This window comes from Osmia bicornis, chromosome 10 (assembly GCF_907164935.1).
Source record: "Osmia bicornis bicornis chromosome 10, iOsmBic2.1, whole genome shotgun sequence".
NCBI classification, from domain to species: domain Eukaryota; kingdom Metazoa; phylum Arthropoda; class Insecta; order Hymenoptera; family Megachilidae; genus Osmia; species Osmia bicornis.
In genome coordinates, this window is record NC_060225.1 from 3,345,675 (window position 1) to 3,489,853 (window position 144,179).

Consider the following 144,179-nt stretch of genomic DNA (forward strand, 5'->3'; position numbering starts at 1 on the left):
GACACATGCCTGTGAATTTTTGTTGTATTATTTAATGAAATTTTGATATTGCCAATCAATAATTAATTACCATATGGTTCTCACGTTGATCTTGGCGGAGATATTTCAGACAATACTACTTCTTTCAAAGAATTTGATTTCACTGAAAAGTGGTATCAATGACTTATATTGTACTTAAGATGTTAAAAACCACACGAACGATCTTTTTGAACATAAAAAAGAAGAAGTAAAAATCCCTTGGAAAAATATCGAAATTCTGTTTAACGAACGAGTACCAAGGGTCTCTGTAAAGAGTCCTCGAGGCCTCGACGTGTACGCTTCGCTGGGGCAGGCGAGGGTTCTTCCTAGAAAAGTAGAAAGGAAACCCGGGTGCGGCGAGCGTCCCCCTTGGCCCGTCGGGCCATCCCAAACTGTCAGACGGACGGGTCGCTGCCGGGGGCGGAGCCCGTCTTGCTGCCGTCGACACCAGCACCGCCACCGTCGCCGTCGGCGCCTGCACCCTCTCCGCCCCTGTACGGCGAGCCGCCGGCCCCACGCGCCGACAGACCTCGGAAATCCAGGTTGTACTGAAAAATAGACCCAAAAAGTTAGATTATTAATAGCACTTATTGATACCTCTTCGATTTTTCCTAAGGAAGAAGGTTCAGGGTGGTTTCCTTCCTACGTCGAACGAAAAATATCTTGAAAGTTTTGATAATAATATTAAAGATTTATCGTTTTTCTTTTTATGGAAGTCTGGACAATTTTTGAAGTGTTTGAAATTAAGAGAAATCGATGACTATTGGTCAAGGGTAAATTTTGTGTATTAATTATTAATGGATATTAATAGTAATAAACTTATAAAACATATATAAGGATATTAATCTAAAGTTAAATGTAAAGTTGTGTAAAATGTAGAAAATGAAAATAATATGAGACAGAAGGTTAAATTACAATTGGGACTCTCTCTATGGTCCTCCTCCGAAATACCAGATTAAAAAATTGTTTTCAACTACGTTTAATTGCTAAATGCGATTATTATGCATTAATATTAGTTACTTCATAATTACGTTTCACTTGTATCAGTAATTATCAACTGTGAATAATGCGCTTACAAGCACATAATCAAAATCTAATTACCCTTATCTCCGTTGAATCCCAAAACATTTTCGCTCGACGTATCGATTTTCTAGTTAACATTGCAAATGAGTTCCTTTGATAGCACCCTGACTGTTAATGATGCTCTCACCATAGTAATAGACAAACATTATTATAATTATTTTGTTACAAGCAGAATAATCTTATGAAAAATCCAAAAATGAGAGGTTGTTATTTTAAAGATTGCCATTCATGAAAATCACATGTAAAATTGTTATTCTGAATAGATATAAAAATAAGCATTATTTCATGGTAATCAGAATTTCTGACAATAATTGAACAATAAAAATTTCTTTTATAAAACGTTACATTGCCCCAGTTCCTGCAAAAGATTGCTGAAAACAGTAAACTAGAGTGATTAGCAGTTGATTAATGCTATTACATATGTAATTTGTTAATCGAAGCAAAGCTTTTGATAATTAAAAATATTGATAATATTACAGTAAGAAAAACATTCAAGCAACTTACCATGAGAATAGAAAGAAGCCTACGCGTAAAATGTGCGATGAAAAATAAAGCGTTAAGATGAAAAACATTTTTATGAAACGCGAATGATTGCAGACGATCGATCACCATTTGCAAAAAATACATAAAACAAAGTACTGCTCCATTATCTATTTAAGTTTAAATTTTTTCAAACAAATTTGATGCTCCAACAAAATAATGGTCCCAGAAAAACCATTTATCCCCCGTTGGAATTTTATCCTCTCAACTTCGGAAGCTAAATAATTCACTTTTTCATCAACGCAAGTGCAGCAGCAGTTTCCATATACCGAGGTTCACCCTTAAACCCCTAAATTCCGGAAAAATTACGTTGCTTTCAATTTTACCGTGACCAGTGAACTCGATTAACCCAATTCACCAGAAGAAGTTTCGCCTCGGTCGATCGATCGTAAACGGAATCGTTCGCGCGAGTTCGCGTGCAGGAAGCTACGTGAATGCGGCGATAAAGAAAAATGAAGGAAATAAAAAAAACCAAAGTCGAACCTGTGCAACGTAAAGAACAACGCTTCGTCGCGAATACGCGCGAGCATCGCCGTGCGACGAAGATCTGTCTGTGTTATCTCGGCAGAGTGGCGTGCCTTAAGTGCTGCAGCTGTGCGTGGTGCAGCTGCAGCTGCAGCATCTGTAGATTCTGCAGACAATTGGGTGCCTGCGGTCCGCAACTGGACGTTGCGGTCGTCGAAGAGTAGGGTAGGACCGAGGGGTGAACGAAGGACGCGGAATTACGTGGACCGGTGTTCGACGTGGGAGTTGGCACGATGGACGGACCGAAGGATGGAAAATTTAAACCTGGCGCTCTTAAGATACCGTGTAATTGGGCTGAGGTTAAAGGATGAGGATGTACGTAGGGACTCGTTGAGGGTAACAACTGCGGGCTAACCGGATACAAGCAATCCTCTTCGCCCAGGCCGGGCACTGTTGTCGGACTGAGCTCCACGTACTGCGGCATCGTGATATTGTGCTATTCGATGAATACATGGAAGGACATGTACACACTTTAGGCGTGATACGATACACGTGACGACCTGTACGATCACCTGTGCGAATATTTGTGTTTTAGTATAATTCAATTCTAATTTGGGCCTAACGACTGTTTTTTCATTCTGTCTGTTTGAAATTTTTAGTTTAATATTTTGTGGATGGATCTCTTGTGGAAACTCTTTTTTTTTACCACTAAATATTACTTACACAGTATTAATATTATTCAAGGTTTGCATTTATGTTTCATTTTTAATTCTTGATGGTGTTAAATTTATGGTGTTGGTTCCTGATGATCAGCATGGCTTCCAACACGTTAATATTCTTGACAATCCATATTATCGTGTGCCATATCATGCATGGTTATAATAACTATGATAATGAATGCATTAAATGAGAGGAAATTATGTAAATTTTCAAACATTTAACATTGAATCTGTTTTATGTAATTATGTCTGCCAACCCAAGGCTTCTGTTCCACTTGTCTGACCACATATGCTGTTATACTACTGTATACTACTATTTGTCTAATTAGTTTGCTAATGAAATTCCCTTGTTGAAATACATATTTTGGATGCTAATTAACTTGAAAGATATGAAATAAATAATTTATGTTAATATATAACATTATTAGAGCAACAAATATTCGCACAGAACTAATTGTTTAGGATTTCAAAGTATTACGCACAGCTATACGTTTGCATGAAAATTTGAACGTATCTGCTGCTAACGCAAAGCTAGCTATGATAAAAAAATAAAGTTCAGTCTTTCCTTGTTTAAACAATAAAAATGATCATATAATTACAACAACATGAGACACATAATAATAAATCAACGATAAGAATTGATATATGTATATTGTAAAAAGAAAGACTAAACAATTTTTCTCGACGCATAGCACAAAAATCAAAGTTAAAAATTACTGAACAAAAGACAAAACTGTAACCTGAATAAAAACAGTAGTTGATCCTTGATTCTTTGAACGAAGAAAACAAGTTATGCAGATATCTTACCTTTGTGGCGCAGACGAAACATGTGGTGACCACTTTCGAAATCACGTTCATTAAATTCTTAGTCTCTTGTATCACGTTATCGACTTTCGTAAATGTGGCGGATTTCCCGACTGTGGGATTCTTCACGGTGAATTGAAGTTGTTGAACGTATGTCGGCACACGGTCGAGATTTTCCAGAAGTTCTTTCTTGTGCGGGCCCCCTGGTACCTGTGCCCATGCAACATCGTATACAAACTTACATTTTCATTCGTATCGCCAGGCAAACCTGCTTGCACAATGTTTACAAAGATTTCTATTAATTAAAGTTCAAAATACAACGATAATTAATAATATAACAATAATCATCAAAAATGGTCTAACAGATGATTTTAGGCTTTTTCGTTTGATTTTATATTTCAGAAATTGAACGCTAAAATTTACAATATGACACATTTTCTCAAGAAGATAAATAATTATTTTTATTTATAGGTAAATTATAATTATTTTTTTATTAAAATTGCACGAGTGAAAATTGATTGTGTTTTATTTCTCTTAAAAATGTTTCAAATGTATAAAATTGAATAATTAAATAATTAATATTGATAAAGAAAATATTTTATGATATTATAATCATTGTAAACTATCAATCATATTTGCCCAGCGAAATAATTTATATACATATGTAGCGTTTCTCAATGACTCTTCAAAGCAATGCCTGAATTCTATTTTTCATTGATTGTCTAGTAATAAATACTTTCAAATACGTATATATATATATTATATATATCTTGGATATTTATAAAATTGTATCTAGTATAATTAGTTAACAAAAAAAAGATTTCTATTCATCCTAATAGAAACACAATGCAAAAGTTTGAAACGGAAAGTGTAAATTGTTTGAGAAGAATATTAGAGAGTGATTGTGTGAATGACAGTGAAATAGTACAGACCTTGTTGTTTTTGCTAGCTTCTCTGACATTCATTAATTAACTCTTTATTAAGAACAATTAACACATTATAAAAACCATCACAGCTAAGATAAATTTTACAAGTAATGTATTAATTAAAAGAGCTGACTATTTTAAATTATTCCCAGTATTAAATCTTTCATTAGAATCAATTTGTCACTCGTAATTTTCTAATTACTCCAATATTTAATTACTTCAAATCTGATGCATAATATTAGAATTTTAATACTGAAGACATCTATAGGGTATAAAATGAAATATGTTACGAGAAGATTTTCAGAAAATATTTCAAATTAAATATTGTTAAAAAAGCAAATGGTATTTTGAAAAATTTTCATAAGCACATCATTGTTATTTAAAATTTTTAGCAGAAAACATTATCAGAAATACTAATATGATAAAATTTCATCTTAGCTGCTTGTTAATAAAAATAATTCATGAAAATCAGAAATTAGAAGCTGGCAAAAACTGAGACATAATAGTCATGCCCCAGATAGTGGAAGGAGGGGGACCACAATGCACATAGACGTCGTCCACAGACGGAAGCATTCCCGTAGCATCTAAAACACACCTTACTAATCGTACACAAAAAAGTCGTAAATGTACGTACACAAAATAGATTTACCAACAAAATAATGATTATAGTTAATCTGACAGTATGAAACGTGAGATTCCAATAGTGATAGCTCGTCTAATTTTTAAAACGAGAATCACGTTCCTCTAAAATCAATTATCCAAAAGTCTCAACAAATTTCTCAGCTACACTTCAACAAAATAAACAATAATTATTCTCATTACACATAAAAATTTAATAAAGGGTAATCCTTGTCATTTCAAATTTCCATTACACAAAATCTTGACCCATGAATATTTCAGACCATTATAAACTTTTCTTTTCCAATACGTTAATTTTTTCTTAATCGATCAAATTACCTAATAAGAATGATCTTACTCTGGTACAAATTACTCTAAACAAAAAATGAATGAAACGTTCTTTGCAAACGTGCTTTTCCTCTCTGGTAAGTACAAAATTAACAGAATGATGTAATTACACACTACATTGTTAAAAAAAGAAACGATTGTTAGGATGATTCATACCAGGTGTCACGGATCTTGCATAGCATTACTGTGTATAATAAATATGTATAACAGTAAAGAAACAAGTGTAGTGATGTGAGAATAGAAACGACAACATTTAAACACAGCAACTGGAACAATGAATTCGTCAAAAAAGAAAATGAAAACACGAGCGGTATATGTATTTATATATAATGCACTGCAATGAGAACGATCTGTACAAGGCGAACGTGATCTCTATGAGCCCAACAAGGGTCTAAAGTAAAGAGAGAAAGAGTTTACCTGGATGGAGGCATTCAAAGAGCGAGGGTCAAAAAAGGGTTTCATAATACAAGAATATATTACAAGGTTAGCGTTTCTGTTGATTTCTTTTAAAGAAGAGTATAGAGAGATCAAAAAATGGTTTCAGGTAACTATATATATATTCGGCCTAGCTAGGAGGGTCGAAAGGGCAGCAAACGTGTTAATTCGAACATGTCTAATGCTAATAGCTCACGCTCGAGTTACTTCCAATCCACTTTTAACATTGTTCCAACCAATAACTTCCAGATTCTTTCATTTATTGATTGAGAGACTAAATTTTTCATTAACGCATCGATGGTTGCATATTTCATAGAATAAATTCTCCTCGTGTCATAAATGAAATTTTTTGTACGACAGGATTTTCTAAGTAAACTAACAGGAAATAATGAATAAATTTCCTTATATATAAAAATATTAAAAATTTTTTAAATTCTCAAAGTCCTAATTTTGAAAGCCCAATTTTGAAATCATTCATTTATCCAAGTGGTCAAAGTATTAAACGCTTCATGAATTACATGTTGTTATGTTATAAAAAAAATATTTTTAATTTTACCGAATGATACTGGGATTCGAAGTAACCCTAGCGCGGCGATTACGTAAAAATGAAACTGAAACAGCGAAATTCAAGTAAAAATATCTCCAATATAGCAAGGATCAAAAAATTCGGAATCAAGTCCAGTATAGAATCCGTATAATAAAAAACAATGGGTAAAAAGAGTATGATCGTAAGAAAATAAGAAGGGGGGATGTACGTGTATACGTGTACGTATATAGGCGATCCCTGTACATGTACACGTATATACATAGCATCTCAACATCAGTCCAATTAAAAAATGTGTATCACTTTGCTTTTAATCTACGCTGACCATGACAACTGCTACATACCTGATAGCTGAATTGTCTCACAACTTTGTACAATCTGTTCGCTTCCTCAGCGAAATACTCAGCTTGGGTGAACAGATCTTGGGTTGTTTTCAATGCACCCTCGCCTCTCGTGAACTGATACATAGAGAACGCCATGGACGACATGTTTTTCGCGCGTTTCACGATGTCGTTGTTCTCCTCCAGGGCGCTTCCGCTTTCCTGCCACTTCTCCGTTTCCGCGTCCATCTCGGATGTGATCAGCTTCATCTCCAGACCGGCTTTTGCGATCTTGGCCTGTTCCTCGCTGTCCAGTCGCACGGGCTTTAGGGGTTTGCTGGTGGTGCCGTGTTTCTGAAATTAAAAAGAAAGAAATAATCCTATTAGAAAAAAAAAATACTTGATATTAAAATTAGGCTGTTAAAATTATTAAAAATTTCAGGAGGAATACTGGTAAGCTACTACAGTCATTATTCTAATCAAATTGTTAAATTATTATTTTATATAGGTGGCATTAGAAAATAATTTGACAATGTATACAGAATTGCTAGATCACTGAGTGTGGACGTAGCTCATGAAGGACACAAAATTATTCAAACGCAAGGCTTATTCCACTATCAGCTCGTATTAATATTTAGTTGGACCTTCATATTAATTATGCATCCTTGCTGGTGTCGAGTAAGCTACCCTAGAGAATACTGTGCATTATTGGATCGAGTCTATCATCCATTCTGCTAATTACTAAATGGACCACCTCGCTTTGAATATTAGTCATGAATAAATCAGATATAATGTATGGTAATTCTTGAATGTTGAAACGGACGATGTACCGACGACACGAAAGTGGAAATTCACTTACTCCTGGCCGCGGCAGAGACATGTAAACTTGTTTCTCCGGTCGATTTTGGTTCAACTCGAGCACATCTTTCGCTACTGTGGTCACATCGGTCATGAGCCATTGCCACATGTCGGTGAACACTGTAATATAAAAAATAAACAAATTATGTGAGATTTATTCTATTGGTTTCTATTGTGTTTTAGGTGTGTATGATTTACCTTCTAGGTTTTCCTTAGCGATTTTACTGGTGGGATGTCTGGCCAACGTGTGAGCGGCTGTTACCACTTGGGGACCGTATATTCTCAAGTTGATTTCCGTGAACTTTGCTGAAACTTGCAGTGATTCCGAGAGTGCAACGTGTCTCAGCATTTTGCAAACCTGTCGATTCAAACATTAAGAGAAGATTTAAATATTTAGTCATTTCAGAATCAATCTGAAGTAGGGGTGAGCCTTTTCTTAACCCTCGGAACGGCGGATCATTCACATTATTTTCATTTTCTGTTCTTTTCAAATTATTCTTCCAATATATGAAACACTTTTATTTAAAAATTATAAATTTAATTCTAAGCTAATACCATTTGGGTCACGATCGACCCAGGCTCCGTTGTTCAAGGGTTAACACATAATGGTTTCAATTTTTAAAAAACAAGTAGCATTTATAAATATTATTTTTCTTTTCTCTGAAAGACATTGTTTGTTTGGTACTTGTGCTTTATGTGAGTAAAGAAAGAAGGGATGTTTATGATAGGAAACACTCACTTCAAGAATATGATCGATGTACTCGTGAAATCTATCGCTGCCCTCTTGAAGACGATTTATGTCATTAGCCAGAGCGAGATTCCTGATGGTTGACACAAGTTCTTGTCCAGCTTTGGTTACCTGTCCAAGGTCACCAGCTTGTTCCATCGTCGTGGTGCATAGCTGCTGACGAAGATCCCTGGTGGTTCGTAACACACCCAGCACAGCTTGTTCCATCTCAGAGCTTGGGGATCCACCTCCACCTTCGTAATTCTAATATAAGAAATAACAAAATCTTTCGTATTGTTATGAAAATCATATGAATCGAAATTGTGAAAAAGTCTCTACGTTAGAAAAATTCGAATACAATTGGCTTCGATCATGACTTACTATCTTTTATAAAATCAGAATCAGAAAATGGTCAATCCAGTGGTTAATGGAAAGATGAATTAATTGATACGTACTTTAAAAGTGAAAACAAAAAAGATTTTTTTTCTAGTTGGACATTGTATACTATGATATTCACAATGGTTTTTACCATGAAATGTGCTCCAAGGATTTTCACAAAGGGCCACACATTCTATATCGTTTTCAAAGGGACAACTGACCAACTGCTATCCCTATTCACTGGCATTAGTCTCTCATAACTGATTCGGTTTAGCACGGTCATTCATTCGGATCTATGACTCTTTCAAACGAGGATCAAGCAATCTGGGATTACTCTTTCAAGAGAGAACATTTAATCCGGTATTATATGAATCTTTTTATTTCATGCGTTAAATCCTTCCATTCGGACAAATTCTTCTATATAGAAGTAGATTTTATCTGCTCTATGATTTTTAGTTCTACAGAAACTTTTGGCATTTATTCAATTACCATAAAACATGTAAAGTTATTATAAAATAATTTTGTTTCTTTCAAATTCGTTTGTTATTTAAATATCGAAGGATTTTCAGCAAAATATTTATCTTACCATGCTGTTACCGATCCGCAATAAGGTATTGAGCTCGAGTTTCGCACGATCGCAGAGCAAAAGGATGTTCTCTCGGTGCTCGTGGCTCGTGTAAGCGCTATCAGTGAAGTCCTGGGTCCTTTCGACGACAGTATTCAGCGCGGATGTGAGAGTTTCCCGGCAACCTGGTCCTAGGAGAGTCATTCTCGTAGTTTCCACGAGTCTCTCGAAATGTTTCAGAGCTGAGAAAGCAGTGCTGCTGTCCCAGTCCTCCTGCTGTGGGCTCTGAAATTAATGACCGAATCAGCGAAACTTCTCTTCCGAAGAGACCAAGATACCATCTGCTTCGAAATTTACATAATTCTCTCCTTTCCATACTGCACAAAGACGTATGATTGAAATTTTAATTAAAAATAACTATAGCACGTTTCGTGACTCGCTGTGGTAGCTTGTTTATTTTTTTCCTTTTTTTTTTTTTCAATTTATCAGAAGATACGCTTTAAAATTTAATTACGCGTGTTATAAACAGCGACTATGTTTACATGGGAATATGACCCAGTACCAAGACACCGTGTAAAACCTTAATGGCGCGTCGCATCTAAATATATATCCTGTCCTAAGGTCAGCATACATAGTCGTAGTTCAACTGATCACAGTCAACCGAGGATGGAGTGCATTCGACTATGAAGTATTCGAGCCGCATCGTGTGCAACTATATATTTTTCTAGAGCAATTACTCGCACGAGATCCTTGAACGTGACCGAGCACCTCGAAAACAGTATTTCCCTTTAAAGATCCGCGATTATCGGTCAATCTGCACGTAATAAATTTTTCATTTAGTGCTCTACAGAGGTTCTCGTATATCGAGCTCGAATATTTTAGCTCTGTTCAATAACACGATGCATTTTCTTGAGGAAATAAAAAATAGCTGCATGAATTTTCAATTTATAGATCTGCAATTGTCCAAAAATTAGCTCAATAGCCGCAAAATATGAAATTTAAATAAAGTAAAATTGTAATTAGTGCTTGAAGTATATGAAGATAAAATGAAAAATAGCTAAATGCAATATTAGTCCTCGAAGTATTGAAAAATAACCCACGCACGGCGGACCATGGAGAGAGCCCAAATTTTTACATTTAACTTTAGTTAAATATCTTTGTATGGATATACTTTATAAGTTTAGGTCTCGATTGACCCAGACTCGGCTGTGTTTAAGGGTTAAAATCTATATTACTCATTCCATTGTGATTGCTCTAAAAAAAAAAACAAAAAAAAAAACAACAGGCTCATGAAAGTGTTCGCGATATTCTGGACGGCATTTAAACCAAATAAATTCCTCTTTGCCCGGTTCATTGTTCTTGCTCGGGAAGATTTGGCCGTTGGCAAGAAATTTAAACGATGCCGATGCATTAATGCACCGGCTGCAATTTGGCACGTGCCGAAGAATGGGCCGCAACGTTTATGACATCCATTTCGGCATCGTTCGCTATGCGACGCCCTTTATCCGCGGTACGATATCAATTCGCATTGCTGTCAATTCACCGAGTCCATTCCATGCTTCTTACATTTCGAAAATGCCCCTGTTTGAAGACGAACGATACCGTTAGAGCACGTTGAAACTTTACTATGAAACATGGAACACCTTTCAAACGACCGTTCTCAACTTTCTAATGCTTCCTATTGTTACACGTATCGAGAATGAAATTTTCGGTAAAGGATCTCGACAAGTGTCAAACAAGAGAAAACCTATCGACGATCCTTCGAACGTCATACGATCCATCTCGACGTTACGCTTTCATTCTGAATGAATACATAGAAATTTTATCTTCTACAACGGTTTGTATCTTTTATTTTTTAGTCTTCTTTTTATCTCGACGTTGAATGAACGCGCGGTGCTTCGTAACTTTACGTATTATAACTTTTTCGAGTAGTTATACTCTGCTGCGTCTGACTATGTACTGAGCTCTTCTACTCATTTCAACCGCAAGCGCTCACAGACACACTGTACAACATATTATATTTACAAAGTTTAATTAAATTTCAATTTTTATGTTTAATTAACACTTTGATAGCTTTACATTTTGTAGAATTTGTTTTTCCGATTTTAGAATTATTTTCTGTGACAGAAGAGAATTTCATTTATCTGTAACGTTAGTAATTTTCGAAGGATAATTAGTAGCGTTCTAATTAAAATTCTGCCCCGTCGAAGGATATTCTTTCACAGCAGTCCGCAATTTTGGCAACGATCATACGGCGAAATGATTGTTTATGGTGGCACGTTAGAAAACTTGGCCAATGTTAGCCAAGGTCAGAAAAATCTTATTTCACGGGCGATGCAGGTTAATCGTGATTCAGAATTTGGCGAACGAAAGCTCCTTGGAAAGATTCCAGGTTTTCGAATGTATTTCATTGTTAATGTTTCTCGCCGCGTCGTCGCGCGTTATTTTACGAGCGTACCATCCTAGATTTGTGGCCAATATGCGATAACATTGGTCGCTTCACGGCGCCGAAATTCTATGAATGCATGATGCCATTGCAAGAAATTTGGATTTGCATAAACACGCATTGAGAATGAGGAATACTTCGGAGTTTCGTCGTATTTCGAGGCCACGAAAACATTTGCAATTTCCATTGATAAAGAGATATATAAAATGTACTGTGAATGTATATTGCAAAATAATACGAACAATTTGTTATTGCAGATTTATATAAAATAATTTCAAAATCCCTGTTTTATTTTAATCCCCTGTCAAAAGATAACACAGTGAAATTCGAAAATTAAGCTCACGATTGATCGCAGCACGATTCAGTTTTAGATTTAAATCTCACTGACACCGGAAGCTATTTTATTTTCATCTTTATTCATAGCGAAGGATACGGTATATGCAAGGATTAAAATGATATTCATTTCACAGTCAAATATCGGGTTTTGCACGATTCCTGTATTTATTTCACTGCGATGTATCATATTCCTTGACAAATTAACTGTCGTCAATAGACAGTAAAGAAAACGAAAAATTGCTGAAAATTTTCAGTAGCATCGATAGTATATCAATAATTTGGGGCGATAAATTTAAAAGGCGAAAGACTAGAGCTTGACCATTTCTACTGTAAAGGTCCTTCTGTTAAGAATTAAGAATCCACTTTGCATATTTTTAAATAAATTCTACAAATATTTTAAACATCTTTCTATTATCATTCCTTGTTCGAAAAATATCCTTAATTAGTGCTATTATAATATGTCTGACTATATACGATTATTTTCACTGTCCAAGTGAGTATATTTCGAAATCTACCTTACACCTTTTTTAATAAATCCTATAGATATTTTATACTCTTTTCTTTGTTTAAAAATATTAAATACTAATTGAAAGAATGATATAAATTCTCTAACCTGCGAATTGGAATAGGATTGTGACTCGCTGCAGTCCAGCACCCCATCTTTAACCACGTAGTGTATCAAATCCATGGCTCTTCTCATCTGGCAGAAAACGGTGTCTCTGTTCTCCCTGGCAGATGGACATTCCGGATGCCTCAAGCAGGTTTTGCTGGACGTGAGCAGCATCATAGTGCTTCTCTCTAAAACTTGGCGAGCTGCGGCCATCTGTGCCCTCCGTCTCTCGTCTTTCAAGTCATTCTAAAATTTCGAAACGTTCCATTCATTCGTTCCTGCACGTTTCACGTGTTGCTGGTTACTATTTGTAAACACTCTCTTCTTCGCAATTAATACGTTCACTGCCAAATTACTGTTTACCACGAGATTAAAATATTAGCTACCGAGCACGCGATATCGTGTTATCGGACATTTGATGTTAATCAAAATGGCTATAAGAAATTTATAAACGACGATGTTTGATAAAAGCATCCAAGTATAATTACCTGTCGATCACCAGTCAAATGAGCCAGTTCCACCATCTCAGCCCCGAACTGACTGAATGCCTTCACGAATTCGGTGAAATTCGAAACGCTCTCGAGGCGACCCAGGCTACGAGCCACTTTGTCTTTCGCGAGAAGAAGCTGTTTGACCACGGCGATGTCAGCCAGAAGGAGGACTCTCGTCACAGACCCAAGAAGACATCTCGCAGCCCTGACGACAGAGCCACGATCGGCCAAACTGTCCTCCATCGCGCACTCGCATAATTTCTCGATTGCTGAACCTGAAACGGAATAATTTCTCCATTAGTAACGTCACTCTAATTGCTTCTATTTCGATGGAGATTCATATTCATTAATCTTATGAACGATTACAGAGCAATCAATAAATTCCTGGCGTTACGAGGATTCTTCTTTAACGAGAATTTTATTCGCACGACAAGACATATACTTCGATGGAGTTAATATATATATACATATATCTTTCATCGTTGAAGATTAATTTGAGGGTTTTTTTTTAAATAGGAGAGGAATTAAATGTAGAATTTATTAGAGCTTGAGTTTAACACTATTTATAAGATCATGTAAGGGTTTTAGAAAAAATTAGGAAACATTAGAAATTGTTTATCTCGAATTCCTTTCTTATTTGACATCCTCTTTGTAAGACTGCAAGAAAAAATTTTTGTTTATATATAATACAATGGTATTATTAATGACACTTGGTAATCGGATTGTACACCTGCATATCCTTGGTATTAAATGCAGAATACGCTTTATGCAAATCAATCTCTCGCACACGCACACACGGTTTCCATCCTTTGGCTGTCATCGTTCTGAAACCCGCCTCCAATATCATTCTGCGCGACAATCGAATTTCCTTTCATCCCACGCAATGAATATTTATCATCTTATGAAACGCGACGAACGTGCGATGAAGAATATCAATTGCATTCGATTTTCTCATCCTTTTCGCGCGACAGCCAACGCCTTGTTAAAGGAAAAATTTATTTTAGTTCTTAATACCGTCGGTGTCATTATTATCGTCAAATTCATAACTGTATTGTAAAATGATAGAACAGTTTCAGGATGTTAAAGAAATTTTTGTACAAAACACATAAGTGTATTTCTTATTTATGTCTTTAAAATTAATGAACTTATGGTAAATTTTATTTAATTGACCCTAACTCATATGTATAGTAAAAAACATGTATCACTGAGAATCTAAAAAATCTATAAAAATTAAAATTAATTTCAAATTTTTTAATTATGTACGAAATTTTGCAATCAATAAAAATATTTTAGTAAAGATATTTAATTTTGTAATGTTTAATAATATCTTTTTCAAAACTGATACATATGACATTGAAGTGCTTTTATCATGAAACAGTATGATTATTAAATTCTCATTAATGTCAATTTTCTCTGACACATGAGATGTAATTTTATTAATCATTAACAAAATCTAGATATTTCAATATAATACATTAAACGAAATTAATATATAACCGGAAACTTCGATGTCAAAGTTAATTTGATACTTCGCAAAATTAATTCTGACGTTCCTTGAGTATGGTACATTTAATTAAATACTGAAGCCAATAATTAATACACTTTCTGTTACAATGGAAATGATCATTGTTTAAATTATTCTTTGATTCATTTTTCAATTTAAATTTCCAATTACTACTTTGCATGATTTTAATTTTCCTACATTTTTTTTAATTACTCGATTACATTTCAACCAATTTTAATACTATAATAATTAAATATTTCATCTAAATGTTATATGAGGCAAAATTTTCGTTGAATACCTCAGGCGAATATCTGATGACACGTCATATTATGTTTGAACCCTGTGTCATAGAAAGCAATTTAACACCCATGTTTTGGCATTCCATAATATATAGAGAATATCTAAAGTGGAAACAGGTGTTTCACCATAGCGGTGCATCGACTTTGCCTCCATAAACTGTTCCCAGTTGATTATAGTTTACTATAATGTCTCCTGTTGTTTCTCTATCAATTTCTCTCGTAAACAGTTTCTCGATCGCAATTGCTTCCAAGAAAACTTCCCTCTTCTTCAATTACGGTAATTACCTTCGTGTTGGTCCCGATCTCTGCGTCAATTTTATCCATCGACATATTTCACATTGGTACAAAGTTAATTTCTGATCTGATGGAAAACCGATGCTCAAAGCTCGTCATAGGTGATCATCAATTGTTTTACCTTTTCCTATATAATAGTGTTCTAAACTAAAAATTAGAATTTAAAACAATAGTAGAAAATTTACAAAATGGGAATGAGAATAATCTACGATTAAATTTAATAAATGGCTCCTATTTTCATAACATAAGTAAACACATGTATCTTTAATCTAAATGCAATTTCTTCTACATCAATTTGTCTTAATAAAAACCACGCTGTTTTAGTTACCACGAATTAGAAATGTATTCAGGTTCGTTACACGTATGGGCAACTTTAGCGATAAATAAAGTTTAAAGTTACAACCAGGTGACACGAGAACGCCATAAATCGTTTGATTCTGATCTCTGGTATAACCCCAATTCATGCAGACCACGAATCCTCAGATCCACTTTATAACTTTTCTTTCTTTTTTTATCTCCAAACACTCGTATTCCTCGTACGTGAATCTCTCTTACGTTTCACACGTTTCCCATTTCCTCGGCCGATATATCTCACACCTTTAATCAAATTTACACGACAAAGTTCATCCACTGGAATTCAATTTAATTCACGAAATTTGTTTTATGGAAATTTCTCTTCAGCCCGATAATTCTTGAAATATTTCTGCAATAATTCATTTCGAAGTACCTGAACGTTCTTCGAAACTTTATAATTGTATTCCCGAATAATTTTCCTCCATTTACGTATCGATGTTTTCCATCTGTTAGAAGAATCTCTGCTTGTTATAAAGTTTCTCCGGGTCGTTTAAGTTGAAAAACTTCATACGTTCGTAAATTTTCACGCCTAGCCAATGTCCGAGGATAAAGTTCAAAGACGTTCTGCTTCCGTCGAGGAGAACCGGAACCCTTTCACGACACACCAACCTTTTATGGCGCGTAAAATTTCTAATAGAATTTACTCAGCACTGGGGCGTAACGTTATATTTTATTCTTTTAAGGTCAACGCCCCCTCAATCTTGTATCTTATAAGCTGACTTACATTTTTGTTACCTCTGTTTCCCTTTTTGCATTATCATTATTATAAAGAGTTATAAATATTTCTTTTACAATTTGATAACAATTTTTGTTAAATAAACGATACGATTCATCTACGATCTACAGGATTACAATTAATCACGCGGAAGGTTGTTTAACAAAATTTTATCCTTTTTGTATTTGATCATTGAAGCGAACATTACTGATAAGAAGCAAACGAGGTAGAAGGACGAGATAAGCTGCTAAAAACCTTTGAGAAAGCATTCTTATTCTATTAAAATATCTCCTTATATCCTTGGACAGTGGGAGCTGGGTCAATTATTACCCAGTCCTCTGAAAATTCTTTCATACAAAAGACCTTCATATATGAAATAATATAAAACTAATTAAAAATAATTAAAAATTAAATTTAACCTTTTACCAATTGAAAATTACTAATTTCATTATAAAAAATTTTCTAAATATCAAATAGTAATATTTGAATGTCATTTTCTTTTTTCATAAAACTTACAGAATGTATTATTAACAATTTTTATTTTATTTATTGAAATATTTTGTATAACTGTTCCCTTTAAAACTAATACAACATACCTATAGTAATTTTCCCTAAAATTTGAACAAGTGAAAAATGTTATCAATAAAAACGAAAGAATTTTACATTTTCATATTGTATACACTGTTACATTTCATCGTTATTCATACTTCTGAGTATTCATACATCAAAACTCAACACGAAACTCACTGTATGAGAATGAAATAGGTATTTCAAAAGGTTCGTTGGTTCTGAAACGCACCTTTCTACCGAACAATTTTACAACCTTTTGCTCTGATAGTAACCAGTAAGGGAAGAGTTAGCGTAACGTAATCAGTTCAGCTGCCTTGATAGCGAAACCTTACGATGCTTTATGCAGATTGAGTATCAAGTACGCCATGCAATCCCCCTTGACCCAATTTAACAATCAGAGAAGTGCATTGCATCGTCCCGATTCGGTATTTACTATATGATTTTTACTGTCACGGATAAACGCATTACTCTCAATGTCAAATAAAATGTTTCTATTTCTAATACGACCTACAAGATCTGATTCCAGTTAATCATTGGATTTCTCTGATACATAGTAATAAGTTTATTTATAATTTAAATAGATTTGGAAATTATGGAAGAATATAATATTGCAGTTGCATTCATAAGTGCAATATTTTAAAATAATAAATGACACTGAACGCTTTCAAATTTATATATATATATATATATTAATTTCACAAGATAGCAAATGGAAAATTAAAATTATCCTAAGTAGTATTAATATAATATATTAATTTCATAAGGTGTCAAATAGAACGTTTAAATTACTGAGGAAAATTGCAATTATAATATGACGTATTTATGATCATTTGCAGTGTAACATTTATCGTGTCAAAGATTATGCCAAATCAGGTCCGTTAAAGTCATGAAAGGATCGATATATAGAATGGGTCCGAATGGATCCAGAATCCCCAGTGTCGGGGTTGATATCCGGTAGTAAACGCTCAATCACGTTTCATTACAGCTATAAAATTTTACTGCATCTTGGAAATATATTCTAAATAAATCGTCGTTATGGCAGTATCGTATAGACGGCGAAATTGGATCATACTCTAGTTTCTCATGTAAATTCGGCTGGACTGGATTACAGATATCGTACCACCACAATATAGGTGCACTGCGTATAACCCAGTTCACCGATTGGTAGTTTGCAATCGATTGATCCTTTGTTGTGACAATGGACATAGATAAATCAAGCAAAATGGATCATTTGATCTATAGAAGTCTATTGCTGTTTATTTGGTACACGTGTGAATTTAAAATTAACTATTTGAATAACAGATAAATATCTGTAAAAGTGTATTACATATTTTAATAAATAATTTTATTAATTACCGTGAGGACTTCCTGATTCTCCTTCCCCGGACACCCATCCTTCCCTTTCGACGATAACGAGGAGAATCTCTTTTATAATATTAATATTGTCAAAATTAGAATTTTCAAAATCGCTTTTCCTATATCGCCATTTTCCCTTGGGAAGTCTACTTTGCTCGATACTGTACATATTTTTTGAAATCATTCAATAACGAAACTCGAGTGTATTGAGACAAGTTTTTTTATTTCAAATTCAGCTGTTAAACGTACTGGAAAAGCCTGTCGATTTTCTCCCCAGACACTCAGTGCACATTCGATTCGTTTCGTATGCAAGATGAATCCTCAGGAAGTTGAATCATTTAATATCTGTACCACGCGTCTGCCATCGGTTCGATTGACAGTGCATTTCATGTAGCTAACACGTGAAGCACGTTCCCAAAGGATTAATCAGAAAGCCGGAAGGTACGTTAGCGTATTTCAATCGATCGGGAATGTCGATATGACTCGGGCCAGATATATTCCTGGTGCATTCAATAGATCTGCGGTTGAATGAACCGATATGTCCGAGATAAGCCTGAAAAGTTCATCTTTTTCCTTTCTATTTTACACTGTGACGCAAAATAATTCGCGTAGCTGGAAATTTTGGCAATAATTCTTGGCGCGAATGAAACCATTCGAGATAATATGATTTATTCCACGACTATAATTACACCGTCGAAGGGTGAAATTTATGGACGTTACCGAGTTTCAACTACTTTTTGCAAACGTTATCTAGTGGCTGAAAACTTCTCATCCGACCGTTCCAATAAATTCGCACAATCGACGATAGAACGTCCTAAAGTAATTTCTTTCACTGATATTAAAATGACCATTAAATAAAACTGTAGTCAAAACGGAAATAAAATTGTTTCAATTTTCAAATCCAAATAACAAAGAACGAGAAAATATTCAAAATAAAGGTAAAATGCTTTTCGAATATTTTCCAAGTATCAAAGTTTAAAAAAGAGTAAAAAAAAAGGATCTACCAAATATATCCTGGTTCTTCGTTCAAAAATGCTCGAGGGTTAATAAATGTTTTGCACGTTGACTTGACCCGATCTTAAAAGGTAGTCGGGATAAAAATAGCAAAGTGGCGTCTATCGTAAGGGTACACAGACTCTGGAAGAAGTTACCGTTCGCTGTTGATCGATGCAGTTATTAGTGGACGACGACAGAGTAGCTGTTTTCTTCGAACAGAGGGAAAAGCAAAATTGGAACTTCCAAATACGTGCCACGTTTATCGACCATTTTCGATTCCCTCTAACGATCGTTATTTCCCGATATAGAGCCGATATCTGTGTTCATTTTTCAGTGGATCGTTGATTCGATAAAAATACTTTCCACCTTTGACTCTCGAAATTAAAATCCCTCAAAATTTTCCCCACCATTATACTTATTTAAAAATAAAAATTTCTAAATATTATTCGCAGGAGTTTCTAATTTTATTAAAAATTTGGAACGAGAAAAATATTTCTATTATTCAGAAATAAATTTCCACAGAGATCTTGATTTATTATATGATTTTCCTTGTAACAATATGTTCGAATTGAAGCACCAATTCAGGAGGCAACAAAGGGCCATAGAAATCAAAACTTTCAGCGTTCAATCTCGAAGGAAGACGTTAAAAGCAATTCACGGAGGAATAGGTAGCCAAAGGCGATCACCAGACTCCTTTGTTTCAGTAGGAAGGGCAAGAATGGATTATAAGATAGCTTTATTCGGAAACTTATGCACGACGCTGCTCCCAACGATATATCGTTTGGCATTCCGCCACTTTCTCAAACCGTGTTGCTTGCCCCTGCCTTTCTATTTCTCTCGATCGTCTTTGTCCGCAAAGTACTCCAAGTTCCCGAAACATTTGAAATTGTAGTGTTCTATGGCAAAAATTGCAAACGGAAGTTGAACTGTCTTAACGTTTCTATAAGCAGAGGGCACAGAGACGTTGTAATCCAATTTTAAACGACTTAAAATAAGATATCTGAATATTAACACGTACTAAAAAAAGTAATTTAATTCGTTAAATATGTAGGAGTCTGAATAATTATTGAGTTATACTACTTCCACAGTTATATATGCACTTATGGCTGACTTGTACCACTGAACTAGGTTGCCTCTGAAAGTTAAACAGTCTGACATAATTTCATGACATAAAAGTACTGCAAAACAGCATGTATGGCACATCAACTTAAAGCTTGAAGCTTCAAGAAGATGGGTGGCTAAAGGTTTCATCAATACTCTTAATACAAAATGGCTGGCAGCTAATTATAGTAAACAATGTTCGATTTAGACATAAGAGAAATCTGATACGTTTTTATGACAGAAAAGTAGCTCAAAATAACAAGTGTAATACATCAATTTAAAGCTTAAAGTTTAATAAAAATTACCATATAAAGCTTTCGTCAACATCCTTAATATTGAATAAGAATTGTACGTTCGTTAGTGGACAGTACTAAAATGTAAACATTTGATGAATCAAACATTTTGCATTAACAATATCAATAAACCATTTACGTAGTTATTTTTATTATTTCTTAAGCTTTAAATTGATATGGTATAAGTACTGTTTTGTAGTACTTTTATGTAATAAAATTATAAGAAGGTTCATTTGACTACACGTCCCTTTTGTGGAAATTCATATCCAAATTGAAAGTCCTCGTGGTTAGTGTACACTGTCGTATCAAAAGTAATATCGCACCTTTAACTTCTCTACAGACACGTTCATTCATTCGCGACAAGACAGAAAAGAGAAGCCATAGGGAAGTCGGTATTTCTTCACGGGGGGTCCAGGTTGTTTAATCTTCTCGTCTTGGTTCTGTCGTCTTCAAACTTTCCGCCTTTGTCGTTTTTACTCCCTCTGCGCTCCTCGCCACTCCCTTTGACTCTTCGCCTTTCCCCTCTTAACTATCATCGTCTGCCTCTCGACTTTTGACCTCGTACTACATTTTCTCGTGTTGCCCGTTTCCTGATAATATCTGCTCACTGTCCCCTGTCACGTTTGAACTTTACACCGAGACCAATGCAATCAACGATTAATGGCGCAAGGAGTAACGTCGATGTAATCTCTCTTCTTTAAAGCTTACAAAAGGATCGAATATTTCATTTAACTTTCATGGAAGATCTTTCTTCTTGGAATTGTAGTAAGATTATATATTTTTGAAATAAGTACGTCAAATTTGGATAAGCAGATTTTTACAAAATTTAATTATGCAAAATTGTCATATTGTAGCTTTTGAAAATTCTTGATGAAAAGTTCAAATTTTAGAAATAACATTCAAGCCATTTAATTTTCAATTATAATAATATATCTCTACTTGCATAAAATATTCCTATTATTGTATTTATCATTTTAAAAATCTCAATTTTATTTCATTTTGTCGCCGGAAATAGAATCACAGAATATTCAGTTACTTCCATATAAAACTTATTCCACGAGGTCATCGGTGATGTAGCTCGTAAATACACTTTTGTGTTGGTGCATAGAAGATGGTTAGCGTGGCCAGTAAAATTTATCGCGGCTTTTCTAATCTGTATATCGTAAATTACCGTCCACCGCGAACGCAATCATTCTTGTGGACGAGATCGTTGCAATTTCCGGTGGAATCGCGTCCAGATTCGCCTGTACTCGCATTAGACTCCCAATTAGCAATTAATAGTGACCTAATTGCCATTGCTGGCTTTATTAAATGCATGCACTTCAATCGATTGACCCGATCAACACTTTCCAACACTTCAATTCGATGATACACGTTTTCGAATTAAACCTCAGTCTCTGACATCTTTATGGTCTGGTCTTTTTCCAAAATTCGATCTGTTTGGTTAGCTGGGAGTTTTTCTGGGAGGATTTATTACTTGGAGAAGTAACGTTGTTGCTTCTTTATTGATGATCCTTTGATTCTTTTTACATTTTTATTTCCGCATGCAAGTTAATTTTCTATTTAAGAACCTCAAATGATTTTAAAATTTAAATGAAATTAGAAATAAAGAAAATTAGAATTAGAATTAGAATTAGAATTAGAAATGGAAATTAGAAATTACAAACCAAAAAAGAAATTAGAAATTAGAATTTCAAACAATTTAAAAATAGACAGTAAGTTCCAAGTTAGTTATTTTAAGCCGACAATAAATAAGAAAATGGTTAAGGCAGGTTTTTCTTCACATTCACAAATTCTAATTCAAATAAATAAAGTACTGGAACAGTCTACATTTTCTTGTTATTTTGTACAACATATTCCGGCTTGTTCGGAGCCATTATTTTACCAGGAACTTGAGATAGCTCGAAGAGAGACGGATTAACCGAAAAAGAAACACTTTTGAACACTGGTTGTTTTCCAACGAGACGAAAACGTCACCCGAAGCTCCGCGCTCAAGACGGCGAAAAATCTTTCAAGGACCAAAGAATGTGGGTCAACGCATACCCTGTTTTCACATTCGTGCTATTTTTTGGCAATCCTGGCGCCACGATCATGCGAAAACACGATTTCCGATTTTGAAATTTATTTCAAAATTATCTGCATCGAATGTCAAACGCAGTCATCCAAAATATTGGAAACGAATTACTCCGGTTTTGAAAACTTTTGCCAAACTGCCGGATAGATAAGTTCCAAAGTGCTTTTACCAAGAATTTCTCCGTATTGAACATACGCTTTTTTTTCACGATTCTCATATTCTTATCGACACTTTTCGCGAACTTACATACAAGAGTTTGCATTTACATCCTCTCAACAACGATGTTCAGAGAGCTTTTAGCCGCAGGCATTTCTTCCTACGTTCCTATGATATGTTTTATATTCGAGAGCGATCTACCTGAATCGCAAAATCGTAAAAACGACACAACTATGGTTGCGCGAAGAAAATGCAAATGCAAAGAAAAAATTATATAAATATTTTTTATCTATTTACTAGTATTAAGCCTTTTATTAAAAAAGAAATTGTCACAGTGGACGATTAGTGGATTGCAATTAATTTTTTATTTTTTATTACCAACAATTAATAAATTTCTAGTCTAATCTTTTTGTATATTATAATTAATAAAATGCTTAAATGAATTTCATAAATTCATAGAGCAGAGATCGACTGAAATATATCAATTTTACAAGCTACTAATTGAGCTGCCTCTAAATCGTTTGAATAAATTCATTCGCATGAAAGTTTTAACGATCATAAATATATAGGAATTACTAACGCAATAATTTAACGATGTTACTAAATACTATTCACAAAGTTTTAATAGGTTGGAACATATTAATGGATATGATATGTGAATACTTGTTTGCGGTTTCCGCTCAAATATCTGCATCGTATAAATTGGACAAATATCGTAAGGTCGTTTGGTATCCTTTGATTTTAATTATCCTGCGGTTTCGTTGTTTCTCGTTTGCGTTAATCGACTTGGCAAATTGGACGATTTCCATTTCAATAAAAGCTACATTTATTTTGTAAATTGATATCAATTCCTCTCATTTAAAATAAAATGGACTGTTAATTTTACAACTTCATAAATCTACTATGAAATAGTATACATTTAAAAAATTTATTTTAACAAAAATGAAATTATATTTTGGTAATATCTAAACTACACTTTCGATTATTTATAGAATATTAGATAATGTAATTAGGGACAAATTAGGCCTTATATAAATAAAAAAATTCTATTTATAATAATAATAATAATAATAATAATTCAAATTGTGATTTTTTTTAATGTGCTTTAAAACAAATACAAATCAAGCTCTCTCATATAATCTTTAGTAATATTATTTTATAAAGAAAAGAATAGTCCATGATTGAATTTGAATACTGGAAGGTGTTAATAAAAATTTCTTGATTAGATAATTACCGATACTAAAAGTCCTAGCTATCAAGAGAGCAAAATATGGCGAAGTCAAACTATAGTTAAACTTGTTCGAAGTACAATGACTACATCTCTCTCTTACCATCAATGCTAGCATGAATGGCTGCTGAGAGATACCCTTTCAGCTTTTAGAAGCGACAACTCGTGACAAACGTCTTTATATCTTCGAGCGGCTTTAGAATCTTCGCGACGGCCTTTTAGAGACACCCTACCCTGCCTAACAAGTTTTCGCGATGAATCCTGAACGGTTCACTTTCAAACGCACAATTATAAACATATTCCACAGGGATCATTTTCTTTCACAATTTCTTGATTTCCAGACTAATATTTTCTTCCATGGAAGGATCAAGATAACAGCTTACTAGGGACAAGTTAGTGTCAAAAGCTTCTACAATTTTGATTTTATGCTCTTTGGAAAATTAATTTGTTGCCTTAACAAAAGATTACAAGTTTTCATTAGCAAAGAGAAAAGGAAGATTGAATGACAACGAAAGATTGATGGTTTGAAGAGGAATGCTTAAGTGAAGATGATTTATAAGGGTTGGATTCTACTCACCAGCAACCCTTGCCTCTTTACACGCCTCGTACATGTCCTGCTTAATTTCCGGATTGTCATCTGCAATTGTTTCGCCAACAGTGACGAATCTTTCGACCGCCAGGTTCACTGCTTGCCCGACTCTGGCGACCGCACGGAGACTTCTGTCCGAACATAGCGGACGTTCCCTGTGCGACACTAACGTCGAGATCTGAAACATAAACAAAAACAGATTACAGAATTGTTTGGACGCGTAAATTCCTCAAGAAAATAGGTATGTTTGTATAGAGACCCCGGTAACTGATTGGCAGTTTTTTATTTTTTCATGCAGAATCACCTTTTTTATGATTGTAATTAATTATGAGACAACCAATATAAAATCTACTTTTTGCAGCAAGCCACAGATTTATTATTTAAAAAAAACATCTGAAGAAAAATTTTTAAAGGAACAGAAGAAGAAGTTGATAATAATTAACTGTTCACAATTGGCAATACCCCTTCTCAATTACAGAGTGGAAGAAACAAAACATATTTCTACCCTAATTGGCGAACTACCAATCCCGGAGCAACATCAATTCTAAAATAATTGCATACAAAACAAGGCAAAGCGCTCGGCACAGAGAGGGTAGAGCTCATTATTAACCGAGCTCAAGTCAGTTCTAATTAACGTTGCATTTCGTGGTGCGTTACCATGAAAAACAAGCGTGCCTGATACGCGTGAAGCCTTCCATCGTATGTAATGGAAAGCAGCCATGCTCGAATTGTTTTGTCTGCTGTCTAACGACCAGACAGCGAACTCCCCCTTTCTCGTAAACGAAGAACGGGTATTCAAGAAAGCTGCGCCAGAGTAACCCCGTTAGCTTGGCCTGTAGCTCGAGGGTTCACCCAGGTCGCGCCTATCCTATGCACCTCATTTTCAACACAATTAGACAATGCATTTAGCCGTCACTCGTTTTTTTAACGAGTTGATTGCCGTGGGGCCCGTTGCTACGAATATCATTTCGAATAATTAGAAAAATAAGAGAAAAATATCGTAGATTCCACTGACATTACACTGATCGTTAGAATTTTCGAGGGAAAGTGATAAATTAAGAAATTAATGTTTTATGATTTGGATAGAACACAAATTACTGTACGGTAAAGAGCCGTCGACGCGGCGATTTTAATTTTAAATAATTACGAAATGAAGAGAATGAAAAAATACTGCGAGCATCACTGAAATTACACTGGTAATTTCAAATTTCAAGTGGAATTAATAAATGAAATGAAAAAATTAATGCTTCATGTTTCAACGAGAATACAAGAGAAGAGTCCTTTATGCATGAATTTATTTCTGGATAATTAAGAAATCAAGAGAGAAAAATATTCCATCAGCGAAGTAATATACTACAAAATAAATTAACATTATTATTATCTCATTAAGATTAAAATTTTTGCATTATTTTTATTGATAAGGAATGTCGGTTTATTCGCTGTCTATGATTGGAGCTTACAATTTACCCAGTAAAATTTATTTAACACACAGTATCATTATTTCCACTACGATAGTCAACGTGTTAAACGATTCCACCTTCCATCGTACAAAAGCAAGGATAAGAACAGGGTTAAGGCGTTCGCAGCTTTGAACAACAAAGAAGAAGAAAGTCCTGAAGAAACTCGCACAAAGAAGGATGAAAAATAGGCCAGAGGCAGCGATCGCAAATAAAAGGATAACAGGCAAATGCAGGGATAAAATAGCGATAAAAAAAAGGGAAAGAAAACGAACGATTCAGGCAAAGACCGTGTCATTTGTAAACGGGGTGAAGGGAAGAGTTGGCAGCGACGGAAGAAACGGAAGAGAAATTGACAGGGAGAAAGGCGGGGAGAGGGTTGGAAATATCGAGAAAGGGACGGATCCGAAGGTATTGTTTCGCGAAGTGAATGCGTACAATCGAATGAACACACACACACATATACACGCGTTCATAGAAACGTTGATGCACCATTACACAAGCGATCTTTACACCTACATACGGTTCACTTGTTCATGGGTCTACGGTGCCACCCATTGTCAAATGTCGCTTGTCGAGGCAAATGCAACGATGTTACACAGTTCTATGTATAGAATGTAAGCCATAGAGTAAATCAATGTTTTTTTAAATATTGATTTGTACGGACTGATACCATCTGTACATGTCTATTTATGAAAAGAAGAAATGGTACGCTGCATCAGCCATTTTGTATTACGAATATTCATGAAATGTTTGTACAGTCAGTTTCTTGGAATCTTAAGCTTTAAATCGATATATCATATGTGCCATTCTGACATACTTTTATGTCATGAAATTCTGTTAGTAAGTAGTAAGCAGTTTAAGTAGTACGAGAACATAATTAGTCAGACATATAGAAAAATAAACTCTAACACGATTTCATGACGCAAAAGATTAATTCAAGTGCACTTATGATACATCAATTTAAAGCTTAAATATTGCTGAAAATGGCCACGTAATTGTTTTATTAATATTCTCAACACAAATTGATTGGTTACCAATTAAAGCAAACAATGATCGATTTGAAAACATCAGAAGTTTGATACAATTCGATGTCATAACAAATGTACTATAAAATAACATATTTTATATAAATTTCAAGCTTGAAATTTACTGAAAAAGACTACAATAAATGCTCAATTAAAATGTGATTGTACAAATGTATTTAAATTGATTTAATAAAACTTCTTGTTTCTTAAAATGAAAATTAAATGATTCGTTTCACTATGACTTTTATCCTTTACATGTTTCTGTACGTATGGTTGTGTGCAATGTGGCCAATGCATTTTTCGCTTCACCCCGAGAAGGACTTATTCCATCTCATTCGTCGAGCACGTAGAAAATTTTAATATCACCGCGGGAGAAAAAAAATGAGAGACTGCCCAAACAATGACAAGCAAGAATTCTACAGGGGTGAGGGAAGCTTTTTCGTTTATTTTCGGCGTAAACCACCCTCCAGGACAGATGTTTCCCCGCGATTGCTGCACGAGAACACCACCAGGATATTTGCACGATGAATTTTGAATGCTGTTTATCTCTATCGTCGCCTCTCCTCGCACGATTCATGCTGCTCTGATGGAATCACAAGGATGCGTTTCGGTGAAACGTTTTCCCAAGGAAGTTCTAAAGGACTCGTTAACAATCATGGTGTTGATGCTCGAGGGAAATTGTTCGTGAAAAGGAGAATTCGATCGAACTATTTTGCATTCACCCAAGAAACAGAGAATTCTTGTTTCTCTTTCGAACAAAGAAGATTGGTTTAAAGTGAAATTTCAAGTGTACTGGTGGAATTGTATAATTTTTGCTGATTTGAATTGCAAAGTGCTGACTCTGACAGTACCAAGATTTTTTCTTTACTTAAATTACCAGGGGAGGAATATTTTATTGTGACTTTATATTTTAAATAATGGGAGGAGGTGGTGTAAATTTATTATTTATAAATTTTGAAAGTTAGAAATTTTTAAGTATTATTTTAGTGGAAATTCTCGAGACAGTAGTATGGTGAGAATTAAGCATCCCCTTTGGTAATACGAGATTTAATCAATTTTTGGACTAAAATAAGGATAAAATGAAATTTTTAATTTTTCCCTTGTAATAAAGATTATTATCTATAAAATATTGTATTTCAAGCTCGATGAGTATATTTAAATTTATATAGAGTACATAATGAGTGATATTGGATACTATAAAATGAAATAAAAAGTATACGGTAAAATCACCAACAATTTAATATCAATCTCTATCATTTTAATATCTGAACGGTTAAACTGATACAAATTCAACACAGAAATATTGTGGAATTTAATTTGTCAAATTTCTATATGAGCGGATATTGGAAAATATTTTCGATAAATTTCTGTTAGAGGAATATCGCGCCACGAATAAGTTTCAATCTTTCATGCCTTCTGACACCATGATGAAAACTTTGCACCATAACTCCCGTGTTCTTGGTAAGGTGCTCATAAATTCATTAGTTCAATATAAGGAGGCCACACATCATGCGAGGGTATACAGAACAAATTCCTTGAATAAGTTCATCGTTCTTGCGGGTGGAAAGTTATTATAGGACAGTGGGTTACAAACCACGTGTGGTTCGTTTAGTTGGCGACAAATTTCCTACGGTTGTCAAGAAATTAATTCTAAACGATTAATCCTTGAACAGCGCGGGGTATGGGTCGATCGAGACCTAAATTTGTAAAAAATATACAAGGATATTAACCTAAAGTTAAATGTATAATTTTTAAACAAAAGAGTTTCGTTTAAATAAAAAATAAAAAATAAATGAATATTGTGTATTTTACTTCAACAAATATTAGAAGATTTTAAATAAATAATGGAAGGTGAAATCTTAAGAAATATTCATTGCTATTCGCAAAAGATTACCAAACATGACATCACAAAATATTCCACGCGAACAATTTACATAATTAAATATTAAATTTTCATTTCGAACCTTCTTAATCCAAACGGTGCACGAGGGTTAATTCTCTCCCCAATTCGTCTCTGTATGTTTTGCAGTATAAACTGTCTCGACACGCGAAACCGTAAAATTATCACGGTACATTTATCAGGAACTATGCTGATGCCATTAATAACCAGTTCGCTGTATTAATCCGAATTTAAGCCGAACAACAGGGGTAACATCCCAGCGGTGGTCGAAATTAGAGGCGAACACTCGAAAAAGCAGAAATTATGCGAAGCGTGACATCAAGTTGAGCTTTAATCACCTCTCCTCAGGTTCGCTTCTCTATCTAACGAGGCAAGTTCACGAATTAACCAAGGTTTCTCAGGATCCTGGGAATTCCTTTTACGAATAGATCTCTAGTACCCTTCTGTGCCAATTAATTTTCCTCCTCACTTTTTTTTCGGCCTCCGACACACGTTATTCTCGCGCCCTACTCATGAATTTTCGCCTTTCTACTTAACAATTCTACATTTTTTCCCTCTCTCTTTGTTTTTTTTTTTTTTTTAAGAAACCTCAGCTGCCTGTAATACGGTGCAATTAGCAAACGCGTTAATTAATACGTGCAGCGTGCAGCGCAGACGTTTATGCAAATCCAGTAATTTTGCATAATAAGCGATAAACGTGGCACGATAACAGATAATTAGTGTTGGTGCCAACGGTGATTTAATTTATAAGCATGAACTGAAGAAGCTTGAAGAACTTTTGGTAAGTTTTGACTGGGTCGGAAGTGACCCTATGACTTTCAAAATTTCAATGTTACAAAATTGTAAATTATAATTCTTTTGATGAAGCATTCTTCGCTTTCAAGAAAAATATTAAAATTTAATTCTTGTGCTAGAAAATTGTCAATATTTGTAATTAACACCTGGTCTCCAATGGTTCATCAGTATACAAATTTTGAAAGAAAAATTTTAAGTGATAAATAAATTGGCAAGGATTATCGAGTAATTAATTAGGTGTACATTACTGGCAAAATTCAAGACAGAATTTGTTCATTTATTCTGTCTTTATTGGTCAATCGATTGCAGATACTTATCGTGCAATTAATGGTATGATGGCAAGGAAATTTGCAAGCAAAATAAATGGTGGTGTGATTAACGAGAGGAGTTGCAAGAAGACGAGGAGGAAACGAAAGTTAAAACTCTACCACCTGCAGCGTTTGTGTGAAACCGCTTCAATTTATCGTGGAAGGACAGAGCTTGTCGTGACGGTTAGTTGAAAAAGGTCGTGAATATTCAATTCGGTGTTAATTAGAGGCGTAGGGACCTCTCAAAGCAAGATGTCGTATGCATGTAAACAATCCCGATGTCCATTAAACTTTTAAATATATTTCCTTCCCCATAAACGAAATGCTGAATTTTCAAAAGTAGCGTAAAATTTATAATAAAATGCAAAATTGATGTCAAACATTATTTTCTCACTTTTCTACTTTCTATGATAAATAATTAAAATTTTCAAGATTTTGCATTCCAATTAAAACATAAATAATCTGCTATGATATTTCATATTTTCATTAAAAATTTAGCATTATTTTCATTAAAATTCCAGATTGGTTAATAAAAGAAAAAGGATTTAAGAACTTTCACAGCACTTCAATTAAAAATTTAGGATACTCGTTTGAAATTCTCTTTTTATTTTGTTATCAAATTTTTTGCGAAGAAACAAAATGACCAGATACGAAGTTAATTATGGAACAGTGGCCTCTTAAATCGAATGATTGACTATCGGCGTGTACACGATCTACCCTTCGTCATTTCCTCTTGATTTTTACCCCGTAGCCTCTTCTCTTCTACTTCGACGTATCATGCGATTACTAGCTACGTCGCAGGGGACGTACCCCTGGCTCTTTACCCTTATAAAAGATGCATGAGCTGTGCTTTTACACCGTTCATCCTATCCGTCACAGAGCTTCCCCGTTTCGCCGTTTCATCCTCACCGACTGTCCACCTATTCCTACTGCATACTTTCACGATCTTCTTCTTTTGTTGCTCGGGCATTATTTATCCACCGGTAGCTGTGCCTCTTCGCAAAATAATGAGACACGAACGAGGGGCTTATTAAGACTTGTACATGTCAGTATATTTCTCCTTCTTGAGAGGCAAAGCTGCTTTCAAGAGAATTTTTATTATAATGAAGATACTCTTGAAGCTAGTTATCTCATTACTTTATCAAGCAACGTGATTCAGACTTACGACACGTACGCTTTAAGTAGAATTAGGTAGTAATCTTGTACCGTAAAAATGATATTTAAAGAAATATGAAATTTTTAATTTGGAAAATGAACATGAAAAAGGGGTCTAAAATTAAATTTTAATTGCGGTTATCTCAGTGAACCCCTATCTAAAGAATAATTTATTAACGTTTTTGATTATTACTACCTTTGCTACCTGCAATTTTGGCGTCTTTGAATAAAATATATATATTTCTTCAATAAAGTTCATCAGTGCCGAAGGGTGTAATCGTTAAGCAGAAGGCTTCGTATCTTCTAGTAATTTTCCATTCAAAACTTCAAAGACTTATGCTTGCTTTCTATCTCCGTTGAAGAAGTTCGTCAACTTTCTACCTTGCTTGAAATCACAAATACTTTGGACATTTTACGACGGATAGAAACAGTAAAAATGAACAACGTAATAGTAGCCCAGTTTCAGTTGAAAAAGAACTCGAAGAAGACAAAGTAACAATGCTTTTTTTCTCCGTGTAATCCTAATCATAGAAACGTTTAACCCAATTCCGCGAGTCTGCGAAAATTGTGGAAACGAAATTACAATTGCATTTACAGAAACGTAATTAAGATTTAAATAAGCAATTTAAAATATAATTACTTCTGTTTTATTTAGATGCTCTTGTCTCAAATTGAAGGAAGAAACGAGAAAAAGATTTTCCACATTTTCATAATCAGTGAATATACATTTCGACCCAGTTCCATCAGATAGGAAATTAGACTCAAGTGGTGGGATAAAAAAAAAATCTAATTAAGTGGATTAGAAAAAATCTCAGGCGGAAAACGCCCGTCCTTAATAGCGATGAAACATATTTTCCACAAATTGTAGACGATCACACTATTAATGAGAAGGATTTTATCCGAGGGGCTTTCTCCATGGTCCGCCGTCCGTGGGATAATATTAATAATACTGTGTATACTGCCCTAGAGGAGATATTATTACAGTAATAATAAATTTTCTAAATGAAGGAATTTTTATAAATAATTAACGTCCCAATTAGGAATTCATGACTTAACTACCAATCAATATCAATAAACCACCAGGTCACCCAAAATTCCTTAGGAATCTTGGCGATCTGTTGGTGTTGAACCATGGCAAACGTTCGCGCAATCTAAATGGTATCGAAATTGTCTGGAAGGAGAGAAGGAAAACGAGCAAAAGCTGATTTGATCCAATTTCCTTGCCATCGAGAAAATAAACCGAATCGTGACGGGACACCCTGTGCAATCCGTTAAATTGCTTGAATAGGAACACGTGTTCAGTCGGTTTCATTCGGATAAACGTTGGATTGGACAAGAATTAGCCGGGACACGTCGTTGCATGTATGCCTTCATTGCCATGAAACGAAAGTTAGGGAACCGATAGAAATGAATTAGCCAGGTAATTTGCTCCTCCCGTGTTCGGAACCTCGATGTCTATCTCGGTCATGTCACTTGTTCGGAAAACCGCGTCGTCGTTCGAGTGAGCATACGAAACCGAGAAACAAAAGGAGCAGATGACAAACTTTGGTCCACTTCTATGTAACTAGTCTACGAACTAACTACTCTATCGTCAAGTTGAGTTTCCAAAAAGATGAACATCGAATGAGAGGTATCTTTTCCTCTATATCTCCTTCGATGTCATTTGAAAAGTATCAGAGTTGAAGTATTAGAAGTATTGGTAACAATGTATTTAGTATTTCTGAGAATGTGCATAATAAGGTTGATGACTTCTAATTAAGATTTCATAAATAACAAATAAATAAAAATATAATGCAATAGAGTAAAATTTACTGAAATGTATTCTAACTCTCCATAGTACATTGAAAGAACGATAATTAAGTGCAAAGTATGTATAATTAATTCTATTTACCTCATCAATGCAACAGTGAAAAACAATTAGCCCTGCGAAAAAGCTGTTAAAAAAAATTCATAAAAAGAGGGTTAATCTCAACCTTTCTTCTTTAAAAAAATTACATAATGTAATAAAATCAGAGTCACGCTTACCACTTCAATCAATTAATATAATCACGTTTAATTCGTTCTCGAGATAATACCCTCTGAAATTCAGGGAAACAAGATTAGCATTTAATTAAAATCCTCTTTAAACTCTAGCCGTCCTTATTCCGCGTGCAGTGTTTCATCAATATTCTAACCAAGGGAAAACTACCCTGTCACTAGGATGACGATTTTGCATCATGCTCCGATTCACGATACTGCTATGTAAACAAAGATACATCGTGCAGGGTTAACGTAATCCGTTTATCCATGATTGGATTCCAAGTGATTCCGTAGATATGCCATGGAAGACGGTTCGTCGCCACTATAATGACCTGTACTGACTGGCAATCGATGCCACACCGACGATTCGATGAAATCGTACTCACTTTCGCGATATGATCATTAACGCGTTCGATGCCGAGCACGCGATATCGCGGAATAAATATAGTAATAAACAGAATAGATAATTCGGTCGTTTTGCTTTCTTTTCTTATTATTTACCTTATTTTTATTTGCTTTATGAAGTGTTAACTAAAAATTGAAAAATTAGTAATTTTACAGTACAGATTATAAAACCTCTCAAATATTATTTAATTCGTCATTTTTGTTAGGTATGAAAGGGAATTTAAAATTGCAAGAGCCAGAAATTTAACAAAATATTTTATAGAATTCATGGATCTTATAATTTTATATTTTTCACTAATTAGTTTTTCAATATAACTTTCTACAGTGATTATTTTATAATCTAAAATAATTGAATACCCATGTGAATGAACAGCTAATTACTAATATACTGCGGCTAATCAACGTGTTAATATTCTGGCAATTTATCGACCCATCATTAAATACATTTTCTCTTCTACTCTTTATAATTAAAACAATGAATCCACAAAAATTGCTAATTACATTAGAGTATTTTTGGGAAATATTGATCTTTTTAATATACGGTGAATGAGAATGTGTAATTAGAAACTGTTCTAATGAACCCTTTGCAGTTTGAAGGATTATGCTTTAGGATTAATCAATCGTTCACGAACTCGAATTTCCAATGAAATAATTTTCACGCTAAAGACGTAATTCTTATATAACCATTTATTTCAGAGCCAGTGATTATGAAACGTTCAATGCTGGAGGAAATTTCATGGCTTGTTAATTAATTAACTGTTATCGATGGGATAATGAACAACTGACGATATTGTGTAATAAGGAACCAATCATTAGCAAAGTGTTTAAGCATACAACAAAGATTTTAATTAATTCTTCGCTTTCTCAGAAACTATAATAAATAGTAAATCAAAATATTCAAATAACAGTAAATTAAGGATAATTAAATTTATAATTTTTTAACTGATATATTGTGAAGTTGAAATATTGTATATTGAAATTTATGTGAAGTACTGCAAGCAATGTTTACCGACAAACATAAAACACGCGTAGATCGTTGGAAAAAGATTGTGTTAACAAGAGTATTAACCAATCTCGCGTGATTTCCAGTTATAAACTGTCGTGAAAGACTCGTTTCATTTTACTACTACACACTGCTATGCGTTCATATTCAATTCTTCAAAACATTATAACAAAAACTGTCTTTCATGCCAAAATTTCTAAGCAGGTAAAAGCAACATATTTCTATTACTATTCACAATTCTAAATATTGCCTTTGCTTTATTACTATGTAAAAATAATTCTGAATGAATGAGATTTTAATAAGAAATTATCATTTCACAAGATTTTTTAATCAGCGAGTGAAGCTTCAATTTCCAGTTTCACCATACTCGAGGAATTTTAATTATCCCCTTACGTGAATTCCACTTTAAAAGAAAAATTCGAAGAAAGTATAAAAATCTGAAGAGGCACTTTAATATGAATAATAATTTTTTAGCTTGAAATTACAGGAAGATGGTTACAGATATGACGATTACTCTGACAAAATATGTTTTTTTTCCTTGCAAAATTTTCATTTGGATTCAAAAATACAATTTATGTATTCAACCCCTATGAAAAGGTTTCTATAATGCTACTGCAGACCTTCGTGACACGAAGTGATAACCATGAAAAGAGATACGAAATCGAACGGCAAAACTTAAGCCTCGATGATACCTTCCGATATCACATTTTTCTTCTTCAATATCTGAAGAAACTAATAAGCAGGATTTAATGGAGGATTCCGGCGCGAAATTCACCTCATCTGAGAAGACTTTGCTACACGGGTGGCCTCTTCTTTAGGAGAAAAGACACAGAATGGCGGAGAAAGGGCGGTTTCCTCCGTTGGGAATTCACCCTAAAAATGAGAGGATTCGAGGGGTTGAACCGAGAGGGTGGTCGTCGAATCTATGGCCTCGAGACGATTCTCCAAGTAACGTTTAATCAAATCCTCACTACTACAGATGATACGTTCTTTGATGCTACTAGTTATTGTGAGAAAGATTGAAAGAAATAATTCACACGAATTTCTGACGACAGTTTCTCAGATTTCAAGTCTTCATTAATCCTCGAACGAGGATTCGTAGAGACAGTGATAATTTACATTTTCTAAATTTCACTAATTGCTTTAAATATTACTTTATGAATGTATGAACATTTTTATTTGAAAATTTGAATATTTAGTTTTGGTATCTTATATTTTATTCGAGGGTTAATCCAAAGACAAAATGCTGATAATGAAAATTAGAAATATTGAGTCAAATAAAAGGTGACAGCTTATTTAATAAATAAATAATTATAAACATCGGTTTTTTTTAATTAAAAAATCAGATGTTTATTACGATCACGTTGAACTCAAAAATAAAATGCGATGGTTCGAGCAGATAGTATTAAAATAACTTTGTTTTTCTACTAGAGGTATTCGTTTTTTTCAATAATAAAAAGAGTTCATTTATTCGCGGTTCAATAGCAATTTCGATAACCGGTCAGTGAATCTTGAGAGAGAAATATGTAGATCAATTTGGAACTATTATTTCGTGAAAATTTAGCAAAATTCAAATGCAAATTTTGAATATTATATTAATAGAAACATAGTGGTAAATTTAAGATGAGAATATTCATTTTTCAACACGAAAGAAAAATATTTGAGAAAGCTTGATGCAATGTTAAGACAGAAAAAGATTAACCAAGTAAGGAAATATTATTTCCTCTCTTGACATTCAATTTTGACAGGTATCAGTGGGAAACGAGCAAGGGGGGTTGTAGCAATTCGTTTTAAAGCGAGAATTTCTCGAAGATTTCGCTTGTACATTTCAATTTCGAATTCTTAGAACGTCGCACCAATCAAAAGGCACCCTCCAGGCGTCGTTTTTACAGAAACGGGGCCGACGTTTTAGATTTATTTCTCGAACTCTTTCTCCTCTGCTCTCATTTACTTCGATTTTCCTTTCCTTTACAATTCAAAGCACGTTTATCGGCAAAATGACAGATTATATACTTGTATGTATAACTTTTGGATAAAATTTTTATGTCTGATGACCGTCAGAAATGGAACCATTTAGACATGATAGTGTAAAAATACATTATGAAAAAAACAAATTTTCCTTTGATTCGTGTGAACCAATTAATCAAATATTAAAAATAAATTCAATTATTTACAAACAAAATTAATTTTTCAGTGGTTCTTTCCGTTGCTTTAAAGAAAATGTTTATACTAGCTTTAACAAATATTTAATGGCACTATTTTTCACTGATTTTGTTAATTCGTTTTTTAATTGTACAGGTTAATTAATTTTTTTATATGAATAAAATTGCCTTTTGATATCAGTAGAATGTAAAATTTTTTTATTGAACATTGCTCTGCTAATAAACTTGTTCGAAACGAAGTAGCAATGAAGAACAAAGTAGTAAAAAATTTTTTCATTGTACTTTATAACAATTGTCATGAAACGTAACAATCGGCATTTCTCGTGGCCTATATGAAGCATTCAAAGAGAATTTACCGAGGAAATATTTTCACCTATCCGACGATCTAAAAAGCCATTTGATCGTCGCAATTTGTTTTCTCACCCTCCCAGCAAATTTTCAGTTCAATCATATCCTACTCGAGAGTTATTATCATTGCTGGATTCAGAATTTTCACTGAAACTACTTAAAACTTTATGTAAATTTATTTTAATTTCAACAAAGTTTTCCGAGTTACACTTCCGATTTCTTTTTTATCTATTTTCAATTTAAAGATACACATCCAAAGTCGGTTATTTCAGTATTAACGTGTCAAATGGCAGGAAAAAGATTTCCATTACACGATAAAAAATTTTATTTAAATACTTAGAAAAATAAAGTGATTAGAAACACTTAATGAAATCTTACACCCTTTTATAGTATCTCTAACAATACACGAGTATAGTACGTGAAGAACAAAAGGGTTAAAATAGCCAAGAATTAGAAAATAGTATTTTCTTTCTTTCTAACACAGAAAAATTTTAAGGGATGATTTTATTCATAGAACCTACCTGTCGATCAGGGACCATGCCACAGTCGTACATGCTTCTGTCACGTCGGTAAAATGCGGCAGGCATAGGGGCAATTAATAAGTAATCAGCACAAAAGATGATCCTCGTCTCCTTTATCTCTTCTCTTACTACTTTAGCGATAATCTACGCTTCAATAACTCTACGAACTTCCTTTTATTATTGTGCCTGTCAAAATTTGTCAGTTGCTTTATAATCTCTTCTTTTCTCTCTAATTTCACATACACACGTTCTCTCTCTCTCTCGTTCTCTCAGTATGATCAAAATATACTATGAATCGTCAACATCATTAGGATATGTGTGCTTCTCTTATATACGTAAAGAAATATTTAAATCTTCTCTGTCGGTGCAGTGATGTCGTTCTTTAACAAGTGTGTTTCTCTCTCTCTCTCTTCTAACAATTACAATTTATTATTAGCTCTTTGTTTCTTTCTTTTGCCGTCTCGTTAATAACCACGAGGCCGGGAAACAATGGGGGCCCGTATTCGAACGGAAACCAGAACAAAAATAGACGTTTTTATATATGTGTATTTTTTTCTTTCTTTTGTTTTTTTTCAGGAAGATCACTGTTTCTTTTTTTATATTAGGCTTCTACCACAGGCTCAGAACTTGTCTCCGTTTTTCGAGTGGTACGATGAACCCGACTTCAAAGTTCGTCGTCGCCCTTTCAGAACAAAGGGTTCACGACCCGTACACGAGGGATCAGGCTAACTTTTCACCGTTAATTTTTCCTCGCGTGCACGCTGCTCGCCGGATGAAGCCTGCACGTCGTGAACCGATTAGCGGAACTTCTCGTAACGACAACAGACCGACCAAGTAATTTCGAGTCACCTGTCCGTGCTGCGATGAAAGGGAGCGACGGAAGAGCAAACTTTTCCACCGATCGACACCGATCAAATTCTTCTATCCTTATCTCGTTATTAATCTTCACAGTTAATCATCGGTTCGTAGGTGAAAATAGACGATTGGCTTCGCGGTCGGTCAGCCAGAATAATTTCGGCAGGTGGTTACGATCGTTTCAGGGCAGGCTCGTTTCCTTCTGTGATTACGACGCGCGACAATGAGCGACGAATTCGAAGACGACGACGACCACTCGTTGTGCGGCTCGCTCTCTCGCGTACGCGTGTACACAGTGTGACCAGACATGTGGTTGCCTGCTCATGTGTGTGTATGTATATGTGTGTGTCTGTATGTATGTCCGTTTTATATCTTTGAAAGTTCGTCTTTATATGTCATGCTCTATGTACAGGATAGAACGTATGTCGAGTCGAACGACGCGCCTGTGTAGATTCATACGTGTGTCTATGTTTCCTCGGTGTACGCATGTGTGTGCATGTCGGTGAGTGGGGTGAGCGAGTGTTCTGCGAGGACGACAGAGCGCGTGTCGCTTCGAGAAACAGGTACCGGCCTGTCGAGTGCCTAGGGGAAGACTGGACTCGAAACCGACACGATGGCAGGACCACGGTAGCGAGGGTGGTTTCTCCCTCTTTCATTCCCTCTCTCGATCTTTCTCCGCCCTCTGTACACCCTCGCTCCGTTTCCTATCTCTCTCTGCGTGAAACACCGCGGAGCACAGGCGCGCTGACTCTCTCCACCAACCGACAATCAATACACCGGCAGGCCCGTACTTTCGCCCGCGAAATCGTAATTTTCACAGTTCCTTCGTTTTTCCAACCACCATTCGTTCCTCCCACCTTATTCGTCCGATCGAGATCCTACGTTCTCGTCTTTCGTGTTTCGTTAAATAGGATTCAATTTTTTTTTAGATGAATTTTGTCTCTTCTATATTTCCACCTTGGGCGAAGCCGGTCTAGGGAATTCCTGCATTTTTCATGCTGACTCGAGCGAAAAAGCGCGGGAGTTTCTTAGACACCGACTCTGACGACCACCGGAGATGAGAAAGTACGTTACGTTTCCTTCTTTTGTTGGACGGAGTAATTATTCTTTAATTGTACTTTGCTTGTTTTTTTTTTTTTTGGATCGGTGCGCGGATTCAACGGGTTGGATTTAAAAGAGTTTAGTTACTCTTTGATATGGAGATTGTAAAATTTCGAATTCAACACGTGTCGGCGAATTTCAAGCCGGATTTCCACGCAATCTGTGGCGAAGATTGGCAACAAATATTCGATTATCGAACCGCTAATACATCGATGTTTTATACGACGGTTTTGGCTCAAACCATGCGGAAATAGTTGGCTCGCGGTTGCATGAATTCTTCTCCCTTTCTGGGTAAAAATGTCCAAATAACACAGCGGATATAATTCCATGAAAATCGATGGAAGGCCACCGCGTGTGTTTAACACGATTTCATGCGTTTCCCGTGAAATGAGTTTCGGAGTTGTTAGTTACTTGTTCGATAACTTTGCTGGCTGTGAATCGAACGACTTTTCAACAGAGATTCATGGAGATGATGATATGAATGAAGGTATCAGAAAGTTCCTCGGCCAATTTGAAGCCTGACTAACTTCGACATTGATATATAAGGTATATGAAAGATCACTCAAAAAATTAGGTAAGTGCTTGCGTCAGAAATAAAAGAGTCTTTCTTGAAACATCGAAAGATTCCAAATATAGATATTTAACCTTCGAACGACGGACCATGGGGAGAGTCCAACTTTTAATTTAATTTCGCATTTAATTTTCTAAATTTTACGCTGTTCTTTTAAAAATTATTCTCCTAGTAGGCTAATATCCTAATTGATTAATTGTATACATTTTTAGGCTTGAGTCTTCATTGACCCAGAGTGACGCTGTTCAGGAAACAAATAATTCAACACTCATCGAAGGAAATATTTCATTGTCAAGCTGCTCGTATCGAAACCCTATCCCGAAAGGAAATTTCACATTTAATGCGAGTAAAATACCACGAAAATGAAACATAATTACAAAGATAAAGGGAATGATACGATTGAAAAGGGTAGAGCAAGCTGTAAATCTCGTAAAAAGAAATGTGAAGGTCTGCGTTTAATTGAATAGCTGCTGTTTCGAGTAACGTTTAATCAAATTTGTATTATTAGATTCGGAGATAAAAAAACGAGTGCAATGAAAGTACCGAGTTTATCCAACAAGTCGGTGGAATCTCTATCCAGTAACGTTACTGATGAAATTGTGGCAAGGATACGAAATACTATAATTATGATAAGAGTATGAAACACTATATCGCTGGATAAGAATAAACTGAAATCACAGAAGCAAAACGACGCGAACGAGATTCCAAGGGAACCAGAGCGAAATACGAAGGAAATATAACGCGTAACACTGTTTCCTAGATTAGAGAGAGGAAATGGAAAAAATCAACAGGAAAGAGAAGAAAAAAGTCTTGAAAATATTCTCAGAGATAAATTTACTTCCCACTCTGTCACTTTAAATCTAAATTCTTATTTGAATTTTTCTTTTCAAATAAAAATGTTTGAAATGTTATTTTAATAAAATAAATTGAAGCGTATTTTATGCAATATAAATGAGAAATATAAAAATATTTTTAGAAATTGATACATAAAATTTCCTTCTTTATAATAAGTAGAACAGGTTTGTATATGGTCAGACGTACAATTCGGTGGATCAACATCTACGATTTCAATTGTTCTATGTTGAAACGATTTCTATCGTTACATTTTTCTCGCCACATTGATGCACCGAGAACGAAGGACTCCGGTGCAGTCGAAACCATGAACGAAAGAATTTCAGAAAGGAAAGAAATACCGAACAGCGAAGCGAGACAAAAGGAGCACGATTCGTGGAAAAAGAATGCCGAGCAGAAAACGTGACTGTTGTACATATTTCTGATACCTTTACACTAGAAAGGACTTTTTCAACGACGAAACATGCAAAAAATAGCTAGGACTCTTATTATGGTATTTAGTACTGTTTTGTGCGTTTATTTATTATAAGTCTTTCTTGAAGCAGAAGAACATTTTCTAACGACTAATAAATTCTAATAATTCATTAATTTTACCTTGATCAAATCTAATGCTTGTTACACTAAATACTGATTATTAAAAATATTAGAAATTAATTTTTCAATCGTGTGCTTTAATTTGTTATTGAAAATTATTAGTGTGATTTTTGTATTTTACTGTTTTCATTTCCTATTAATTTCCAAATTAAATTAGGAACGAAATGGTGCCTGAATAGAGCCAAATATCACTAATTACATAGTCTCTAAAACGAGCATTAGGAATTAATAATAATCTTTCGTGATGTCCTTTGCAAATACGAGGAACCTAGTTTCTCTTTGAAGAATAGAGTGTGGTCTACCCATAGAGTATATGCTATCATATGTATGCACAGACGAGTGAACGGAGTAAATATCCTTAAACCTAGCCATCGAGAACATGTCTTCGCTGAAATCTATGTGCAATACCCCGATATGGAGCAAACGGGACACATAAGAGAGAACGAGGAATTCCACACGGCTGACTTATCATTCTGCTCGATTGAGAGAAAGTCTGTGCTGGTATCGCGTTGCAAATGTAATCGATAAGCCTGCATTATCTCGTGTCTATAAATTCAGCAAATTTTCCCATTGGAAATAATCCGACAACTGAACGATTCAATCAAATCGATGGCTAATTAAAAATTTCTCAACACTCCGACTGTCGCAGTAGAAATAATCCTAAGCTATAAAATTACTATTTTATGCTATTAATGCATGGAATATTGCACAAAATTAGAAATAAAAATTTCAACTACAGTAAAATTATTATTTTTCTCTGAAAATCCAATTTACATTGTTTCATGAACACTTTGACTGTCGCAGTAGAAATAATCCTAATGAAATATTGCACAAAACTAGAAATAAAAATTTCAATTGCAGTAAAATTATTATTTTCCTTTGAAAACCCAATTTACGTAGTTTCGTGAAATAATAAAAAAAACGAGGCGAAGGAAGAATATTTTTGCTCCCTTTACTATCTGCTGTGCCAACAGTTAACTCGAGAATGGTTTCCTTTTTTATGAACCTCTTATGCAAGTTCCAGACGTGTCAAATACACTCGGTGTTTTATGCACCATTAGAAAAATAATTTGTACTGAGTTACGATTCAAAGCGCGACCATAGATCACCCTTTTAAACGGCATACTTATTCGCGAGAGAGCATTCGATTTAATCCTCGCCAGAAACGTTTCTATACGTGTGACTCTAACTCTTTTTTCCTCTCGTTGCAACACTCTAGCCGAGCTGCATCGGCTAATTTGCACAAGAGAAAAATAAAGAAGGAAGCAGACGTCTTTCGCTCTTATGTGATTCAATTATTTTTTTTACAAATGAAATTTTGCTTCCGCGAGGAAATGAAAGTTGAATGGTGCGATAATCACGGCCAATGGTGTCCGGAGATGAGCTGTTCTTAATGGAATTTTAACCCTACCGCAAAATTGATCTTACGTTCTAAATGAAACGAAACTACAGCGAAATGAAAATTGGGAAAGATTAAAAATAGTTACTGGCACAGAATCGCTGGGATAAGGATCTTCCAAGCTGAATTCTGAATAAACGGAACGTCGCGATTGGCCAATTTCATAAAAATGTAGAAACGAGAAGTTTTGAATATTTTTCATCGATAATACACGTCTTATAAAGTCGTTAAATAAATAACAGCGGAAGTCTGTTAAAAATTGATTTTGTACAAGGAAGTTTTGTAACACTTTTAAATTACAGTATACACTCGACACGGACGTTAACGGAAAGAAAAAAGGAAAGCAATGTTCAAAACTTCTACCATCTCATCGAGGAGCTCCAAGGAAGCGAAGTCGATCGAACTTCTTTCGATGGATCTCGCGACTGCAAACTTCAAACTCCGCTAACTCTAATGTAAAACAAAGTATCAGCACAGTAAACCGAGCCGCATACCGAAATCATGCCATGTCTGTGAGAAAGCTACTGAACATAAGGGTAGGTAGACAAACAGAGAACAAGTAATTACGTGGAGTATGGTGTATCTTGTTGATTTTAATGATCTTGATATTATGCAGGTCGATATCCTGAGTAATTTCATATGCACATATTTTCAGCAAGACGTATCCTACTGCTTCGAAATGTTCACGTATGCCACAAGGTCATAATTTTCTGCAACTGCTTAACCCTTTCGCTCCAAGACTCTTGAGATAAAATGCGTTGCTGAAAACTCGATGTTGATATATGCAATACTTATGACGCACGTTTACACTTTCTGTTTTAGAAATTATATTCATTATAGAGATTCTCTACATATATTATATTTTCAATACGAGAAATAGTGGAGATTAGAAACATTAGAAATATTGTATTTTCAACATAGAAAATATTGAAGATTGGAAATATTAAAAATATTTTATTTTCATTATAGGAAATATTGAGTATATTTTCAGTATAAGAAATATTCAGAATTGGAAATATTGGAAATATTATATTATCAGTATAAGACATAAGAAATATTCAGGATTAAAAATATATTTTCAATATTAGAAATATTCCTTAATAAAAGAAAATTTCTATTTTCAGAAATATTGTATTTAAATCTAATTTAAAAGAATATTTCTATTCCCAAAAATATTAGATATAAAACGTGAGATTACTCAGGACATAGACCTAAACATTAAAATAACTAAAATGCACCCAATTCCACATAATTACTACAAAAAGAACCTTCGTTTCGCAATAAGAAAAAAACATTTGGATCAACGATTTGCCCTGTTCTCTAATCGCATACAACAATCGACAAACGATTCTACGTTTCTATATCAGCGCAACAAAACTTTCCAACCATGTACAAAATCTTTATTTTTTTTTTTTCATTAATTATTCTTCTTCGTGTCTAATCACATCGATCTATTGTATAAAGAAACAACTCTGTTGCAAAAAGCTGGTAAAGAAATGATTCAGTTCAGGCTTAATCTATTCGTTTCGCTTCCTCTCGCTCTAATTACACGTAAACAACACCGTTCGATTAACGCTAATCAACTATGGAACTCTAACAGCGTTACACCACACGCAATTAACGATCAACGATTGTCTCGTGAAACATTTCTTCTCTAAAAAAGACTTACCATGGAAGAACCCATTATACCTACGAACTCAATTGTTTCGCCTGTCGAAGATGTGCCTAGAACATATCGTACAATCCTTTAATTGAAAAATCATGATCACACGTAATAAGCTCGGGGGGCAGGCTGATATTTTTGTATTTTTTTTTTTTCTTGTTTGTTCTACTTTTCTAGCGGTAAGCGACACTATTTTCTGTTCCCAGTTCGACGTTATCTGCCCGTCGGAACTCGCTTGCTTAAACTTTGTTCCTTCTAACGAACCAGCTCCAACGGTTCTCCAGAAACAACAACTACATCCCAATTCTGTCTACTATAATATGAAATGTTGTTTCCCATATGTTCGTATTTGCGATAACGTTATTACAGCCACCTACGTGTACATAAAGGGTAAAGTGTTGCGTGTTGTGATGAAAATTTGATCGTCGAAATAAGATTAAAGAAATTTTTTCGGGAAACTAACGTGATGCTGTTTACCCATTAAGGGAGCAGACTCCGTGTGCATCAGCTGTATGCGTGCACCCACACAAACAACGGAAAGCATGCACTTATACGCAATGCGCGAGAGAGACACTCGTTTTCGTATTATTCGTTTTCGTTCCGATAGCTGCATAAATTAAATTTTCGCAGGTACAGCACACACGGGTAGATTTCGCCTCAGGGTAGTGTGGTCCATTTCAACGCCAATAAATACCATCGAGAAAAATGGTATTTTTGAAAAAAATAAGCTAGAGACTGACGCCGATGTAAAAAATTTCTCTAATGCTTAGATCGATTCGGAGTAGGCCTCGAAGGAGTCTGTGCCCTTAAGGAGCAAGTTTTTATTTAACGCTGCTTTGAAATGTGCTTGATTAAATTACAATAAAATTCAGATTTGTATGAAATATTTAAAAAAAAATTAGAAATGAGCTATGTGATAATTTTTGTACATTAAATCTCTAAATGGAGCTTAATTATCTGAATATATTCTATTTAGATTTTGTGTTCTTTTTTAATAAAAATATAAACAAGCAAAGAAAATGGATAGATTTTTCCATATTATATTTTTTATTTCTACTATATACTGTTTCATTCTGAATTATTCATATTGCAAAATGTGAGTACTTGCAAGTTTGTCCAGCGTGATAAAAGGTTATTAAATTGTTCCGCTAGAAATAGAACTGAAGGGTTAGAACGTAAGAATCTTTTCAAACAAAACCAGAATAAATTTACGTAAGTAATTCCACATTTTTTCGCACCCTTCAATTCACAATTAAAGTCGAAAAATGAATCCTTAAAGAACGATCGTTCACTCAAGAGAAAGATTTATCTTTGCAATTTTAAATCTAGGCCAAATCATTAAAATTTCATCTTAATTTAGCAAGAAATGTTGGACAGTGTTTACAGTGAAGTAGAGCGAAAATTTTAAGAAAAATATTGAAATCTAGTGAACAGAATTCTTGAAGAATATCATGGAATACTTTTATAACGAAATTGAACTAACTCAATTTAATTGCCTTCATTTTCTTGTTTTTCGGGATAAATGGATCTCCGAAATCTATAAAGGATACTTTCTGATTAAAAAGGTCGAAGTAACTAATTCTGGTAGCAAAATAAAATGACCAAGCATTTTACTGGACCCTTTAAATGCGAATGAAACGTCTGTCACCATTGTGCTCAGATCGAAGTCGTTTTTCTTCGAATTTTTTGTCTCCCGATACCGATGCGATCGATTCAAGTTCATTCAAGATAAGGCGACACAAAACTCCTAGACGATCCTTTTATTTCTTCACCGTCCTATATTTTCTCAGCCTTCAAACTTCGGTCCACGTCATTCGCACTTTTGCTGCTTCGATTCGGCTCCATCTTTCTCCCAATCGAATAACAAAGCGAATTTCGAACAATGCAAATCGTCAGTCAGATTTTCATTTGATCATCTATTCTTTATCGATCACCATAACTTCTGTATAAATTAGTGGAAGGATAATGGCAGAAATATGGTCAATTTGGAAACCGAACGAAAGTAAAAAATTCCTTTATACGTATTCAAATGTAAATTTACTTTTAGATTATATTATATTTTCAATTTTTTTATGTATGAAAGAATTTTTTTCCGTGCACTTCCAAAATTGCCCATTTTCTACCATTATCCGTTCCCCCCAAAAATGATCCATTTTTCCTTGCTATTCTAAGAATGACTATACGCGTTCATATCAAGTAAACGTTCCAATGTTTTCAAGTTCCTATCTGGCTATGTCTGCTTCTCTGCTCTGCTCACAATTCGAGATCATACTACTACACCATCGTGACATAAAAAACTTTTTATACGCCACTCACTTAAGATAGCAGTACCCGCCACTGGGGCTTTTATTCATCGCGATGCTCACCGATACGAGCAATTTATCGCGTGTCGGATTTAACAGGACCATTTTGCGGCAACGCGAATTCGAGATTGAAATTTTCACCGTTTCCATGTTAATGGCTCGTCCGAGTTTCGCCAAGATTATTACGTCGGTTTTGAACCTTTATGCTGCGCAATTAATTCCTCTAACTATTCTTGAAAATTGCGAACGTTAGAGGAGAAAAGAATGTTCTTCAATCTTCTACCTTTTTATTTTTGAACTTTGTACGTTAGTAGGTCAAAAATGTTATTAACACGCCTTGCTATATGCAAAAATTTAGAGAGAAGAGTAGAATTGTTGCATACATTAATAATTTAATAATTCATTATAACAAAACAATATCGATTAATTATTTAAAGAAAAAAGAAACATATTTCATGAATTGAGTTATTTTCTAATTGGAATAATTATTTCGGAGTGTAGAAATCGTTGCAGAGCTTAGTCAATTGAACATATAAGATACGAAAATATTCCTTGAAATCTAGAAATAATATTGAACGTGATTCCTTCTTAACCCAACGCTACAAAACGGTGATCGAAGTTTTACTATCGTTGGATAGACCGACGGTCAATATTAGTTTGTTCGATGGCTTGTGGCATGTTTGCTCAGCATGCAAACGAAAAATATCTTTCGCTGCACACAACACATATATTGCTTTTCGAACTATTTGCCGACAGTTGTTTGCGAGGAACTTCAAAGAAGAAACGTATTAAATCCATCCTGCAACTGTAACAAAGCACGTCATTCTTTCTTTTTACAGACATTACCTTAAAAAAAAAAAGAAAAAGAAAAGAAAAAAGGGTAAATTTTCATTTTGTATCAATAAAATTTTTAGCATTTTTATAAGATTATTAACACGTCGAGTGTTAAGAAGACTAATGGAAGCTTTGCAAGGTCATCAGTTAAAAAATATTAAAAATATGTTACATGTCTTCTCCAAAAAATTTCAAAAAAATTATTTTTCATTGCCAAAATTAAATCTGAGTCGTTGATTACTGGTCCCTCCCCCCCTTCATAACCAAGGTATCAATATAATATTAGTGTGTATAGAATTCTAATAAATGATACTAACAATGTTAAAAATACCACCTACAATAATACTATTTGAAAATTTTCTTTTCTCATAATTTATTAATTACTTAATTATATTACATTTAAAATATTGGCCACCAGTAATCCTCAAGACAATCAACGTGTTAATAAATCATAGAAAAAAATCTATCAGGGTATTTCCTAATTTGTATAATTTATAATACATGTGGAAGGATTATAAAATGATATTTTACATGACACAACGAAGGATTTATTCAACGAATTACCGTCTCCTTGGAGAACACTGTAGGAATTAATTCGAACGATCCGAGATGGATGGATCACTTACAAGAACGTAAACTACTCAGGAAGCTCGTAATGAAATGACGTGTAATTCAATATCCACTGATTACGCTATCCAATAAACTTCATCCCTTATGCAATTTCTCAAAAGTGGTGTTCCATCGTGTGGATAGGACATTCATAGATTATTTCGATCATCTCGAGTACAAGGATCGCGTCGGATGCCACGAACGTTTACGTACCATTAAAACTTTCAAGGATAGAGAAGCTTGGCAAAAAAATAAAAAAAAATAAACGCTAATGAAAATTACGGAAGAATTTTAACGAACGATTAAACTTCTCGAGTACATCGCTTGAATTACTCATTCTCAGGAGTTTCTTGAATCTTTATTACATCCCCGAATCTCAAGAGGTAAACGCGAGGAATGTTTAGGACAAATTGAAAACTAGATTATTCTAAGAGTACTTTTACATTAAAAATGAAAATTGTTTAGATAAAATCTATAATCCCACAATTCTGAGAGTATTAATAACGAATACGGTTTGATAAGAATAAAAAAATTATGCTTGTTTTTCATTAAAATTGTAATGAACTGACGGATTTCAGTTTTCGTAGTCTAACATAAATAAAGCTAACAAATTCAAACGACGCAGCACAGAAGGAGGTCTATAATGAGAACATCGATTGATCGTAGCAGGAGAAGGATTACACTTAAATGAAAGAGATATCTCGTTGATTAGAACCCTAAATTGCATCTAGTTTAGACCACGAAATATATTGTCTTTCAAGGGTGCTTTCATTCTTTCCCTGAAACCTACTTCACAGAATAAATAGTAGAGTATCCTAGGATGATTCTTGACAACTTAGAGTCTAATTTTTATAAAAAATATATTCAATTCTGAATACGTACATAAATAAACTTTAAAAAATGTTGAATACTTCTGAAAATTTATCCTGCAAGAAAACTGACTCTGACTATCCCTCTGAGTGAGTTATATAAATGGACTATCCAGATAAGGGTTAATATTTGACTAACTGAATCTAAGAAAGAATGTTTAATTAAGTTAATTTATGAAGCCAAAGTTTCCGATCTGTCTGAAGTTTAGTGACTTGATAGAGAAGCGTAAGGTCGAGTGCTTTTCGGGGTCGTAAATTACAGTTTGCTGAACACACTTGTCAGAAGAAGTTCTGTCTTTTAGGAGCTTCATCCATGGTAACATCTGACCGATGAAAAATAAGAAAAGTAGTTTTCCAACGTAAGGTATAAAATCGTCATCTGTAAGATATTGGATTTCACACGGAAACCTTGTTACACTATACGTTCATTTTTAATTAAAAAGGCATAAAAGCAAGTATGCGTCAAAGGAACAACAGTGGGAATAAGCATGTGTTTTCTTGGAGAGAAGAATGAGAACAATTTGCATTGAATAGAACGCGAGGAAACGTTTGTTCTTGCTCGGCTGGTGTATAGCCGGCTTAACACGTTAACTTCCACGTGTGCTATCTTAAAGCTGCCACGACAAGGAACCTAAATTAAGAATCTATTTTGACAAGAAATGAACGCTAAGCTTGTACACGTGCTCGTGATGTCTGTATCCGCTCCTTTCCAAACATCTTTAATGGAATCTTCTACGAAAGCTTTTGTAGACGCGATGAAAAATCCAGGACAAAGTTCAAAATAAAAAGTTATGGGAGAAAGTTTTCCAAGTTGAAGAAAATTGAAATATCTTTGAAGAATTTTAAAATAATTCTGTATAATTCTATTTATAACGCTGATCAATTTTTCAATTTTCCAGAAATTTTTCCTATAAAAAAACCTGGATGATGCTAAGAATTTTTAAGTAAAGAGTGTATAAATTTAATTGGTATTTTCGTTTTGACTAGTTTAATTATTAAATGAAATTTGAGAAGTTTCCTTTCTTATTATTTAATCTTTTTATGCTTAAGTTGCAACGTTTCAAACTTTTCATTAGATTCCTCTAAACTCTACATCTTTATTAAACAGAGGAAGCTCTGTTCCCAAAGATTATGTTAGTCAGATAAAATGTTTCCAACTATATTTCAGTGCCGACTGCCTCCATTTATCTGTCACAGTTCTTGGTGTATAACCAAGGAGAGAGACTCTGCGGAAGTCTGTGGCCATAGTTACCGATCGTAACGTGTCAGTAATGGGTCAGTGTGGGGTTAGGTCGAAGATCGGGGTTAATTGAAGTGTTCAAGTGTGCCACTCGAGGAATTCTCAGTAGATATTGCTGGTTTACGAGCGTGTCCCCATCGTCGTGAAAATTTTTCTACGCTGAATACTCCTATTTCTTTTCATGCACAACAAATGAGAAAACAAAATTTATTTTGCTTAAATGAGTAGTTACTTCCTTCCAATTTCCTCTAAATTATAGCTCATCTAAGCGTCAAATAGATAAAGTGTAAAAAAATGTTTGAAATTTAATGTGAATAATAATAAATACACCTTTGATGGTTCGAAATTACCAATAGTCATACGACTGAAAAAACCAGATAACAGAAAATGATTAATCCTTCAAAAAGAGCGATGGTTTTTGCAATTCACACAGATTTGGAGCACCAAACCGATCACTTGAAACGATTATCGTGAAAAATGGAAAACCAATAAACGAATTTAAAAAACCAATAAACTGATAACAGATAAATTGATTTTATATTCATTTAAGCCATCCTATATTGTTAATTAACCAAATATTATCAATTAAGAAATTTTTGTATAAAAAGATAAGAAAATTTGTTAATTTAATTAACTTAGTAAAAGTATAATAAAATACTAGATAAAAACCTCACGATACTAATTACCCCACAGTTTGCGTCTAATTTACATCCACAATTGACAGGGGTGATGGACATCCCACAGTTACTAATCTTAGCACACTTTGATGATATCAGAGCGTAGAACAAGGGTTAATTGAAGTGTTCCAGGAAACTCCTTGGATCCATTAACAACACACAGAAACTTCATTTATTCGTGCAACATTGCATCAATATTAATAAACAGTAAACTATGATTGATCACTATCAAATATTCCATCTACAAAAACACTATCAAGATTTAAAATAATTTTCATTTTGGAGATTCAAGTAGATTATTCCAAATATCTATAGAGATTCACAGTTCCAAGACTACACCACGAAATAATTCTCTATCGAGTGAAAATTATTGATGAAACAGCAGAGAATTAGGTAAACTGAAAATCGAAGGGGATAGGAAGCGATTGATCGGCGGTTTACCAACAAATCTACCAGAAAATGCTCGATAAAACATTGACCGCAGCTCGGCCGCCCTAAAACCAGGAAGAAGGAAAAGTCTGCGCGAAAAGTGCAGGTCGAAGGTCTCTGTTAGACGAAGAAGGTACGGAAAAAGGGAATAGAAAGAGATGAAGGAAGAAAGATAGAAGAAAGAGGAGTCCGGGGATGGCTAGACGGAGCTCTAACAAGTGGCTGCAGTCCGGTAACGATCGTCTTCTGTGTCATGCACCAGACACTCGTGCGCTTTCTCTATCTAAGAGGTTTAACCAATACACACCTGATTTCACGTTTCTTCGTGATCGTGTGTGTGTACCAACATCAGCAAATGCCGTTTAATCTATTAATTCTCACACCTCAAAAATATATTATTTTCTCTCATAACCAAAAGCAATAAATTATTAATACGTTGGATACTTTGGGGCTGATTGGGGATTAGCATTTTAAATTTAGAAATTTTTCTAATAGAATTAGTATTTTACAATACTAATGTGGAGAATGGAAAACTGATTAACACTACAAATTCAATATAATTAAAAATTTTAAATACCAAATGGAGGGCTTAGATTAAACATTTTTTGAATTATTATGTCATACTATTGTCCATGTTCACTGTGGTATTTTACTGCTAATTGTAATTAGATATGGACATGTGTACCGAGACATCCTGAATAGTCAAATATATTTTCAAATTGAAATTTCCAATTTGCTACCCTCCAATAAAAACATGCATAATTCATAATCATATTTTTCTGAAATTTATTTGAGGGTCACCAGTGACCCCTACAGCAGTAATGAAGCCTAGTTGTAATTTATGCTACACGATGAAAGTCTATTATCTTGCTAATACATGTATTAGCCAGTATACTGTAGATATCGAACGAATAGGAGGAATATATGAATATAAAATGGAGTCTGAGTCGGTACGCGTACATCCCAAGGGTGCACAGAATTCGCCATAATTGGATACGATTCTATTATTCCGCCATTCGGAGAATGCAACTGGCCAGACGGTGTTCATATTTTCACGTAATTCAATTACACGTTTATTCGATTTTTAAACAAGTTGGTGGAAAATTTTCCAAACACTAACAAACGTTTAATAAACATCATTGATTCTTAAAAATCAATAAACCGTTCAAATGGAAAATTAAATTCTCTCAGTGAATTTGATCCTACTGAGATTTAAATTTTCCCAATTATTCGGTTACCGGGATATGTAAATATTTGGAGATGACCACTCGAAATTAATTCAACGAGAAGCGACGTAGAAAACTGGATCGACGATTACGAAATTAAGTAGGTCCTGGAATAAAGAGAATCCACTTGAACCTGTTCGTTTGCTCTACTCTCCTCGATAACGACGTCTTTTGTGGATTGAGTTTCGTGTTTGAATACAATTCGTACGTAAAGAAACGAAGATTTAGGATGAAAGAGATACCAAGACGATCGTCGATTCAAGCTTTCTTTCAAAGACGCATTCTCTTTGAAGCACGTTTAAAGGAGACCGTGGACTGCCTCTAATTCGATCAAGAGTACTAAGTAACCCTTCGGTGTAATTTTCGTTTCAATATTTATCTTAAGAAAATATTAAGTAAAAATTCTGCATCTCATTTCTATATAGAATCTCGGCGAACCTTAAATTGGAACACGACTTTTTTAGTCAATATTTATAATTACATATTCAAAATGCCATATTTTTAGTAGCCGCTGAAATATACTAGAATAAAAGTGTAATTAAAAATGTTTATTTTTATTTAAAAATAAATCATTAAGTATTCGAAAATATCTGCGTGAATTTTAGAATTTAAAATTATTTAAAAATTTAAGTTACTCGATAATTTAATGGAACTCTCGAAGAGAATAAAGTGACGAATTATTTCGAGCGACTAAAAATCCTCGTGATCCTTTTTTTCGCTTCCCAAATTAGTAGCAAAGTCTAAAAGGGGTAATAAAAAACGCGACACGTGCGCGCCATTTCATTAATCACACGACTGAAGCTCCCCCCCAAAAATACATCCGGATGAATATACTATTTATTCTATTTTTAATAAAAATAACAATTTAATGCTCTCTAAATAAACAAAGAAATTGCACAAAATGTAAGTACTAATTTAAATTTCGCTAAAAAACGATTTGCCTATATCGAGGTTAGTTTATCAGTACCTCGTGTGCGCACTAATCCCGCCAAATTCGCGGATATTGAAGTAAAACTTTTTTTATAGATTGGTTCAATGCCCTCTGATTTCTGCAACATGCCTCCGTGTATGTGTTTCCTATTTACAATCATGCACAAATAAAATTACACTACGCGCGTGTTTATAACCATTAAAAAATGAATAACAATTTTATAAAAATTTGAAATCGACGCGGTGCGGTGGCACGAAACCCTCGTCACGTGACACCGGGGAAGATGTATATAACACACACACATATATATATATATATTCATAAATATATATATAGTGCACGGATAGAAAAGGAAGAAGGTGAAAAGAAAGATGGACAACAAAAAAGAGGAAGCGAGAGAGTAAGAAGAACTACCGAAATATCTGTTACTTTAATCGTGCGGTAGCTTAGTCGTTCGATGATAGAAAGCACATGCCCGCCTCTAGAACTGTCAAATACCGTTGTGTTTCTTTTTAACCGAAGACTAGCCGAGGCCTAAAAAAGGTACTTTCCTTAAGATTAAATCGATATCGAAGAAATGGTTAATGCTGCACGTTCCCTTGTCTTAAGTAACACTTAATCCTCGATGTACACGCTTCTTTCGTATATCTATCCCGCTCTCTAACGCGGTGGACACGCTTGTTTGTCCTTGTCTTGCGTCTCGCACGTCTGTATATTCTCTCCTTTCCTCTGGCCACCATGTACGCTCTCTCACTTCCTTGCGAAATATATACATATACACATGCATCGGTCGTGTGTGTACGTGCACGCTTTCTCATATACACGTGCAGAACTACACAACTACGTAGCGTGACGCGTAGCCAAACACGTATACAATCACTGTTATTATTCCTGTGTAGAGCAATACCGATGCCGTGCAACAGAACGTAACGGTATCGAAGTAAGCCAGGGTGAGAAGACCTTAACCTATCGTGGTTAAAGGCCAGGCAGTGTAAGCGGCTCAAATAAAAAAAAAAAGACCGAGTGATCAGATCAAACAAACGTTTCTTTCCTTTGGTTTCCGATTAAATTCTCTTACCTGCTTTACTAGTGGGAGTAGTGTCTGTTCTATGCTACGGGTCTTTATCTCTAGGGTGGCTGGGTCTACGGGGTCGGGTGTCGCCATGATTCGAACACAACTCCGCGCTCCGTAGACTCGAACCGAGCCTAGAGGGTTCGTTGCACCCCTCTTGCTTCTCCGTTCTCGCCACACAACCACCTCACAGCACAACCGTGTGTTTCAACGTATTTCCCTAGGCACCCCTCTTTTCACACTGCCGGCCAATCGTCGTACTGACAATCGTCGACGCGAGCGACATCCCGCCAGCGCGGCGATCCATGAGCAACTGCGTGTGCCTTCGGCTCGAACTACCGGAGTGGCCAGCCGGCGCCATCTTGCGGTACGCAGCTGAGTCACGACGCTTGACGTCAGTGTTTCTAAACTGTTAACTGCTCCGCACGTTTCGACTGTAATTTCAGTGAATTTTATTGTAAAATTGAAGAAAATATATGAAAAATAGTGTTGTGGTTAGTGTTCTATCAAGATTCAGCGAGTGGGAAGGACTGGATCCGAGTTGGGAGCAGTTTTTACAGCGAAAATGGAAGAAATGTGAGTTTCAAATACGCTTTCGATTTGCGCGCTAAAGGCAACATAAAAATGGCAATGCGCAGTTGTATAGTATCGTACGAAAATATTTTTTAAATGCAAATTGCAAAACCTGAGTACGATTGCGATGTTCTTCAATCCCAAATATATTTATAGTCTAGTATGACATTGCATATATTGCATACATTGTATACATATAAGCACGTGTACTTGTTAGATATATGTACTTACATGGCAATAGAGGGATTGTGTAAAATATTCAGTTTTTCAAATTCAGGTTAATATTTTGTTAAAATTCTAATAATTTATATTCCATTCTTTATCTTTTCTTCTTTATTCCATTTCCAGCATTCTAACATTATAATATACTTAAATATTTGATTTTTTTTTAACATATACTATCTGTACGTAATTGTTAAACAATTGAAGGTAAATAAGACAGGAGAAGGAACATTTTAAGATTTATTTTTCGTAATTATGGATTATTTTTTCTTCTATCAGAAGTTTATTTACAATCTGTATTTTCGAGATTAATAAATAATTAACAATAACTATGAATTAAGACGCCCTTTTAAACATTCAACACGATAGAACACTAACAAACAATTATTTCGATAATTTATATTTAAGTCATATTTGCAATTAAATGCTCGTTTAGAATATAAATATCACGATACGCGTCAGATAAATAACATCGTCCGAAGTTCGTGAAATTCTTTCTTTTTTCTTCATTAACACTATCGAACACATCTAAATCTTTCATAAAGCTACACATGACTAGTTCTAAATAAACAATATCATTGCAATATATTTTGTTGAGAAACAGCAATTGTTTTTAATAAATACTGACAAATATCCTTTTTCAAACGGCTACAGAGAAATGTTGAATTAACCTAACATAAAAAGGAATCAAAGGGAAAGAAAATTCTGATTTTCTCTTTTAAGCAAAATAAAAGCCCCACAAAATCATCTATGAAATTAAGTTTGAAAGTAATTAAATTTCGCGTGAGAATAATTAATTTCTAATTTTTAGGAGTATTAAACTTTCATAGCAGTAAATTAATTACACGCTTCCTGTGCTGTGTTTCCCTACAGATTTCTTTTCTTTTCACTGGAACGTTACTATACCATCAGAAATTAATCGATACTGGGTCTAACTAATCATCAATTAACATCTGCTCTAAGATAGTTCGAACGTTCAAGCATAGAATTACTTCTTCGCGTGAACGAGCTTGTTTTGATTGGGAGCCAAAGGCGCTCTTCTTTTCACGTGTTTCTCAGGAAGTTTGTCCTTCGACACGGAAACGCCGTTGCAAGCTACTCCGCCCTTTCGTTTCCTTAAAGATTCAGTCGGCAGATATTCAGCTGGTCTCAATAGCTGCCTGAAATTATACGGTCCGTTGATGTCTTCCGGATCGTAATCCACTTTGATGATCTCTTGCTTTCGAACCGCTGTTGGCCTCAGTACTTGTCTAAGATCAGTTGGAATACCGCGTGTATCCTTCTCCATCTCTTTCCGTCCTAATCGACCATTAATAGCGTTCTGACAATTAACCAACCGATTATTGAACCCATTTTTACCATCCGCACCAATCGGTCGATTCTTCTTCAAATTACTATTCTCCTTCGTAGGCAGCAATTCCCTTGTTCTATCGTTTGAATGGCTTCTCAAGCCATTGCTCAATTTCGATGGTTTAATTAACTCATCGTCCATAACCATCTTGTTGATGAATAAACCATTCTGGCATGCAGTGAAGACGTTTCGATATCCATTGCTGCTCGGTGCATGCCCATTCATCTTGTTCATCGGAGGATTTGAACGACCATTTGGTGGTTCGTGTCCATTCATCAGATAATGACGATTATTTTGGGGAATGTACCCATTGGTAAATTGTGGATGACCGTTTGTGAAGTTCTGATGGCTATTTATAGAGTGTCCATTGACGACACGTTGCTGACCGATGATCGGTGGTTGACGCTCATTAACATCATTGTATCTAAGGATGTATCTGGATCGTATGCCATTTGGATTGTTGAGATTCGAAGAGTCGACCGCATGTTGTTTACGGCGCGGATTGCCCTCAGGGGACTGCAGCTTGTTGTTAGACAGGTGATTAATCCTTGTACTGTAAAAAAAAGATCAGTCTTCTAGGCTAATTGATTGATCGTTAACATCAGAACTACCGACAGATGAAGATTTCAGAGACGATTGATAAATTTTGTGTTCTAGACATCTACATGTAAAAATACTCGGATTTCTGTAATGTTACATGGATTTTAATTTGAAAAATTCTTTTGTGGATTGCAGTTGGGTTGCATTGAGTTGCATCGGTTAATTAGTTATTTTTTTCGAATATTTTGTTACCGATGATTTCAATGTAACCTCGTGGCTAAGATATTTCTGACTTGATGTTTCGTGATAACTACATCAAGAATTTCTAAATAAAATTAAATTCTCTCAGATGGGTATGATACACTCTACGGACGGCATAATTTTATTATTTTACCTGGAAGTTTGCCATGATACCTCTGGCAAGGTTACAGAAACACACCAAGAGATTAGTAACTCAATAACTATGGTACAATGGTTAATACAACGATACTGTCTAATGCGAAAAATAATATAAGAAAGAAAGGTGAAGGTGAAGAGAATAAGTTGACGAGGGTTGTGTTGATAGTTTAAAGAGGAAACTGAAGATCAAGACCAGGGTTTAATATATATGTAATAAATGATTAACTTGCCATGAAACTTTACCTCGGTCTGCCAGAATTCTCTTGTTCTGGACTCTCGCTCGGATTTCTCAAAGCTTTGTGCCATATATCGGAGAGATGTTGCTCCGGGGCTATCGAGTAGTCGCCCTGAGCTTCCAAACGCTCTTTCCTCTCGGCGTTTACTTCCAGAACCTGCCCCATTCGACTCCTAGAATTGAACAAAATATAACAATTTCTGAGGAAAATAAATTTGTAATTCTCAAACGAAGGAGAGGGGTCAGTCGAGGTGTAGACCTACGGAGTCTGCTCCTTAACTAAAATTAGGTACCCAAATTTTATTTAAGTAAAACTAGAAACGGGGTCTAAAATTAAATTTGAATTATTACTACCCAAATGTTGATGATAATTGGGGGGTTTCTACAGTGGATGTCTACACGTTAATTTAATTTAATTGAGATCTCCATGTGATAATGATTCTGAGATCTTCTTTATGTACCTCGACAATGGGTGAAGGTCATTTTCTAGCTGTATCAACGGTAAGTCCCAACCAGCTTCGTCTTCGTCGAAGTCCGAACCACTTCCGATGCGAGTGCCAAAAGCATTGGAAAATTGAGCATTCGAATTTTCCATTCGTTCATTGATCACGAAAAAGGTTAATCGATTGCAATAGAGCATTAAGTCTATTTACCTGCTCATTTCATCCTTCAGGTCACGATAGTACTTGATGGTCTCCTCTCCATCCGCTTGACCTCCGCTTCGGTATTGTAGGATTGGCTGAACCATTTTGAATCCTTCCGGTTGGACGTAATCCGGTGGGGGCTCCTCGATGTCGTTCAATCGTATTCCAGGCTTGTTGCGACGTAGGTTCTTGTGCACTTCTTGATTCTTCATGTGAACCTGTTAAAAAAACAAATAATTTACAAATGTATTTTAATTAAATTCTAGCGTGCTTGAAATAATTAGTCTTATTTAATAAATGCAAATTTTTTTATCATTTTTTACTTACATTCTGAGAAAATTGTATAAGATCAGCTTGTCTCAATTTAGGATGCACAGTGTCTTTCACAGGTGGTTTTTTCTTTTGAACTCTTTCTTCCTTTTTGTACCATTTTTCAACGATCATTTCAGCATCCTCGTTCTTTAAGCCTTCTCTCAGTAACGCTTTATGCGCTTCCTCTTTGTCGTCGTAGTTGTTCAAGATATTCTTGAAACGTTCCTCGTGCTCGGCTCCGAAACGCTTGCGAATGGTGTAGCCTCTGAAATCTGCGAAAATCAAAGGATTTTTTTATTCCACATGTAGTACACGCGTATTTATTAACAATAAACATACGGCTTTGAATAATGACTGCAGCATCATCTTCCTTCAATCCTTCCTTATCTGTTTCCTCTTCATTTTCTTCATTTTCTTCAAGTTCTTTCTCTGCTTCTTCAGCTGCAGCCTTCTCTGCTTGTTCTTCTATAAAAATAATATTAACAAATTTTTTAAATTAATATTTTTTTTTGTAAGTTGTTATTTTTATTCTGTAAAAAACCTTGCGCTTTCTGTAGAACAGTAGATTCTTCCTCTTCCTGTTTCTTCTTCATCTCCTCCAACAGATGTTTCCTCGATAACCATCCACGTATGTGTCGTTGGAGAGTAACAACCGACACAGCGAATTGCCATTTTTGTTTTCTGAATCGAATCTTAGCGAGCCATCGACGAACGCATGACTGAACCATGATGATTTTTCGAAGTTGTTCCTCGTACATCTTTGACAGAAACTCGACGTGGTAGTATTTGAGGAAGACTTTTGTTCTACCTAACGCCCATCCATCCATTTTTAAGCGAATCAGGAGAAGACGACAGTTGTCGCGATTAGCAACCACTCGTTCGTCGAAGCCAAACGCCAAGAAACAGTATCTGCAATAGAAAATTTTAAAGGAAATTTGCAAGGTTGCAAATTTGCAGTTCCAAATTTTTAAAATACCAAATTGGCAAAGTTCCAAATTTTCTAGGTATCGCATTTTTAAATTAAATTTTAAATTTTATTTAATTTTTTTATAAAATTAAAATTTTTAATTACACAAAATTTGAAGGGCAGTTCATCGATGGTTCCCATGGTAATTACTGTGTTAAAGAGTAATTCATAGACACGTACCTCTTTAAAAATTCATTAAACGGTATTCTATGCGAAAATCCGTTCTGTCTGATTCTTATTGTCTCCAAGACCCCAGTGTATCTTAATTGTTTCACGACTTTCTCTTTATCAAAGAACTGTGGACTTCTAGAGTCGTTTGGTTTTATACATCGTACGAATTGAGGTGATCCTGATACCATCTTTTGCAATAAATCCATAAGCGAGTATCGGAAATAAGTTGCCACAGTTTGTTGAGCTCTTGACTGCGAAGCCAATCCACGACTAGAGTAACGTTCCTAATTGGAAATAAGTAATTATTTCTTTCTTAACTCGTTCATTTCCAGTATCACTCACTGATGACCCTCCAAAAATGTTTAATGTATAAATTTAGAAATATCAAATCATATACCTTGGTATTCTGATTTGATTGCGACAACTTCTTGGAATCAGTTTCGTGAACAGCTGAATACAGGTTGCCAGTCTTTGTGATAGGACATTGGAACAAGAAACGGACCATGTCGTACTGAGATTGTCTGACAAGTTGGATGACCTCTGGGGGCAGGAAATTTCTGTTCTTTTCCAAGAATCCTTCCGCTTGGTAAACCACGCGTCCTGCGAAATGGTGAACAGCGAAACAAACGGCGTCCGATTTTGGTCGCACGTAGAATTTCGATTTGATGTTGTTATGGAACTTCTCTGCAATATATAAAAAATTGTCACTTCTATTTCCCCAAAAATCTACATTCACTTAGAGCTTTTTTAAAATTAAATTTCTAACAATATAACTTTTTCAGTGAAAACTAATTGATCGAAATCAGTTTACCAATTAACGATTTATTGGTGGCTCTAGGAAACCGACTCTCTTCATCCAACAAAGCTAAAAGTCCCATAGGTTTGCTCAAAAGCATGTCCAAAACAGGTCTGTTGTCCGAAAATTCCACTAGATCCACAGGTATTCCCTCAGCCATGTACTCCTGCTGTTCCCACGTGAATATATGTTGATTAAAGTAGTACTGTATCTGTTCGTTGGCGATGTTGATGCATAGTTGTTCGAACGAGTTTCTCGGGAAGTTTTCGAAGCCGAAAATGTCGAGAAGACCGATCGCTAACGGTTCGTAGTTAGGCGAACGATTGAAGCAAAGCAAACAGTTGATTTGATTGACCATCCAATCGAACAATCGACCGTACAATCCTTTCGCCATGGCGTCCCTTGCCGCGCAAGCTTCGGCTACCGTATTGTTTCGCGTAATTGTTTCTCCTCGGGTCATAACAGAGTTCGATGTCAAAGCTTCCAGAAGATCATTTTCCTCGATACCAAGTAATTGCGAGACTAAAATTGATTAATTACAAGTAGATTTTGAATAATTTTCTTATTTTCGATTAAATGACAAATTTTGAAACAGGAAAAATCTGACATAACGATAAAGGTATTGCAAAATGGTACTTGTATCAATATTTAATTATTGACTATTTGATTATTTGTCTATTAGCGAATGTCCAATTTTCAATAGCTAAGGAGAGAAAAATGGTGATTTTCTATTTGAAGCATTAAATATTATAATTGGCTAATTTTCAACAACTTAGAAAAATATTATTAAATTACCTCTGTGCAAAGGTGCTGTATCAATAACTCGACTCTTATTATCAGTATTGTCTTCACTCGCCACTTCTCCAAACTCGATATCCCCAAGATGAAGAACAGCAGCTAGGATACGATACACCGTATCCACTTCGCTATCTTGAAAGCCAAGTAATTTAAATCCAGCCTTCAATTGATGGAATTTATCAATATGCGTTTGGGAGGTTTGATTTTGATCCATCAAGTATCGATGATGTTTCCTGAGGTTTGAGTCTAGATAGAACTCTGAGAGACGATCGTCTGCTTCCAGACCGTCGTACATGTAATAAAATATGTGGAAATTACGTTCACCCCTGAAAAAGATTATCAAAAAATTATAGATAAATTCGAAAGAAATTTTTTTTTTTTACGTGATACTTACTCAGCTTGAGCCACAACTCGAGATTGCTCCAATAAATAAACTGATATTCTGGCACCGGTGACTTTTCCACCTTTTGTCATAGTCAAATCCAAGTATTTTCCAAATCTCGATGAATTTGCATTTATTCCAGTAGTCGCATTACCAAAGGCTTCCATTATTGGATTAATCTGTAGGATCCTCTCTTCCAAGTTACGATTTGGAGCCTTGCTTAAATAGACTAATTGTTTGAGTAACAAATTAGCGCTTTCTGTTTTTCCTGCACCTGATTCACCGCTAATTACTATTGCTTGGTTCAGTCGTTGATGTAGCAATGCTTGGTATGCAGCATCAGCGACAGCGAAAATATGGGGTGGATTGTCTGATCTTGCTTGACCTTTGTATCTCTTTTGTTCCTGCATAAATTAATTAAAAAGTTGGTCTAATTCTTTAGAACAGTTAAAAATCTAATGTAAAATAAAACTTTTATTATTGTATCATATTTGATCCAAAATCCACTATAAGTGGAACTATTGTTCACCTAAGAATTAAAATTATTAAAAATCACTCACAATTCCCGTGTATAATCCCAAATTAGTGAAAGGATTAACAGCAACAAGTATGTCTCCGATATAAGTATATATTTGAGCTTGTTCATATCTGTGCTGCAATTGTTCAACAATTGCATCTTCAGATAACATATCCAAAGCAGCTAGATCATCCATATACATTTTCTCTGGTCTCGCTTTGCGATCAGTTTTCAATTTTCCATGTTTCGTGGTCACTTCCGGTTGCGTGTGAACCCTACCGTCGGTTCTCTGTCGACGAATCTCTTCTTTAAGTTCCTCTCTGACCTTTTCTACAGTCGCATCGACACCGATAAGGAGAGGATGCTCTTTTAATTCACTGGCGAATGGTCGGTACTCGAGATCTTTGACCAAACATTCGGTAACGAAATCCACCAATTCTGGACAATGGATATCCGGATTCTTTAGAGATGGCGGTGGATTTCTGGGGATTTGAAAAAGTGCTCTCATCGGATGCAGGTCGGACAGCGGAGGATCTCCCTCCGCTAATTCGATAGCTGTGATTCCAACTGACCAAACGTCGCATCGTGAATCGTAAGAGGAATCCAATTGTTGCTCGCAAGCAATCACCTGTTTTTAATAAAATTATTTTTTCGAGGAAATATGAATAACGCTGTCGTTATCTTCTGTTGTATATAGGGAAGAATTCGTAGTTTGTAATTAAGGATGAAAAAAATCTTTTATAATTCTACTGCAAAAATTGAATGGTACATTTTTGGCGATTCATAGTCTTAGAAAATGCAAAAATAAAAATATTGCTCGTATACTTTAAATGTAAGCAATTTTAAAAGTGGTCCATTGTAAATGAATTTTCAATTAATTGTGGATGGTGATATCCGGGTATTAAATTTTTTAAAAATAATTAAATAAAAAAGTACAGAATTATTGCATACAAAATTTAATACCTCTACTACTACCATTCGCAATTAGAAATTCATTGAATTAATTTATAAGACGTATTTTTTGTATAGTGCATAAATAATTATTAGAAACACGTCTCACCTCGGGTGCCATCCAATAAGGTGTACCAACCGAGGTGTTCTTCCTCGCGAGCGTTTCAGCGAGATGCGAAGAAACGCCAAAGTCAACCAATTTGACGTGTGCATCCTCGTTGAGCAAAATGTTATGCCCCTTAACGTCACGGTGCATGCAGTGATTGCTATGTAAATAAACTAACGCCTCCACCGTTTCCCGTAGGATATAAGCTATTTGTTCGTCCGTCAAACGTCTCCCTTTCTTCTTCAAACCTTGAACGAGATCGGTAACCGATCCCCCAGTGCACAGCTATCAAATCCAATAAAAGTAATGAAATTTTTCTAATCGTTAAATCGTGCAATTTAACTTTAATCATACACATATTTTGAAACACGAGCGATCAGCGACCATAAACTCTTCCTCGAATGCGCGCCAACCGATCGGTTAATTGCAATTTAATAAGATAATCACGAGGTTGATGATTCAGATAAAAAAAAGGTTAGCCTGGGCAATTGTTCACTCGTTACGCTTTCCTGATTGTGTTACGAGAAAGTCAGAACGACAATACCTCCATGACGAACCATAATTGATCCTCTTCCTGAGCTGGCTTCGCTCTCTTCAGAAATAAACCATGAAATTGTGGGATATTCGGGTGGTGGCTCAGATCTCTTAACACCAGATACTCCTCCTCGATCTCCTCGATATTATCCGCCACGTTCTCAAGGATCTTGATGGCAACTTTATTGCCAGTTTCGTTGCAGTGTGCGCTGTAAACCTCCCCGTAAGTTCCTTCGCCGATCAATTCCTCCAGGACGAAACGATCGTCGGGATCCGGTATCACGTCGAAGTTCACGTGCTGACTGAGACCGTGGTACGCCATGTTGGTCCCACCACCGGTCATTTCTGAAATGATTTAGGAAAATCAAGTTAGATTGAATAGTTGAATGATTTCTGGGATCTCCTTTGAATTATAGAATTTTTATTTTTTAAATTTGAATTCACTAAAATCTCTAATAGGGTGCATGTTCAACGGAGAGAAAGTATAGTGACTTTAATGGTGTTTTACTTTCCATGGCTACTTGGAAATATTATAGAAAATTAATGGGACCGCGTTAGTGAACCGATTCCTGGATCGGGTCTCCTAGAAAGTTGCGGTGAACCACAGAAAGAAAAGCCGTCGCTGCTATACGTGGTTTAATCAATAAAAAAACATTTTTCAGGCTAAAGTTTGTTGAAGAGAATAGGAAAAATAATTTCTATAGAAGCTGTGGAAATAGAACTTCTAATCCAATTAATACACCTAAAGAAAGGAGATTTATATAAGTCAGTTAGAGTGATTATGTAACTTGTTATTATATTCCCTAATTATAATCGAATTTATATTTTACACTTATCTAGATCTAATATCTAATTAATAAATAAACTAAAGTTAAATTAAACATAAAATTGAACATTTTCCCTTATTAATAATAATCGTTATTATTATAGATTATGCAATTCCATTATTTCATGAACATTTCACTGCATTTGAAGCATAAAAAGCACTTCCTCTTTTATAATATACAAATTTAACAACAATTAATCACTAAATTATTTGAAAAATTATATTAAGAATACTCCACTGCACTTTTCATATTATTCTTCAACAGAAAGTTCCTGATTATTTTTAAATTTTTACCCACCGATTATATCACCCATTTTCGGTAACTTTGACTCGCGTTATTAATTTGAAAAATCTCGATGCCTCATTTAAGTGTTAGTGTTTTTAATGAACACTGTTCACTTGGCCAGCTACGAGATACGACTGGGTCGTTCGTCTTCTAACCAGATACCTGTTAACCCCTTAATAGGATTGGACTCTGTAAGACCGGCGCACTTCTGCTAGGTCTCAGAAATAGGTCTCGTAAGAAGACCATGCCATGTGTTCCACTGTCATTTTAATTCGTGATCTTGATATTAATTTCATAATAGATTCGGTAGATCCGCTTTCGTACACCTTACTAATCTGACGGTTTTCGGTGTGATTGAACATGGTTTCTATGTTGGATGAATGGTACCAATATCGATACGTATCGATCATCAAACGATTTCGAAATTCGAGATACTTGGTAATTATCTTTTTAATTAGTAATAAGGTCCTAAGTTCCAAACATCTAAAATTGCAATTTTAATTTTTAATTTTAATTAATCCAGATACCTAAAATTGTAATTCTAGGTTTATCAATCAAGAATTAATAAAACTTTTATAAGTTTGATAAAGTGTTCCAATTTAATTAATTCCAATATTAATATTTATTTTGTATTATGTAATGAGTAGTCTGATTTCTTCAAAGAAATGAATGAAATGAATTTGTTAGTAGAAATATAGATTCTTTTCTTTCACATACAACTGAAGGTATTCAAGATATGCTAATAGGTGGTCTACGCCATTGGGTGAAGCCGCCTAAGGGTCGAAGCCACTCGTGGTATCGAATGACATTCTATAACACGAAATTAAACAGGACGTTTATGGATCACAAGCGACAGCTGCAGTTAGTGATAGTTATTAGAAGAAAATTAATGAAACGAAGTAGTTAAATATTTTCAACACACCACTTTACTTTTTCCAATATTTTTTTATATTATTGTTCCTTCTTCGAATCCTTTCATTTTTTCTTCTAAATAATAATTACATACTAATTTGAGTTCATTTTAATGCAGATCTGTTTCTAAGAAAAGGAAAACATAAATGAAAGGTGTTCACAAGTAGAATAAGAAGTGTATAATTATAGGGTATTCTGAAACACGTTCAGCTTTTATCTTTTCACGATGAAATAACGTGCAATTAGAATCAGCATAATTCTATTGAAATTCAAACAGAAGAACACGCTAAAATACACAGATAATTTCATAATCATATAAGCGAGAACATAGGTGTTAATTATTGTGCACGGCCATCGGAGTCAGGTTCAACAGCGTGAAGTGTGTCAAATGCATCTGTTTCAGGTGTATAAAATAATTTACACTATGTAATTGTGATTCTGTATCTCAAACACTAATTAATCACAGGCTCGAATATGTTAAGATTAATGATTTCATAATACAACTCTTTTGATTTGTCAAATATTTCAATTTCTTTTACCTTTTTTGTGGAAATCAAACCAAGAAATGCTATTGAAATGCAATTGAGAGATTTGTATGCAACAGTAATTTCATTTCTCCTGGAAGAATAAAATTTCAAGTGGATTCCTCTCCAAACAGATATCGTTTGTTTGAATTTCACTTAAATGGCATCTTTTCTATCGAATGGTCGTCCTAAAAAATCACTGAAAACATCGACCGATTAGTGTCTTCGACCTAGAATACGGGAATCCTGTCAATTTCACAGACCGATGCTTTCTTTTCTGCAAAATCTGTTCACGTTCATTTCGAGAACTATTGTCTCCTCGGTTGATGATAGTCATTGCTCGAGACTGTGCGTCTTGTGTCTCTGATAATATTTCTTTCGCTTCGATAGCTTCGATCGGAATATCAATCGTAAACAATAATCAATGAACGGTCACGTGGCTAGATAGGTATTAGAGCGAAGAAACCCGACGTGAAATTGGCTTAAAGGCCTCGACTGTAAAGTAATGTCTATCATAGCTGCGTCATGATGTCCAACTGCCTTGGACAATACTTGACTGCACCTAATGTGGTGCATAAGCCGACGAAGTCACGAACATCGTGGCTTCTCGGTTACAACGATGACATAGCTGATGAGAATTGTTTTTTATTAACCCGTTTTATTACTGCACATTGCCAGATAATGTCTGCCATTAACACTTCGAAAAAGAAATAGTGAGAAAATTAAGTTTAATTAAAAGTTTAGTAAATTGCAATTGCTGTACAGTGTGATTCATGCAATTATTATATTTTAAAGCTATTTTCTTTTGTTAGTGTAATTAGAAAAAGAATTTGAGAAGAAAAGAATGAGTAGTTTGAAGGGTATCACACCTGTAAGTCCATGCATTTATTGCATTTGAGTGCAACGATGCACATGCATTTAATAATTGCAATACTTTTTTAAGGCTATCTTTTACGTATTTTTTTACGTATATCGATTCTTTGGGATCTTATAATAATATACGTGTATAAATTTCTCATAAGTAATATTTCTAATACCATAGTGTACCAATTCTAGTATTGTACTCTAATACCGCTTCTTATACAGAATTTTCCAAACAATCCTATTATTTTTATCTATAATATCAAGTACTAATTACACTAAATTGAAACACTTGAATATAGTCCAATTAGTAATTTTCTGTTAAATATCAGAGGAAACTTTTCAGAGGCAAATTTTCATGAAATGGGAGACCACGAAAGTATTAAAATATCTAAAAATCATTCGTCTATTTAGAAAAAATTATTCCTCTATGTGTGATATCTATGTGATCTGATTTAAATATCATGCAGATGACAAATGAGATGAAGTAAGAGGTCAGAGGCTTTTTCTAATCGCACGTATATACGCGGTTCCGGTGTTTTAATCCTTTTCAGCGTGACGGTGTAACGGTACAGTGAGTGTAGTCAATGGTCACTCCACGGCTGTGTAATATTTAAACCATGTTTTCAACAATGCAATTGCAAACTGGACCTTTATGCTAATTATTTCCAGTGCAATCTCTCTTTCAGGAAAGTTGTTGATTTTATCGTTGCTAAACGTACAAGCGTGTACCATGACAAGAGAACATTTTATTTTTTAAACGCATCCTCTGCACAACATATGCATACATAGTATAATACCTTCTGAAAGGGTTAATTTACATCTTTTGCAGTAGATAAATATTCCATAATGTATTAATCATTACAGTAACAATAGTTTCAGACTGTTACGCAATATCCTTCGGTAACACGAGATAAAATATATTACGGGTCTTGTTTCGTGTTTTTTATTGATTCATTAAAATGTAAATTCTTTTTCGAAAACCTGCCACACGTCGCGGTTATGGTTTCATCTGCATACCGTGACGGAGTAACGGTATAATGCGTGCCATCGATGGTGTTAACCGTCCATTACTCACTCATTAAATTAATTTAATGAAACTAATGAAATTTCAGCAAAAAAAAAAATAATTTTTCATTTAAGAAAAATTGTATTCATTAAAGTTTACATTTTTAAGCAAAATTATTTAATTTTTCTATTTCTCAGACGAATTCGAATTCACGTATTTGCAATATACTTAGTTCTCATCGCTAATAAAACCAGTTTGCAAAATGTCAAAAGAAGGATGTGCAGACACGCGTACAGAAGCCACAATCATGACAGATATCATTTATCATCGATCCAAGTTACGCTGCGAATCAGCCGCAAAATTTCTGTACAGCGGTTTCTGTAAACCGATGCGTGACCGACTTCATTTTCCGTGCTCCTTTATATTTTTCTATGCTTATTGATCTTTTTTTTTGTTATTTTTCTTCGGATCATGCTTCCTCGAAATCGATACCGTGTATTTGTCGATGCAGAACCGGAGATATTAATTCCGGTAGACGATGAATATCAGTATCATCGGTTTGCATTGCGTTATTGTTTCGCCGTGCAACAATCCTCATCGAACGATACAAATTTCTTTCTTTTTTTTTGTACATACATGCCATGAATTGTCACATTTTGCTTCTCATACTTCCGCAATTCATCTTTCGATTCGCATGCGTCACGCTACGGAAGAGGAAATATTCATACGAAATTACAGCATTTTTAGGCTTACGTTATCTGCAAATTCATCGTTCGATGTGTTGGCTTTTTTCGAGGTATTTCGTGGAAATATTTGTTGCGCCATTGTGATTTCGCGGTGCTTTTTCAACGTGAATTGTTTTGCATGATAATGTGAGAATGGGAGGGTTTGAAATTTGCGTGATGTTGGATAATTAACAAGGTTGCATTCGAATGTTCTGAAGCGAAATTCAAGAAAATTAGAATAATTTATTCTTCGTGCACGGTGTAAAATTATTTAATTTGATGTTAATAAAAGCAAGCAAAATTAAATTACTTTCAGAGTTACAAATTTTATACGATTAATAAACTTTGAATAGTGTTGATTCAATTTGAAGATTAATCTGTTGATGCATTATTCAACAGAAAGTTTTAGAAATGGTAAAGGAAGCAGAATTATCATTAAAATAAAAAAGAGGAGATGTGCAGGTAGACATAGAGAATGTATTTTCGTTTCGTGTCGATGTCACTTGTGACTCCGTAAAAGTGTGCTAATTCCATAATAATGCGAAGCCCTACTTTCCAACCTTTGACCACTGTTTGCTCTCATATTCGTTACGCTCCAACGTACCCATTATATTCTGTTTTTTAATCGTTTGAAAAATTAGGTGAACCCTTGGAAATGTGTCATTCACAATATGCAATTTAAAAAATATTCTATTAGCAACTATTTATAGAATTAATTAGATAAGGAATCCAATCGAAAGAGAAAACCACTATTTATCATGATTCATTTAAAGAATTCTGTTTCTTTTTTTTGTGGCAATCATCCGGTCGGAAATCGTGCATGACGAATTCACATAACGCGTTTCCTATTGTATATTATACAGTATGAGAATTCTCGTGCAATAAGGAACGAAAATTGACTTAAACAGCATCCATTGTCTGTTCAAGGACCTTTGCGAACAGTGTTGTGTCTTATAGCTTTGTCAGATGTTTCGTTTATTTAATGGTATTTTATATTGTTGAAAGTATTACGGTTAAAGATGGTTATGCACTAAAAATATTAATATTACATTGTGAATAATTCAATAAAAAAGAAAGATTGCAACTTAATGCAATTCTATTATAAAATTTTCATTATAGTATTAAAAGTTAATTAAAGATTAAATTAAATATTTGTGGCAATTATAATTATTATGTTTTCTTATTATATTGAGTGGTATTAGATTTTCATTTTTACACCTATAAAATTAACACAGGTGTGTTTTAACCTAATGCAAAAAACAGTTTGCCAATGTTATAAGAGAAGAAACACGACATCGATACTTGATACACTTCATCGAATTACATTATTGAAATCATACGTTCTACTTTCCTGTGATTTTAACAAGACACGAGTTTGTATTTCTCATGGTGTAAATTAGAAGACACGATTGTGTCTTCTTATTACATTCAATCAGTTCAACAACTTCATAAAATCTATGATTGATATCCAAATCAGGTCGCTTTATTATTCCCTTGTTTCCTCGGTTGACCTGAAAACTTTAAAAACCGTTTAAAATTTATGGTTTGCTACTTTCTCGTTCCCACGCTGCCTCTCGAAACAATTCTTTCATTCGTGGTGTTCACTTGCAATAACAGAAAAAACTTTGTAACAATGGAAGAGTAAGATCACTTGTAATTTGTTTTTAGAGGTATATTACCTTGACGATAATCAGACCGCCTAGAATTCTTAGCGATCGAGATTCAACGAGCCATTGCTCGACAGGAGATGCTTCTTAAACAGGTGAACACTGAATTTCTTTTAACGATCGAAATTTATCAACGAGCCACGAAGTATCGCTCTATTACACGTGTTTAGTATGTTAGAATAAAGGATCTTAGAAAGATTTGAGTATTAGAATATTTGAATACCAATAGAATTTAGATTGCAATTTCTATTAATTAGTTCAATTTTCCGAATGAGAAATCTTTGTTTGGATAATTTAAGTATTCGTAGTATTGGAACATCGAATATTAGAAATGTTGGAATTTCGAATATTAAAAGTACTAGAATTTCAGATATTCGTAGGGTTGGAATCTGGAATATTTTCAGTGTTGAATTTTCGAATATTCGTAGTGTTAGAATTTCAAATATAAATTGTATTAGAATTCCAAATATTTGCAGTCTTAGAATTACAAATATTCCCAATGTTGGAATTTCGAATACTTATCTCCCACATATTTCAATACATCCAAAAATCAATCCAGAATTCCACTAGGTATTCAAATTATTCAGAACTCCAATAGTTTGAATCATCAAATTATCCACATCGTTCGAATAATTGAACTACTGAAAATTATATAACCCTCCATTAAATTCATAAATTCACATTCAACTACAATGTCGATGAATCAAGCGTAAGGCTGATTCTATAGTCTTAACACAGATCAGCCTCGTACAAAAGATAAATTGCGTAACACACTTCCTACATTAACCAGGCCCATAGTAATTATAGCTTTTTAATAAGTGGAAAGGCGATGAATGCGATCGGATTCCTTTGTATGGAAATGAAACGCTCACGCTTGTTCAGCTGTGTAGGCTGAACAATGTCATGGAATACACACGGTTGGCCTCGAACAATACGTTAAGAAACATCTTGTACTTCCTGATCTGATTTATTACTATGATTCTGTCCTTTTTCGTGGTTCATTCCATGTATCAGTCACTTTGATATACCTTGGAATCTAATTAAGATTAATTTCAGGTTTGATTAATGAGCGATGGTCGTATTTTGACAAAATCAAGTTAATAATTTTTGTAATTTAAAAAAATATATATATAATTCATCATTTTAACAGCTTTAGTTGTCTCGGTGTTAATAAATTATTGCATTGTTATTAATTGCTAATTATTACAGAAGCTCTTCAATCATTTGTCATGCCTGAAAATAAAACCGTGAGAAATAAATAAATACATGAGGAACACGCGTTAAATCTTCACATCAAAGAAAAAAGTGTTACGTGAACGAATAGTTGCTACTAAAACATTAACTTAGAATGGTAATTCACGGAATAGTCAGCACATTTTTCCATAACGAATCAAAGCAAACTGTAACTTCCTTTTACAGTTATAACATTGCTTGTTGCACGTAAAAATAATGTTTCCTTCGAAAAAACTTACAATCTATTTGTAAAATGCAGTATACTTATATAAGGAAAGAATATTACTACGTGTCTAACGAAGAATAATGAATGAAAATTTCAGTGATTTTGTTTGAATTAATCTGTTAAATTAGAATCTAAAACAATGTACTGGTACTGAAATGTAATTACGTGATTAAAATGATTTAAGAAGCAAGGAAAGTATGTATGCAGAGTATAATTAACTGTGGAAGAAAGTCAAACCACCTTTGAAGATTTAGAGCCGAACGAACGCTTCACAGATCATTGATCTCAAGTATCCTTTCCTTTTAGATTGTCTACGAACAAATTCTTAATCTAAGAGTTAGTGCAAGCTATACCAATAAATTAATATAATTTCAAATTTTTTTCAAGTTCAAGGAAATTAGGTTCGAAACCTAAGTTATATCAATTACCATTGAAATTTCAGCGAAACATGCCATTATTTTTTAGAAACTTTATTATAACTTTAAAGTTAAAAATCATAGATTTTTAGTTGTTTATTTTTCCTATTTGATGCAATTTTCTTTGCATTCTTCAATAACTTTCCAATAAATAAAAATATTTCCCATTTCACTTGCTCCTCAACTATAAAAAATATAGTGTTGGGCTTCTTAGCAGAAATTTTACACTTCAATACACTTTATGTAAATTAGGTAAAATAATAAAAATTACTAAAATTGGTGAAAGTATCGTTGTTATTTCACTTTCTATTATCAATAATCGGTTTTGATATCACGAAATCAACTACTTTACTATCATGTTAATTAAAAGCAATAATTATTTTAATTCTCCTTTATTCTGAGAAACTAAACTAAATTTCAAGTAAACGTGCTTTTCCTTGTTGGCTACTTCCTTAAATGAGACTATAATTAACGACAATTAGAGAAAAGAAATCTCCTCTCGAAAGAAATTCTGCTTTGAAAGTGACTTTTCTATTACGAAACAGTGCTAACTTTTTATTTTTAATTCTTTTTTTTTTCTTTTTTATATTAAGGTTTATTGTCACATCAGCTACATGTTATTTGACAGTAATTGAAAATGCATCTATGTACTTAACATATCAATATAGATGTTATTTTTGAAACTCGCAAGAATGTAATTAATTTACTTCTAATTTAAGATGAACATAATTGCCATAGTTTCACAATTGTGTATCATGCGAAAATCTGATTTAGACACCGGTGTCAATTGCGGAGGAAGTGGAAATGCGCTTCCTGAATGCAACGGACCGCATGAAAAAAGAGGAAAATTAACGTAATAGGATGCATTGTTGCAGTGAACATGCTTTTGTTACGCGTTTTAGAAAGTTACGAAATCTTTGACATAAATATTTTCACATACCATCTCGGAAATTTTACTAAATAGCGAATCAAGATGAATGTAAACAGAAGAGGAAGACATTTGCACGTATCAAATATACTTTTCTCCAATAGTCAACACCTGTCGAAATGGCACTATAGATTGTTCAGCTCGTTACTTTCCCTTACGTAATAATCTTCTTGCAGTTAATAAGCATGCCTGGCACGCTTCCTTCCTGTAATAATTCTCATCGTAATCAGCGATGAACAGTCACATTCTTGTTGGAAGACGGGTTCTAATGATTATTACATCGCGCCGACAAAATGACCATTCATTCGTTTAAGGCGAAGTGTATACTAATCGAATCTTCCTTCAACTCATTAACCAACCAACTACTTTATAACTTTAACTTTAATTTTAAACATTTCAATTTTAAAAGATATTTTAGGTAATTACCTATTAAGCAATTAGGTGCTCTTATAAATTTCAATTATATAACTAATGTTTTTAAATTTAATGCTGATAATTGAAAGATTGTCAATAATCGGAATTTTAGGCAAATCAACATTGAAATTTTAGACAAATCAAAATTGGAATTTTAGACAAATCAAAATTTGAAATACAAGAAAATGATGAATTTTTGAAAGGTTCTCTCTGATGATTCACAAGGCTTTGTTGCATTCTACAGCTCCATTGCAACTGGTTCCATTGGCCATTACCATTTCTGTACTTGCTGGTATCAAGAGTACCCTATACAGTAACTTGCCCAACCTTTCTCCCAATATCACGATATTTGCTTCGAACACAAACTACAAAGATCGTTCTTGACCTTTCGTTTGTAATCGAGTTCAAGGCACAAGCTTTTACGACTATGCAAACGCACACACGAGCGTATTTAACATTTACTTCGTAAGATCAACACATGATAATACAGCGTATCTTCACTCATGATCGTTTAAATCTCATAATCGTCGAGAGGTAAATATTTGCTTTTTACTCTGTAATCATCCGCTTCGTACAGATTCCCTAGAAAATTCAGTGTAATTTCACGAAATCCAAATCTACCGTTAATGTTCGATATTTCTCTTCTCAGAAACATATTCAGTTTTTAAATTTAAGCTTCTATAAATTTTAGATAATTTCATATTTTCATGTCCTTGTAATTGTTATCTTCAATAGCTTACAAAACCCATCACGAAATTGAAGCTTGCGAAACATATATTATCAGAGCTATTGATTGTCCCTAAAATTTGATTGATCATCGATAAATCGTGTCACAATTTGTCGTTATCGAAACCTTTATCGGAAACCTAGAATCTTCCACAAGTCCAAAAAAATGGTACTAAAACGCGTACGGTTTTGTGTTTCAATGATTTTCATATTTCACGCTTCGCGGCACGAGCAACCGTACGAATCGTTTCATTTTCTGCTTCGATTTTAATTGACGCGTACGTAAGTCAATTTTACATATTACGTTGCGTGCAAAGTGCTTTTGTAACGTAATCGTTATGCCATAATGTCTAACTGAATGTTATGATTAATGAGACTATTAGGTGGATACCGTTAAATATATCGACTGCCACAGTAGAAATAACAGGTGAAATAATTAAAAATATTTATCGAACATGAATTTTTCTTATTTTAAGTTGTGTTAGGGTATAAAGTGGGTTAATTGTTGTGTGATAGGTCGAAACACAAACGTCAAATGGTACGGTGAATCAAAGCTTGTGCATAATGAATGCAGTTGGAATGCAATGTATATATGCAAGTGGAATTATTTTAAGCAAATCACGTGCAGTCCAGTATAAGGGTACCAGAGTAATTGCTTTCGTATGTCGATTGTCTATTTCTTGCATATCCGTTATCGTTTAAAGGAATATGATAATGATGGGTCAATATCTCCTATGAATATTTCAAGGTATTGTCTACTATGTTTATAAGTGTTAAATTAATAAATTAGTACTTGTGAAATAATTTTTTGATAGATATTCTGAGGATATTAAATATTGTCACTATCATAACGAGGGTACAAAGTTCGTATGATATAACCAAATGGCATTAGATTATTAATAGTTGTCAATTTTAATCAGGCTAGTTCAGGATGATATTAGATTCCTAACACGTTATTATAAATAACAAAGATAATTTTCACAGATGTAAGATCTCTGAACTAATGCTAATCTAATAAAATCTAATGAAAATTTTTAATAGTCTTATGTTAACTTAGGTATGACATTAGAACTCTATTACTATTAATCCAATCGTGGCTAAATTAAATTAAAATTGATTTCTAATAATCTTATGCTAACTTAAATATGACCCCAGAACTCTGTCTCTATTGATCCATTAGTGGTGAAATGAAATTGAAAATAACAAAATTAGAAGTGATGTTTAGAAATATACTACAAAATAAAGACGTTTAAATTTTTAATGATAGAAGTAGACAAATAAATATTAAAATTCATAAGAAATAATTAAATTTTCAGATTGCTGCTTACCCAAGTCATCGACCAAGGATCTATCAAAGGGACGAGGCTGTCGAGGAAGGCTCACACGAACATGACCGGAGTACACGGAATTCGAGACCAGTTTCGCGTGGATTACCGAAAAAACGAGCAGTTTAAAGTTCCCCAGGTGAGTTCACTAGCACTTGGCCACTGCGTGGCTGTCTAACCGGTACTGTACAACCAAGACGATACAGAAAGGAATCGGCCACTGAGGAGCAGGACACGCGAATGCTGCCTCTGTCTTCGGTTTGATGCCCATGGAGCATGGGAACCACGTTGGTACCCCCTCCTTTTCAACCATTCTTCCTTTCCTCTTTGCCTCTCTTGATGCTCCGTTACTCCTTCCGCTTGTCTGTTGCCTTATCGAATCTACTGTTCGATTGATACGCGATTCGTTTATCGAGCATTCGAACATTTGATAAATAAAAATATTCTTGTAATGATTATTTAAGTAGAGGAGGGTAAACGGTACTTTGACTTCATTTTTAAATGAAAGGGTTAAAGAAATAGTGTAAAATTTAGAAGATTAAAATAATATAGAGTGTAGTATTAAATTTAGATTGTTAAGGGTTAAATTCTCTAAAATTCTGTAATTGTTAAAAAATTATTATTCCATGGAACGTTATTTATGTTCTTCAGCGTGAAACTGTTATTTTTGCGGTTCGCTAGTTCCTTTCATTGCACACACGATGCACCAAATTTAAAACCAAAACTACTTAAATAATCATTTTCTCAGCTCACATTTTCGTCCGTCGTGTCATTAAATTTGCATAATTAATGCTTGATTAAGGCAACGAATCAATTATGTGTTCCACAGTTCTGGCTACCGTTACTCTAGTTGCTGCATTTTCTTTCGCTTTTTTCCTTTTCCGCGTTTTCCATAACTGTACTATTCTAGTGCACTGGGCTACTGCTTCGAGAGCAGCGAAAAAGATAGCAAGATAAGTGCGTGTAGAGTACCTAGTAAATTAATCAAACGCATAATGAAAGGAATACTTCAGAATGTAACGTAAGAAATTCGTACGCGTCAAATATGATAATAATATCATTTTGATTACACGCTCGTTAGATTGATCGCAAATACTTGGAGACGATTGTTAGGAACCTTTTACATCGTATTTATGTAGTTTTACAGTGTACTTGTTACCTCAAAACGATTAAACTTTCTAACATGATGATTTATCGGGGAAACTCAATGAGAGCCGAGTATTAGCCGGAATTTGTTTCAATGGCAGATTTTTTTATCTAGTTCCACATGTCGAAGTAACTGATCAAACTTTGAACAGAATGAATAATTAATCTAAACGTCATATTATGAAAATGAAATTGTCAATTTATACTTTGGTAAAAATAGGTGTTTGAAAGGATCGTTTCTCGATTTGATGCATCGCTGAGTAGAATGCAACATAGTACATTCTTCAGAATAGATCCTTAACAGACATTTTACCATTCGTCTTGCAATTTTTCTGGTGGTAGAATAGACAGAATATACGTTTGTGAAAATGGGAACACTTCCATCGATAAGAAAGATAACACCTCTTTGATTCATGATCAATGATTAACACTTCACATACAGTGAATAAAAAAAATATAGGCACACCTAGTTTCACAGAAATAATCATATTTGATAATTGAAACACTATTACGAAATTCAAAAATATTCCTATTTCCGGTATTAAAAAATAATTCAATTATCTAAGAATTATCAAACGTGACAAAAGGTCTGAATTATAATAAAAATAATAACGAAGGAAAATTAATTTATTGTTAATCATTAATAACTTAGTATTGAATAAAATTTTAATTATTTATATTCAGGAAAGAAATGAATTTGACACACGTTTGATGAACTGAAATTCCCATCATGCATAATTTCATACTAAATTATTCATTTAATTTGTCACCCATTGGAAGTACAGCACGTTTCAAACGATTTCTCTGTCTCTGGTAATTTTTCATTAACGATAAATTATACGATTGATCCTTCACAGTGTCACATTTGCGTAAATCGTTTCATATCGTGATTCTAATTACGTATCTTAATAAATTAGACGTTACAGACAGATTTAGAAAGCTTCACTATTTTTGAAATTTGGTCGTCACTCATGCTTAATGAACAGCGATCGATTTAGCTACAGAAATTGCACTGTTCCCTGTAATGTACTTACTTGGGCTATATAACACGGAAAATGTAATAACATGACTATTAATTATACAAATTTCACCGTAGAGAAATTGTTACACTATTTTTTCTTCCAGTATAAAGAGATTGCAATGAGCTTGTTGTTGATCAACGTAGAAATTCCTTATTCAGAGTAATGTTTACGAGATACTTAGGTTGAGTGAGCAATTATAAAATTTTTTTCCTGGGTGCCTGATTTATTTTCGATGATTCATTGTGTGCAGGTTTGTACGAAGTGTCTCAAGTACTTGTCTGTCTTGTGTCCACTGGACAGGTACTTGTATTACTTGTGAAACTCTGCATGCTACTTCACTTTTTTTTTTTTTTATTTGAGTTTATGGTAGATAAATAGTAGCTATGCATTTCTTAAAAATTTATATAATAATGTATGAATATCTAAATTTATTTAGATCATGAATGTTTATCATTAGGTGGGCAAACCAATTCAAACTATTATTATATTTAATACAATAGAAATTCAAGGAAGGGTTTAACAAATTAGATTTCCATTGATATCTCTTACAATCTATTTAACTACAAATAATGCAAATAAATCTATTCAGAAATTAATTTTCATTGCTGTTATATATAGCAATAAAGAATTTAACATTTTTAAATTTAACATTTCATGTATTTAAAATTTTTTTCAAAATATTATCAGCAAAGGTAATGAATAATTATCACTGAGTTCTTATCATAGTATGATAAATAAAAAATTGATAAAATGTTGAAGACAGACATCTATCTTCCTATGGAAGAACTCGTAGGAATAAGAGTGACTTTAATCGATATTTCAGTTTCGTATGACATATATTTTATAATTTGTTGAAAATAAAACAATTTTCTATTTTTAAATGAAAGCAGAATTTCAATTGCATTTATCAAATAATAATCTTAAATATGATATCAAATATGTTTAGCATTGATTTTCTGTACTCCCAGTTAGATACATTTATACTCAAGTAGATGGAGCAACGTGGCTAACAAAACTCCTCTCGCGTTCTGCAGAAATCTTTTTTAACAATGTGAAAAATATCAAAATAATTTTACTTTGAAAATTGTCTTGCTTTATTAAAAAGTAACTCAAATTAAATTCTCTTTCAAACGTGTGATTTTGATATTTAATTATTATTCTACAATTCAATATTTATTCATTATCAATTTCTGCATCATTAATAACCAATTATTAGCTTGGTATTTTTTAACAATTGTGTACAATGGTTAATGGAAATTGAAAAGTGCATAGAAATGCAAATTAATTAAGAAATTACTTTTTCGTTTCATTATAGTTTTCACAAAATTAATTTGATCAAAACTTTATACGAATATAATAGGTTTCAAACAACTTAGCTATACATTGTAATCAACGAACGTGTTAACTTGATGGAAATAAATTTTAATAATTGAATTCCTCAAGCAATTTTTAATTTTCCATGGTATTAATCATACGATTGTCCATGGTATTATTATTACACGATGTTATTTGTTTAGGCTGTTCTTTATTTCAAATCGATCATCTGCAAGTCTACAGATTTCCTCTGGTCAAACACGTTTAAAAGCTATTCAGATAGCTAAATAAGCGAACAATTGAAATCCATTATATTTCGTCAGAGCTCATTGATCATGACTATGAAAGTGACAAGCTGATTTGACAGTAATTATCCATGGTTAATGAGCATTCATGATGATGAGGAACTCTCAGAACATATCATACTGAATACAATTGTGAGAGTTTATTTTCATATTTGTGTTTATTTTAGCGTATACCGTTTCATTTGTTTACAATTTCACAATTAGATAATAAAGGTTAATTATATGAATAACTAGAGAAATATTATTCATTTATTATTAGACATGATTCATTGTAATCTGTTTTGCAAGCGATTAATTAATTAAGACATATTAAAATTCTGATTGTTAGTTAATTTTCAACTTCCAAACTTCCAATTTAATGCCTTATATTATTAATATAATAGTAATAAGATCCACTAGATTTTCATTAGAAATTTAGAAAAGTTCTAATTATTGGTTAGTTTTCAACTTTTAAGCTTTCTATTTGCTACTTTACATTCTTAGTACAATAGCAATAATTTTCATTAGAATTTCATTAGATTTTCATTAGATACTTAAATTCTCAAAAAATGAGTTAAATTAACATAATGTGATCATACGTTCTTTATAATATTAGGGTGTGAGAATTGTTCTCACATGTGTCTTATCGATTTCTATCGTATTTGGTGACAAACATCTGTCTTTGTTTGACTAGTGTCATATCATAGATAAAGTTAGAAAGCTACCATATGTTACAAAGCTCTTTATTCATGTAGGGTTTAAATAAGAAAATTGTGGAAAATGGTATTATTATCTTTAAGAGATCATTCAGCTGCTTTCGTTTATATTATCATACCTCAATCTATTTGTAATTGTGATTGGATAGAGTTAATCAATAGGTTTCAAATTGCATTAGATGTAATACTTTATATGGCATTTTTATCCATAATTATATTTAAAATATAGACCGTGTATTATAATTTACAAATGAAAATTAACAATTGCATACGTTAGCCTAAATGAAAGAATATTAATGATAAATTTATAATTTAGTACTGTTCGAATCATGATAAATTGAGTGAAACATATTATTTTCACGGTTTTCGAATAAAACAGTAGTTTCGTCGAATGCTTTATTATTCACACGATTTATATTCCACTCACGTGGAACACGAAAAACTGGATGCACACGTCGAGTTTCACGATACGATCGAGCAAACCGCTTTCGAAATAAAATTCTGATCCGTTCGCCGTCCCCTATTTCTCCCGCATCTATCGACGCTCATCATTCGACTTACAAATTTATCGATCAGAGTGTATGTCCCAACGTGAAGTCATCAGCTGCTCGTTCCGTAGCTACCCCCGGTACACCCCTTGCATAAATTTAAGAATCCTTTTTACCAGAGGAGGGTTCACAGGAATCGGTTGATCCCGCAGAAACGATAAATTCCGCTTAGCGAACAGTGACGAACTCCTAATTTCTCGGCAGGACATCGTCAGACTCGCGTCACTCTTGATCTTACGAATTCACAGTGGCAAAGCAATAAGTTGCCCACCCGTGGTTTTGCAATCGATCTGGACAATGCGGGACGTTTAAACGTGTGTGTATATTGTTCTTCTCTATTTTTTTGTGTCTTCGAGAGATTATTCTTACTTTAACACTTCGATGGCTGCACATTTCATGTAATTAGTGACACTTGCAACGTTGGGAAATTATTTATAAAATTATTAAACTTGAGAGTTTCCATCATTTCTATGCTTTAAAATTTCAAGATAGATTTACCATATATTTCTATTCATTTTCTAATTTGTAACACTTTGAATTTTAGAGAATTATTCATGAAATTATTTATATTTGAGTACTCTCATCATTTTTTTGCTTATTACAATGAATATTGTCTTAAAATAGCTTATTCTGTTTCTTTAATTTTGCTAATTGTTATCAGAGTATAGGATATCGATTATGTCGGTATTTCCCAGCCACTAGTTACGATTTATCCTTGTTCCAGGAATGAATCTCTAACGATTAGTTTGATCTTCCTAATGAGCAGCTTCTGTCTTTAGGTGAATCGGATTATTGATAATCAGGCCGTGTATCTATACATAAATGCCTCTTGTACGCATTACTTGCTCAAACGTCTTGTCAGAGATCACTATTCATTGTTTCAAATAGCAACCACTAAAATTTCTATGATTTTCTCATTGAATTACTTGAATTATTTGGAACATTAATCCTTGTGATTACATCAATAAGACTGTCTAGTTGCTTTAATCACTCTTTATTGATACCGTACACTGATCATTCTACGTTTCACGGTAATAGACATTAATTATTTCACGTTCGAATCAATTATATTCGTCGTGACCAAATAGAGAACAGATAAACCATAGGTAGTTAAATTAGTAGTTAAATAGTTAAAATATTTTTATTAAGAATACCACGGTTTCACTGTTTAATTTATGCTTTGTATTTTTTTTCGTTATTAAAAATAAAAAATGTTACCTTACATCATTATTGCATTATTATAAAATTATAATTAATAATTAGTGTTTCAATGTGATAGTCATGTGTCAAGGAGAATTTGTCATTTTCCTTATTTATGGGATATAGAAATTTGGAGCTCGTTTCACGTAGGTTTACCGAACAATTCGAAAGCAATTTATTATTATCGTGAGCAGCCTAAATAAATGAAGCGACGCGCAGCGGGTTTGAAACGGGGATATTTTAAGGGCTTCGATGAACTAATATCTTGGAGTGACGCGCCAAATCATTGGGGGGTAAATGAAAGTGAAGTCTTAATTGAAGCGTCCGTTGTATGTGTCGACACAACTAAAGTTAGTCACATCTTCCGTTTAAGGAAGTTACGACGCCAAGTTATTCACGCCATATAAAACATCCAGAGACCTAATTCCATTAACCCAACTAAATAAGCGTTAAATTTCCAATCAATCAATACCCTTGTACCATTGAATACAACCAGGAAGTTCTTCGTTTCTAAGAATAATATTTCTACGGAATTTCAACGAAACACCATTCCGATAAAATTGTGACAAAAATACTAATTTGATAATAATAATAGAAAATTGTTGACCCAGTTTATTTTCATAGCGAAAAATGTTATTCACTAATTAGTTTGAATCAATTTTGGTCCAAACTTACAAAATGTTCACAAGAGTATTAACAATTAAAATTTGAAGTATAATTTTTCAATGAAAAATAATGTTTGAAGGAACATTGTAAAAAGAAATTAAAATTAGGACCCTCTTCATCGTCCGCTGTTCAAGGGTCAATGGAAGGATGGAATATAACAGAATTTTGAAATGATGAATTTAAGAACTGTGTTTAAACTTCTTGTTATCATTCTATTCATGAAAGTATCGTAGTCTTTTGACAATCGTGAATGCAACTGTCACCTATATGGGTAAGAAAGAAGTAATTGGACATAAATCCATCCGTGGCGAATCGAGGTGGTCATTATGCTGGCAGAAGCGTGGCTTGACTCAAGTGCAAGGCAAATACGGTTCCCGTACGCAACCGCACGTACTAAATATTACCTGGCCTCTGCCTGAAATATGCCAGCGATGATAAATAGGACACGATAAGTGGCGAGTAACCCGTGGCCGGTTAGTGGACATATCCGTTAGAAGGGAGGTCACAGAAATTCGAGCACTCAATATATGGCTTGAGTAGACACACGTTGAGATCGAAATAATGATGTGTTCCTTTTGTTTGGGCTATCGATTACGTACGCCTCGAGGGCCTCTATGCTTGTCATGGATTATGATTTAATGCCAAACTGTTATACACTCTGGTTAAATAATAATCCCATGAAATACTCTAATGACGAACCTTGTAATCATCAGTTGTCCTTTAATTAAGGATATTTTTTTTCCAAGGGGGTTGAAAATTTGTTATTTATAAAATAACAAGTAGATATAACAATTTTAAGATTTTAATTAGTTATCAGAATATTGGGAGTTTTTTTAATTCTATAGAATTCTACAAAGTAAAAATTTTTCAATTTATATTTGGTTTGAAGATATAATTGTTACTTGGAAGAGGCATGATGGAATCATTAATGATCATAAGTAGCTTAAGGAATAACATCTATGAAACGGTGGCCATCGATCACGCGGGGAATTCTTAAAAAGAGATCGTTCATATGATATCCCAATTCCCGAAACTTGTATTGATGTATTTTTCCTCGCTTTACGTTCAAAGGACAACCTCGTGAAGCGAAAAGATTGATGAAGTTTATCCTTTTGATCTTATTTCATGGCAGTTGAGAGCCAAGGATTTTTCTATTTTTTTTTTCTAATATGTTGAATATGCATAAGAAATTTATCTCTTTTAAGATTAACTTGTAATTAACTTGTAATTCTTTTTTTCTACCCCTGTTATTTCAATTATTTTCTTTTCATTTCTAAATACAATAATTCTATACAAATTGTGATTTATCGTACACGTGTTCGATATTCCGGTAGCAGAAAAAAGGAAGCGTAACGAGAGACGAGGGTGTCGTTAAAAAAAAAAAATGCTAATTTTCCTCCTTTGATGTCGATTGGCCCGCAAATAATATTCTCATTTTCTTCTTGTCGTCGAATATAGAGACTGTTTGAGGCTCGATTTGCGGGGACCTCAAATCGTCGCAATGAATGGTTAAAAACCACAAAGCACCCCAACGAGACCACCTTATCTTCTTCGTCGGATCACGGCAAGCTTTTCAGAGGCTCGTTTTCTCTCGATTCGTTTTCCTCTGCTCCCTTTTAGAGCCTCCTATCCACGTGCCAGAAAAAAGGAAGCTGATCACTAGACCGCGGATGTTCATGCAAACGCACATTTCTATAAAAACTTGCATAGAATTTTCTAATTTTTCACAATCACCATTAATAGAATTTTTATAAATATTTAATAATACACGACGTCAGTTTCTGAATAATTTTCAACAGGAACATTCATCCTAATTGTTTCACATCTGATAAAATGAAAAAGTGGACACAGAGTTATCTAACTTTTCTGAACCGACACACGAGTTATAATTTGCTTTTAACCGTTTTGTAACAACGCTTTATCGTACAACGTAGTTGATTAGTGTCTCTATAGTAAAATTCCAGTGAAAAAGATTGTTCGTTTCAATTAACAATCACTGAGCAAATTTTCGCCCCTCGACGTGTTACTTTCACAATTTTTATAAAAATTTCTATTTCGAAAGCAATATATTTAACTCTCGAACTCGCGTGAGGGTTAATTCAAAGATCAGTCATAAATTTAAAAATATATGATTTATTTTATTCTCAGCCATGCGCAACTGTTCACCATAGCTGATTGCTTTCCTCGAATCGTTTGTTTTTTCACCTTTTGTAATTCTCGTCGTTTCCACCCCTCGAGGCGGTTTATCGAAATGTCGTGTTTGTCGTCGATCGAACATCTGCATTATCGCAGCGAACATCTTTCTCGTTGAGTCCGGCTGTTCGTTAAATCGGGACACATTGTGTCTCGACAAGACGAGGTGTCCGATACATGGAAATTGATAACGTTTTTAGTCACCCTCTTTCGATGCTGTCTATTTTCATGTCGATGCTTTGTGTAGATCTCGGAAACCCTGATTGTAATTTATTTATATTATTCGTCTTACTACTTCCAATACTCTCTCTATAAAAAAAATCTTTTTTTTCATATTACAGATGGTACTTTATTTTTAACAATGACTGTTAATGGGATTTAGGGGTTGATACCTTCGGACGAACAGGGTAGATCTCTAATCAAATTTTTTACATTAGAAGTAAGAAATCTTTTCACAAATTTAAGGGGATGATAGCGACGAGTTATACGAACCACGTATTTCCACTTATCATTCATCATCCCCTATGCAAAATATCTCGAAGCGAATCGTTTTCATCGGATAAAAACAATCTAGTTTCCGGCTAGCAGCCTCGCCAGGGTGTTAATGCTGCTTAACGTTACAGTTAACCGGATTATTACGTAATAACGCGTGTATTGTACCGTGTGACCGGGAAATATATAAATATGCATTGGCTTATGGGGGTCGAATGCACGTGCAGCTCAGCCGAGTTAGAGCTGAATCGTTATGCTAACGAGTACATCGTGTTTTGCTGATGTACGTGCTTCTTTCGTGTGCGTTGAACGACAGAGGATCGTAAAAAGAAAAGGGGGGAACCTTTCTTGACGTTAGGGTTTATCAGTAACGAGCAAGACCCTGAAATCATCTATATTTGTCCGTGTTATAAAATACTAGAAGGTGGAAGGGATATTTCTTATCGGAAGGAAATAAATGATTTTTATTCAGCTGCTGATTATTTCTTTCGGATAATCAAGCGTTCGAGGAGAAAATATTACCTTAATTTTCAATTGTTTATTTTTCTTTTACTTCTACTTATCGTGTATTGTTTTCATACCAGGCCGCGTTATAAATGCATAAACATCCGCAGTCTAGTTATTACCATATGAGTGGTTTTAGAATTTTAAATAGAGCTTGCACACGCGAAATAACATCGTGCAACGAACTGTATAGTAAAACATCGTTTGTCGAGCCATTAGACAGACGTGCACGGCCACTATTTTCGTAGTTTAATTTACTGTGCAACTTTTACGGTGCGTTTCACGCTTCTCTTTTCCTCGTTTTTCTTTTTTTTTTTGTAAACTACATCGCCGTTCTTAATTTATAATGCTATTACCCTTTGGCAGTGATTCTATCAGGTTGATCAAAAGGCTGTTTCGAATTTTTCATAATTGAATAATTGGAGTTCACTTTTTTCATACATATATTCTCAGTGGACAATGGTTAATTGAAAATAATTCAATTGCAATCAAATTGAAGTAAACATTTAATAATATAAAAAAAAAATGCAGTGAACGTTCGTTTCAGGATACCTTGGTCGATCTGTTATTTCTTGATTACTGATCAGCATACATAATAAATGAAATTACTGAAGTAATTAGTGATATATTCACGGTAGGAAATGTTTGTCGATTACTTATTCATTGAAACACGTAATTTCAGATTATTGGGATATTAGTTATTTATTAAAAAGAGCGATGCAGCTTATAAATGTTATTCATTGTAATTTAATATGCATGAACTTAAAAGTACCCTGTACACGATGGATTATTAATCAATAACAGAGGATAAAAACAAATTTTCATTAATGAAGCACAAATTGCACGACGAGCTTCAATCGAAGTAAATCTTAGGATTATTGGAATTTCTAATTTCGTTTCATCTAATTTCATTGACAAAAGTGTCAAATCTATCAAGGAAGAAAAAAAAATGAAACGTAACAAGTGATGGCAACGAAAGGTAGCCAAAAAAAGGTAAATAAACGTTGAAGGGTCGAAAGGCATCCGGGATGAATATTTCCTGACGGTGGAACGAGGGAGCAGAGCTCCGTCATCGAATTTGCATAATTTCCAAATCTGCTCGACGTAACGGCGATGAAAACTACGCGAATCGACTCGCGTGCACGGGGCTCGCGGGGGTGGTTTGCGATCGTGCAGAAGATTTTCAAGCCCGTCTGTTCGGGTGTAGCGTAAAAAGGAAGGGGTTGACGTCGGTAACGGGAAGATATTGCGGTTTAAACGGCTGGAAAATTGTCCAAACTGCCGTGCCGCATAATTTTGACATGACTTAACGGCACTTAACGCTTCAACCTTGTTAATGCGAGCAACGAGTTTCGAGGGTGCGAGGATCGGAGAGAATTTTATCTGCCACCAAGACGGCTACGTCAGAGCCGGTTATGCACGTTTCGTTGCGATATTAATGAATTAATTCACACTCTTAGACGGGGTGATCGAGCGTTAGATATTGGAGAAGCAATTGTCTCTTACGTTTAAATCTTTCGACTTTGATGTTTTCTTGGGAAAAATATATGATTTATAGAATTGATAATATTCGATGAATGTAAGATAAAAATAATTTTACCCTTTAAACCTAAGACGGAATTATATTTCTTCTTTTTTTATTAAAGAATCTTTAGTTGATTAGTGTGACAAGATGAATTTTTGTCTTATTTCGACATTAGAAAAATAGAATGTTGTATATCTTAATTTCTCGAGCTTCTCTCTCAGGATATAATTAAAAATGAAGCCACGTGGTGTCTTCATCAATCGAGAGAAGTCAATTTAAAACACTTCTCGAGCTTCTTTGTATACGATGGACCATTTGATTGGAATAGGAATTTCTATTGCTACACAATCAACATACATGATTCTTGTTATTCAACTGTATCCCACTCTTTGGAAATTTATTACAAATTAAAAATATTTTGTTATATTACTTTTGCAATTTTATTTAATATTTCATTCTTCCTTTGTAAACTTAGCGTGGTTTATAATATCGAGAATCTTCATCTTTTCTCGTGGAATACAATATATTAAATTCCTTGGAAAATTTTTGCGAACGTCGAACGAAAAAATCGATAAGATTCTTTGTACGATGTTTGATCTCGTGATCACCGCGGGCCGATCCTATAATTTTATTGGATCCCCTTTTACGACTATGTGTAACCGTGTGTCACTGGCGAGATTGTTACCCTGGATACGAGATTGACACGTTTTACTGTCTCACGTGCAAATATAAGCGATATACGTTTTAAGTCGCGCCAGGCATAATCCACTTTTCGATTTCGTCTCGCCTATATTTTCGCCTTGTTTCCCCCTTTCTCGATTCGACGATGGTCGCCAGATCGAATGACTTTATAGCCATAAAATATAAAATAATAGTTATCTTCGTCTTGAAACCACGTGTCAAAATTAAGAACGGATAAAAGTGCCTACGTTGAAATATAATAGTTGTCAAACTAAATTGATAAGAGTCCTACTCTTATAATTTTTTAAATTGACGTTATTAAAAATAATATCAAATATTAAAATTTAAAATAATTTAGAAAAAAATAAATTGTGTTATAAAATTTAGTACATAATTGAAAAGTACGAATAACAAAATAAATTTGAGGAAAAACACTGATCAATCAGAGGCTCAGCCGCGAGAGTTTTGGCTACAAGAACCGTGCTCGATCGTGGCCGCGAGCAAACTACTCGACACCACGTCGATAACATAATAAACATAATTTCAGTCACGCTCGGTTTGTAGTCGACACTCCTGTTACTGATTGATCGCCGTTTTTAATTAATAATTCAAAAACTAAGCCTTGACTTGTATTTTGGTAAACAAAAAACTTGTGCACAATCATCCCAGTTACCGCCCCTTAACCCCCCCATTGACGAGGCTCCTGTCACCGCATTTGTCATTTCCCCCCGTGAAGCCTGATTTGATCGCGAATGTACCTCCCTTCTAATTTAGATATTTTTCAAGCTACAATTGTTCGAATCGTCCACATGATTATACAGCAATTTGGATCTAGATTTTTTCCACTTTGCTTGCCAAAATCAGCAAGAGGGACGATTGAATGGGTATCAAAACGCGGAAGCATAGGGGCAAATCAGCCCCTTTATGAACAGCAATGATGAACCGTAGAACGCTTAGATTGTATCCAGTTGCCGACAGCCAGTCGGGAATCCTTGGTTCTAACGAAAATTAGCAATAATTGACCAGAAAATGAACGTTTGTGGCGGATTAAAAGGGGCCACACCGCAAAACAAGCACACGGTTATACCCCACGTATGCCTCGCGTTCCTGTGGTATCATAAAACCGGTCCATGGTCTGTAATTTGTAATGAATACGGCTCTAACTAGCCCTCACTCCCCTTTCATTGGTTGACAAATCACGCTTCTGCGGCCGAAACGCAACCGTGTATATATATACCTGGACGTATTGTCGGTGTGCGAGAATTTGTACACTCTGACCGCACCGATGTTGTTGTATGAAACGCCTAAATCATGCGACAGAAACCGTACGTGATATGTCTGTTCGTCGTCCGTTGAAATGGTGTCACGATCGATGCACGATTCCGATCCGATAATTGGATTATTAGCGGTGGTATAATATATTCGGCATCCGTCCTCGGTCGCTTCCTCTTCGTATTTATCATTTTTGCATCGTCGGAAAATAATATTTTACGCGATACCGTTGTAACCGTTCGTATCATTTTTCCACGGTGTCTCATCATAGATCCTCTAGATATTATATTCGATGACGCGTTGTATACCGATGGATTTATATTCGCTGACAAACCTATCATTTTTGCGGCTAAATCACGTGACAGGTATCGCTCTATTAAAAGCATCCCATTCATACGGTACTCGATCATAGGGCGCATCATTGTAATCTAGATCTGAATCATTATTATCCCTCGAAAATACGGTGTCACTCGATAGTCACGATATCGTGTAACATGTCAGGGTATCGCTATTAGTAATGATAAGGGATAAGGTTTTGTTTGTCTCCGTGGGTTAGAATGTTCGTCGAGAATGGAAAAGCAAAATTTAGATAAGAAAACTTTGTTTTTCTCCTTCATTTTTGGTAATTAATTTTATATCAAGAGAATATGATATTTAACAATTATTTTACTTTTAAAATTTTAGATAATTTCTTAGGGATGGGAACACAATGTTCTCCTTTATTACAATGATAATATCTAAAATTCATATTTATGGTAATTTAGGTTATTAATTGACAGATTTTTAATTATTCTGAGATACCCCGGTAACATTGAATAATTCGGAATAATACTTTTGATCGGTAGTGTATGTCTAACCAAGGAAGTAGACCCTCTCGACCACTCTTCCGACGTTACTACTCGAACAGTAAGAAGTAGAAGAAGAAGAAGAAGAAGAAGAAGAAGAAGAAGGGGTGGAAACTCGCGCGCGCACCCTTTCCTCTTCCTCTTCAACGTTTCCCTTTCCTAGCTCTCTTCGGACCAAGCCGATATACCGCACATATAGGTGTCTCGTCACCGTATCACCTATCCACCACCCTACCCTTTAGTCGTAGGACGCTTCTGAATAGTGTGTTGGTGGTGGTTAGGGGTGTAAGGGAGTCGAAGGAAGGTGGAAAACGCCTGAGCCCGTTAGTGGGGTCTTTTGGTTGAAAAAGGGGGCGCGCATGCGTCCTTGGAAATCAAGTCAGAGCCACTCCCGATCGCCAATGACCGTCCAACGCGATCCTCCAAGTGAATCCTACCACCGCTTCAGTCTAACGTCCGCATCCGCACAGTCGACAACCCCTTGTCTCGAGCCTCTCTTGGATGCAGTCAGACGTTTTCGCGTATTAGAATTTTTTTCTTTTGTCACGGATATAACTTTGAAAGGAAAATACGTACGTACGTTGCACTTTGGCTAGGTATTTCGCTTTAAACATAGTGTCCTTTTTGGAAATCCTGAAAGTCCGTTCGTTCGTTGAAGAAATTGGTGACGTCTGCTTCTGTCGAGGGTGAGAAGGGATCTAATTAGAGGCACGTTTCTGAAATGATTTATTTCAAACATCTTCCCAAAACTCCAGTGTTTCTATCCCGTGTTGTGATCTCATTTGCATTGTTAGTTCAATTCGTTATGATCCAGAGTGTTTCGTGGTGATTATTTTAGGTAATTAGAGTAGAAGAGTTGGCTGTTTTATTATTTCATATTATCATTTTTTTAGTAATTAATATCTTGATTGGCATAGTGAGAATTGCCATGTGTAGTAGGGATTTTAATTTGGTATCTTGTAAAGTTTATCTTCTCCTTATTTTTAAATAATTATTTCATCACAGAAAATTTGCTATTACTTATTATAGTAATGTATAGTATAGTGGTAATTATTGAAGCTATGTATTTTCAATAGTTTTTTCGAACTTCCTTCATTTCTTCTCAAATTTTTCGCCCTTAATTTTTTCAATTTCAATTCACCCGCTTTTCATCATCAGATGATTATCTCCGGTTACGATTCTCGATCAGGTTCAAAGGCTGTCAATTTTAAGAAGCCGAGTTTCTATGATTCGAGACCGATTCGATTCCATTGTCTCATTCATTTTTAATTGGACGTTGCCGACAATGGCACCTGGTACTGTTTCATGCGGGCACGCACATGACACGTCACGTGGGGGCCACGAGTTTGTCGGCTCGGTGTTACACGTGACATCTCGGCATTCTAACAAGCGTCGCGGAAAAAACTAGTGGGGTCATCGTGTTTGAAACTGTGAAACGAACGGCCCGTTTGTGAGCCGTTTCGTAATGAACGCGATCGAGCCGGCCGGTGCGGGTCATTCGCGACGATTCTCCACGAATATGGCTGTTGCAGTACAATCATCTCGGTAAGTCATCGTATTAAAACTTATTTTTATAAGAAAATATTGCATCGATAGGATGTGATCATTTTTTAAACGAATTTGTTAATTATTTAAAACGGAAGCAATTTACCTACTTCGATACCTTTGTAAAGGTTTCAAAGCGACAGTGCGAATCTCTCGGAGCAGTTTCATCGTTACACAAAGTTTAGAAGTTATTATTAATACCGTTTCAATTGTTAGAAACTCTGTTGGTCTGACTATATCACGGGTCGCAACTACTGAACTTCGTGGATGATTAAGCGGCGCACAATTCACCGAGTTATATTATCTTAGCTATCCAGTGTATCATATTAAATCATTTTCTAACCGATTGAAGATTAAATTGTTGTTCATTGTTGGTGGCCCGTAAGGTGTTCCCTTAGCACCGGCAGGTACACACAATTTAATCCGAAGATTATTCGAGTTTGAAAGAAGTTCTCGATCGGTGTGTAAAGCGGATTTATAAATCGATACACGAATTTTAATTTAAAGTTGGATACTTTCCCTAACAATTACAGCCTCTCTCTCCTCCCTTTGGACAACTTTATAATCGCTCGAAGAACGAAACATTGTTTGTGATCGGGACTTTCTCAATCAGAAGTTGCCTTATACTTTCGAAGAAATTTTAACAGTCCCTGCTAGATTGATTCCTCTTCATGGATTGCTTTTTCAAATATTTTCATTGCCAATGGTTCTACCATCTTCCGTAAATTTTATTTTAACCCTTTGGTGTCTAAGCGACCTGATAATTATTATTATTACTCCAAAAGTATCGTAGTATATTTGTTGGGTAGCTCTATATAAATTTTGAAAATTTTATTGTAGACCAATTCCAAGGGGTTGATTTCTTCAACTTTGACATCTAACACATTGTCTTTGGTGTTAATCTTCGAGGAGGGTTGAGAACGTCTGTTAACAAAGAATATATCGTCGAAAGTGTCGCGAAACTCACGAAATTCATTTTGTTGGGGCGTTTCGTTGCCGCTTGTTCATCGTTCCATCCCCCGACTTCGGCTTCTCTTCCACCCCGGTTCTTCGAATCATATTTACGTGAACGTTTTCAATTGCGTTTTCACGGTAATTTCACATCGACGGAAACGAGCACGCCGTCGAAGAACGAGAGTTGCAAGGTCAAGAAGTAGACGGGAACGTTCCTTCGCTTTTCCGACGATCTTTCAACTACCCTCTGTAGCGTTCAGCGATAGCAAGGGAATAGAAGGACTTCTTCCTTACTCGTTTAATGATCTACCAGCTACACGGATCGGAACGGCAAAAGTTGCCGAGTCGCGTCGTTTTGAATGTTATATACGCTTTCTTGGACACTTTTTTAAAACGCTTTGGCCTTTTAAACTTACGTCCAAAAAGTTCCTCAAGGGATATTCGATTCATTTTAGAAGCTCCACTTTCTATTTTTCTTTTTTTTTCTATTACTGTTGGCTATCTTTTGTATTTTGTAGTTAAAAATTTAGAATTTAGTAATTTAGAAAAAGTGCATTTTTAAAGTGGAAATTGACACCTTAATTGTCGTAGGTAAAAATGATTGCAGATAAAATTTTATAAAATAGAAATAATTATTAACCCTTCACAGTTCCACAGAAATACAAAAAGAAATCTTACAATTTCTTTCTAAATGAATAATGATAAAATAAAATGAAATTGTTCGTCTTCGAATAATCGCAAACTATCAAAGGATATAAATTTGTAGTCTCCATTTGCGGTTCCCATTACGGGAACGTCTTTAAAAACCCTTTCTTATAGCAACATGTGCGTGATGTCTTTCTGAAATAAGAATCTCTTTATAAGAGACATTTTATTTTGTCGCGTGTCATTCGATGCTCGGAGCCATTAGCCGTGGCTGGTGGTTATAAGTTGTAAGAGGACGCGACGGTAGGTTTACCTTTCCTCTCAACGTACCTGATTGTAAACTTAACTTTCTTGAGTGCTTCGCTTCCTGAATAGCTTGGATATCTTCCTTCTTCCGCCTTCATTAACCCGCCGCGATATATTCTTGCGGTTCAGTCTTTCAGACTAAAATTGAGATCTCGGGTAAACTTGTACTTTCAGTAATTAATACTTTCCTCCAATCGAACACATTAACAACCACGTGAAAATACACTGCATGAACCTACCATGAAAATTAAACAGGAAGATATGATCAACAAGAAAATGCATTTAAACATTTTTGTGGAAAATTTGTTGAAAATGTTTCGAATGATTCGATGAGTTTTCCTGAAATTAACAACTGAGCCTGAGTCAATTGTGACCTGAATTGACAAAATATATACTTAATTGGTATATTAATTATACGCAATTAATATTGGAAAAATAATTTTTAAAGGAACAGTGTAAAATTTAGGAAATGAAAATAATGTGAAACACAAAATTAAATTAAAGTTGTGGCAAGTTATTAAACAAAAAATTTTCATACATTGCAAAAATAATATCAGAATTAAACTTAAATTATTACATTTAAATAATACCATCGTCCAAGGGTTTAGTATTTTTTAAATTTCAACATAAAATTGAAGTATGATGTAGTAATTAAAGGATGTTCATTTTCAATGAAAAAAACTTCCTGCGGATATTAAAATATGAATGAACAGGATAGATCACTTTTACTCCAAGAAAGCAATCTCTCTTTTTTATTCTTTAGAACGTTTGAAATATTTAAGAAGGAGGAATCGAGTTCAATCGGAAGATCTATTTTATACTCGAAAAATAATTAATCAGTCATGATACAAATCGGTGTTATTCGCTAAATCAAGAGCGCCGTGTTAATCGACGTTAAGCTGCTTACCAGGTGCAGCCACTTAATTATTTATTTAGACTGTATCGAGTTAATGAAAGTGCAGCGAACGATGCCGGATTGGCATGCCAGGCGTGTAGCAGAGGTTCGTCGAGCGTGGCGAGGTATAAAAGGCAACGAAAATATCAAAAGGCTTTTTCGAATTTATCGACGTAGGCGTAAAGCAATTTCACAGCAGGGAGCAGAAAGCAGCTTTGCCAATAAAGCTTCGCTCGTGGAAGAGTGCGATATTATTTAATGCTCGGTCAATCGTACCATGATCATCTGTATTATCCTCGTATATGTATATATGTGGAAGAAAAATTTTCTACCGCCGTTGAACAAATAAGAACCATGATAACCATTCGCATGGTCTCTATGATGCATCTTCTGTCAATAAAATTCAATGACGAAGAGCTGGTCTGTGAATCAAGAATAGCGAGTGTTCATTTCTGAGAAATATACAAAATTTTCTATTTAATGTTTTGACACATTAATACCCTGAAAATAACCCAGTGTACCCTTATTTGGAATTTAAATTTATTTTCATTCTTGTCTTCTAAAATTTATACTATTCTTTTAAATATTATATTTTCAATATGTGCCAAATTCGAGTGCTTAATTTTAATTGATGCAACAATTTATAAAAGAACAGTGTAAAATTTAGAAAATGAAAATACTATGAAATACAAGGTTCAATTAAAACTGTGACTCTCTCCATGGCCTGCCATCCAAGGGTTAAAGGTATCCAAAGCAGATGACGTTCTTTTGAACATCAAAAGGGCAAACATGGTAGGCTGGCTCGAAATGATAAAATAGTAACTTATTTCTCGATTAAAGCAAACATTGGTTCATGTTACATACACGTAACGGAATAATCGCGTTTTCAATTGAAGCATCGAGCACGATGTAAACTCGTTACTATCTGTATGTTTCACCATATAGTGTATTTACAAACGTGGGATAAAGTGTGCGTGGAACGTTGAATAAACATTTCGATGAATTAACAAGGGGGATTGCGCTTGGAATTTACCTGATTCGTTAAAAAATTAATTGTTGGAGCACGAAGGGACAGTGAGCGACGATGAAACGAGCTTTGTTGGTTGTTACCAGCATCGTTTATCCCCGACAGCTTTCAAGTGGCAGAGATATAATTATGATCGATATAATTAGATCCCGTTTAATTGGCTTCTTTGAATGATTCTATATCTGTCACTGTGCCTTAAGATTATACAGGATGCCTTAGTTAGGAGAAAACATTTGAGTATCTCTTTTATTTTTAATGCATTCGAAGTAGAAGACGTATCAGGCTGAACCGGTGCCTCACTAGGTGCGTCAAGAAATTTTTTCTTTTCTTTATATGATGAAGATTTATGTGAACTCGTGTTAATTATTTATGTGCACTGAATGCATCAGTGAATTAATATCTACATATTATGATACACCTTGTATATTTCCTTTTAGTGTATGCCTCTTTATCCAGTGATCCCTCTATCTCTGTCTCTCTCGTGTTACGTATGTTCACGTTACGAGTAAGAACAACACGTGCCACTCAGAGAAGCTCTTGTAACACCATGTTTGCTATATAGTTGAGTACGTACGCAGGTACACCCCGTGTACACACAGAGTATATCGATCCTCGGGGAATATACTGTGCGCGCATATGTATTTATCACTTTAACAATTAGTTTAATTGTTTGTACAACTGGGTAACGCTGGTTCACAGGAAACACGAGGAAGCTCGTCTCGCAATAACGTGACAAAATGAGGGTGAAAATTCTACTAATACGTGTACCGAGTTCATTAATCCGCTCAGAATATTCTGCACACAATATGGAATGTTTCCTTAAGCGAACGATAACGAGATTCTTTTATACTTAACAAATTGTAATTTTGTAACACTTCTGTCTGTGTAATTCTGTGTTAAAATTAAACAACATAAAATGCAAGTGAACTTGTTTTGTGCTTCATAAAATTTTATTTCAAGTATGATTACTTGATTGTTTTTATAAATTTTTGTGATATTTTGAAATTTAATTAATTAGATAGAATTACACATTTTCTTTCAAAATTATTTATTTCTTTTTTTACAAAATTTTAGTGAAAGTTTATATCTTTGTAATTGCATTGTAAATTTTGCATAAAATCATTACATCAGACATGCAAGTGTTACAAAGTCTTGCTATCTCTCCTAACTTGGAAAGTTACCTTGTAATCTCATAATCCTAAGCTGTGGGTTTACAATACGTCACTGATAATTAACAGAGAATCAGAAAGAAACTTAGAGTAATTAAATTGAACTTCCTATTGTTTCTGAACAACATCCATCCAAACAAAAATTTTTCTAAAAAATATTGTTCGTTCAGAGTTCGCTTTGCTCTCGTTGGAAAAATATTTTTTCAGACTTGCTCGGTGTTTTTTAACGCACGAATACATCAGCATACTTGAAGACACATTTCGCGTTAGTTTGACCTAGGGTAAATAAAGAAACGTTTGTTGAATTCATCTGCTTTGTTTAACTGTGCGATTTCTTCCTCGACTTTTTAATACCTACTATGTATTCGCAACGTTCGAATGTTTTTCAAGTGAAATATGGTCGTTGAAAAATTGTTTAAAAATATTCTAAATTGAAATCTATTAAAAGAATATCTTCAAGGTAGATCATTGAACGATATCGTATCAGGAACAAGTTGAGCATCCTCAACGAGTTCATTCTGGGGACGAATTAATAGGTGTTATCCCCTTGATAGAATTTAAGTAACGAGATTAAAACTAAAGAACCTTTCGGGCAAGAAATTTCGTCTCTTCGCAGCCGACGACACGTTGAAGCGGAGAGGGTTCGGCGAGAAAAGGTTCTTATTATCGTCGGAACGATTATCCGAAAAAGCGACGCCCCATCGTGGAAAGGAATAATAATATTTACATTAATTTAGACGATGAAAGATTTTCAATTAGTCCACCGATGGAACACGGTTTTCATCGTGTAACATTTGCTTCTCGTTCCCTGCTGTTGTTTCATTCGATCAATCGGCCTCTCGTTTTCAGTCAACTAAAACGCCCTCGCTGTATTTGTTTGTCCCGTGGCGATCGTTCCTTTAAACACGAAAACAAAAGTAATTAAGTTTACCACCCTGGAATATCGCGAGAATTGAATTCACCCGTTTCCTTTTTTTTTATTGATGGTTTCGAAATACAATATATCACTACCCTTTGGTGAATTCCAGAGGGTAGTGGTTTTGGTATTAAAATTTTATAGGATAACTAAATTAGTGTGGAGCAGTTTGATTATTGATACAAGAAATCGATGGCTGAGGGTAACAATTACACTTTGAGTAGATTGGTGTATTAATTTAAATGATTATCCGATTCCATGACACAGCATTTTTACTGAATTCAAACAAGGAAGTGTTTTTCTAATGTCACGTGAGAAAACAGGAAATTTTGTCTGTATTTTTATACTTTTATTAAAAACAAAAAATTCTAGCTATTCTTTTTTTTAATTAGTCAATAGAAGAGAAGGTATCCAAGTTTGTAAAAATGTTAAGTAAGAAAAAATTCTCAGTGTAATATAAAATATTGTGGTATCAAAAACAGTTTAACGATTGTTAAAACAAGAAATCGATGGTTAAGGGTCGCGATTATCCCCTGGGTAGACTGGGTGGTTAGGATCAAAAATGGTAAAGGGTGGAGTGCAGCAAGGTGGCAGTTCTAAGTAACTCGGAATTAGGATTAAAGGTGGCCAAAAATTAAATCCTTATCTCGGCAGTGCCGACAAGCAGGGGTATGGGTGTGAAAGGGGTGCGAGCGGTTAAGGGAAGAAGGAGTTCTTAGGGTGGTTGCTGTTCGCTGTCTCTGCAGGGTTGCTTCTTGAGAGGGCGACTCTTAATCTGACGCCAGCGTTGCAATTTCTTCCCATTAGCGGGCTCCTTCGCGATTAAACATTTGCATAATCTCGGGACGCTTGTTATAATTCGGAGTCATAATGTATATTTAAAGGCGTCGCGAGGATCAGCAATTCGCGACCGACTCTCAGATTTCGAAAAAATGTTTTTTGATACAAATAAGTGCAAATATGTCTAAAACTCTGTACCTATTTAACTCTTAACCCTAGGAAGACCGAATTTCGTAATTAACAATTCATTGGCAATACTTTCTTTTTTTAATAAACCAAAATTACTTGAAGACACAAGTGAAAATGCAATAAATAATTTTTTGAAAAATTTTTAGATACTTTCAATATCTTCTAATTGGAGGGCTCAACCCCCCATTCCACCCCTGGTCATTCTAGAGTTAAAATTTCACGAGAGCGTCAGATTTAACCCTAAGAAAAATTGTTGTGCCAATACTATATCGTATCAAATTCGAAGAATGTTCTGGTTAATAAAGGGTTAAATCATCTGTATCGAGTCTAAAGCACATTGTTACACCCACCGCAAGGTCATTAATAACAATAATTGCTTTTCAATAGAATCGTATGCACTTGCATCCTGTTAGTTCCCTGCATATTGTCACACATATCGAAGTAATTGACCATTGTGCACGATATTCATAGCAATCTAATAACGTATTAACAATACACTTTCTCATCGAGAAATCTGTAAGTGATGTCCGATTAAAAAAAAAGTGATCCGATTAATCTGTAACATTCAAGATAATTGTCCTAACAATATTTCTGCTAACTTTCTGTCGGAGACTGAGCTCGTTTAATGCAGATTACAGACGAATGTTAATGAAAGCTAATGGGATTTATAGGGGCTGCGAGCAAATAATGCTGTTGCGTAATGTACGTGTGCAATGGTACAACAGTTATATAACCTTTCGATTATGACGAGCGTCGATAATTTCTCGTGATATCTAGCCTGATATTCGTACAAATACGCGAAAATATTCGTGGCTCGTTAAAAAGACGTCTCAATTTATTTTTATATACTGAGACACAGCTGTTAATTAATTATAAATGACACTTTGAAGGAAAGAAACTAAAGAAAATTTTTGATAATATTTAAACAGAATTCACAAATTAAATTTACGTTGAATTTAAAAAAAAACACACACATACACACGTACATGCACCAGCATCCTTCAAGAAAATAAATTATGGTATTTAAAAATGACTGCACACGTTTTCATCGACACTGCTTTCGTTCGAATGAAATAAATTTGAGGTACGATGAAAATTGAGGTACGAAATTAATTTTCATCTACTTACGATACGTACCCACGTTTAACGTTCGCAACTTTCATCCCTCGTTTTTTTCTCTCTTTAGAAGGAGCTTTGAAAATGAAGATACAAACGAAAATACGACGTTTGTGCATTTCAATAGTGTCGTTTGACGATGGAATGGCAGATGTATGTAAATGGAAGAATGGTTTGAGAACCCCTGTTTGCTCACCTCCCTATGAAATTGGTGGAGACCACTTTGACGCGTCGATGAGCTTCTATACTTCGTAGTGCTCTCAAAACTTCTCTTACCCTTCTCTGCTTTCCTGTGGCTTTGCCATGTGTTGTGTGTGACATCGTACGTACACCGGTCCGCGTTTCTCCACTGAATATGATATAAACTCGAACAATTTATCGCTCAAGTGCGCGTGTACAGTTAACGGGACGAGCGGTGGTTCATTTATTTACCATTTAGCCTAGATTTTCCTCAGTTTCCTCTATTTCGTTTCGCTTCGTTTCGTTTCTGTTCCTCTGAAAAAAAGAAAAAATAAAATCTTATTTATCTTCACTGAAGTATTTAAAGTTGAAAAATTTAGATCTTTTAAATTATCAAATTTCAAAAGCACCGGATTTCTGAATGTTGGGATTTCCATCGAACCTAATTAATTCGTAGGGACATTAATATCACTGGTGTCACGACAAACAGAAGCAATTAACGAAATTGAAATAATCGCGTAAATGCAGAATTCTGACCACCTATTGGTCGCTCTAATGTAATCCTCGCTAACGAATAGCTAACAATGGGCAATACGTTGTAACTGTTTCTATAATTAAAGAACATTCTGTCCTCTGTGTACCGACAGCATAAAGGATTACTATGCATAAACTGGAAACATTGCCAGACTGGTGACCAAGGATTCGTGAGAATTACCCAGGATCATTAAACGTCCAACTATTACCTCTACTTATCATAATTATACCTAGAATAAATAATATATCCTTTTGTATAATTTAATTGGGTTCAAATTTTAATTAAATTTTTACCACAAGCTTCATGCAGAAATTAATTATACTTAGAATAAATAATATATCCTTTTGTGTAATTTAATTGGGTTCAAATTTTAATTAAATTTCTACCACAAGCTTCATGTAAGAAATTATAAAAACCTGAGGTTCTTATATTTAGATTTGCAATAAATTTTGGATAAAATTTATAAACAATCGATTTTCTCGAATGTAGTAAAGAAAATTTACGAGCCCCACGAGTTGTGCAAGAGTTCCGGTTTAGTATTCTTCCCAAGGTAACCACTGTCCACCATAAATCGTCTTTGAACGATAGCTTGAAAGGAGTTGTCGGTGATAAGGAAGCTCACCGCAGGACAACGTAGAGACTACGTTCGCGTACGTTGCTCGGCATAGCAAAGAAGGAGAGAACGTAGTCGGGTAACAGACGTATCAGAACGATATGTCTAAGAAGCATAAAATCCGAAAATCCGCGAGATCCAAGCGATTTCCCTCCCTTACCCGACGGGCTTCTCTGTCGTTCGTTTCCTTTTTATTTTCGAACTTTCTTCCATCCACTGGCTACGTCAGGACCTTCTTTTGGCAAAGGCAGAACGCGCATTTAACGTGGTCTGGCTTCCTGAACATTCGTGCGAAATCTCCGTTAAGCCAGAAGCAAGCCAGGCTTTACCGGTGGACGTTGAGTGCCCACGTGGTGTCTTCCAACCAGACTAAACGACCGTCTGATTGTACCCTCTTCTCTTCTAATTTCCTGCTGGATAAAGAAAATCGAACGGCCAGGGTTATCGTCGGGAGGAATCATTTGAAGAATTAAATTTCTAAGTTTCTAAGAAAATAGAAGATGAAATTTTTTGGATGCACCGTGTATTATTGGTGAAATAGTTTAGAAATTAGAAAATATGTCTTTTCAAATTTCATTGGCATTACAAATAATTTCATTAGGGATCAAAGGACTTGAAAATATTTTCATTTTCATATTCCAAATTTTATACTAATATTGTATAACGTCATTTCGTTTGAAAATTCGTGTACTTAATTTTCGTTAATGCATTGTCCCAATATATGAAAATCTCTTATTTGAAAATTAGAGTTGTAGTTTTGATAGTGACGGACCATTTCTATTCGAGGGTTAAAATCTAGCAACGATCGTTAAATCGAAATTCATCCAATTATTGGTCGAATTCGATCGGATATAACTAAGCAGAGGGAGGGAGTGGAATCGAGAAACGAGAAACTCATGAAAGAAGCAACCCTCCTTTCCACCCTCGGACCGTTTCACCCTCGACGAGACAAGTCCTGACGTGGATCCTGGGCTGTTGGGAAGGAACAGAGAAGGCCGAAAGCCAAGTAAATCTGTTCCAATTCCCCCAGTTCCATGGCTCGATGTTTCGTAGCCACGTTCACGCTTGTCCCTTACTTATTTCTCACGCCCTACACGGTTCATAGGTAGCGTACCTTCGCTTATTCCCTTAAGCCCGTTTCCATCGTGCTCGCCTTCCCTAGATACGACGTCGTTCCCGCTGTTACCCGACGGCCTTTCATTAACCCTTTCCCTCGCCGTGGGAGGTAGAAGGCGTGTTAAACCGTTGTTTGTACAAGACTCCGTAAAGTCTGCTTCGAATGTGCTACAATTTGGGTGTCTCACGTGCGAAACGGCTCGGTTTTAAACGTTTTCCGCCAGCTATTTGCCAGCCAAGATGGTCCTCTGAGTCAACGGCACGCTTCGAGACACTCCTACTTCGGGCTCGTTAAAAGCGAAAATTCCTTGCTTTATGCCCTTATACTATAGAGAATATTGCTTTTGCCAGCTTACCGCTTCCTTAACTAACGTCGTTAAACAGATCTTTATTTTTCCAATAGATATACGAATCATTTCAATGTCCCCTTTCTTAAATTTACCTTTAGAAAGTTAATAATCGTCCCTGCTATTGGTAGCTTTTCAAATTCATAAAATAGATTTTTCAGAAAAAATTTTAATTTTTAAGAGATTCATATATTAAAGGAATAATTCTTAACGGAACAATGTATAATTTAAGAAATGAAAGTAATATGAAATATGAAATTAAATCACAATTTTTTCAACAACGAAGTTACGTATAAAAAAATTGTATCTCACATTTTTCATTTGTTTTTTCATGCAGAATCCCGATACCTTGTTGTTTGTTCCCAAATATTGATAGGTATTGTGTATTGTTATTCCATCGCTAATCGTTTATTTGTTCTTTTTTCTTTCCTTTTTTTTTTACATTGATCGTTTATGAACGCGAAAAGCGGGTTTAACTTTACTCAATTTGTTCGGGATTATTATGACGGGATCGCGTCGAGGTACAAGTTTTATACGGTTAAAGTTCGCGGAAAACACGTGGAAAAGTATTTGCCGGGAACGTAAACTGAACGCGTAAAACTATTAATGCGGTGAGTTCGTGGCGACCTTGATATCGTGGAAATATTTTAACCGAGTGTAATATAACAAGTAACTTGCTCCAATTATTTCACATTGATAGTGATAAGAGAGTAAAAGGAAAACGAGTTAAATGATTCAGTATTCCTTTAATTTTTTTTTAATTCGTTCATTGTCTTTCAAGTGTTTTTCGCGTAACTAATCGGTCAATTCATTAAGCAGCTCACGAATTTAATTGACTTTTTTTTTCTATGAAATCCCGTTTTCCCTTTCCTTTATCGCTTTTTAATGTTTTCTCGCCGTCCGTTCGTTCCGCGTGAGATTATCAGTAATTACAAAAGTTCCCGAACGAAAGGAATCGTCGAGTATTCTCGCAATCGATTATTAATCGCCTTTAAATACTTGAGAATTGCAGATTTATTATCTCGTTTTATTCCGACGAGAAACTTAAATTCAATGACGGCTGCTAATCCTTAGCGCAATTCAAATCAAATAACTAATTAATTGTAGAAGAATCATTAACACCTTTTTCGTTTACCGTATCAGATACTAATTACAACTTCTCCGTTGGTAATTTTAGAATGCAGAATGTAATAATTTTCAAATATAATTCTGTAAATAATTCCCTGTAATTAAAAAAAAAAATTGTATTCAAAATAGGAATCTTATACTTTGAATTTCACTTTAAAAAAAGAAATTCCTGAAATTGCAAAAAATTGTAATAAAAACATATTCTTTTCTCACCACGTGGACAAGAAAGTCAGGCATCTCTTGTTCCTGTGGTTAATCTTCTTAATGCACGTCTAGCAGGAGAGTTTCACAACTTTCATCGCGACCAGCCCCGTTTGGCTTTATTATTTATCATCGCAGCGTGTTGTAGCTCGGGCAGAGGAGCCGAGCTGGAACATCTGTGCGTCCAATGCCTCCCACCTAGATAGGTATGTGTTTATTAAATTCAGAATTAGACGAGCTGGCTGACATCTCAGATTCCATGGTTCTCTGGAAACGGCGAATCAGCATTGTCCGCAGCTTGGCCTCGCAGCAGGTTTTGTGCACTGCTGCAGCTTGCTGCATATTGCATGTGTACGTGCACTCATGTGCCCGACGAGTTTATATACTGGTGCATACTGGGTGTTTCCAAAACATATAGTCAAACCATTGTCATTGTGTCCCTTATGAACCTTCGGACGACGGACCATGAAGAGAGCCCTAATTTTTATTTAATTTTGTACTTCATATTATTTTCGTTTTCTAAATTATACACTGTTCTTTTAAAAATTGTACATTTATCTTTACATTATTTTATTGTGTCTTATCAATTTTGATTTTTTTCGTAATTATGCAAAGTAGGATATACTTGATCGATTTTAATAATTTTGCCATGAAAGTAATTTGCAATTAATCTTTAAAAAGAGAGCTATGGAACTAGAACAAAGTTTCGTATGTAATATATTGTTAACAATATTTGAAATTAATTCTTGAATGCACCTAATGGAATTTTTCATTAAAATTTTTCATTTGGAAACAACCTGTTTATCAAAAGCTATTCTGTCTTTTCAACGACAAAGCTTTGGCCATTAGATTAATCTGTGCACTGATTATTTAAACAATTATGAACTCTCGCTTGTCGTTTTTATGATAAACGATGCGAAAAAAAAGAATGTCTCTCTCGCGCGAATTAACGTAACAGCGTTAATTTTTCGTTTAGTTTAATTTATCTATATGCCAACGCGGCAGCGACATCATTCAACGTACTTCCCTTTGTTAATATCGGGATGCTTTTTATTGTTTTGTAACGATGTTGAAGGTTGACACGAACAAGGCTGTCTCTTGTAAATTTTAAAGGGACCTCGAACGGGAAATTTTGATGCAGCGGTAATTAACGCGGATACACTCTCTCTATTTTCGTGGAATGTACTTTGTGGGGCTCGCTTTGTCCACGCTTTCGTTCATTCCAAGCGAAAAAATGATCCTATGTGCTTGGGAAAATAACTTTAGCTGACCAGTAAAATCTTTCCATTGACCATTGAATAACAGAGGCTGGGTCAATCGTAACCCAAACTAATTTTCTGTATTCAAAAAATTTGGCAAGTGTAAAATTTAGAAAATGAAAATAATAAACATTCAGCCATCTGAAAATCAAATTAATTGACGTGTCACAATTTTGTACCATCAAATCGAGTCAAGATTTGATTAGTATTCATATTTCATAAATTCAAATTTCTATATTAGAATTGATTCAGATTTCCCAATACGTATTGAACCTCATTTCCACCCTCATTTTTAATATATCGAACGTCTGTCGTTGTTGATTAAAAACGAAATTCACCTTTGCATACACTTTCCGTTCGAAAGATGTACAAATCTTGCGATCCTGTAATCGAGATATTTGATGAAAAACCAGCGAGCAGAAATTCGCGAGTAATTGCATTGCGCCGCGTCAGATCGAGGTTACCTTTTTTTTTTTTTCACCACCCGCGAAGGAAACGCGAAAGGAGGAAAAGAAGGTTCTTCGACGATCCTTCAAAGGGACGAATACTTTATTAAGTCCCAAAAGAACAGGGTAATTCGATTTGATTTCCAAAGGCGTTTCCGCGTTTCCATTCGATATCGAGCCAGCATCGTCCTCGAGGCAATTACTTGCTGCCTTTTCTTTCTGGCCGCGGAGCGTACGACACGTAAGGAGGCAAAAAAAAAACGCGTCGCAAGAAGGTGGCGTGGGTACACTTTTAAGCATGAAAAAAAAAAAGAAAAAGAAAAGAAGCGTCGCGATATCGCAAAGAGAGACGGCAGAAGCGTTTTCACATCAAACAGAATGGCGAAGATCGAATCGAACACGGCTTCTTCTTTTGGGGTTTAATAAAGTCCTCATCCTTTGGCGAACGTCCTCTCCCTTCGTGTCCTCTTCGTCCGTTAGACATCCTCCTTCTGATACGTCATGGAATGTTGGAGAGATTCGTCGAAATCCCCGGGGCGAGTCGTGCGAGAAAATAAGTTGGACATATAATTTGAGAAGCTGCAGGAAAATAAGCAACGGCGCTACTTCATTCCCGACAGCGTCAAAAGGCAGAGAAAGCAGAAGACGAAGCCAGCGGACCGGAGATGAAAGGATCTTCTTGCCCACGTAAGAGGTTGGGATAGAGGGGGAAAAAAAGATTGAAGAAGAGAAGGAAAAGAGGGCAAGGGTTAAGTTAATCCGGTAGCCCTCGTGAACCGGTGGAGGAACGGTATACAACGCGGTTTGGACCTGGAAATCTTTAATTAGAATATAATTCCAATTATTCACGCCCCAGGCAGTGCCGGATTAAGGGTCGATCTAAGGGGGGCATAGCCCTGGGACCCACTTTGCATGGAGCTCCTTCGTCCCCATAGGGGTTGAATTCGTATCTTCGTCCAAAGTTTTTCTAAAAAGAAGGTAGATTATTAGAAATCATTAATTCCCAGTTAAAAATTCTTTAAAAAGGGAATGATTGAAAGTACCATACAGTTTACCTGAATGTATCTTCTATGTTTATTAACAGCACGGCTGCATTTAATTCGCCTAGCGTGGATAAAACGTGCGACGTCCCTGCATCGTTTCCTTCATGACCATACCTCTCCCTGGCCCTTCCATTCGTTCGTTCTTTAATGGCCACTTTCCACGGGGCTCGTATAACATTAGAACCCCATACGATGAAACGTAGGTGTTCGCGTTGTCGCTTTATACGGTCGCTTCGCCAAGGTTGCAATCGTGAAGAACGAGGAGACAGTTAATCCACGGTTTTGGAATTCTTAAATGAATTGCAACTATAAAATGCATTATAGTAAATAATTGAAAAAATTTGTTCAATAATATCTTCTCTATAAAACTTTAAAATAAAATAATATTCTAAAAATTAATTAGTCTGAAGATAGAAAAATAAATTTTCTATTAATTTAAATAAATATTCAGAAAAAGCTATTTTAAATAATAAAATAACAATAAAAGCGTGCTACATCAATAGATGACAAAAAATCTTCAACAAAATGAAGTAAAAGAAATTGAGGAAGTGAAATATTCAGTCTTCCATTAAAGCAGCAAAATCGGTTCGATGAAAATAAAAAGGGCAGGAACAAGAGTTAAAGTCGAGCTTCTTTAACAGTGCCAGTAAAGAAGCACCTCCACCTACTATCATATAGCTCAGTGGCCTTTTTAACGCTGGCATTGCGTCGTGTTGAACGTTTACGGCGGCCCACCAGCCAGACTGACGGATATCTTATATTTTATAATGCCTGCTAGTAAAACTCACCGGGGCCATGTTATACGATGCATTCTAGAAGTCTTTAAGACGACGTCGTCTTCTCGAATTTTTATTCACCGGGATGTCTTCAGAATTCTGATTTCCATCGGTTTTACCATAATTATTCCATTTGAAACAGGCAGGGCTGGATTAAAATTTCTGGGGCCCGAGGCTATCAAACCTTAAAGGGTTCCTTTGGACAAACTTGAGCAAGGTCCATGTTGTCCACGTCCAATTCCGTAAAGACCTGAAATTGAAACCAGTGTCAGAAGAAATGATTATTATTCAAAGCTAGATTCAATAAACATCTCGATGACCTAGGAAAAGAATTTTATACAATTAATCTGCCCAGAAGACTGCATAGAAGACACCCTAAAAATCTTCTTCCCCTACAGTAACATACTATCTACTCCAAAAGACTTTTCGTACAAATACTTTCTACTGAGAAAATATCCAAATGATATACCCAGAAAATTTCAATATAACGATTTTCCAAATGTCACCTTAGGAAAAATTTTAAAGAATATTAGAGATAATGAAAGAAAGGAAAAGAACAGGTGTTTAATACCCTTTTCGCAGCTTTGAATCGCGCGTTCTATCGAACCACTTACGATGCTCACCGTACCGATCCGCGTTTAATTGCAATTTCAATCGCGTCGGGCGTTACATTCAGACAATATTCCGTTTGTTCTGGAACGATGGGCGAGAAAGAAGTGTTCTTAACAGCGTATCGATGTCGGTCGTAATTCAAAGCCCCTGCAGCTGATTGCAAAAGAATCGAATTGCGTGTCGGGTTCTCTGTCCGACGAATATCCGTCGAATTATAATACCGACTGTTGGAAATTGGTGGTCCGATATATACCTGGGCCAGGCACAAAGGAGATTTAATTAATGGAATTAACCTGAAATGGCTGCCCTCTCTCTGATCGGTTTGCAATTTCAATTCCTCTTCGGAATGTCCCTTGCTATCGTGGAAAGGTGACGCGCGCCATCGTCGTCGTTTACACTTAGATTAAATGCATTTTCTAAATTCCACGAAACTCGTGACGAACTCTCGGAATCGTCCGTGACGAAGACGTTCTCGGCTAAGCTGGATCGTGTACCTGAGGAAAAGTACAGGTGAGAGAATGGGGCACAGATAGAAATGGGGATCAAGTTCAAAACGTTCCATAGCATTCGAATTTTATTCAGAAGTAATAATACTAATAATTTAAATTTAATTTTAGATCCCTTTCCAATATAATTTTCTTAAATTTAAAATTATCCATTTTGTAATTTTTAGAATCACAGTTGACCCAATAAATAAATAAATAAATGAAAGGATTAAAAGTATCTTCCTAAGTGAAAACTGAGAAGAGTTTAAAATCAATAAAGAACATTGAGAAACGCACGTATTTATGACCAGAGGCAGTAATTAAACCTGTCATTGTACCGAGACGCGTCTGTCGACAGAAAGAATGGCTGTCGTTGTATGCTGACCGTTTAAAAAATATTTCCTTTTATTTATTTCGCTCGCCTTCTAGTCCCTGTTTAACAACGCTCGCGTCACTTCCAGGCGCATTAATAAACGGTAGACGGGTGTTATTAATTCAATAACTGGAAACTCGAGAAGAAGGAATGTTCATAGTCCGGAAAATTGAATTGCAACAGCGTGGAAACTAGATTTTAAGATTATTAAGCTGCATGATTTGTAACGTGTTGAAATATGCACAACATGCAAAAAAGGGCATTATGCAACAAACATGCGCAATGCAATATAAATGCATGAATCCCAAAATGTAAAGTGCAATGCAAGATAAATGCATTAGCCCTAAAATGTAAAATCAAAAATAGATTTTTTAAATCATTTAATCACAAAATAAATAGGTATCTATCTAGGTTCTTTTTTAAAAGCTATTGTTATGGTTCATTCCTTTCTTGACGTTTTGATTCATTTTCAATTTTTAACAGCTATTCTTGAACAAAAATTCCATGACAAATTATCTATTATGTAAATTTAATAATAAATTATTACTAAATAAAGATCGTGGCAATGGGGTCGTAAAACTAGCGTAAACGATAATTTTAAACGATATCCTTGGCTTTCTTTTCAACCAAAATCATCCCCCTCGTAAAACTTATCCATCTATAGAAACGGTACTGCAGTATATCGAACCAATGCTCAACCTTTCTTTATCAGTTTATTTCCGGAAGGAAGGTACAGTGATACCTCGGTGTACGTCTGCTTTGGAATACGTTCTGTTTGGAGGTGACAAATTTTGCTCGGTATACGACTTCTGTTCAATATACGACATAAATATTTTGTGTGAATTATTTATTTATGCGTTTAATTAGTAATTATTAAATTATTTTACAGCCCCATTAATGTAAGTATAATATCAACAGGAATTTTTTTTACATGAGAATGGATTAATTATTTTTAGATTACTTCTTATGGGAAAGGTTTGGTATACGTCCTATTCGGTATAAGTCCAAACATCAGGAACGGATTAAGGTCGTATACCAAGGTACCTCTGTACTTCTATACCGAGCCGTGTGTTTATTCTTCGTCGTGTCCCTTCAATGTCCGATGTCTAGGTGAAATGAGCCGTGACAAAATCGCTAAATTGAATACTGTCGAGGATGTATACAGTGACACTGGTGTGTACACACTTCATACGATACATAGGTGGGTCCAATAAATAAAGGTCGATTGTATCTCGCGGTGGCGTATAAGGTACATGTGCATGTACCTCGTCTCGACAATATGGTTTCCAATATTGTCCAATATGTATGATTCACCTCGTGCCGTTTGCACGAATCGTTCGTTTCACCTGTACTTACAGGTGAACGCATCTGTTCATCTGTGCGTTTGCTGCCCATTCCATCGGGATGGGTTATTGCAACCCTGGGTAACTGTAGCTAGATTCCGTTCGTGTCTATAGTTTCTTCGTGTCATTATCGTAGCGTTTTATTCCCTTGTTTCGATAAGAGAATGGATATTTTATTGGTGACGATTTATTTTACTGTTTCAGTGGATTTTTGATAAATAAATCCGTGGGCTATGTATTTTTCGAATTTTACCCTTTTTGAATTATGGAATTCATAGCAGTGGTAATTATTAATGGCAATTTGCTGTAGAGTTCTAAAATTCCAAAATTTTAAGTTTCAAAATACCATAATTTTAAATTTTCCAAATTTTAGAATTCCAAAATTCCAGAGTCTCAAAATTCTAAAATTCTAATATACAGCTGGTCCACCTTTGAGAAAGATCCAAGTTACCCCAATGAACTCCAAAGTGTTCGAAAAAATTAATGCAAATCTCTTAATAAATTACTAAAATAAATGCATATATAAAATGAATAGATTTTCGCACCATTGTTTCGTTCGATTCAGGTGTCTTTATCGTAGACTATAGGTAGCCAGACTAGCCTGGGTTTGACAAGTTTGAACCCCTATGATTGATATCTATCTCCTTCTCTGCTCCTCTACAACCTTCATCCCCTGTTACAAACCACCTTCTTTCCAGTAAACTACCCTTTTCAATTATATCGACTCGCTTTGTGTACAAGGGACCGGTTTCTACACTCTGGTCGATACGACTATTATGAAAATTGAAAATGAACGCAGTCTCGCTGGGACAGGACTCGTGGATTCAAACAATCTTTCTTTTTTGTCTCTTTTATTGTACGGGGTCAGGATATGGAGGAGGGATTTATTAATTATTTCTTCCGGTTACTGGTCGCGTGTACTATTCCGAGAGAGGAAAGATATTCTTTTAGCGAGGCGCAATAGAAGATTGGCTAGCGGAATCGTAATATCCTTTTGTCGTAGGCGGTCGCGATGTTATTACCTTTTTCTTCCCTTTAATTCGAAACTCGAAACGCTGGAATACGATATTAAATGTGATTTTCAAGCGAGCACGCTCATTCTTCTGCTATGATAGAAATTATATTCGTCGGAGGTTGAATCAACCCTTTTTGGGACTGCGTAGCTTGGTCTTTGACGATCCAATTCATAACTTGTTTATTAATATTCGAGAGAATCTTGTGTAGTTTAATATTTAATTAAAAGCTCACTGATCTTTTACCTCATTTTTTATTTTTTATTTTCCTATCAATAATCTAAAGAGTAAGGATCAAATATTTTAGAATTTTATGATCCTCCTGCACTATACAATTTAATTTATATTTTTCATAAAGCAGAAATAAGAAAATAATATCATTGAATTATTATTGAAAAATTTGTTTGGGTAAAAGGATGATTTTTTAAGGAAAAGGTTTCTGAGATTTTTGTCTGTTCCCTGGTTGAGGAAGTTCGGACGGGCCAGGAGGGTCTAAAGGGAAGATAGAATGGAAAACAATAACTTTTTCATTTACCGGGCAAGATATTACCGCGATATAAGCTCGGGTGCACGATAAAACTAAGGCTGCGTCGTAGGACGTCGACGTCGACGTCGACGACGACGTCTACGACCAGCTCGTCGCATACCGAGTTTTACTTCCTCCTTTTGCGAGCAGGAAACCACGATCGAGTGTATTATTGCATGGTTATATGTATATATATCGTTCTTCTATCAAGATTTCTGTTCTCTTGCTGTTCCAGGAAACCCTTGAAGGTGTACCAAAGAATGGGATCGACGACAGCGAACGGTGAACGTTTTTCCTCCACGATGTTGGTGAGTTTTTTCTCGCATGAAATACTCGATATAAAATGTTTCTCGATACCGATAATCGATCGAAAGTTAACCGTCGGGTATTGCAGGCTGTGAAATATTTATTGCCTGAAATCTCATTTCACTTTCTGCTTTATTCTGCACCCCTCTATCTCACAAATGGTTAATAATATTTGTTAAATTAAAAATTAACATTCTTAAAATTTTTCATATTCTTAAAAGTAACAACAAATTTCAGCAAAAGTAGATTCTTAAAATTATATAATTTCGGTTTTGTCAATAATGTTGACGTTAAAATAGTGCTATTTTTAAACGGTTTAATTAATTTTGAAATACTCAATTAGACAGTAGCTTAAATAAGGGTTCCTACCTTACTGTATTGAAGTTTCTGTCCACTATATATTATGGTAATATCGCAACAGGAAATTATAATATCTAACAATTATCGGTGCTTGTTTGAGGACCTGTTAGAGAGTAACAGCGACACAATCGAACCTAATCCACGTTAATCCCGTTGGTTGGTGCAATTTCGATATTGAACGTGGATATTGCTATAGCTTGCAAGATTTACAATCTTGTAGTAGGATTTCATTAAAAAATAATTAATCTAATTTCCAAAATTATATTCACAATAGATAGAAATGATTATACTTATATCAATTATTAAAGTTTTTCTTAACAAATTCGTCGTGCAATTCATTCATAAATTTTATATCTTAATTGGATACACTTTTAATACCTTGTCATTGATACCTTCTTGTTTCTAACCCACAATGTACATGCTCGTTGTACAAACTCAAGATATCCAAGGCTATCTGTCTGCTATCAATGTCTTCGTACGATTTATCGTGACTTTACACGCGAACTGTACTGCCATTCCGCCGGGAAACTTTTTCGATTCGTGCTAATTTCACTTATCAAGCTTAATTTGTTCGGCTATTAATCCTACTTTGGACCTTTCTTTTCACACATCCGCCGGATCGAGTCGTTTATTCACCAATTCGAACCATTAGAATAAAATTTAATTGCTACCAAAATTTTTAATAATTTCAAAAATATTTAAACTTCTCCCCTTAGATTTTTATTATAGTATTTAAAAATAATTATTTGTGGTTATTTTGAAAATGATTTTAAATATCAAAAAATGACAAATATTTTCATAATAGAAAATTAAAAATTTGCAGAGAATCAAGATGAAAAGGAAAATTTTTACGTAAAAATGCATTTTTCAGTCAGAGGTTATACTGTTCCAAATTTTCCTCGAATTATACAGACATATATTTCGAATTTAATGAAATCTTGAAAAATGCATCATTGGAAAAACAAACCCGCACTTCGACGATCCATTTCGTGATGCGAATGTTTAAAGTGGCTGACCTAGAATTAAAATTTAATCTACCTCTCTTTAATCTAGCAGAGAAAGGTGGAAACAATGCAAGGTGAACACGGAACGAGTTAAAAACATGTTCGCGGGAATTATAACGTGGAACGTATGAGGCATTGTTATAAAGAGTATGCACTTTTTACGAGAGCCACCGATATACACATATACACAGCGTGTGTACGAATATTTTATAAAGAAAGGTCATTTCCTTGCTTTACGATGCCATTACACGTAATTAATAGTTCCATTCTAACTAACGAATTGCCTTTTTATCGATTTTCACCGTCATTGAAATTTACATGAATTTATGTCGACTTTTCACCAATAAGTACTGTTGCAAAGAAACACTTTATAAAACAGAAGTAACTTAAAAGATAACTTTTTCAAATTGTATAAAGCTTTTCATCTTTAGATATTTTTAATTAAATTAAAAATATGTTAAACCGAAAAAGAGATTTCAAATTTCCAAATCTATTGATTTTTTTTTGTAAATTAGAAAATTTTTCAATGGTGCTATAAAATTTTCAAATTGAGTGTAACAAATGTAACAATCATACAATCTTACTGATAAATAGCATTAATAGTTCATCCTCTAATTGAGGAGTAATACCCCGCGTTTCAGAATGGCGATTCTGATCGCGGCGCATTAATGCGTCCACGTGTGCAAGTTTTCGACGTATAAAGGACAAGGGTGGGGGAGGAAAATATTAATACCCTGGATCAATGCTCTAAACATTCCGTTAATCGTCATTAGCCATTCGCTGGTCGAATAATAGGGGGATCAACGTAGCCTGATAGCGTGCGTATTGGCTCGTATCGATGAAATACGCGACGACCGACAATACACGGTCACAGGAATCTGTCGCGATAGAGTTTCGTTCGTATTATAATAAATTACGATGTCGTTCATTTTATTCTTCCTTCGCTTTGATGTCCTATCAATGGGAACGATTAGTAAGACCTGCAAAGGGGACTGGTACAGTTTCATAGATCTCTCTTGAATTTAGATCAATATTAATTAGAGGAAAATTGGACTAAATTAATGATCAATTATTGTCCCAAGTAATTCTTGTTTTAACAATAGAATAATCTAATTTGTCAGAATCTCAAATATTCTAAAATAGTAAAGACAATGTAATATCTTTCTAACTTTCGAACGGCGGACCATAGAGAGAGTCCCAAGGAGAAAGACACAATTCTAATTTCATTCTGCACTTCATTTTCATTTTCTAAATTTTATACTGTTAAGGGTTAAATAGTAAAATATAATTATCTTTCGTAAACAGAATATATTAAATATCCCAAGTATCAATAATAGGAATTATCAGAGCAATGCTGAAGTAAGAAATACGATATTTTTGGTTGAAACTGACCGGGTACAACATTCAAGCACGCACAAACCGATGAACGAGCATCGAAGATCCTTTGTATCGGTGTGTACGCATCAAAGAGTGGTATTGAAGCATCTATGGCTTGTGTTCCGTGCATGGACACATGTAGAGATAGATAGGTCAGCTAGCGTGTAACAGTACACGGCAGAAAGGTAGCTGAAGAGCGCCGTTTCATCGACGTGCCATAGTGACGATCGTCGTGCATCCAGCGCTGCTCCATCAAACCCATTTCCACCGTACTATTACACCAATCAGCATCCTTTCTGTCATGTTCCAACGACGAGGAATTCGAGCGTGAATTCCTATTCGGCGAACTGAAAAATTTCTCGCGTTCGTTGCACGTACGGTCATCAAATGTGCCCCCTCCCCCCCTCCTATTGTTATTGAACTTTTCGAGAAATTTAATCAGCACCTTGATCGATTGTTGTTGCATGAACTGTGAGATTGCTCGTATCATGGTCACCACTTTATCTGTCCTGGTGTTGATGATAATGATCGATGGAAATTCAGGGTAGTACTCCCCAGTAATTAGAAATAGTTCTTCTATTAGTTATCATAAGTTTTAGAATTTCCACTCTTTTGCCGTTTTGTAAACGTTGCAGTTTATTTTCTTAAATGATATGTTGTCTTTGTTCAGTTTTTAGTAAAAAGGATTAATAATTAACGAGCAGTTTATGAATCACAGTGTGCTAGTAGTATAAACTGAAATTTGTCAGACATGCCTAAAAGTAGTGTAAGAAGTTTCTTCAATTATTTTACTACTAAACACTTTTATGATTCATTTTGTTCTTTCTTTAATTTTTAATTTTAATCATTGTCTAACTTTTCAAATAGATACCTTATATGTTATATTATTAACATAATATTCATACTATTAATTATTTGTGGAGGTACATTGAATTTCTAGTACTGATCATGACTGGTGTTAAAATTGATGATTATTTTGTAATATAAAAGAATTGAAAAGCAAATAATTCAGTGATAATGAGATATTAGGTAATTATGAATTTTTTAACTGAAAACTTGTTATTATAAGATAACAGGAACTCGCATTGAATCACTCGCGACGTTTAAGAGTCGATGAATATTTAAGCGGCTTATGTAAGAACATGTTCAAAGTATCATCCAGATTTTCAAAGATGTTGTTCTACCTATCTTAAAGCTAACAAAATTAAATCCAGTGTAATCCTATTCAGCAAGAAAATCATTATTTGAACCTCGAAGAACACGTGAAGAGTAATTCTGTTGAAATATTTTCCTTTTTAATCAACTGCAGCATTAAATTTGCATACTTGATTGTCATGGTTAATAAGAATAATACTTGAAATAATTCTCTGTTATTGACGAACTAGCGAAATTCGTTTGAAGGTAGAAGAAAGTTGTGAAGAAAGCAAGCTAGAAATGACAGCGAATCATGGGTAAAAGACTGACACTTTTGAATAGTTAAAGTCTGTGCTTCGCACAGCTGATCCGTTCGGCAATCAATTTCACGAACGACCAATTTCTCGCGCCGATGTCTTCATCCGCCATCGGTTCCTTAATTACGCAAAATGGCAGCCAGTTCCAAGATGATAAATTATGGCGAACGAGACGTTGCCTGGAATCTGATCGATTTTTGCCGCTCTTAAGTACAGACCAGTCTGATAAAGATGAACATAAATTTTCCACCAGTTACTTCATCTTTGCTTTCAAATTATAAAAAAAGTGTTGAAAAATTTGGAAGAGAAAATTAAATTACAAATTGATTATTTGTTATAGCTTTAAAAGTATTTAATATTAATTTAATTAATTTCATCTGCAATTTCAACCTTCTCATTTTATCTAAGAAATTAATTCTCGCTAAACTATTCCAATCAATATAAAATATTTTTTTTGTTATGATATTTCAAATTTCCAAGAAATATTTTTACCTTCGTTGAACTTTCCCAAGAAAAAGGTTCCGAATTGGTCGTCCCACAGCGACATCATTCTTTTCTTAATTCATTTTCCAGCCGAACAAACAGGACCTATCCTTTCTAATTTGTTCAGCTAAATCACAGCACGCTTCCAAATTCTTGAACCGTCCCTCAGGATCTCTCGGCAGAAAGCTGGTCGCCCTAACGACAGCAGGAAATCTGCTGAAAAAAGAGAGAGAGAGAAAGGGGAAAAAAAGAAGAAGGTACGGAGTAATCCATCTGCTCATCTTCCAGTAATTAAAATTTATAATTCGTGGCAACCCTCGGCTCGCCGCTTCTTCGGCTCGTCTCAGCTCCGCAACCCTTGTCTTATCTTTCTTCTGCCGCCTCTTCTCTTCATTTTCATCTTCTTCTTTCTCAACCATTTCTCTCGCCTTATTTCCGTATGGCCTGTTGCATATTTCAGACTTTGTACCGCACTTACTTCATCGCGCTTCCATGGATTTCGGCTTGCCCGCTGGATGAAGGGTGTTGGAAATATAGGGCCAAGGGGATACTTATCTTTCTGTCGGCATCACTGTACGAATACATTCAAAACACTTTCCGGAACATTTATCCTTGACTACGGAATTTGCTAAAGATGGTAGAAATTCATCCTATGGCTGACCAAGCATTGATATTTCTACTGTGATATTCTGGATAATTCGTATTGTTATATGTCGGACTAATCATTGATCTTTCTACTGTGATATATTTTGAATAATTCATATTATTATATGTCAGATTGAGCTTTGAGATTTCTACTGTAATATTCTGAGTAATTTATATGATCAGGTGTCGCACTAATCATTGATCTTTCTACTGTGATGATTTTGAATCATTCATATTATTAAGTGTCGGACTAAGCATTGATATTTCTACTGTAGTATTCTGAATAACTCATACTATCACGTGTCGCATTAATCATTGATCTTTCTACTGCAATATTCTGCTTATTTTATATTATCATATGTCGGACTAATCATTGATATTTCTACTGTGAATCTCCTCATCATTTACTTACAGACATTCCTTTTTCATGCTTACCTAATCATATTTATTTCTAAAGCTTTTTCAAATAATTGTAAAGACATGAGACCACGTGTTAACAAATTATTTGTTAAATGGCAGTTCACCGTTCTCGAGAGCAAAGGGCATTGTAAGGGGTAAAAATATTTCGCTTCCATGAAGATGGCGCGGCACGCAGGTTGTCGGTGATTTAACTTTGAGAAAAGATTGAAAACGACGGCGGGACGAATACTTATCATCCTGTCGGCAGTACTACGGAAACGCATTCAAAATGCTCCCTGCCGCGTTTATTTTCATTTTCCTGATGTCGAAGTAGCGAAAATGAATTCCACGGAAAGAACTCCGGCCAGGGCGAAGGGGAAAGATTACTTTGCACCATTTAACTATTTTGCATCGCTTAATTGTGAGGAACATTCTGACGAATCTCGATGGTACCTTGACAAAATAATTTCTTTCAAATTTTTTCACGTAGTTTTGTGGAACATTGACACATTAATTGTCACTGTGAAAATTCATAATTTCTAATTTTTATACTATAAGAAATTTTCTTATTTATATAATTAGAAATACTTGGAAATATGTGTAATAGAAAAGCAAAATATTATGAAAATAGTAGGCGAATCTTTTTAGGCAAAAATTTTCAATAATTAGTACTAATTTGGTACCTTACCCAATAATACCTTGATTAACGTGTTAAATCTTAATTTCAATAATCTAATTTTATTATTAAAATTGAGTAGCCCCTAAATAATAAATCTGAATTAGAATTGAGTCCACAATATTTTTAAAATCGTGATTAATTTTCGTCCAGAAAATTTGTTCTCAAAAAAGGCAACGGGCCGCAAAATATTTCATCCTTGAATTTCCACGTACTATCTCTACTGTTTTCATGAAGATGAGCTCTGAATTTTCCTGACCGTGCTCTCGCACATATCTAGAGGCTTGGAAAAAAGAAAGAAACGGAAGGAAAACCTTGGGAGTTTGCTGGGCGAGGAATAAGAAAGAAATATGTCTTAGCGTTGTATATGGAGGAGGAACGAGGAAAGTTCGTCTAGAAAGAACGAGATAAACGCGGAATGTTTTAGAGAAGAGAAGAGAAGTATATCTCCCAGCTTTCGTTGCACAGTCAACGATATTAAAGCAGAAGAAAGAAGGCGAAAAGTGACCAGAGAAACGAGGCGACAAATTCTAAAGCTCTTTTGTCGTATCTCGGGCCAATTTTTTCTGCAAAAATTATTTTGTCGTGGACACTTTTGAAAGTGACGCACTTTCGTTCAAAGTTTCTTCTTTCCTGGTTAAAATTTCAAACGGGTGATATAGAAGCTTTCGACGTATCAATCATTCATTCGATTAGAAAATCAATGATTCTCTTCCAATATTAAAGAAGAATGTTATAGAGAGGATTCTATATTCTCGAAAACTGCCATAAGTGCAATTTCTTCGAAACGAACCGAATATACTTCATTTGCAATCATAGCAGTTTTCGATAAAAATAATGTAATGCTCCGTTAAAAGAGAATCGTATGATTGCGAATCGACGAGGACAGTTTAAGCAGGAGATTGCTTTCAAAACAAGATTTTTCTTGGTCCGATCAACTATATCCGTCTCTGTATTCGATTCGATTTGCCTCTTCCTTTTTTTCTCGCTTTTCAGCCTTCTTTCTCGTCGCGAGATTCTCTTCCCGTGGGATAAGCGGAAAGAGACACGTCTAAAATATAATAAACCTCGCCAGCGGTGCGACATACGGGCTCAGCCGACCCTGTAAATACCCGAGTATGGATTTTGAATATTTTATAGGTCGCATAGGTTGGCACACGTGCTGTGCCACGACTCCATTTGAAATTGTTCTCTTCTGTAGAGGATGTGCACGTGGATTTTACTGAAAACATTGATCAATCTTCTTGATTATTGTAATGTACTGAGATGAAAAAATTGTGTCTTTTATAGAATGTTTAGAAAAAAAATCGAAGGAAATGGTAGAGGAAGATTTTTCAGAAGTGCATCGATGCACTTTCACAGTGCACATGCACATGCACTTATTTTTACAAAGAATTTGGATATTTCTTTTTACACAGATCAATAATTTAAAATCTTCTACATTAAAACATTATTAAAATAATAATATAAAAAAAACAATAATAGAAAATATGAATTTGCACTAAGCAAGTGCATTTATGCACCCATGTAAAGTGCATCCCCTAAAATTTCTTTTTTAACTTCAATTGGAAAAAACTGACTTAGTTGTCAGAATCACCCTGTATATGAAAGTGTCTGGATATAGGTCGATCCAGTCTGAATATTTTTCCGGTGATAGAGGTCGAAGGGGTAAAGGGGGTCTGATGCAATTTTCGTCTCGTCCGATGCTTCCTTATCTTTCGGAATCTCGTCGTGTTACCTCGTGTCCTATCGAGGACGAGTCAGATAATTTCGTGGAACTGCTGACTTATATTACCTATCTCTTCATAGGAAATAATCAGTTACGTTTAAGATTGACGCTTCTTTTTCCACGATTCGATGATTGCCTTCAGTCTCGTTGATTTTATTTCCGTTCGTTGATTAAGGACAAATATCGTTGAAGTAGATAATAAACCCTATAAAATGGTTTAACCCTCGCTCGATATACTTTGGATCCATTCGAATCTATTTCTTTATTTAGTTTGATGCTTAAAGTGTGCAGAAATGAAATGGTAAGAAAATATAATCGTGTTTCGAATTAAATGGAAAAAGAATGGAATTGCGTGAAGTTTTAATCGGGCACGGAGATATTCAGCCACGGGATTTGTTCTTCTTCGAATTCATACGTGGCCCAAGAATAATAATCCCTTCCGGTAAAATGGAAGTGTCGAACGCGAGCAGAATGTAATTCCAAACTTTAAATTGAGAAGCAAATTTCCTGGCTGGGTTCGCCGTGAAACGCAAGATGTAACATCCGTTGTGTAACTCGTGGAACATGAAAAATCTCTTCAGTTTCGGGTACACACGCCATGCAAAATTCACAGAGATTTCTCTGTAACGGATTGAAAGGAAACTTTGTCATTATTCTAATTGCTTGTTTTAAGCTCGTTAGACGTCGATGCTGTGCCTCGGAAACTTTCACAATAATTTGTCTTGTATCAATATTAATCCTCAGTATCTAATTTGATACATTACAGGCACTATAACTTGTGCATTTTTCAAATTTTAGTGTATGAGTGTATGATTTTTTTTAAATTATTCTTCTACGTTCTTCTTTAGATAAAAATCCAATAATTCAGACAATATATAATTCTACATTTCCAGTTGATTTATATATATTCAAGTTGCATCATCAATGGCACATCACTCTATGTATCATGCATCCCCTAATCCAACTTGCACCCCATGATTTTCTCATTCATTATCTTTTTTCGTTTCTCCAAGTACCTTCCACCTGGTTGTTTCTCTTGGAAAGCTTGCTACTTTCCAAAACAGAGTTGCCGCTTTCACTCGCTTAACTTATCCCTCTCCAACCCTCTCGTTTCTCGTTCTTCAGCACCCAACTCAGCTACCCCATGTCCCTCCTCCCCCTCTAACAACGACTTGCACGTCACTTCCATTCCAACCTCTCCCCCTTCCTTCCGGTCCTTCCGAGCGTTAGTCGTCTCCGTTTTGCTCGAGTTCGTTTTCCTACCGCCTCCATCAGCTCGAAATTACACGCGAGTAATTTATAATTTAGACGCCGCGCCGCGTCGGATTGGAGGTGGGACGCGACGAAGACGAAGACGACGAAGAAGTGGAAGTCGACGTCACGGTAAAGTTGGGGAGGCACGTGTGTACCATGCTTGTCGGTTTCGTTTAATGTTTTCAACTCGTTTCCGGTTATTCTCTCAGATTTTGCAGATCTTTTTTTACCGGAAACTAGAGGGAACTGGATAGAGAGGGGATTAGGTGAATTTTTATGGCATTATTTAGAATTTCATCAACTAGAAATTTCTCACCTCAAATATTTCACCATGAAATTATTTTAATAGTTAATTATGAAATATCTTAATTTTACGATAGCTTGTTTTTCTTGGATAGAGAGGGAATTAAATTAAAATTATAAATTCAGGTGAATTTTTATGGCATTATTTAGAATTTCATCAACTAGAAATTTTTCACTGCAAATATTTCACCATGAAATTATTTTAATAGTTAATTATGAAATATCTTAATTTTACGATAGCTTATTTTTCTTAGTTTAAAATCAAAGGTTTTTCAATGTTACATGACACTATAGAACGATGGTATACGAAGCGATGCAAGTGTAACCTCGTTAAAATCTTTCGTAGATTGCTTAATTAACGGTAGAAGTTTGCTATAATTTCGTTGGTATACTGGTAAATCAAGATTCAACACCCTCTCCCCGGTACTCTCCGGGAACCTTCTGTTCTCTCGAACGGGAATTCACTGCAGAGCCGAACGCACGAGTACAAAAGCCGCGTAGGTTGTCCTGAACCTTAATTATCCACCGTGCTCTCGTATATACTCGTCGAGGTCGTGTGCTCGTGTTGTATTATAGGCTGCGTTACCGAAACAACAGCCACGGTTGGCCTGGCAAGCTGTTTGTTTTACGCCCAGCCAAAGGGAGGGCTTCGCTCGAAGATCATCAAAGGAAAAAGCTGCGAAAAGTAATCCATGATGGACCTTGTTGCGTGGAAACGTGTCAATATTGGCGAAATTTCCGATCACAGAGATCGTTTGTATTTGTTGGGAATTGGAACAAGGTTGTTAACTTCTTTTTAAACCTTTCAAAACATAAAAGTCACAGTACAAAGTAAAAAGAAATAATTTTTATATAAAGCAGAGTTTTCGAAATCTTTTACTCTTGGACGGCGGACCATGGAGAGAGCTCGAATTTTCATTTAATTTTGTATCTATTTCGTATTATTTCCTCACAAAACTTAACTTACAATGGTTAATTCTTAAAATAAAGAGTTAATTGATTTTCTACTTTTTCCTCAAAAGAAGGCTAATATTTCAATTTTAATACAAAGAATTACTTGAAAAGGAAACTCGCGATTTCTGTTCGTAAAGTGAATACACTCGATGTTATGTATTATTTTAAATTGGATTTAATTAAGTTGTACAAAAAGTTGTGAAAAAACGGGCTGCCGGTGTAATTACATTCCGATGATAACCGCGAAATAAAGGAAGTATGCGTAAATAAAACATTCGAAAGCTTTCTAAAATTTCTTTTAATTACCCGACTGCACATCTCTGCAGCCAGTGGATGGGTTTCGAATCCTGCTCGATACTCGTGTAACGAGCTCTTTTCATGAAAAATAAAACTCCTCGATTTTTATGAAATATTCTAGTGCCTTGTACAACGTTATTTAACTGCTAATTGCTTTAATAAAGCTGTTGTACTTTTCCCTCTTCTTTTTCTTTCTTTTAACCACCAGACGTAATGTATCTTGGCTTCTTGATAAAATACTGAATTACAATTTTATTCGTGTATTTTATGCTTGAAATTTACACGTATCACTTTTTCATTCAATTCTACGTACAATTTTTATGGTTTAATGTTATCTTTCGTACTCTATTTAAAAGGTAATTAGATGGTGTGTATTTTCTTCTGAGAGCATGCCAAGCGTTTCTTTATAAACAAACATGATTTTTCTTTTTCTTGCAAGAAATCTTTTTTTTCCTTCTCTTGGCACACGACAAAAAAAGTTCGTAAGTCCCACTTTCACCGTTTCATTCCGTTGGAAATCAACCTTGCACTCGTATCGTCCACAATGCTGGACGTTCTAGTCTGCGGGTGACCCGAAATTATTTGCAGGAATGTCCAGAATTGCTGTCCTAAGGGGGTGGCTTTCGTATATTTCAAGCGAAACCGCGTACAAACGCTCCTAATTTTGCTGGTGAGAACACGAGCCACCACCAAATTGGATTTTATTGAATGCGTCTGCTGGGGGATTGTTCCGGGACTGTTTGTGCCCGATTCAACTACTCATTGTGGATCGAACCTTATGAAAAATCGTTAAGACCAATGTACCTACGTCTGGTTTTATTTTCATGTAACCAATATTTATCCCCAAGAAATTATTGGCGTTTATAAAAAAATGGGATTAAAATTAAAATATCTAATTATTTGCACTTTAGTATCTGACTAAAAAAAAAGAGCATCCGGTTTAAAAAATTTTTAAATAAACCTAATTGGCGTTTTAATTAAACAGAATGATAAAACTAAAATTGAAGCTTTGAGCGTTTATTTCTTTTAAGACAGAGGTCGAAAGTGATCTAGAATCGTCTGGACGAGGGGTTAATTCGTGCAATCCTCTCGAAATTTGTCGAAATAATAAAGAAGGAGAGATACGAAGCGGAAGTAATCGACTTTGTGAATGAAGGTCAGCAGTAGGCAACGAGCGTTTAAGCTAGTCGAGGTTCTGCCATCAGGAAGTCGTTAGATAAACCTTAACGCAACCGCACTACCTTGCAAGTAATGGTCGTACCATGAACACTGTGAAACGATGATGGTTACTACTGCTCGACGTTTACAACGTTACAACTAGAAACGTTCTGGACGAAATGTATATATACGTTCGCCTAACGCGGAAATGGACGTTGCTAAGAGGAAGGTAACCCGCATGGTCGAATGTACTAATATCAGTGACTACAGATACAAAAAGAGTGGACATGCCTTTTTTTCACGAGGGGTCATGATTTCGGTGTCTCAGGCACCCCCAATTGGGTCTGTATGTACAGAACACCTGTTCTACCAGAAAAGACACAATTTGCACTCCCTCTGACTCTATTTTTTATAATTAACTAAAACTAGTACAAGACCGAATTATTATTATTATTATTAATATTATCATTAAACTTGGTAAAAATGCAACTGAGATATTATTTAATTTATCCAATTTCCTTTCCGAGTTATTTATTTAATTTCCACAGTTTTTGCATAAATGCAGGAATGTACAGGATGTAAGGTACAGTAATCTGCTATTATCATTAACGTGCGTTAGACTGTTGTAGTGCGAAGTGTTTCACATTTTTATACTAGGATACAGCAGATGTCTAGTCTTGTTGGATCTGTAGTTACTGCTAACATAAAAGCTAATGTAGCAAAGTGTGGTTATGTCTGCAATGGAACTAGCCCTTCTGGTGTGTACATTCCACCCCCTCTTCTACTACATTGTACCCTACAGAACCCCTAATATTCTCCTCGATGCCACCCTCGTGTCCTGTCTTTTCAACTGATACTCTTTCTTCGGATGAAGAGGTTTTTCTTCCCTCTTCGGGCTCTCTTGCTTCTTTAATTCTTCCACAAGTTCAAGTTTTCGAAAGCTATGTTTTTCATGCAAAATATTAGGTTGCAAGTTTAAAATTGGGATGGAGTTTATTTCGTTGGAACATTACTATTTATTGTAAATTTAATTTGAATGGAATGATTTTTACAGTGTGATTTAAATTAAAATTCTAAGCATAGGTCCAAGCACGGTTAATAATTAAATAATTAATTACGGAAAAGCGATGATTTTAATTTTGAAAGGAAAAAAGCTTGGTTATTGTTGAAGTTTGATACACGATTAAATAAAATCTTTGGGTCGTTGGATAATGACCATTCACATCTTCAGCAATCTCATCTTTGGACGAAGTTAGTTGGAGGTGTCGGCTTCGATGCTAATGAGAGTGTCAAAACCCGGCGCGAAGGGAGTTGTAATTAGTTATCGGGTAAATGGAAATTGAAGATAATGAAAGAAGGGTAATAATGGAGTTAATATCTGCTAGCCAAGCGATGCAAACACGCGAATAATGCGTTCATTGATGTTCGAACAATAAGCGCAATTCATAGTTTCGATTAACACGTGTTCCTCGTTTAACTGAAACACTGATCCCTATTATTTTTCATAATTTCACGATGAAAGATGCTAAACTATCGATATAATTATTTCTTTATTATCTTATCAAGTTGCAAAATAAATTCGTTTATACATTATCAATTCTATAAAATGGTACTCGCGGACCATGGAGAAAGCCCCAGTTTTAAATTATTTTTCTATCTGTCCGTTCAAAAATTATTCTTCCATTATATAAAACTTGAACGGTTAAATAAAACGATAAAGTTGGAAAACTGCTTATTCGAATAATACTAATGATAAATATAAATACTGATATTATTCTGAACGTTCGCAACAAACATTAAAATACTGTCCAAACTAGAAAACTCCGCAAACATTTTGACGTTCAACAATCGACGAAAACATCCCTGAAACTGCACAACAACGATCTCAATAAAGAAAATGAACAACAATCCGGGAAACAAACGAAAATTCAGCGTACCGTTAATTCGCCATAGAATTATGAAGCTTGCTGGAAACGAAGACACGATATACAGCCAGGTAGGGGGTTGAGAGTTTCGATCTAAGAGGGTGGAACGACGGGGAGAGGGGTAGAAGGCAGCTTCCATTAATATTCTCGAGCAGCAAGGATCGAAGTTCAATTATTCAGAGGAACGCCGTTATACGCTCGTCACCCTCTGTAATGGTGCCGAGTGTCTTTTTGGCGTTTCGTCTGTCGTTTCTACGCTCTATCACTCATACAGTCTGGTTGTGTCACACGTACGCACGCGTCCAAGTATGTCGCTGAATTTCTTCGAAGAGAGAAACCGAGAAAAGAGAGGACACGTTCCCATGGGACACGTGGTGGTTTCCAAGCATCGGGGGTTGGCAGGCGACCACAGACTCTACCGATACTGATTACACCCATACCATATCCTCGCAGAGACCGTGTTTCCCGATACGAATTAAAACATATCAAGAGTACGCACACGTGTGCCGACTTATCGGAACCGATACCTTGCCCTTCGACCTCCGGCATCGAACAGACGTTGGACAATTGGGAGAGTTGGATAAATATGGGATATAAAAATTTCTTCAAGATTGCATTGGTTTCTTATACAGACCACAATACAGCTTTCGGGTATTATTAAAATTTAAAGTTTGCCGGTAGAAAATAATTGAATACATCGGAAGCATATTAAATTAATTAATTACCAATTATTAATATGTCGAAGGTGGACGTGTACGTGCAATATGGAATGCTGTAATTTAATTATTCAGCATCAAATATTTCCACTTTTTCATTTAAATTTCCAACTTGCTGCTTTACGCAATTAATACAATGTTGTAAGTTTAATTAGAAAATTAATTCCACATTTAATTAAGAAATGACAACAGATATGATAATCAATTTGATTGATTTAAGTAAGGATTATTCTATAAATATTAATAATACTTTTTGTGTTTTATTTCTTTTTTTAAGTAAAAACTGTGGTATAATTTTTTTCCTAATTTTTCTGCAATAACACCGTATAAACTACGATGAAATTGATTGAAAAAAAGCGGAACAAAAACTTTGGAAAAATTGAAAAATATCTTTGTTTCGCTCGGACGGAAAACTATTGTAAATGGAATATAATGACCAGTCCCGTTATCAGAGTTTCACAGCTCTATTCGGTATATTGAAAAGCATCGTTCGCGAGCTACAAGTTTCTTTCCCGTACATTTTCTTTTTTTTTTTTTTTTCATTTTCAACCAATTTTTTCAACGTACGCCCGCACTTGTATCTCCGGGACAAAAGTTTCCTTTGTCTGCTTGATTTACTAGAAACACTACTTCAAGAACATTTTAAACATCGGCTTTTTCATAGGAGTCGCAAATGGAGTGTTATTTAAACATTTTGAACTGAGCTAAAAATATAAAGCGATAAGTTGGTAGGCTTAAATATTTTTATTTAAAATTAAAATTAAGGGGTCCATTACTACAGAGAAATTTGATTAAGAAAAATGAAAATATTCAAAACTGAACTAAACAAATTTTCACCCTCAAATTAAAAAAAAAATTTGTCAGCAAAGAAGAATAAAGAAAATAATATACTAATAATGTAGGTTAACAAATTCCAAAGTATAGTTAAAAAAGAAAATTGTGCACAGCCTAAGTTGATAAATGAAAACATACAATTTTCTCTTGAATTTTCAATCAGATTAATTAAACACAGTTTGCAGAACGTTTGAAGTGTATCCTAAGAATAGACGGCATCAAAGCGTGCAGAGGCAGATTTCACGATGATAAGGATAAGAAAAGCAGGGTATCAAAGAGGAATCGATCAGAATAAGGGTAGGAGGGAAGAGGGAAAGATACCTTGTGACAACGCTCGAACAGAATCCGTGGAATTTCTTGTATCAGTAGCTTCCTTCTACGGAAGCTGTATCTTCTTTGAGAGAATACGTCTTGAGCTTTTTGGCGCTTGGCGCCAGCCTCCGAGAATATGCTCAAGTATTTTAATATTGAGCCTGCCGACTGTGCAGGACTTGCGAGCTTTAGCATTGTCCGGAGGACTTTGCTGCATGTGTGAATGAATAGGAATGCCGTTGGGCTTTGTACGAAAGCCTTTATTGTTTGGCTGTCCGGCGATCAGTGGTTATCACGTGCCGTCTGCCAGACGTTGGGACCCTTGCTGCTTCATCCTGTTTTGTTAGTCTCCATTTCTCTTCTTTTTACCCGAGAACTGCACGTGAAATAATCCATTGGTATGTCTCGGCATTTTGATTAATTTTATTTCACTACCTCTTCTAACAAACAACTATTCCTTCCGAAGATTTTAAATTTCTAATTTCAAAAGATATAATGTTCTAACATTCCTAAATTTCTATTCAAAAAATATATTTCTAGCAGAAGCGAAAGGATTAATTACAATGCACCATGGAGAGAGCCACAATTTTAATTTAATTTTATATTGTTCTTTTAAAACTATTCTTCCAATACATGAAACCTTTTCGTTCAATTATTATTATACATCTAATTTTAGGCTGATATCCTTTCACATAGTTTGTAAATTTGATTGAAAAATAATAATATTAAAGTATCGCCAGGATCTATCACCTTTGGCACAGGTTCCATGCATACGTTTACAACAGTTCACGGTATTGTAATTGCGGTGTTTCACACGTCGAATAGATTCACGGTTGAGAAACTCTGTTGAAAACGATCGCGCATAGTTTTTCCATTGAGATACGGCTATGCAGGTACGTATGTGCATAACAGGGAACAACACGTATGTAGTTCTCAGTCGGGGCTGAATTCTGATCCAAACAGTAGAAAAACTCGATACTGTTATGCCATACGTTTTCCTGTAACTTCCTTTATTTGATCCGGCTGCATTGAAGAACATGGACACGATGGTCTCGTTTTCCTCATCGCTATTCCATCTTCACGTTGGAAATCTGACTTGCCAGCGGGTTGCTTTTGTAAACGTACACCGTTGAAACGCGAATTCAATGGAAACGAACAGTAACATCGAATTGCTCTCTGCCAGTGCCAAGTGGACGGCGGTTGTTTTTTAAATGAAAAAAAAAGAAAAGGAAAAAGAACGATTTTGAGATACGACATTTTAAATGCCGGCTACGTAAAATGGACTTTGTCCCTCTGGGAATATGGCGTTAAGAGCCTAAGAGATCTCTCGTTTGAATTCAATTTCGAATTTTGTGTGCCGAGAGAATTGAAGATTGTTATCCTACAAGCGATGCATAAGCTTTCCAGCTTGCTCTGGTGTTATTATTCATTTTAAGAGTAATGAAAAATTTTGCATTGGTGTTTCATCGCGGTGCAAGAATTTTTCTTTTCCTTGAATTTTTGTCCCACGCAGACAGTGGAATTCTCTCTGAAACTAAAAATCTGTTTTTTCTTCATTAAACTAAAAAATATTTTACGTAACGTAGCTTTATAATTTCCAAGATATTTATAACATTAGTTAATGATCTTCTTTTCAAACCCCTCGTTTAAATATTTCAACAAATCAGTTTCTTCCATTGAAATAAGCTAAGTTTCTTTCCTTTTTATCTTATAACAATACGTATTATTCTCTGACTGTCCGCGAACAGTCGAACATAAGTAATAAGAGAACAGCACCCTATCTTTTCCTTTCTCAAACCCTTTCGAGCTTGAATTCCCACGTTTTCCTGTCGGTTGATGCGAAAGGAAAAAGGAACGAGCAGGGACAGGAAACAAGAGGGAAACATCTGCAGATCAGGTGGAGAGGAAATCGTAGGTGAATCGAACGGCATAACGGTATCAGGTTTTTCAGACGGTCAGATCGGAATACCTTGCAAAATCCAACGAGCTACGCGATCACGTTAGACCGTGACATGCAGTTGCATTTCAAACTGAAAGGGTAATTGACGTTTCAGTTGGATCCCGATACAGCATAACCACCCGTTTTTTTTCCCTTCTGTTCCTTTTCTCTGTTTGCAATCGCCACGTGATAGGTTGATCGTGCACATCTCCGGTGGTATGCATTATGCAACTCTCGAGAGTGATGGGTGCATTGTGCAACGTTAATTAATTTGTACTGATTGGATGCTGAGGGAGATAAATGCAGATATTTGAATCGTTTAAACTTCTTTTTTCCGTGTGAATTATTTTGTCTCGTGCAATGTTTTAAAAAAGAAGACTTTATGCAATTAATTATTAAAATAATTTTACCCGAGATTATTTCAATAATTTTAAGGTTCGTCGTGAAAATGCATAAAGTGCATCAAGATGCAACGAATCCTTATCAATTGTTCCGACCACAAAGATTCAAGTCACTCGTTTGAAGACCCAAAAAAGGAAAATGGCCAAAGTTTTCCCACCGTAAAGGACCGTTTATAAAAATATCACGTGCAACACACGGTCCCGTTGTTATTTATATTCGAAACGCCTGCTCGCAACAGCATCCATAGAAGAGGATGCTCGTTGTAACAGCATACGGTGCAAAATGTATGACGACAGCGTGGCAGTAGTCGACAAACTAAAACACAGCTCATTTCTGCCCGTGATATTCGTCCTGTAACGCTACTCGGACGGATGTTTATATTTAATTTTTAGTTGATCTATATCGTTGATGATGCCAATGAAATTCATCGCCCGCGGTCGATGAAGCCGTTTACCATTTTCCCGTGTACGAACGAACAGCGGCCGCCATGCGGGACCGTTTAAAGGCGCATGAATAATAAGGCGCCGCTGGGAGAAACGTGGTTGGACGGAATATAAAAGCGGAAATAAGAGAATGAAGAAATACCTGGACTCGTGGTTGCGTTATTATTTCAAGTTTTTCAACGGGTACAGGATAGCTTCGGCTACCTCTTCGGTGGGATATTAATTTTCAGACGGTCGTAACGATATTGTTACGGGGTTCGTTGGCGATCGGTTTTCCACGGTTGGAAAATGTTGAAACTACCCCGAGCTTGTTTATTTGAATGACGAAACCTTTATTTGGTTTCTCTTGAAAACACAACAAACACGAAGCGTTAATTGTTATTTTCCTTAAAGAAAACAATTCTACTTCGATTAATCAAAAATTCAAATGCTCTTGGGTCATTTCAAATATTTTTCTAATTAAAAAGAGAGAAAAAAACTTTCGTTATTTAATGAAATATCATACTCGACGTTAAAATATCAGAAGTAGTAAAAAATTTCCAACCAATGTAAAGGAAAATTAACGATCCCTTGAATTTCATCAGAATTTAATCGTCACCAAATTAAGTTTTAAAAACTTCCCAGCGTTCTACGTGTCATTCGAGGCTCAGATCCCTTTGTTTCTAACGAAACTTTTCGGCGTAGAAGAGAAGAAGCATGAAAGAAGAAAAGAGAGACTCCACGGAGTTCGATAACAAGACACAAGGGTGGTGATCTTACGATGGCGATGGTATCCTTTCGATTTTCAACCTTCATCCAGAGACACTCGTTTTAGACTCTTGTTCGGGGCCATTAACTCGGAACGGTGAACCGAACGAAGGGAAAAATGTAGGAAAACGCGTATAAGAAACATATACGAGAGACAAAGTGCGCGAAGAGGATGGGGGACAAAGTTAAGGGGAGAAACTGTCTAAATGCACGCAAAAATGCTATAAACCAGTATGGCGTAATAACCGTAGTGTCTATGCGGTCAGAGAGGGGTTGAAAAGGTAGGGAATAAGACTGGAAAAGGGAGAGAGGATAAAGAGTGGAAGTGTGGGAGGGTTGAAACGGTGACAAAGGGAAGTGCGATAGTCTTGGAAAGCCAGTTGGGGCTCCGCCACGCGTTATATTCAATAAAACCCAAATGTACCGCAAGAGACCCTTTTTCTATCCCCTTCTCTACCTTGTGTTAGGCCATTTTTGCCTTGGCTCCTTGCCAGTTTCTTGCCATCTTTCCTGCACAGGGTAGCTGCATCCAATATGGAAGAATACGTAATACGGAACCCCATAAGATATCGATAAATAAGAATCACATTCCATTAAGGCAATCGTCTTCTTACAGAAATTCATAATAATTCATACTTATTGAAATTAATTTCATTTTCAAAAAAAATATACCATTTAAAAATTGGCCATTCCTCAGCTCCGTCACTGCCATTCGTCGAAGTTTATTTTACGTAAGCGACGAAACTCACCCCGGGGCGGTGTAAAATGTTCTGGATTCTTTTGCCTCCCCCTCCGACCTTTAGTTACGTTCCCTTCTTTTAGCCGTGGGTATTTTTCTTTTCTTTTTTCTTTTTTTTTTCTTTTCTTTTTTCGTTCGTTGTTGTCTTCCTTCTTTGGTGGCAAAACCAAGAAAGTTACCCTTGGGACAAAGATAATCCCTGTAGAGAGGAGAGGAGCATCAAAGCGGCGCGCTCTCTGTTTTTGATGGGAATTAATTTGGATCTTGTTTTAATTAAAGGAGGATCCGTCTCCGGAGGGAGACTTTCAAGGAGACTTTTTAAGCGAACCGGAACCGACTGTCCACGATTGTTTCTGCACCGGGGAATTTTTGAAATAACCCTGTGTAATCGGTGAATGGAGATTTTGCCGTCTGGTTTAACAGACGGACGGATAACTCGATCCGTATTGTGATCGAACTATATATCCGATAATTAGCGATGAATGGCTCGCTCGATTCCTCCAAGATGAAGGTGGGCTATTTTAGGTATTATCTTCAGCAGTTCCGTGTGCTTTCCTTCGAGTTTAAGTATCCTACCATTGGGGAAGGAACGTCCAGCGAAAGTTTCCTTATTGTTTTCTATCGAATCGTGAAATTGGTAGATTATCTTGCGAAGAGAATAATATTAAAATTTTCAGTATCTTGATTCGATAAATTCTTTTAAATAATATTTCGTGTAACGTAAAATCAGGAAATTGTATATGGAAATCATAAAAAGTGTAGGAAGTCATAGTAGTACGTTAGCAACCGCGGATGCGTTAATTATCAGCATTTCACGGAAGAAAATTCTTACTTTTTCCGAGTCTATCGCCGACAGGATATCCCAGTTGCTGACGGCACGAGGGAAGCCAACGAAGCTCGTGAAATTCCATGGAGCTCCACAGGGGTTGAATGGTATGGGGGTGTTATTGGGTCGCGGCCACTTAATATGCAAATACATCGTAGAGGCAGCTCGCTGCTACTGCTGCTGCTGGTGTTCACCGTAACCAGAGCAGACGATGGGCAACGGGACCAATACTTTAATTTGCATTTAAAATTGCTCAAGGGTTGACAGCCACCACCTTGTTCCCTCGCCCTCTTATTTTGGCTGTGAAACGAATGCCCCAGGCGTAATCGGTGCTCGATGAATTCGAGATCTTGTTAGATATGCCGTTAACTCGTTTTTCAGATTGCTCATTCAAGCGTTGTGGAAAATTCGGTAAAATCCTTGATTTTCACTAAATCAATACATTAGTAACATATTATTTCTTTTATCTCGCAAGAATATCAATACATTTTTTGGAGTTTGAATAATGAAAATGTAAATGAATTAGTAGTTTCACTGTTAGACGACGGACCATGGAGAGAGACCACAATTTTTATTTAATTTCGTATTATATGCACGTAAGTCCTATGAACCCAGGGATGTCCTCACGATTCAGTGTATTTTTCTATCAGACATTCCAACGAAAAATATTATCGCAAAAAGAGGAAACGTTTATCAACATTCATCAAGCATCCCGCGGATTCTGTCAGCGAAAGTTATAACGCGTCACTTAATTGCAACACCGTACGCGGAATTATTTCCCGAGCAACGGCGTCGTGTTTGCTTTCCAATCGAAGCGTGTAAAATAAATGTTTGAACGAAATTTGCACAAACAAGTTGCACGTTGAGGAGACGCAACGCGGCGCTATTCGAATTTAGTTTTACAGAGATTTCGTGCCCGCGTACCGCACGTTCGATGTCGTAATAATATCGCGCCGAACGAATAAATCCTCACCGTCGTACAAAAAGCACGACTGGCAAAGCTCGCGGATGTTCCCGCTCTGTTTGTATTAAACAACAACCAAAGTGAGCCGGACGATCGACGTGCCAATTGACTCGGGGAACATTGCAGTTGATTCAAATGCCTAAATCAAATAAATAACGTGACATCGTGCGATTTGTATAGTCACCGGCGTACACGTAGTCTGTTGTTCAAGCGAGTATCCACGATATTAGTTGAAAATTTAGGTTATTTTCATCTCTATCGGAGGCCGATGCGCAGTAATTCTATTAAACGTTTATTAAATTCCACGTGCTGAGCGATGGTGAACGTTTGCCTGCGATTCGACAACATTTTTTAAGACAATGATATATGGAAATTTTCTGGATACTAATATAATATTTTTCAAATTTTCAATTTTGCAATTATAATAGTTGCACTTTTTCCATGAAGAATGTCCTCCTCTTCCAACACTATAGATTCAAAATTATTTGAAACTCCATAGAATCAAATTTATTTATATTTCTTTGATTAAAATTTCTGGGGCATGGGGCTATCTTCAGCCTCCTGGAAAATGGAGCCCAGGTTTATCCGGAGCCTTCTGGAAAATGGGGTCCAATTAATTCGGCGTTGACCCACTGTCATCGATTTTGCAGATCCAAAATCTAAAGATTGACATTATTCGGCTCCCAGGGGCCCAAAATCGCTAGCATTACCAATAACGAACATACCCTTGTACCCTTGTTCCCCTTCAACCCGAATTACCGTAGAAGGCACGAGACCGTTGTTCTATCGCCGCGGGCAACAATTAAACTCGAAGATTTCAAGCGTTTCCCCCGCAGCAAGGTACATTTCACTTTGGACGATCACCGAGAATGCAACATCCGTGTTTACTGGAAGTCGACAAGACTCGGGCGGATTGGCTGGCGGATGGAATCGCGATATTCGGTAGTCCATGAAACGGCCGTCCTCCCACAGGAAACGATTTCACCCCAAACTACGACTGGAAAGTTCACCGCAGCAACGATACACGTTCGATGTCGCTTTACTCTTCGCCGAGTACCTCTACTTCCGACTCGTTTCTCTCCCTTTTCCACTTCTCCGATACCAAAACGTTCTCCGTCTACGTTCCGCTCTTACCTCTTCGTTCTTGCCGTGTATCTGTTGCTTCTTCTTCTCCTGGATGTTTGAACCGAGCCGAGGGGATGGGGCGTGCACCGTAGAAAGGGTTGGTAGGGATTGTGAACATACCGCAACAGGCTTGTAGCTCCGTATCGTCGATCCCTTAGGGGCGACTGTAATTTACCACGCAGCTTCTTCAGGTAACGAGCTACGGAACCACGCGAAATGCACAGCAAATTCGACCTTATAATGGAGATAATGGTGGATTGTAATTTTTCGAGGAACACTCGCTCCGCCCCTCCTAGCTCTTCTTCCTTTAATTGATCGATTTTATTATTGTAACGAGGGTGGATGCGGGATTAAATATATAACAGAATTTTTTTCTGTTGACTTTTTATATTTTAAAGTGTTCTACTGTGGTGGAAGTTAAGATACCCTTCTGGAACTAAAAGTAGGCAAATTTTGATATTTTCAAATATTTTGAAAGGACTTGCTGAGGAGGGAGGGTTGAAATCTGTAAAAAAAAATATATTTTTAAATCTTAACCTTTGGAGGGTGGATAAAATTTTTTTTTAAGTGTTGTATTATGAAAGATAAACTACCCCTTCAGGAGCAGAAAAAAGTAAATTTTGATATTCGCTGGAATAAAAAATTTTATCAATCATTTTCTGAGTAATTATATCAGCCCTTGTTTTTTTGTTTAATGATAGGAATTTAATTTTGAAAATAAAAAGAGGAAGATAATTATTTCTTGGTTTTTAGAAATTGTTTGGATGTTATTGAACTGTCACGTTTACTGAACAATCGTATTTTTCGATTTGGCAGGAAAGAAATATTTGATGTTGTTTTATTTTTTTCAAGTGAACGATGGAATAGAATACGTGTTCCAAAAGCAATAACAACAATATCGAATAACGCTCGGTTTGATTCCACTTTTTCTCTTCAATGTTTTATTTCCAAGATTAATTTACTTCGTCAATATTTTTGACTCTTTTTTTTTGAGCCGTTTATTATTTTTCCATGTCCGACAAAACACGAGACTACCACTTACATTTACTACGTTCAAAAAGTTTTATATGTACCAAAGGTGTTGAAAATTTTTTTAAATTTACAAAGTGCATTTAATTAGTTAAAAGTTTCAGAGGAGATCTCGAAGCTAATGCAAGGTTTTTGTAAAAAGATGCCTTCTTAGAGGTAGAGTAAGTAATTAAATTTTAATCAACCTACGTTAAACAAACTTATACAAATTTACATTGTTTAAATTCTTTGTTTCGTCTTCAACAAAGTTTCGCTGTTTATAAACCCCTGTTGATGCTACAATTCTCATTATCCTCTTTTCTTACGTTAACAGAGATACTTTTAATTAAATAATTCATATGCTGGTAAGTAAATTTTTGCTGTAACATTCTTGTCCTATCCAATGAAACTCCACCGTTTATTTGGCTCGTTCTCTGCACGTAATTTCATAATAATCAGGAGTGAAATAATCAAAACGCTTAATACCATTCGGTAGAAAATTGATGCAATTATTTGTGTAATATTGACGCGCGTCGGCAAATTAATAAATAATGCTATTATAATATTAAATCGCGAACCGTGTAACACGAATGGCTGGTCAAGCAAGTAATTTTAAATAGCAGCCGTGGGTATTGAAATTTATTATTTAAATAGTTCTTGGAATTTCTGTTTAAATTAAAATACAATTAAAATATCTACTTATTTTTGCTACGGAAAAAGTTGTTCCCTTCTTCTTTTATTAACAGGAGATAATTAATTGCTTAATTAGTGGGCAATAGTCGCCTATTCTCAAATTAAAAATTAAAAATTAAAATTTTGAGGTGGCAAATAAAAATGATCATTTTTCACAAACTTGGCAACGGCTGGGTCATTTAAATAAAAACGACTGCTAAATTTTACTTTGATTAGGTCTCAAAAATTCCAACGCACGATTTTCTCAACCGAGAAAGGGGTTCCTGACAATTTGAATATTTATAAAGTAAGGAGGCCTCGTGAAATTTCCAAGTAGGTTTACATTGGTACGATTTGGCCAGCCTTTGAATATATTAATGGAACTCGAAGAATCGATTACACGTCTCAGGTTATAAATTTTCTTCATTTTTACAATTTTAAATTAGACGCTTAAATTTTTTCTATGCAAAACTTGTTCAGTAGTAATCTTGTAAATTAATTAAATTGCAATAAAATTTCAGTGTTGCGTGAATAGTATCGTTAAATAATTGTTGCACTTATTCCTCAGGAAATGGGCAGATTAAAACCGTTCCATTCGACAGGAAGTCGCAAATGTTGCGAAACAATAAAAGCTTCCGTTTCTGTGTGCACGATATCGGTGTAAATTCGTTTCCCCATGGTGGCTTGTAAAAAAATTCAAAGTTCTCGATGAAATTCGATCATAAAATCGATCCAGACGAACGATTTTAATTCGTTTCGCTTGTTTTCGTTTTCCAAGCTTTTCGACAGCTAACTCGACCCGGAAGAAAGCAAAAAAAATATAAACTGCTGTAACAGAAAAAAAAGAGAGCGAACGAAACGAAACGTATTATCGGTAGGCGTTCATCGAAAAATACGCAACACTGTATCCGGTTTAAATGTATTTAATTGTCGAGTGCGTTTCAGAACGAAACACGTGCACCGTGCACACAAAATGTTTATTACGAATAATCGGTCGAACGAGATAAAAAGAGGAAGAGAAACAACGAGGAAAAAAAGAAATAAATTGTTCTTGGTTGCTTGTTTATCGCTCGGTTGGTATCATGAATTGATGTCGGAATCGCGTTAATTGTACGCATCTGTTCAAAAATAAACCAGCAGCGTCGATTTATTGGAATAAATTGTAGCCAGGTTGTTTGTTATTCACGGAAATTCACTAGCAAATTTTTAATCTTTCCCTATTCAATATCATAAATTCAAATTAATTTATATTTTTGCATTTTTAGTAGATTTAGGTTTTTTGACCTTTTCATTTTTTAGAAAATTGACGATACTAATTGTTTCTAGTACAAAATTAAGTAAGATTTTCTATAGTTTTTAACCCTCGAACAGCAAGCCTGTTCAAAATAATATGAAATAAAGAATTATATTAAAATTGGGAATCTCTTCATGGTCCGTCATCCGAGAGTTATAAAAGCTCGTCTCTACTCCTTAGAATTGAACCATTATCGAATTAATTAGGTTTAATAACTAAGAAATGAGAAAATAACAAATTAAAAGAATAATTCTTAGCCCCTTCAAAATTCATTTTATGGAATGTCTGACTATATATTGATGTTTCTACTGCGGCGGTGAACATAGTCAGATAATTACTGAATATTTTTTTATTTAGAGTTCTACGTAGCATACGAATGATGCCAAAGAATATATTTTCAAGAAATTTAAAGAATATTTTCCTTAGGCAGAATAATTAAATTTTCGATTGTCATCGTTGAACGGAAAGTTGGCTGTCTGTGTTCGACAGTGTCGCAGGATTAAACCGGAAACAGGGAATTTCGATTCACTAGAAGCTTGATAACTTCTAGCCCGTCTCCTATTACAGTTCCGCGCCAGAAACTCGCTGAGAAAACATCCACTTTTCTCTCCTTCTCTGTTCGCTTTTCTAGTCGGGATGCGTTCACCTTAAATTACGACACGACGTCGTTCCCTCTTACTTCACCCTCTATATCTTCTCTATCGTTCCTCTCTGTCGTCGGATTAAGCATCGAGTAACCGATTGTAAATACGTTGGTGGGGGTCGCGAAGACGTGGAAAAGGGGAATTGAAGTTTACCGAGGTTGTAAGAGGAGACGCTGGTAAATATCTTCCTTACCTTCTCATCGTTTTCAACGTCTGCCGTCTTCTTCCTTTCTGTCTTGGAAATCTTGGTCGTACGTTCGCTACCCCATCGTATGCCAGCCAACCATGGATTTGGTTACGCGGACTGTCTCCTTGATTTTCCACTGGTTCAAACTGAATCGATTAATTTCTTACGTCTATTTGTTCATTTTATATTTATAATGAATTTTTGCAATCCTTGGTTTGTTACTCTCATCAGAAATAAAATTCTGCTGATCAAATACAGGGTACTAAAAAATTAGTTAACATGTTGAATAATATAAATTTGATATAATTCAATAATTGAAAAAAAAAAAAAATTAAAAAACATTTCAGATGGCATTATTATATTAATTTCATGAAGTCTTTATGAATGACTTTATTCAAATAGTTGAATTCATTATTTCTTAATGAAGGGATGAATTATTCTCATGGGGAATAAAAATGATGTAGTAAAATCTCTGTAAAAATAACAGAAAATCAGATAGAATTAATATAAAGCACGTGCAGCTTAAAAGTTCTCAACCTTTTCCACTTTGGCATGTAAAAAGAAACTATAAATAAACGAAAGAATCTCCATCATTTTTAAACTGTGTAGATTGAACGTAAATTAATCTGTATTTGAAAGGTACGTTGAATTAAATTTGTTGTAAAGTCAATTAACATCGACGAATGTTATAATAATACACGAGGAGAATAATAATTTTCTGCCGGTAGGTATTTTCCTTGTGAATAATTCATTCAAGGTGCTTAAATATTTGTTACCGTTAAATCAGTCGCGGATTAAAAGTGTTGAAATCGGATTAAGGAATACGCAATGCAATAGAAAACTCGAATTCAAATATTTGAAGTTCCTCTTCCGGAAGAGGATTTTGCTTCTCCTTGTTCTTCGTTTAGAGAACCTAAATAACTATGTCTATGAGCTATTGTAGGATCTGCAGGTGCTCGAGTCGTATTGCAAGCTTTTCCTACCTTCTTCGAAATTTAATACTCTCCATACAATTCAATTGCTTCGCGTTTAACTTTCTAATGACGTTAAATTGAGATTCCTACCGGCTTCATAATATTAATGATCTTCATTTGAAATTGTATAATGGTATAACGACAATTTAATAAGCTTATGGGATTGAAAGTACACTGAGAAATCGTTGGTAATATTATTTCGTTGAAAATTGAGAAATATCAATTCTGCAATCCTCTTTTTAAATTGTCTATTAGCAGCAAATCTTAAATTTATGGTATCAAAATTGGTATTACTAATATTAGTAATATTAATCCTTGGGAAGAGCTCCAATTGCAATTCAATATTGTACTTCTTTATTAAACTTAGAATATCTTGATTCATTTCAAATTATCCTCGATATCTGAATAAAATCAATTCCTTTCGAAGCAAATAAAAAGGAAAGAAAATACTTGACACGTTGATTTCGAAGCTCTTTCCTTTAGCAGAAATCCTTTCCGAAACGTTGCTACCTTTCAATGCGTACGACAGGCGGCAAGAAAATTCCATGGCGTGTCGCGAGACGTTTCCTTAGATGGTCCGTTTCGTTCTGTATCTCTAAGACGATTACTTCGATATAAAAAAAAAAAAGAATTAAAGATGTCAAGTTGAAAAGTGAAGCTTTAACGTACAAGGCAAACGACGTTGGAAGGGATGAGAGGATACGAAAGAGAATCGGTAAAGGAACATATTGAAAGAAGCATAAAGAAGAAGAAGAGACAGCGTTGAAGGAAGAAGGATCCCTTCAGGCAAAGAACAGGTAGCGAAGGAATGCCGTGGTTGAAAAGACGGGAACAGCTTGTCGGAGCTATCTTCTTCATCGACCTTTTGCACTCCAACTCATTTTCGTTTTTCTTCATCTTTCACCTCTGCTCTTCTTCTTGCACTACCCTTCGTTGTATCAACTCCCCATTCTCTTCTTTTTCTCATAATACTTGGACACCTTTCATCTGCAATTGATAGATAATAAATTAGAACTTAAATATCAGACATCATTTCTTCTAATCATCAATTCTGGATTCTGAAAAATTGAAATTTCGACCGATTTCATTGACGAGGAGCAGACCAACGCCCTGTTCGGTAGTGAAACCAGTTTGCCCTTTACATTACATTTATTTTACTCGATTTTTCACGGAATAAATGTCTTCGGGGCTTTGCCAGTCGGTTAGGAAAATACTTTCATAATACTTGGCTCTCCTCTTTCAACCAACCCTCTCCCTTCTACCTCTTTTCTTCGCCTTTGTTTTCCGGCAAGCTTACTTTCTTTCTTTCTTTCTTCGTCGGCTGACAAGGGAGGAGCCAAGGAATAAAATAATAAAAGGAACCGTGCAGTACACAGGGCGAACCGAGACGCGACACCAAACCACCCTTCTTCTTTATACACCCCTGTTTGTTGCGTCTACCAGCGAGAACTAATATCGCGGATCTTTGACGCTATACAAAGGAAATTTTTTGGATGGTTTGTGTGCCGATGTTATGATTTGCTATTTCAAGATTTTCTCCACAGAGATACTCATTATCGAGAGGAATTTCTTATCGTAAGAACGGCTATGATGAATCCCTTACTCTCGTTTGGGATAAATATTTGCAGCAATTTATTCGTGTGAGAAAAACAGCCCGAGTAATTAAGGATCAGGATTGTAGAATATTATTTGAGAAAATAAAGACGACAATGAACCCGGCAGACTTATTTTCTTGCTGCTCTTTGTTTTCTTTCGAAACAGAGGAAAACCGAGATGCTGTAATAACTATTATTACCTGCTGGTTGAATGCAATTTCGAATTCTTAATTATTCTACCTGCAAATTTTATAAATACCTTTATTTTTCTGTAGAGGACGCATGCAGATGAAGAATAAATAATTAGAATTTTCTCCAATTTTTAATTAATGTAATTGCAAATATTAACAGATTTATTATTAATTTAATATTATTATTTAGTAAACACTGGGTCAAAATTACCCCAACTTTTGCATTAAATAAGGAAACAAAACATTAAATTGGAAGATAAAGTGTGAAAAGTATGGAGAAACGTAAAGTCTTTCGTCAAAATTCGTTACAAAGCCATTGTTCGTGGAGAAGGGATCGTTTCGGTGATCCGAAAATACTCGATTCGAAGGTGGTTGCTTTTCGATTCTCCAGAAACAAGCTGTTCCTCTTTATTTTCGAAGGAGAGACGAGGGCGGCTACATTGACTCCATCTCGATCGTCCTCGGTGGTAATTCGAGAGGAAGCTCTGAACGTCGATGAGAGCCGACTGATTGCGAGTCGCGAGGAGGGAAAGGGCTGCTCTTCTCTCGCAGTTTAATGAGGTTACCAACGAAATCGGCAAAACAAGTCGGATATAGTCTCTGCTCGAGAATCGTTATCCTTGGTCTTCGATTCCTAGCATCCGCGTAGAATAATTTGTAGGAAAACGTCTCGAATGAAAATTTCGACATTTCAATAGGAAACAGAAAAAGTGCAATCTATCTGATTTTTATTTTCAAACATTTTTCAGTAGATTCAAAATTATCACGTTTGTTGCTTTGAAAGCAATTTTTGGATTTTGGAACTTGGGCAGTCTAATGCAATTTCATGATAATAAAAGTATCTCGAAATGACACTTGTGGCACATCAATTTAAAGCTTAAAATTTAATAAATAAGACAATATAAACGCACCGTGAAACGAATAGAAAATCTCTTTATGAATTCAACATATAATGAACAATACTAAATTGTATATTGAATACTTCATTGTTTATTCCAATGAAGGACCAGCCATTTTGTATTAAGGATATCAAGGCAACCTCTATGGGGCCTTTTTCATTAACCATTAAGCTTTAAACTTATATATCATAAGTGCCATTTTATAATACTTCTCTGTCATAAAATCCTTGCAGACTGACTACGTTTTAAAATCTACCAAAGCTAATGCTTCAAAGGAAATTTCACAGAAATATTCATAATGAAAATTTTTCAAAAAATTGTTTTCGTTAGTTTTGTCACAGACCACGTGTCATTAAAGAGTCACGAGATACACGATGTGAGAATATTTCGAAAGGAACATATTAAATCAGATGTTACCATTAGAAGTTACGCGAATAAAGCCGCTTCGCAAGTTTCCATTGTACGCTGCCCTTTCGTATCTGTGAATTACGCTAATTAAAATCGTTAATAGCATGAAAGTTGTGAATTTAATTAACTGAAGTATCTTTCGGAAGCAATGTTATTATAATACATACAGTCGTGATTTAATGTTCATCCATTTTGATAAATTCTCCGAAACCATTTCTGATAAAATGTCATAAAAATCTATCTATAATTATTCAATTCATCAAGTTTGATTAAAAGTTCTGTTAATAGTAGATTCTTTTTCTGAAGATACTACAAATAAATGAACATTTAA

General features: G+C 35.1%; 2 protein-coding genes across 8 annotated transcripts; both read right to left on the reverse strand.

The window, feature by feature from the left end:
- Nucleotides 1-330: 330 nt before the first annotated feature.
- Nucleotides 331-55,368, reverse strand: LOC114874370 (alpha-catulin). Of its 4 annotated transcripts, XM_046287364.1 has the most exons (13): nt 55,093-55,117; nt 44,903-44,958; nt 24,749-24,938; nt 13,229-13,506; nt 12,744-12,986; nt 9,370-9,633; nt 8,418-8,669; nt 7,877-8,036; nt 7,680-7,798; nt 6,845-7,174; nt 3,633-3,839; nt 2,125-2,602; nt 496-566 (listed from the first exon to the last, which is right to left on the reverse strand). In XM_046287364.1, the coding sequence occupies exons 2-12, from the start codon at nt 44,915-44,917 to the stop codon at nt 2,198-2,200; spliced, it is 2,463 nt and encodes an 820-aa protein (XP_046143320.1). In that variant the 5' UTR covers nt 44,918-44,958; nt 55,093-55,117; the 3' UTR covers nt 496-566; nt 2,125-2,197. The 4 variants fall into 4 exon arrangements, with proteins under 4 accessions (XP_029039407.1, XP_046143320.1, XP_029039405.1 ...); XM_029183572.2 differs by lacking the exon at nt 44,903-44,958 and having other exon boundaries at nt 55,093-55,368; XM_029183573.2 differs by lacking the exons at nt 44,903-44,958; nt 55,093-55,117 and adding an exon at nt 37,862-39,287.
- A 740-nt stretch (nt 55,369-56,108) lies between these two features.
- Nucleotides 56,109-76,749, reverse strand: LOC114874367 (myosin-IIIb-like). 4 transcript variants are annotated; one of them, XM_029183570.2, is made up of 17 exons: nt 65,709-65,853; nt 64,595-64,929; nt 64,054-64,335; nt 63,037-63,621; nt 62,489-62,880; nt 62,092-62,420; nt 61,312-61,818; nt 60,898-61,184; nt 60,510-60,784; nt 59,904-60,271; nt 59,702-59,827; nt 59,378-59,634; nt 59,060-59,268; nt 58,868-58,948; nt 58,415-58,579; nt 58,167-58,188; nt 57,676-57,785 (listed from the first exon to the last, which is right to left on the reverse strand). In XM_029183570.2, exons 1-17 carry the CDS (start codon nt 65,722-65,724, stop codon nt 57,774-57,776), a joined length of 4,248 nt encoding a protein of 1,415 aa, XP_029039403.1. In that variant the 5' UTR covers nt 65,725-65,853; the 3' UTR covers nt 57,676-57,773. The 4 variants fall into 4 exon arrangements, with proteins under 4 accessions (XP_029039401.1, XP_029039400.1, XP_029039402.1 ...); XM_029183568.2 differs by lacking the exons at nt 58,167-58,188; nt 65,709-65,853 and adding an exon at nt 76,666-76,749 and having other exon boundaries at nt 56,109-57,785; XM_029183567.2 differs by lacking the exon at nt 58,167-58,188 and having other exon boundaries at nt 56,109-57,785.
- Nucleotides 76,750-144,179: the final 67,430 nt, after the last annotated feature.

Coding starts and splice junctions, on each gene's coding strand:
- LOC114874370 (XM_029183572.2), bottom strand. CDS start 55,179: ATGGCGACACCCGACCCCGTAGACCCAGCCACCCTAGAGATAAAGACC. Junction 24,939..55,092: donor TACTCCCACTAGTAAAGCAG/GTAAGAGAATTT, acceptor TTTATGTTTCAG/ATCTCGACGTTAGTGTCGCA. Junction 8,670..9,369: donor TGCGGATCGGTAACAGCATG/GTAAGATAAATA, acceptor TTCTTATATTAG/AATTACGAAGGTGGAGGTGG.
- LOC114874367 (XM_029183567.2), bottom strand. Junction 64,336..64,594: donor AATTATGGTTCGTCATGGAG/GTATTGTCGTTC, acceptor TGGATTTGATAG/CTGTGCACTGGGGGATCGGT. Junction 60,272..60,509: donor TTTAATGAATTTTTAAAGAG/GTACGTGTCTAT, acceptor TTTCTATTGCAG/ATACTGTTTCTTGGCGTTTG.